This window comes from Pagrus major, chromosome 8, assembly GCF_040436345.1.
Source record: "Pagrus major chromosome 8, Pma_NU_1.0".
NCBI lineage: Eukaryota > Metazoa > Chordata > Actinopteri > Spariformes > Sparidae > Pagrus > Pagrus major.
This window is the reverse complement of record NC_133222.1, coordinates 27,729,027-27,832,412: the sequence shown is the minus strand read 5'-3', so window position 1 is coordinate 27,832,412 and position 103,386 is coordinate 27,729,027. Positions and strand designations below refer to the sequence as shown.

The 103,386-nt window shown below is 40.6% G+C and overlaps 5 protein-coding genes across 21 annotated transcripts in view; 3 read left to right on the top strand and 2 right to left on the bottom strand.

Moving 5' to 3' along the window:
* Positions 1–1,107, bottom strand: part of wt1a (WT1 transcription factor a) — a 21,041-nt gene extending 19,934 nt beyond the window's left edge. For 9 of the 13 annotated variants that reach the window (XM_073471991.1, XM_073471992.1, XM_073471998.1 and 6 more), the window contains exons 1-2: positions 740–1,107; positions 633–703 (exon numbers count right to left, since the gene is read on the bottom strand). In XM_073471991.1, the coding sequence (XP_073328092.1) occupies positions 633–703; positions 740–1,107 (439 nt within the window). Of the gene's footprint in view, positions 1–632 lie in introns of all 13 variants that reach the window. The other 4 variants (XM_073471989.1, XM_073471993.1, XM_073471995.1 and 1 more) reach the window with 3 other exon arrangements.
* Positions 1,108–25,594: 24,487 nt separating this feature from the next.
* Positions 25,595–46,394, bottom strand: ccdc73 (coiled-coil domain containing 73). Of its 4 annotated transcripts, none has more exons than XM_073471356.1 (21): positions 46,295–46,394; positions 44,145–44,234; positions 43,546–43,674; positions 40,523–40,594; positions 40,312–40,383; positions 40,178–40,213; positions 39,914–39,988; positions 37,735–37,773; positions 36,455–36,590; positions 35,285–35,364; positions 34,690–34,812; positions 34,499–34,558; positions 34,156–34,260; positions 32,958–33,068; positions 32,694–32,834; positions 31,631–31,850; positions 29,662–31,412; positions 28,803–28,902; positions 28,462–28,613; positions 27,024–27,112; positions 25,595–26,263 (listed from the first exon to the last, which is right to left on the bottom strand). In XM_073471356.1, the coding sequence occupies exons 1-21, from the start codon at positions 46,301–46,303 to the stop codon at positions 26,092–26,094; spliced, it is 3,762 nt and encodes a 1,253-aa protein (XP_073327457.1). In that variant the 5' UTR covers positions 46,304–46,394; the 3' UTR covers positions 25,595–26,091. The 4 variants fall into 4 exon arrangements, with proteins under 4 accessions (XP_073327457.1, XP_073327458.1, XP_073327459.1 ...); XM_073471357.1 differs by having other exon boundaries at positions 28,486–28,613; XM_073471360.1 differs by lacking the exons at positions 25,595–26,263; positions 27,024–27,112; positions 28,803–28,902 and having other exon boundaries at positions 28,521–28,613.
* A 130-nt stretch (positions 46,395–46,524) lies between these two features.
* On the top strand, positions 46,525–56,223 carry LOC141000612 (DEP domain-containing protein 7-like). Of its 2 annotated transcripts, none has more exons than XM_073471362.1 (13): positions 46,525–46,596; positions 46,722–46,998; positions 47,359–47,538; positions 47,808–47,949; positions 48,029–48,124; positions 51,228–51,412; positions 51,567–51,768; positions 52,060–52,211; positions 52,403–52,594; positions 52,772–52,914; positions 53,038–53,163; positions 54,675–54,750; positions 55,758–56,223. In XM_073471362.1, the coding sequence occupies exons 2-13, from the start codon at positions 46,932–46,934 to the stop codon at positions 55,967–55,969; spliced, it is 1,773 nt and encodes a 590-aa protein (XP_073327463.1). In that variant the 5' UTR covers positions 46,525–46,596; positions 46,722–46,931; the 3' UTR covers positions 55,970–56,223. The 2 variants fall into 2 exon arrangements, with proteins under 2 accessions (XP_073327463.1, XP_073327462.1); XM_073471361.1 differs by having other exon boundaries at positions 52,385–52,594.
* Positions 56,224–57,560: 1,337 nt separating this feature from the next.
* tcp11l1 (t-complex 11, testis-specific-like 1) lies at positions 57,561–65,316 on the top strand. The gene is made up of 10 exons (XM_073472875.1): positions 57,561–57,782; positions 58,114–58,254; positions 60,040–60,172; positions 60,256–60,376; positions 60,575–60,795; positions 61,066–61,202; positions 61,655–61,833; positions 61,973–62,154; positions 62,341–62,513; positions 62,711–65,316. Exons 2-10 carry the CDS (start codon positions 58,122–58,124, stop codon positions 62,920–62,922), a joined length of 1,491 nt encoding a protein of 496 aa, XP_073328976.1. The 5' UTR covers positions 57,561–57,782; positions 58,114–58,121; the 3' UTR covers positions 62,923–65,316.
* Positions 65,317–68,236: 2,920 nt separating this feature from the next.
* Positions 68,237–102,729, top strand: hipk3a (homeodomain interacting protein kinase 3a). Its single transcript, XM_073472892.1, has 18 exons — positions 68,237–68,567; positions 72,268–73,289; positions 73,567–73,758; positions 73,866–74,047; positions 84,855–84,978; positions 87,493–87,612; positions 89,847–89,933; positions 90,197–90,381; positions 90,560–90,725; positions 91,344–91,467; positions 91,609–91,703; positions 92,182–92,336; positions 92,771–92,920; positions 93,007–93,363; positions 93,976–94,137; positions 94,226–94,500; positions 99,077–99,225; positions 102,107–102,729. Exons 2-18 carry the CDS (start codon positions 72,270–72,272, stop codon positions 102,644–102,646), a joined length of 4,083 nt encoding a protein of 1,360 aa, XP_073328993.1. The 5' UTR covers positions 68,237–68,567; positions 72,268–72,269; the 3' UTR covers positions 102,647–102,729.
* The last annotated feature ends 657 nt before the right edge of the window (positions 102,730–103,386 follow it).

Genomic DNA, 103,386 nt, shown 5'->3' with positions numbered 1-103,386 from the left:
TTTTGAAAGGGCCATTTACACAAACAGCACTAAACATAGCTATTTATGGCTTAAACATTAACACCATAATACTAAACTAAAGTGATTCCTCAGTAAGTGGTGGTTGATTTACACTGCCTTCTAAGAAACAGACAAGAGCCTTTAGTTTTCTGTGAGTGTATAAACTGGATCACCTTAGAGTCCCTCTCCTTTTTTAATGTGAATTCTATTTTAAATAGTCATCTCCTTGTTTGTCACATGCTCAGTGGTGCAGTGCAAATTTTGGTGAACAAAGGCCTCAATGCACTGAGGGCAACACATCTGCCGATTTAAACTACATACCGTAATGTTTCATATAGATTATACAGGTTGTGATGCTACTGACAAATCTGAATGTGATGACTAAATCATCATGCTTCAGATTTACAACAACTGCTCAAAGATGGGTAACATGAATCTGCAGCATCTCTGCACTGACAGAGTCTAACAAATGAAGCGGTGATTCGTCCTGTGTTTACATTTAATGTCATTGGTAAAGCTTCTGGGAACAAGAGTGAATAAATGGTGATACTGTGTGATTGACTGACTTAATGGCATCCAGAAAGAAAACACACTCACACACTCACACACACACACCTGTCCATCAGCCCTACCTGTCTGGTTGCGGGCTGCCTGCTGTGTGTCCATGCAGTTGGTCAGGTACGGTGGGTTGCTGAACATCCTGCTGGGGGGCTGGTGGTGGTGTGGGGCGGTCACAGACGGCGGTTGACTAGGGGCTGACGGTGGAGGAGGGGGTGCCCCGAATGTTGCCCCGTACCTGCAGGCCCCGGTCCCCGTGAACTGCCCTGAGAAGTGGACGGTGAAGGCGCTGAGGCCGCAGTGAGGGTCTGTGTCCAGGTGGTGGGGGTCGCTGGTGGCCCCCCAGCTGGGCTCCTGCTTGATGAAGGAGTGTGGCCCCAGGGAGGTGTGGGGGGCGGCCAGGGAGGAGTAAGGGGAGGCGGCCGTGTGGAAGTCCAGGACGGGAGCCCACTGAGGGGCCGTGCTGACAGGTAGGGCTGGGCAGCCAGGGCTGGGGCCCGCCGGGAGCGGGGGCAGCAAGGAGTTCAGGTCACGTACATCTGAACCCATTGTGGTCCAGGGAAAATAACTAGGACAAAGGTAATCTATTTTTAAATTTGATCTGTCACCCTGTAACTCTCTACCTGTCTGCCTCCCTGCCTGAGTGTCTGGCTGACCCGAACCCAAATCAGCCAACACCCTCTAAATCCACGAGTCTTCCTTTAAGAGCTTTTTCTTCTCTTTCACAAGTCTTCTCGGGTTCGTTTTTTGTCCATTAGTTGTTTACGACACAACACAGCTGCTCTGGAAACTCCTTAAGTCCGGCAGAAGTTCATGGCGACACAGCAAAGTCACAGCGCTCAACTTTTCTCAGCAGCAGCAGCACAGGAAGACGAAATAAAGGAAACTTCAAGGCGATGATGAGTTGGGATCTTCACTGATTTCGTCCACAGCAGCAGTGCGAGACCGTTTGGCTCGGAGAGATGGAGTCCATTCAAGGAGGAGAGAGGCTTCTGTTCAGAGCTTTCTCAGTGAATGGAGAAAGAGGAGTGGAGGAGTGAGGAGGAGTAGCCCTCTTTTCCCTCCACGCCTGTGTGTGTGTGTGTGTGTGTGTGTGTGTGTGTGTCTGAGGAGGGTAGGAGGTGGAGTCAGGAGGTGATGAGGGACAGGAGCCCTCTGACTTCATTCATTTACTGTATGCTGAACAACACACACACACACACGCAACAAACACATTTGCAGGAAAAAACATAAAAAATTAAACCTCAGTGATAAAATCAAAAATAATTCCTTATAATTCTTATATTTTGGCGGAGAAGAAAATCCCATTCATATTTTTCAAGTACAGTGTTGTTTCAGGTCACAGAGCTATAAATCTAGTTTATTATTAAGAGGCTGATATTTTTCATCTAGTTGATTTTTCAGGGTCAGTCACACAGAGGCTTATTATTTCTAATCAAGAACCATTTCACAGGCAATTTTACCAAGTTTCTAATCGAAAAATTCTACAAAACATCCAGTGACAGCCTCGTTTCTAAATCTTAAAATGCACCTGGACAGCAACAGAAGTGAGAACTGAGGCCCAGCTTTACGGTTTTTTACACGAATTACATTCAAAAGATTCACCTTCTTCAGAAATCTGCTGCAGCTTGTTTAGGTCACACACCACAACTCATAGCCCGAATTAGATTGTATATTTATTTTTAAAAAGATTGATGATAGGATAAAAAAGGAGAACGGTTTAATTGAGCCTAAATCTGCTGACGGATTCATTGTGAACTGCCCGCGTGACGATAAACCTCCTAGATGTAGGCCTTTAAGGCGCGCTTTATAAAAGAGGTGCTGGCTTCTCTTCAATTAGCCTGTTTATATTTTCACCTTCTAATTTATGTAATTAAATTTAGTCAATAGTAGAGATAAATTACCTTTAAAGAAGGCCAGTGCTCCTGACACAAATATTCGTTTACAAATATGATTTATTATGACCTAAAACTACCGAAAATAAATTAATTAATTAAAAAAAAACACCCGGACAGATGTTTAATGTAAATAGTGAAGGGAAAACAATTCGTTTTTTATTAAATGATTTTTTTTTTAATAAAGTGCATAATAAATAAAATACATGCATTTAAAAAATCGTTTTAAAGCGATATTTATTATTATTATTATTATTATCATTATTACAGCCGGTTTCCCCATTCATTCTCTGTTGATTAGCTGAAATGATGAATGTGTCCGATCTGCTGTAATCTTTATGTGTGTGTGTGTGTGTGTGTGTGTGTGTGTGTGTGTGTGCTGGTCGGAGCGGCTGCCTGGTTGCAGGGAGGATGACGGCTCTTTCGATGCAAATATGATCTTTTACCAACAGGGGCTCAATAATAATGCAGACAGACTTTAACGTCCAGTTCATCTTCAAAATAACAGCCTCCGATAACAAGAAAACGAAAAAGTCCCCTTCTTTTTTCACACAAAGTGTGTGGACTTCATTTAGCGCACGCAAAAAAATCTAACACACATTAAACAAAAGATTCCAGCTCCATTAATCACGCTGCATGAACTCATTTTGTAACAAATGTAGTAATTAATTCTGCTAATAAATACTGTTTCAAAATAATCAGTCGGCATTTAGCTATTTGTGCCTTTAAAACACGTTAATTAACGAAAAGGCTTCCGTGTGTTTAGCGTTTTTTGACCTGTCACGTTCAGTCTTTAAGGAGATGTGTCCCTTCTCGTTCTCCGTCAGCCTTTCTCTGTACCAACTCCATCGTGTTCCAGTCAGGGCTGACCCACAAGAAACAGGCCGGATGACCCTGCAGACAGAACTTCACGTGGGGAGAGGATGAGACAGCTGTGATGAAGCATCTTCAGGCTGCCTTCCTCCACCAGCGACACGGATTCTCATAGGAACCAACACATTTCACAGTGCGACTTGTTTTTTTGTTTTTTTCTTATTTCTCCCCAGAAAAGCTCCAAATTAATTTCTTGCATGAATTTCTTGGCCATTTAATTCTGTGATATTTTCAGATAATTTTCTAATACAGGTAATTAATTAATTAATTATTAATTGTATGTTTAATGAGTCACCACACGTTTCATTAAACAAGAATTACTGTATGGGTAAAGTTCAGTTATTTTTTCCACATCAACCTGCTCAGAGACGTCAGGTTGAACATAAGGATGTATAAAAAACAAATAAATAATAAAAAAGGTCCAGATGAATAAGAAGCAGAGTAGAGAAGCAGTCCCTCTGATTGGCTGTGTGCACATTTAGACATGTTTTGAGCAGAATTGACAGGCCTGATAAGACTTGTTTCCTAAGGAAGGTTACTGTGACACAGCACTCTGTAGCTTGAGACGAGTCAGCTCCTTGGACAGAAAAACAATGATGTAATGTTTTCTGATGTCAAGGGCGATTTTATAGCTGAGATAATGGTTTACTGCTCGTTGCCATCTTCATCACTTTCTGCAGACAATACATCCAAATTTGGTCAGAGGAGGAGTTGGATGAATGGAGATGAGTTGGAGCAAGTAGCAGCCAGCACAGCTGTGGGGTAAGCTGAGACACCTGCCAATCAAGGCCATACTGTCACCAAACATACTTTATTTAAGCCTTATTATTTCCAAGACAAACTACAGTCTTAAAGAGCGTGTCAATCCACCTGTTTTATGTGCATTTTCAGTTTTTACATAAAAAGTGGAAACGCCATCAATTCAACATAAAAGTGGAAATATTGCAAAAAGGTTTTTTTGCTTGGCTGAGGTAGAAAAGTTGCTGCATCAGTAGAAACAAAATGCAACAAAGTGCAATGGAAACAGGCTAAGCCAGACAGTCATGATGTATTGTACATGAAGCATGTGAATTAGCTCAGCAATGAGATGAGAAATAGCATGTGGAGTGACTGTTCCTCACATCAATACATGAAACAAAGAGAAAAGACATACTGACTTCATCTTTTGTGCATTACTTCCCATCGTTTGAGGTTTGACCAGCAACTTTTTAATGATGTCATCTTGTTGTGTTCTTTTGCAAAGGCTTAAAGTCAACTGACTGAAGAATTAGTGCCACTGACTGTTTAACTTAAAGCACTTTACTCCTAATATAACGGTATTGGATTGAAACACAGGTCAATTCGCATTTATTCAAGCAGATTTTCTGGAAATTAAGTGAAAAATTTACACTGCTATTTCTCAAATTCGCCACCTAGTGGTCATTACATGAACTGCAGCTTAAAGCACATCCCACTCAGACCAAACTGTTCGACCCCAATCCCAGACAACAGGCAGGAAAGAGTCAAAGAAAACCAATATTGAAAATCAACATTTACAAAATTATGTATTTCTAAATCATCAATGTATGGCGACTGCAGTATGGTCAAGGTTATGGTTAAGATCGTGGTTACAGTGAAAATAATCAATCCATGGACTGCAATGGGACTCGACCTCTGACCTCAACACCCAAACTTTCCCTTTCACAGCAGTAAATAGAGAACACTTATCCCCACACTACATACATCACGCACTATGACAAACTCTGTGTTTAAATTCAGGTCAATACCTACTGAACTCAGCACTCACCAAAGACTCCGTTCTCTCTCTTTGTTTCCCCTCTCCTCTCTGTTGTGTCTTCAGAAAGTAAAGTTACATTTCCCCTCCAGCTTCAATCAGCTGTCAACATTACAGTACATAAACACCCGACAATGGAAGTCACCTTCGTGGATCGCTGCTGCAGTTACGTTGATAGGAGTGAAGATAAATCCACTTTTTAATCCCAAAAGTTAAAAAGCAATCTCTGAGATCTCCTCCCATTTGTAAAGGGCTCTGAATCTGAGTAGAATCAATGTGTTTCCAGGTGTTTATTCCTCCAGAAGGTCTGCCTTGGCACCCAGCTCCTGGCCAGTATTGCAGTGAAAAATTGCCCAAAAAGCATTTTCCCCACATCTGTAAAACTGTTTACAGCACACCTCGATGTGCAAATAAGCCCAACTATGACCCTTTTTTCCTCCATGGAGGTCGTACATTTGTAAAATGTTCCTTCGGGCAAGAAAAGTGATTTAAAAAGCTGTGATGTCATCACAAAGTAAAGTCTATGGGCCAAGCAGGAACTCGTGGGCGGAGGCAGCACTATCTTCCTTTCATATGTCTTTCTCTCTTATCTCTGACGATGCTTCTGGTTTTGCCAGCTGTCTTGTGGCCATGGCAACAAACAAACAAGCAAGAACAAACTTAGACACACACAAACACCAACCATCTACAGAACCTAAATGATTTTCATCTTTTGTGAAACAGATGATATTTGGAAAACAAACACGAGACAACATCAGTGCAAAAGTACCAGACTGAGATGGAAACACGATCTATAAAGCCACTGGGACAGATGTTTCAGTGTCAAACAGCTGGACACAGTTAGTCTTCAACATTATTAACTGAAACTTTCTCAAAAAAGTCCTCCAGCTTGAACATGATGTCTTGATTTTGAGACACATTTGTATTTTCCTGAGCCTGTGTGCTTCCCATTCAAGACAAATGGATGTTCAGCAGGCCAAAGTCACTGGCAAACTGCCACTGGTGGACACAAACACACACTCAAGCGTTCAAGTATCACAGTTAAAGTGGGTTTTCCCCCTCTTAACGGAAGTGTCCACTCAGCGCTTTTCTTCCCATCATGCTCTTCCCCTGGAACCAATTACACCACTGACATGTCTCCATTTATTTTCCGCATCGGCACCGTACGTCAGAGGAAGCAGAGCAGGTATGGTTAGTTGGCAGCAGTGTGTGTGTTGGTACTGTTTCTGCATGGGTTAAATGAAATTACAGTCACCGTGTGGGTATTTACTCTGTGTATGTGTGCAGGCAAGTGTGAGTTTGGGTGTATCAGTGTTAAACTGATGAGCAGAGATAAATGGTGACTTCACCATCTGGAAATCTAGTCTGGCTCACTATGCGCAAAGATCTGCTGACCTATGATTCAACTCTTCAACTCCACAAGGAACAGAGAGAGAGAGAGAGAGGTAAGGAGGAGAGAGCGAGGGAGGCAGGAGGAACGCTGTGTTAAAAGTGCTTGTCATGAGGAGAGGAATCAGTGTGTCAGACTCCTTTGTTCAGCCATCAACAAGAGTCCTGGAAATAAGAGTACATGTGCACATATGCACACACACACACACACACACACAGACAGACACAAACACACACACACACAGTCGGCTTGCCATTTTACTCGTGCACATGACTTATGCAGCTCCCTTCAGAGCCAGACAGTGGCTGACATGCAGGGAATAAAATGGATGTTGTTATAATGACGTGTGAGCTTGTATGACTGATGTACTATTCTCTCTGCACAATATACTGTATAAAACTTACAGCTCGATTTAAAGTGTCCACATGTAGTAGATGAATGCAGCATATGTTCTGTGGAGCGTTTGAGAGGAAATACTGACCAACGCAACTAAGTTGATAAAATCCTTCAGTCTGAACGACAAGCGTGATGACTTATCTTCCTCTCTGTTCGCCAGCTGATTCAGTATCACTCAGTTTGACATAATAAAAAACAGACTGGATGAAGTGAAAGGTAAAAGAAGAAAGGTGAAAAGAGCATTTTATGTCTCTTTAGGGTCCTTTCAGTGGAAAAAAACAAGCTTTAAGTGGATGTACATTGACAATGTGCAATTGCCCTGAGGGATTACACTGTAAACCATTTTGTGGCTGCTGCCAGCAGCACTCTCACTCATATTCCAATTTCAAAGACTGTTGTCCTCATTAGTCACTTGGACACAAACTCAGGGGAAAATATGTTCCGGGTTAAAAAATACCAACGTTGCCCTTTAAGTTAACTGTTTTGGTTTGCTCACACTGCGCTCATCAAACCTTGTTTTCAGCTGCAGCAGGCAGCCACCTGCATGCTGCCCGCTCAGCAACAAACAGCAGACGGAGTAAGCAAAAAGCTGTTGAACATAGTGGAGCATTTGAGATTGTATATTGGACTTACACTTGTCACATGAAAAGAAACACAACTCTAAATGAATCCTAATGTTGCTCTGAGTCTGCTGGATGTGTAAATAGTTGCCACAACAACGAAATAAGGTTATAATATGTAATATTATAAAATGTCAGTCTTCTATTTTGGCCTAAAAAAACAAGTTAAAACTGAAGCATTCAGTTTTTTTGCTCTCTGTTCTCACATCATCATATTGGTTTGGATAAACATGCAACATCTGAGCTCGCAGCTGTGACTTAAAGGGCATTTCTTTGCTTGTGTTGTAAGAAAAGAATCCCAAGTTGTGACTTGTAACCAAGTGCGGTATAAACTGAAGAAACTGATATTCAGCATTTGTAATAATGGACCTTTTTCATGAAGGCCTTTTGATGATATACTGTAGCAAGGAGCAAGAGCCATCCTCAATGTTATTATGTAACAGCGTGCTTATTTAATTATTCAGTAACTTGTTAAACATAAGTAATGAATGTTAGTTTAACCAAATCCAAAAGCCGAGATGCTACTAATCAAAGGGTGAGTATTGTAATTATGTAATGTCCTAACAATCTAACACTTCCTTTCCGGTTCAGAAGGGTTGACTGTTGTACACAAAGACGTGTTTGTGTCTTTTGTTCTGTGTTTTGCTGATAAATGTACACTGATCCATCATGATAAGCCTTGTGATCTCTGATAGGACTGAGGCCGAGAAATAAGCCAGCAGCACAGGACATGTCAAAGTCAGTGTGCTGCTCCTTTTTTCACTCCTCTTTTTATCCCATCTTTTCTTATTTGTTCTTCAGGAACACATAAACAAAGATACAGAAAGAAAGACAATCACACGGCCCTCCACTCTCCATATTAACGCGGCTGCCTTCTGTCCCAGAGGAGCGCTCAGACATGTGACCAGTCGACCAATCTGGTTCAAAGATTGATGGCCCCCACGGCCAATGGAACACATTCCTGCTCAATGAACAACAAATTATCTTCAAATGAAAACTCGACTACCTTAACCCCAGTGCTTTCTCTAGAAACACAAAGATCCCAGTGACACGGGAATATTTTGTTTTTCTATACGCAGCAGGCTCATGCTAACGTGGAGCACCTTTAAATTAAAGAGGATCCAACAGACGGGAAAAAGCTCATCTTGTTTAATGTTTTAATTCTCAGAGGAAAGAGAAGAAAAATACATAAACCGTCCAAAAAGGGGGTGTCAGGAGGGAGCCATGATTATGAAGAAAGATGAGCTACCGGTGTTACGAAACGTAAAAAAATGACTTTTTGAGGCGGTTGGACACTTTGCATATTAAAGTTGGCTCAAAGTGTGCACATTTCAACTGTTAGGCTCCCCTAGGTTTGATGAGTCACAGATAAGAGGTACTGAGACTGAGGATGAGGAGAGGTTATACTCTGGTCACACACAGAAAACACAGGTGACGACAGATGCATCATTTCCAGTGAAAGGCAGAAAACTGGATAAAAGCAGTTCTCTACAAACGTCTGAAGTCAGAATCCAAAGTTGGTATTAACATTCTTTAAGTTTTCAGACATTTTTGTTTCAGTGACAAAAGTGATTGATGGTTGAGAGTGAACTATGTGACGTTCAACCTCTGAATAATGTTTTCTTTGGTCAATGTTGATCTCAAATTTAAAACCTGCAGCGGATAAACTCTCCCTGCAAACACAGGTGGTGAGCCGGATTGCACTGGACTATCTGAAGATGTTTGAGTAAATACACCCAGCCACCTTGCAAATATTATAAAAGGGAGCACTTAGGGCTTGGTCTTACGCAGCGGATATGGGACTGCATCCAAGAGTGAAAGATACTGAGGGAGTGGTACTATCAGTGTGGTTTCAGATATTAATACACACTTTTATTCAAGCAACCTTGAGTCACTACAAACACGCACGCATGCAAGAACACAAATACTCAAAAAACTTATGACTTGAAATAACTTTCGCCTGCTGAAATTGAGACTCATTAAAGAAATAGTTTACCCAAAAATACAAATCTAGTCATTATTTGCTCACCCAATGCCTATGGAAAGTCCTGTACTCCACACAACATTTCTGGGGGTTCACAGCAAAACTGCACTGCAGCATTCTCCAAAACAACTAGTAGACGAGGACTTGTTTAAAGACATAAAAATAAAATAAAACTCCATACAGCTCGTCTCCAGAAGCCTCGAGATTCCAAATTGATTTAAAATTATGTTGTTTATACCCTCGACATGCGGTCGAGCTTGTGCACCCACTGCAGATGGGGTGCGAGCAGCTGCAGTAGAGATTTCTATCTTATTTTATCCACTTTTCAAATCAATTTGGTGTCTTGGGACTTCCAGAGATTTAGATTACACCAGATGATGCTAAGTCCCCATCTCCGTCAGTTGCTTAGGAGAAAGCTGCAACACTGTTTTGCTGTAAAGATCCAGAAATGTTCTGTGGACTAGAAGGTGAGTAGATAATGACTGAATATTTTTCCTTTCATTTTTGGGTGAACTTTAATACGTTTATTCTCTCATTCCGCATACTATAACATTTTGGACAAGTTCAGTTCATTTATAGCACAACAAAAGCTACAATACCTACATACAAGATGGAAACTAGCAGTAGAATTCATTCAATATTTAAAGCATAGACATGAAAATGACAGATCATCTCATCTCACTCTCAGAAAGAAAGCAAATGAGCATATTCCAAAAATGTAAAACTATTTCTACTGCAAATGACATCATTTGTCCTAAATGATACTAACCATTTGTAAATGATGCTTTTACATCTATTTTTCCATCAAGTGGAAGATATCCCATTTTCTTATGAAAGTTATCTTAACACATGTAATGGAATAAACAGATGTCCTCCTACAAAGGACAGCAATAACCCAGTAGTAATGTACATGAGAGAAATTTCCTGTGTTCTTGTGGTGGTGTTGATTTCCAAGAAAAAATTAGGAGACTTAACAGATAATTTTGTCAAGGAAGATGTGAAAAAGGGGACAAAGGGAGAGGAAGAAATACAGAGACAGCCAAACACGGACACAGCCAAACACAGAAAAACACACACACAGATGTGGGCTTACTATCAGTTTCAGCAGGCTGTGTGAAGTAAGTTATGCTCTGGTTGTTGCAGACAATTCTTCAAAGATACTATCTCTGTCTCTGAGCGGATGGCTGAAGAAAGAACGTCTAAATCAGTACGTATATATATTTTCAGTTGAATACTGCAGCAACAAATCACAGCTCTCTCCTTAATATCCAGCCAAATCCACAGACACAATCTGAAGCTGCAGACATGAGTTAATATACATCTGAAAATAGATCCAAACATCTGACCCACTTGAGATGCCTTTGATTTAACTCCACAGACACTTGGAATTGTCTGATGCTAAAACAGCCTGCAAAGAACTGGTGATTCATCAGTCTCCTGTAAAATATTTTGTTAACTACTGCCTCGTGTTGGTCCTCATCATACCATCCATCAATTAAAACAAGAATGCAGCCTGTGGAGACCTTATCCTCATGTAACTTACATCAGTTTTGAATCATGTATGCTATGAATCCACATGATAACGGTTATTTCAGCCTTGAACTGTGGGGACGCATGTGTAGCTGGTGTTTGGCCTTTGTGTAGGTCGTGTTCAGAGGAAGTGCAGATATTGGGATGGAAAAAAAATACAAAACAGACTTTATATAAACACACAAAACCAGAACTGACTCTTGTCTGATAAGGATAGTCTACTGGTAAAACACAAGTTATAAATAGGAGGAAGGAAAAGACTGAGATTAACCTCTTTCTGCCTACCTAAATGTCCTCATGTGGTGTTACAGGCTCTGATGACTTATGTCTGTGCAGTAAGAAATCTTATCTAACCAGCTCTAAGCCATACCAACTTATCAGACCACTGTAAGCATGGAGGATCAGAAAAAGTAAAGATAAAGGACTTGAGACAAAAGTGAAATGCAATTAAGTGTGAACAGAGAAAGTATCCCAGTCAAGGCTACAGCAGGATCTGATGGCTGGGTGGTGACGGAGGGTGCTGCTTTGATGTTGTGCTACAAACTCTGCAGGCTGTCAAAGTAACATCTGACTCACACTCACTCGGATGCTCTCAGTAGGAATGATGATAAAGTGATAACTTGGGAGGTGGAAAACGTCACTAGATGATGTATAAGTCTATAAAAAATAAGTACACTAAAATGTTGGCTGCAGTGCAATAATATTACAGTATATCATTGCATGTAACAAAAAATAGTTTGAAATCTTTGGAAATAAAAACATTTGTGTACTTGTGTAAAACAGAAGTTGTGTTTTAACTTGGGCTATGTGCAAAGTATTTCTGTTGCTGGCAACATGGTACCTGACAACTTGATAAGAACGGAGCTTACGTACAGTATATGACATTGCATAGTTAACAATGTGAGACAGTTGCAGCTTGGTTTAGGCACCAAAACTACTTGGATAGGTTAAGGAAAACATCATGGTTACATACATAAATATATTAGGGCACCCCAGTAGTTAAGTTGGTACATCATGCATCCCATGTACAGAGGCTTTGTCCTCGCTGCAGCGGCCCAGAGTTTGACTCTGACCTGCGGCCCTTTGTTGCATGTCATCCCCCCTCTCTCTTCCCACTTCCTGTCATCTCTCAAGCTGTCCTATCAAAAATAAAGCCATGAAAAGCCCCAAAAATACTTAAAATAAATGAATATATTAACAATGTAGTTATTTAAATTAAGTTACATACATATATGTGTGAGTACCAGTAAACAAAAGACATGGGATAAGGCTAGGTGGATGAATGGGTCATCCACAGGACTTTCACATGGGAGACAAGGGTTCATTTTGTGTGAAAACAGTTATTTTAACCCGAAACATGATTAATTTCCCTTTTCTTAAATATCCCATGGTTGTCAGAGGAAATGGAAATACAAGTCTCGCATGTGTGGAACCAATCACATTGCGATCTTTTGCACACTAATTAGGCAAAGTTAAGGTATTGTGGCCAGCCTTACTGACTTCCTGCTGTCTCGTTGTCAAGGTTGCCAGGCAACAAGAGGACATTCCCAGAAGTCACAGCTCCGAGAATAGTACCATCACATAACTTTCCATTATAACAATTAATTACACTTCAATTTTTGTATGGATTTCAAGCAAGATATAACCTGTTAATTAGATGTGCCTGCAGATGGATTATGTTACTTTTCAGACAGAGCCAGGCTAGCTGTTCCCCTTTGCTTACAGTCTTTAAGCTAAGCTAAGCTAACTGTCTTCTACTTTATCTTCAAATTTAGCATACAGACATTAGAGGTATCAATCCTCTTTTTAGCAAAAAAAGGATAAGCAAATTTCCCCCCCAAAAAAATTTAAATAGTCTTTTCCTAGAGAGGGGGTCCAACCTTAATTGAGCCCACAGGGAAGTAGTTCCTCATTCAAATGTTGAGCTACAATAAATCAATAAACAGCAAAACATGTTTGCCCTTACTGGGCATATAACAATGTATATCTCCCTCAAACATAGACAGAAACATGCACACTTACATGCAGTATAAATACAAAGAGTAAGACTTTGCAAAAAAAGCAAAGCAAAAAACACTTGTGAAGTCTGTTTCCTCCCACTCTTCCACAGTGGACTAAGTACTTGACTCTCAGGCTTCAGTGATCTAACATTGCCCTCCATCTTCATCTTGTCCTTGTCACCTGCTCATAATGAGCCAGAGTCAGTCAGCCAACCAGCACAATAAAGTAGCTGACAGCGAGACAGAGCGGGGCAGATGACCCTGCTGGCAAGAAAACTGAGAAAAGCACTGAAACAGATATCAGCCAGAGGAAGGACTGCGTATGTTTGTGTGTTGGGTTCACCGTCTGGTCAACTGAAAGTGTTTCACAAAAAGGACAAAAAAAGCAACATTCTTGGCTTGTCCCCACATAAAAAAGTGGTTTCACTACAAGATAAGGTTTATACTTGTAAACCAATGAAACGTTGTCCTTTCATTTGCTCCCTACTTTTTTCTCAGCAAAATTGAAGCTGTAAATATTCTGTTTAATTTAAACAACTGCCGTGTTTAAAGCCTCTAGCCTGTTATCATCCGGTGTAGTTTTCAGTGATCACCTTTAGCCAGAAGGTTTATTTCAATTTACAACCACCTCTGTCAAATTCTCAGGTTAAGTCATTGCTGTCTTCAGAATATATTTTAGGATACCCAGGACACAGCACTACCTTTTTAAGGTGTATTCTTTCATTTTGTCTCTACGTATACAATATCAAATGTGCGGCTGGTCCTACAAGTGTAACTTTATTTAAAAAGACATCCTCACTTACAAACTTGTGTCAGAATCCTATAGGTTAATGTTATGGCCAAGTCGTCATCTTCATTTCTGATGCCTTGATTCCACTGGGCACGTCTCTATGGTCTTGCATGTGCAACACAGTTTTGTTGGGTCCTCCTCACGGCTTTAAACCCCACAGGGAGTGTTTCAGAATCTAAGCATTGTGCCTGCTTGATATTGTTGACTTGCTCAGATTAGGGACAGCCCTACTGGATGGGCACTGCCACACCTTCTACCAAGCCTCTCCTCGCACTGGGGCGCATGGTGAGTCACTAGAAGATAGATTACAAAGACACCAAACTGGCACAGTCAGGGAAATAAGATCAGTGCACCCCGGTTCAGTTGGTGCGACACTATGTTCAGCCTGCACAGTCACAGAAACGTGGCCCTTTGTTTTGTTTTGTTATAGTTCATTTCAAGAAGGTGAAAACAGCTGAGCCGCAAGTATAAAAACAAAGAATAGCTGGATTCGACACCCATGGTGACCTGCCAGACAAACACCTCTTAGCTCTCAGACCATCCATCAGCTTAACCAGCCTGCCATCATCAGCTCTGTGTATGTATGTGTCTCTTTACAGCACAGTATGTGAGTGTGGACTAATTTAATTTAATGTCTTGTTGTCACTGGAAGGAGGAATGTGTATACCTGGGGTTTTTATCATAGCGTGTGTGTGTGTGTGTGTGTGTGTTGAATGGGGGATAAGGACGTAGCTCAGTCATGTGGCCTCCTGCTGCAGAGTGACCGCTCAGCACTGCTCACCATGATGAAGTACCAGACACATTCCAGCACTTTAATAACAAATGGGCTGACAGGGAATGATGATGGTGGGGTATGGGCTCAGTCATCAAGTGTAATAATAGATTATTTTAACATTGTGCTTTGGTGCTATAGTCTGAAAGTATCTCATGCTGAGACAACGATGGGAAATTAGAGTTTGGAAAAGTTTGAAAAAGATTTGGAACATTTAGCGTGTTCATTTCAGACTATAGTTCCTAATTGAGCTCAGATAATAATTAGAGCCCATGCAGACCAGTAGGAGATTGCTCTACTTTCTTGCAGTTGTCTTAACATTTCTATCTTCCATCTGTTTTCTTTCCATCAGGACTCCCTTGCAAATCTCAACCTTCTATTTCTAGTTCCACATGTTGCTGTTGGAGGACGGCCCGACTTCACTTCCGACATGAAGAACCACAAGAAAAAACAAACACTGTTCTTCTTTATCAGAGACACACAGAGAGATGACCACAGTGGCAGTGGGCAGGAGCTCCGCTGATCTGAATCCGAGGACCTTTGACCTCATTTTTCCCGCCATCTGACAGGTCATTAAGGGCTGGACTGAACGCCATCAATCAACGACTAACAGATTACTATCGACTCGCATTATTGCCTCCCTCCAAATAGTTATTTGAAAGCAAAAACACTTTATCCATCATTTGATCAATTAGTTATCAAGGCTATTTTCAGAAAAAAAAGAAAATTGACCGCCAATTAAATCAACCTTGTAACTTTTATTTACCCCTCTGTTTGTTCTATAGTATCTTCATCCGCAGCAAATGATTAAAAAAGGAACTAAAGTTACATGAATGTCTAGTTATCTAATCACCTAAAATAGGGAAAAGAGTTATCTGCAAAAGAAAAATGTTTACCAGTTATGAAAAAAGATTAAGAGAGGAAAAAACACGAGAACAAATAACAGATAGGCACTACAGGAAGTGAGTAAATCACAGCTCTGACCTCTGTGTATCAGTAAATCAGCCATTGGAGCTGTTTCTAAAATTACTGGCCACAGAATGTGAATGTTAAGGCTCAAAATAGAAAAATCAGCCTTGGCTTTGTAACAGTAAAACACAACCTGTAGAGAGATATATTTACAACTTTCTAAAATAAAAGCACGGTTTGGCACACAGTGACCATGCAAGCTGCAGACTCCATCTTCAACTTGATCTCCCACACAGGAGTGAAGTATACGTCTGTAAACTGTAGGCTGGAGGAGGAATTGTGAATTTAAATACAGCAGGACACTGATAAGAGAGACCAACGGTTGGATTTTGTTTGAATTGTGGACCCATGAGGCTGGGGGTTAGCAAGTTTGCATTATTTGGTTTGTCCACTGTCGCGGCTCCCCTTTGCTAAATATGCAGTGCTGTGGTGGACAATACGCAACCATAACAACCCACAGTAAGCATCTGAGGTCAAACTATTTTGAAGTAACAAAGAAATGAAAAATGACTGTTGCACCTTCAGTGATCGTCCACATCATAACTCTTAAAAATGAATGAAAAACAGCCCACTAATCACTCTAGATTTCTTACTCTATCAAACTCGATTTTTAAACCTGCACGCTTATATTTTTCTAAGTGAAAATAACATATCATGCTGGTGTATTTTGAATGCCAACAATTACAAACATAATTTCCTTTTTCTCTGCGTGGATGGAAGCGTTTGGACTTAGAATGACCTGATGTCCTCCACAAAGATTTTGAAATCAATCTGATAGCAGTAGTCAACACTTGCTGGAGTGTAAAGTGCCTCTGGCAGCAATCAACAGATGGATAAACTGTTCTGGACTTGACTTGGGACATGTTGGTCTTGAATAGAAGCTTGACTCAGTTCTTGTTAGTATGACTCTGCGTTTTTTTCTTGGGACTTGTAGTTCTTGAACTGGGGCTTGACTTTGGACTTGATCTTAAAAAACAGCTTGGTTTGGGACTTGATTTGATACTTACACCTTGTAAAACAATTATCTTGACCCACCCTTTTGGATTTATGAAGAACACACAGCTGGCTGGATCATGATCATTTTTAAGAATATGGTTTGGTGTTTGGTTTGAAATATGTGCTTGGTCACTGTTTCTGTCTCCTGGGTTCAGTTCATCTACTGTGATCTGTATTATGTCACATCCCGCCATCTTGTTCAAACCAGAAATATATATGTAGAAACAAACTAGTGTCACTTGCTGAATGCTACTTCACTCGCTGTAATGCCAATGTGAGAGGAAGTAAGAAGTGTTGTTACTGATTCCATCACCCTTGGAATATCGACAGAAAACTCAAGATTGTAATTACAATACCAGTACTTGGTCACGTACACAGAGGGAATTCAAACATTGTCTCATGGGGCCTACTTCCTTGTCATTTTTATATTTATATCTTTGACCTTGTCCAAACCAAAACTGTGGCAAGTGAGGACAAATTACTACCCTCTAGTGAGATCGTAAAATGTCCATTTTGGTTGTATTTGCTTTGTCCTTTTATTCACTCTTTATCTCCTGGGTCTTGCCCCTCCAGAATACCAGGGGGTCATCCAGACGTGTCCCTTGTTGGGAAGGCTCTCCCTGGGCAGAGGGCAGTTGGTCTCTAAGCACACCAGTCCATGGAAAACCACAGAGGCGAGAGAAAATGACACTGGCTCTGCTAATGGAATCATAACAGAGAAAGACATTCATCTGTGTCCTCGCTGCTGAACTATCAAAACAAACAGACCTGAGATGTATCAGAGTGGTTAATGGGCCAGTCAGTGGGATTACTTGTTCATCTATAATCATGTCTCTGCTCTCCTATCTCCGGTACTGCTGAATAAAATATTATGCAACTTTCAAGCCAATAATAGTCTGTTTTTGCTTTATTACCTTGAACTTAGTGCAGTCTACACTGCATTTTTCCCTCATCATTCCATGACCCCTCAACTGACAACGATATACTTATTTTTAACTAACTAGATTTTCACTATACCAGGTCTGATGATCTAACGTCAAGGATCTGTCATCGCCTATTTTCAGATTTTAGCAGTACATGAAGTCTGTGCGAGGACAGTCTGCGGTGCAAAACAGTTTGGGAACTGGTCCACGGGAGCTGCGGAGCCATAAAGCAGTATAGTCTCCCTACTTGTGCCATGAGAGCTACTAGAGTCAGCCACCAGGTACACCCTCTCTAGCCAGCAATGAGTCAGTTGCTGGCAACAAATTTGAATACTGGATGATGGTAAAAACAGTTTCCACTGCAACAGATTTACAGAGAAGTCTAGCTAACTCATCACGAGAAAATAAACACCATGAGAGGCAATCTGACACCCTGACACAGATGTTCTATCACATATGCACACACAAAGCATAAATATAATAAATATATTATTATATACATATATCATACATAAATGTGATTGGTGAGGGTTTGGTACGCAGATGCTTTAATCTTGTCTGCAGCCTCAAGTGGTTTGTCATTGAGTAATAATTCACTTATCCCTGTAGGTTGTAGTCAGAAGGAGAGACATGATGCCATGTTTTTAAAAGATCCAGCAACACTAGCTCTATTTGAGACATTTACCTCCTGCTCAGAAAGTCTGAATAGCTTCACCTTTTGCCGTCACATTCTCCTCTTAATGCTTTAAAGTTATTAACGGTTATTACTGCTACGCTCAACGTGCGCTGTTAAAATTCATAAACATTTTTCAAAGTCAGGAGTTACACACAAATCACATGTTACCCAAAACCCTCAGTTTATTGTTTCAGCCTCACAGGTCCCATCTATTTGAAACAAAATCTATGAAAACAAGGTCAAACATAGCAGCCGTTATCTGTGAGTTCAAGCCGCGGTTCAACCTCAAAACAAGAAGAACACAACAGTGTTGTTATGGACAGAAAGGCCTACAATCTCTGACATTTCCAAACTGGTAACCAAATACATTTGTAGCATAATGGACCATGGCAGGTCGTTCTGGGCCTGTGATTTAGAGGGTAGTGCATGTGTGTGTGAGACTGAGAGAGACATACTTCTGAGCTCATGTGAGGCTTCATACTGCTGGAAATGGAACATGCACTCAGAAATGCAAAACTTGCACCTTGAAACAAGAGAAAGAACACCAGAGAGAGAAGGAGAGAGCCGTAGAGAGACAGAGAGATAAAGATCATGGTTGTGACAGGTTTATAGGATCCCCTGGAGTGAGAAAGAGTTCTCCATCATACCGACCGTGAGCAACCCACTGAGGGAGGAACTCACAGACCGACACCTCTCGTAGTCTGTGTGTGTGTGCACGTGTTTGTCAGTGTCTGTATGACCCAGACCTGAGCTGTAGGCCCCCAACTCCATCAATAACAAAATGGCTTCATCTTCTGGAGTGGAGTGCATATGCAAAGACAACCACACACATACACACACACTGTAACACACACATTCCTGCAGATATATAGGCATCAGTGACATTGTTGGTCTGTGGGAGGACCATGTACCCATAAGAAGTTAAAGCCTTCCCAGGAAATCAGAAACGTATGTCTGCTGCCAAGGTGGTCCTCCGTGGAGGATAATTCTGTCACAGCCACAGTCCACAGAGTATCACAGAGCAGACCGGCTCCTCTATCTCTCACTTCATCCTATCTTTACCTCTCTTATCCTTTCTCTGCCTATGTCTATAACACATTTTTAAGGGTTCACAAAAATGTTTAAAGCAAAGGCCCTACTCTCATTAGGTCACAGAGCACTTTTACATATTTTGCCTCAGGGACTTGCCTTGCAAAGTCATACAATAAAAAAGAAAAAAAACCTAGCTGCTGAAAGCTAACTCAATCAGCAAGTTATGGCCAGTAGTTCAGGTAATACTGCAACATGCTTTTGAGCTTTGATTTCATTGAATAGTTCAGAAAAAAATCGTACAAAAGCTGCCATTTTCTCCAGCTCGCAAATTAGAAGCAATGGCCAATGACAGCCCAGCAACTGTTGGCTTTCTCAAGTTATGTGAAGAAAAGATTAATGTAGTTGGAACCCAAGTTGAGATAATGCTGAGATAACTGGTAGCCACCATCTTGAGCCAATGTTGCTAATGGTCGTTAATATCAAAAGTAACACATTTTTCACAAAGTTCTCTGTTAACTGTCACATAGGAGCTGTTGCTTCCTTCTGTGGGTTTAATTGAAATGATTAACATTATTTAGCATATGTCTTTTAAACGTTCTACCTTACTGAAAACCTTTTGACACTGCAGGATCTCTTATTCTAAAAGATGAACACTCCTCAATTTTTGAACCTCAAAGCATAGACCTCAGAATCATGCATTACTTTGTACTCACTTTAAAGTCATTATTAATTCATCCATTTTAATAAAAGTCTCAGGACAGAAACATGTTAATAAAGTGAGTACAAGTGATTGACATAATGTGCAGGTGCCACAAAATAATCTTGAGGCTATGCAAACTGAGGTGAACATGTGTCCATAGAAAATGAAAATCAGCTTGACAGCTTTCAGCTTGAATCAAACATTGTCACTTATCCCAGGACTTTATAAATCTACTAAATAAAGGAAACATGAGAAAAAAGGTAACTGAAGGAAAACAAACAATAGTACTGAAATTCCTGGTGAGTTCTGCAATTAGTCAGAGGCTAAACTGCCACACAAACACACTGAACTTTGGTGCATTGCCATGCAATAGTCATGCACCATGTAAAATGCTTTTTGTGGTCGTGCTATTGTTGAAACTTGGTTACAAAACCGGCCAGTCATTGGCAGACACACTGATGTGGAAAATATGAAGCCATTTCAGTACCTGTATGTTTCCTAAACACCTTTATTTGCTGACTTATTATCTAAGTAAATTGACTTTCTTTTAAAAAGAGAATATCAGGAAGAACCTTTCAACGTCTATCTTTATCCCATTGTTTCAATTTTTAAAGCTCGTAGTTACTATTGTATTTCTAATGTTGTGAAAACAACAGTCTGGAACATCTGTCTAGCACACACAGTTCAAGAGTCTGTCATACAGATGTTGACAGTGTAGTTGGACAATATTAAAAGGTTAAAGGATCAGTGCTAAGAAGTAATAAACAGAATGACTTCAGGTTGTAATGAACCCCCTTATCGCTCAACTTCATCAACATGTTTTGTTACTATAGTTACAGCTGCTCGTGGTCAACAGTGTGCAGGAGCAGAGGTAAGTTAAAGTGAACAGGGAGAGTGCATCTGAGCCCATCATCCATTTAGTTCCTTCCCTTTATTTTTAGAAATGAATCGTGTTGTTTATGACATTTACACAATGTCTAAAAGCTCACGTGGTAATGATTAATGTTATGGTAAAATTCCAAAGAACACTTTACGAAACACTGACCTGTATCTCCAATATTTGTCTCCTTCTTTTGCTGTATTTATTTTCAATATTTTTCTCCCTTGTCTCTTCTTCCCTTAATTGTCTCCGTCTCTTTCACAGTTTCTATGATCTCTCAATGTGCAGACATGCTCATCGGCAAAGATAATTCATAACTTGTAGAGTCTGATAACTGCTTGAAAAGGGAGAGTTGGTTGGAGCATAAGGCCTGGGCTTATTTAAGAGCCTATAAATGATGTGGAGGGCGACCTTTCAACTCTGCTGACCTTTGACAGCAGGGCGACTTTCAGAGATTATCTTCTCCACTCCGCTCTCTCCTCGTGGGTGAAAGACGAGTGGACTGTGTGTGCGCTTGTGAGCCTAGGTGCGTGTTGAACACAAGTGATTCACAGCTGAGGACACACTCTCAGAGAGACTAGGAGTGCAGTCAGTCATGCTGAGCCCCGCTAAGGAAAAGGTGAAGCCTGTTATTTATCAGCGTCGTGAGGTTTCACCGCAGTAAAAATGTGCAGAGATAGAAACCACAGAAGACAAACGGCACAACAATATTTCAAAGCTGAGACTAAGAAATGCTATGTGAAGAAAACAGTAAAACACTGAGAAGTTTTAGTTTGGATGTTTTTTGTTTTCTTTCCTTTTAATTCTACTGATGAGTTCAACTGTTAAAGGGGTAGTTAACTGATTTACTGTGTGTATAAACTCACACACATCCTGTAGCTGATGAGAGAGGTTGGGGTTGGTTTGGGAGGAATGGATTAAGACAGGTCTTCCATGTAGACTAAACTTAATTTAGTGAAATGGTGGAAAAACAAGAATATTTCCATAAAATGATCATATTGTTATTGTGAAGATTTTCTATCACTGAGTTTGTTGTTTAACTGCACATTGCACAATGAATGTAGCCACAGAACAGTGTAGTGGTAAATGAAAAGATGTGAGCAGATATCGGTTGTGTTATTATCTCTGAATTTAAAGGGGGCCTTTACAAGATCCTTTTTTTTATGCTGCTGCATTTTAAACATTTTGATGTACTTTTTCTTCTATCCCAGGTAGTTGTGTAATTTATCCCAGTGAACTTTATGTCTGCATTCATTTTCGTCAAAGTCCCGTTATTTATTGTCTGTTGAGGTAATTCAGTGCAGATTTTTGGTCGAATCAGTCTGAACTTTACAATCAACAATATGCAAATTTTTATGCAACAACTTGTGCAATTATCCATAATTTGTAGTTGATAATTATAGAATTCAAACAGTATATGGTCTTTGAAGAGTCGGTATATTTAAACGAGAAACCGAAGAGATGTCTTTTCATTGCTCGAAAGGCACCTTTCAATACAAATTTTAATTGTCTCTACAAAAATATGAACGGGTAAATCTTTTAGATTTAAATCAATTATAATTGTTAAATTGCTATATGTTTGAAGATTTGCCACACAGAGAAAAAGAAAAGAGATGAGTTAAGAGGAGCAGGATCCGCTCTCTCCATAATAATCTGCTCATTTAAGTATTTTTACAGGGCCAAAGGAGCAGCTGCACTTCTTCACTTTAAGACTGCAGAGTACACTCAAAGTGCCAGGATTGCACTCAGCCTCCGTCTCAGCAGACATCTACTGCACCATTTAATACGACTTCCCGACCAGATTTACTGTGATGGCTTTTGAGGCAAAGAGGTATAATATGACAAAACATGGCCCCATAACCCCAGGATATTCAACAATGTTTAGCAGTGAGACCCATTTAGCTGGACGATTGGCAAATATATTGCTTTCCTCCCTTCTCGTGTACAGAATTTCAATAAAATGGGGCAGTAAATCAGGCTTGAATTCAAACTTGTGACTGCTCTTTTACAGTACAGGCCTCTGAATTTGAGCTGAGGGCAGAAGGTGTTGTGGTTTTTTAGTGTCTGTGTGCTGTCTGTTACTATTATTATTTGCATTTTATCAGTGCAAGAGTTCAACCTATGTTGAAGTTTACATGAAATAAAGCGGTACACACGCGATAGATCATTAGGCACATGTAAAACATTTACACTCAACCTATTCTATTGTTCTACAGAAAAAGGAAGTGATACAGCGGGTGATATAGACAGAGAGAATCTCTGGACAAGTCCTGTCTGAAGTGTTTTCGCAAAAATGTCTTAGGGGTTGACTTAACATCAAATAACACACACATACACAATACAGTGTGTGCTCAGGGACACAATGATGGAATGTGAATGTCAGCGGGCTCTTTATTTACTCTCCATATAAAACACTGAGCAGTAATTAACAGCAGGTATCCTCCCTAGGCAGAGGGTAATTGACTGTTTCAAAGCGCCAACACTTCATAACCCAGGCTGTGTGTGTGTGTGTATGTGTAACACAGAAACTGTATGTGAGAGAGAAACCGAACGTGTTTGTGGGCATGAGTGTATTAAAATTAACTCCTTTATATTCTGCACCTCCCCCACTTCTCCTCCTCTCCCCTCCCTTCCTCCCAGTAAGGATAAGGGTCAGTGGAGGTGGGCAGAGCCACTCAAACGCTCCAGATTTCTTTATGAGCGCATTAACATTCAGGCGTATTCATTATCAGTAAGTGTAGTAAGATGGACCAAGCGGAGACCTTGTGCCACCATCAAAATGTGCGCTGTTAATTTTTCGTACGTGAGCAGAATATTTGTGAGAGCTCAAGAGAGAAGAAGCCTCTTTTCTTTATCAAGTCAACAGGGGCAGTTTTGGGTCTTTAGCCAGTGACAGAAACTTAAACTTCTATATCCATGAACCTGTCCTGCATAAGGACAAAGAAATCTAGTGGTTCTGCAAAGAAAACATGAAAATAGTTTACTACTATTACTAATAGTAGACTTTTAGACTTTTCAGTTACTTTTTATTGCTGTTCTCACTTACAACTGACTGACACCCCACTGGGAATAGGGTAAGACCCTCTATACATTTTCTGCCACAGGAGGTAACAAAACAAGTGGAAACCACCACAGCTGAGTGGTGAACCTGAACACACAAAAGGCTGCAGTGTTTTTGCACACAGCCATCAAGGTGATTATTTTCTTTAAAGTGATGATGTCAAAGGTTGTCTATTTAATGTAAATTAATCCTGCAGGTTCCAATGACAAGTAGCAAGGTTTAAGAGAGAAAGTAGCTAATATTATGACGCCTTACACTGGTGCTATCATTGGTAAGGTTCAAACTAGCCACATGAGCACCCAATACTGCCACCCATGCTGTCAGTCAAATCAATCACACAAAAAACAATGAAAAGTCAAAATGGCCCAACTGTTTGCTTCCCTGCATTTTAAGGTACAGGTGAGTTTTTCAAGTTAATTGCGCAGCTGTTTTACTCCTTACTTCATAGCTCAAGTAAAGTGCAAATGTTGATAAATGATGAGATTATCAAATATACATGACCAGCGTGACTTTTTTGGTGCGTGAGTTTGTGGGTGAATAACCACTTTGTGCTACTCAAGTTAAATGCGTGCAGTCTCATCAATATAGCTATCAAAGTTAGCTAACTTGCCAACTTATAAGAATAACTTTATGTAAATAGCACCTTTCAAAAACATTTATTTAATATTTGCTTTAATAAACTCTGGAAAAAATAAATAAAACAAGATAAATTCAGATTATATAATAAAAAACAATAACAATACCATCACTTAAGAAAAAGAAAAATTGTAATATGATAGATAAAAGTCGATGTGAATAAAAAGGGTTTTTTAATACAAGTATGTTTTAACTTTATATTTGAGCTAAATGTTCATGTTTTCAATGGCTGAAAACCTGTAGCTGTTGTCTCTGCCCATCGGGGATTTCAGAATCTGATTGGGCTTAAAATTGATCTGTTTGCAGGATAAGTGTCCTACTCACCTGGAATCAGACTGGAGACACCATCAATTTACTGTCACCCAAAATAATTTCTGCCTTTACCACTCAGTTCAGAGAAATGTTGGCTTAAAGTGCAAACACACATAACCCTGTGGTCAGCTGCTTTAATGCTCACATCAGGCCATATGTTCTTTCCTCCATCATCCTTACAAGGAACATAAAGTTAATGAGAGGCATGTGTTAGCATGTGTTAATTAGAGAATGCTTGCTAATTGATATTTGTTAATTAGGTTTGGGAGGGGGTGGGTGGTTGTGCTAATTGTTATCTCTTAATTTATGTCAATACATGTTAACAGATTTAAACCAGTTGTGTCTTCAACAGCAGCTGCAGCAGCAGCAGCAGAAGCAGGAGAAACAACATGGTGTGGACCAAAGGTGCCCCCACAATTAGAGCTCCTCTGAGACATGCAACCCTGATTGGCCATAATGCTAATTAATGTTAATTAGCATGTTAACAGTTGCAGGCCTTTGACAACAGTGCTTGGCCTTTGCTGTTTATTTGTCTGGCTGTTTGCCGTGACATGCATGACTGTAAATACATGACACCAGTAAACCAAATGTAACACACTTGTTTTGTTGTTTCCTTGCCTATAAAAAACTGCCAGCTATCTGTAGAGTCTGCTGTGCCAAGTTTTGTTGCTTTGGTCAATGAGGCATTACAGAGTTAGCTGTACTGTATTTGTTGGTCAAAATATACTTGTGAAGGGAGCAACATATTATATTAGAACCAAATTCACTGCCAAGATTATTGGGAAAACAACTGACACAATGGACAACTTCATGAAGTTATCAAATAATAAATGTAACACAAACATTTTATTAAAAGTATATATGGTAATGTATACATTTCAACACTGCTTTATACACATACAACTGTATGTTGAAATGTTTAAAATATAGTTAAGTCATATAAATGTCCAATGGAATAATCAATCCCCTCTTCTCCTGCCTAGCTATAGTTATACAATGACATGCCACAACAACAAATGAATAGTGCAGTTTTCCAGTCAAATAAAACATTGAAATGTTAACAGTAAAGTGAACAGGAAATGATTTAAGCCAAAAACCAGACAAGCTCCTTTACATTTATAAACTGTACTCATTGAAAGGTAATCAGAATGGAATCATTGAAGTCCAAAGGAATAATTAATGCATTGATATAAGAGTGATAGCTTTCAGAACATTTCAACCTGGACTACCAGTAGTTACCAAATATGTGCTACAGAAGAAGACCTTTGTCATGTAACTACAGATACAGTAGCATCCCTTAATAGAACAGTAAGTTTTAATGTTTTTAGTTGTCAGTTCTTCGTCTTTTTGGCAGACGGAGCCTCTCTGTGTTGAGAAACTGTTCAATTTTGGAGATCTGGGCTCTGAATGATGACTGTTGGTCTTCCCTCTCCTGGGAGCAAGATAGTTCCAAGTCTAAACCTGAACTTGGACCTGGAGCTTGAGCTCTGCTACACCTGGTGTAAAGACAAACTACATTAGCTTTTCTAGAAATTATAATACCATCGTTCCAATGACAGAACTCCTAGAGAAAAACACTTGACAGAATTATGAAGCACCTTCATATTATGTTAAAATAATGAGTTAAGACTGATATTTATAACTTATTGTGTCAACATATCATACTTTTTGTAACTTCATGGTGCTTCAGCGTTAATTTGTGTTTGTCCTCACTGTCTGTGCGCTTCACTTCACTTTCACTACTCTTGGAAGGGGGCAATAGCATCAGGCTACCTTTTTGGCAGGTTTTCTCTGCAGAAATATTACTGTTTGTCAAATATATAATAATGCAAAAATCTATATCCTTGTCCTATGTTAATTTGGTGTTTAATTCCATCATTTTAATAAATTATAAATGATCAAGGACAATTCAAGGATGTTTTTATTCTGCTGGCTAGAAATGAGACCACATCATGGTAAAACAACAAGTGTGATTGTGGATGATCTGCAACAACAGTCAAATCTACTTTGAAACACAACTTTCTTTGATTGTAAGTGCTATATTGTAGGCAACTGGACTTTTTCAGTTTCTTGAATACAACAGTTGCCTACGATATAGCACTTAGAATTACCATGACCTAGATAAGTAAGAACCTTCATCAACTTTCTCTGGTGTTTGTATGACCACCAAAAACGAGTTTGAACTCTAGTACAAGGCAGAGCATATTTTCTAGTTGACACTACGAGGTCCTCTTTATGTAGGGTAAGTGGACTTACTCTGGGGTGTTCTGCCATGGCAGTCTGGTGACTGTGACGGAGGATGTGGAGACTGGAAAAGAACTGATGGACAGAGAAGCTCTGCTCTCCTGTGTGCAAGTGACACCAAAAAGTACAAACAGTAGAACTCCAACATCTACAGAGAAACAGTTTGTCTTGTAGTTAGCTGTGGAGAAAGCAGTTAAAGGATTCATTTGTTCTCGAGCTTCAGTGCCTCTTCGGGAACATTAACTGATAAACAAATGCAGAGGAGACAATAACCAGTGGCAATTGAGATGTAACAGTATCCAGGCCAGAGAAAGCCGGACTGAACTCTGTGTGACGTTCCCAGTGTTCAGAGTCTGCAGAAAATAAAGACTCTGGCCCTCACTACAATTTGTTTAACTATCAGAGTCATGTTGTACTCTATCTCCCTCAATTGCCAGCACCTGGATCTTATAAAACAGAGAGTGACAGTTTGCGGTGATGGTGACAAAAGAGAGCATGCAAGTGTGTGAGAGTGAAAAAGTGAAGCAGAGAATGAAAAAGAGAATTAGCAAGAGGATGGAGAAAGTGAGTGAGTGAGAGACAGATGATGAAGTGAGAGAGTGAGGAGATGGATAATGACTGAGTAAGTGAGAGAGGAGAGGTACCCAAGCATCATTAGCTCGATTTTCTTCCACAGGTCGTTCATTCTCTGTCTGTCTGGCTGTCTACAGGACGTCTATGAGTTCAGCATATACTGTATCAGCTATGTCCTTTCACTCAACACCTGACTTTACATTTGTCAAAGTTTTATATGTCTAAAATCTTTCTCAGATATTCTGTACATTCTGTTCAATGTGTTGGCCTGAACTCATATTTGCTTGCTCTCACATTCTGAGCTTATTGTACAACAAAAATGTTGAAAAAGCATTATATTGTGTAGTTATTACGAGGGCATGTCAGGTTGATATAGAACACATATTCATTAAGCTCTAGCACAAATTTCCCCTGAGGTCGACTCACACATATTTTATAAAGTGATGAAGCTCAGAATCTGTGGAACATAAACGACCTGACCAATTTATTTGATAGAGAAAATATTTTATAAGGGCCATTCTAACTTCCTCTGAGGAGGCTCATATGTTTCTATGTGAACATCACACTGTGGTCATTTCCTGCTGTTCAGCATCAAGTTGTAATGCAGAACAATGCTGTGGCTTTACTGTGGTGAAATATACCTGGACACTGGCTTCAACAGCTGAAAATTTTCCACATAGCTGTGAGTTGAGTTCATACAGTGAGGAATCATTAATACATCATATGAGATGTACTGTAGGGGCTTTTTAATCATCAGTGCTGTTTTATCTCTGTTACCTGTAACATTGGGATCAGTGTGTCAGTTTATAGTGTGTGGAGCTTCATGTCATTTTTGAGTATCAGTTGGTGGGGAAGTCATAAAAAAGCAGCTCCTTACTTCATAACACCTTCTGTAACTGACCATGTCTGCTGTTGCTGTCTCTCCCATGGCCTTCAACTCTCCCTGCTTGTGTCTCCTCCAGGAAGCCGCAGTCCCACAGACACTGGAGGCATTCAACAGATCTGACGCACTGGCAATCACCAAGGGGACTAGGAAGAATGAGGTGAGACAACAAGAACAGCAAGAAGGTAAGAATGAATGATCATTAGAGATGGTATGAACTGCAGATGCACTCTGAGTTCAGTCTGTAAGAGGTTACCAGTGGAGCAACAGTTCAGCTCTACTTCAAGGGCATAAAGCTTTTTAAATTGAATGGATCATATAAGCACAACCATCACCTTTGTTATGCTTGCTTTTGAGGAACCTGGGCATTGTAATGGAAGGATGACTGAGGAGTCCAACAGGACCACTTTGATTCTGCTCAGATGCAACAGATCCCTGAAAAAACAATGTTTTCTTATAACCACTTTAAAAGTACTGATTCTGCATCCAATGATATGTCTTTTTGTGCTTTAACACATTTGTAAGTCTAAATGGCACATAAATTTAGATTTTTATAACCTCTGGTAGACCTTACTATCAGTCCCAGTGTTTCTGCTCTTACTACATGAAAATGTAATATTGTTAGGGTTAGGTAACAATGTCGATACCTTAAGTCACAATTTTATAATCTAATAATAATAATAATAACAATAATAATAATAAATTTAATTTATATAGCGCCTTTCAGGGTACCCAAGGACGCTTAACAAAGTGGAACATACAAAACAAAGAATAGATGGATAAACAAAAATACATATAAGATAAAGAACTAGAAAAGTTGATTAGATAATTGATAATCTAGTGAAGTAAGATAAGCAACATAAGCAATTAGACAATCAGATGTTATTGTAAATATCCCTAACTGACCACTTGTATCTAAACCACTTATTTTAAAATAAAACCATCAATTGAAAATGTTGATTAAAACTGTCCTGTAGAACAGTGTGTGCATTCACAGACGTTTTGAAGCCCAATGAGTGCTGCAATACTTACTGGAAGTTTACATCTGACATTTTGGGTGATAACTTTAATGTTCATTTGACCATTATTCTAGCTTTAAGACACAACTATTTTTAACATCGTACATATGTTAGCATTTTAAATTGTAATATCTGAACAAACTGATGCAAAACAGAGACATCAGCCTCAGCTTACTGTTTTTCTCTGTGAGCAGCTCCAGTCTAATGACGACTTGTAAGTTTTGTTGCTGGGCAGAGATGACTCATTAGTGTCTTCAAGCAGCATTTCTTTTGCTGTAGAATGCACATAGCATATCGCACTGCTGGTCTCAGGTGTTGTATCACTCTCATGACTTGGACAGACATCTCTTTTAGTCTTCTTTTCATCTCCAGTGTTTTCAACGTTTTCATGTTTCATGTGCTCCTGACAGCTGCCAGTCTCAACCTCAGACTCAATGGTCTCACTATCAATTGTGGCATCAACACAGGCATCCTTCAAGTCAGATTTCTTCACATGTTCCGGGACAGTCTCACAGGTATCGTTTTCATGTGTGTCTACAGTTGACTGACCTTCCCTCTTCATAGACGCACTGGAATCACCATCCTCATCATCGGTTACCAGAGACCTCAACTGTCCACACTCCCGCTCTGACCTCTCCTGACTTTGAGGTAATGCTCGTGGTTCAATCATTGTTGTCACTAATACACAATCTTCCCTCACATGTGCATCACACATTTCATCTGTTTGCTCCATGTTTCTGGTTATGATGGAAGGATTACTAGGTTGTGTTTGTGTTGCATTTGTCTCTAACCCTTGGATACTGACAATATTATCTGACTGAGTTGGTAATCCCGCAGTGTTGGTCTGTGAGCTACCAACACTTGACTGATTCAGAGGTTTAAAAACTTCAGTGGGGATGTTGGCTATGGATTTGTCAGATGGCGTCTCTTGCATGGTTTTCTCATTCACTTGATGAAGTAAATCTTGAGCAAAGGTTTGGGGCTCATCATGACAGCAGCCTTGAACCTCTTGAATGTTCGGTCCATCATTGACACTTTGGTGCTCATCAGAACAGAAGGCATGTACTTCTCTCCTCATCTCGTATACTTTGTTCACAAGCCTGTAGTCAGCAACCATCTTACTGACATCGTGAGACAGACTCTTTGAGAAGTCTGAGGGCTCAGAGGCAGCCAGTGGTGACTCAGTGTCCATGAAGTCAATGACCTGTTGTGTGTCGCTCTTCTCAGTAGTCGTATCAGTAGTCGTCTGGGCCCGTATCTGCATTTCTGGAGTGTGTGGCCCTGTCTTTTCTCTCTCCTCCACTCCATCTGTCCCTTCTCCTTCTGTTCTATCTTTTGTTTCTGTTTCAGGCTGTTTGGTGTCCCCTGAATCCTCTGTTGACCGCTTGATATCCTCTTTTCTATCTGTTGTTTTGGCCATGAGCATTCCTCTCGTTTCTGTAGTGCTTCTTCCCAACTTTACATGTTCCCCTTGGACTTTTTCTTTATTCCACTGCTGCACCTCATTTCTTTTCTCCTCTTCTCTGTTGCTTTTTCCTTGTTCCACTTCATCTTTCCATCCCAGTTCTTTCTCACCTCCATCACTCTTTTCTTTGCTCAGTAAGTCTCCAAATCCATCAGCAGACATGTGGCCAGAAATTGATGCACCTGAGGTGGTGCTCACATTGCTACCTCTGCTGATCAGCAGACCATTATCAGACGCAGAGGAAGCAGTATTAATTAAATCTGAAACTACATCAGGATCACTCTGACTTGTGTTAGAGTTTTTGATGTATTTGTTTGACACGTTGCTGTCACTGCCTGTTGTTCCAGATAGACTACAGAGTTCGAAAAGGTTGTTGTTGTTAGGCGGGCAAGTGTGAAGGTTTGATGTGTTTAGGGGCTGTTTAAATTGAGACTGTTGATGGGGGGTTGGGCTTTCTTGTTCTAAAAAAGAACACAACATTCATGTTGAGTTGGTTTTCAACCACTGTTCAATTGTACTGGTCATAAAAATACCTTAGCTTCATAAATATCAACAAAACAATGTAAAAATATTATAAAAGTCATAGCAATGTTATGTCATGTTATGTTATGTTATGTTATGACATAACAAGTCATAACATATGTTTTTTTTTCTGTATGTTTATTTTTAACTGTCTGACCTCCAGGTGATCCAGAGGCTACTGGCTGAGTCAAAGCTTCGGTGTCCTCCAGACAGTCTGGCTTTTTGGTCTGACTGGAGGCCAAGTGCTGCAGGCTGCCAAAGCCAGGTGGCTCAGAGCTGGAGATGTGTTCATTAGAGGTTTCCTCTCCTCTTGTTTCCTCCACTAAAGTGGGAAAGAGTTGGGTAGAAACACTGAGGCTCTGACTGCTGTCCCTCCGCTGTGTAGAGAAAAATAAACAGCTAAATGCTTAGGATTGACAATTGCTTATATTTCACCTTTTTACCACAACACCTGCAGCTGTGACCAAACTCATTCACTCACTCACACTACAGTGCAAGGATGTTAAATAGCACTGGCCTGAGCTAGTTGTATGAACTGAGGCAAGTTTTCTCTGACATTACAACCTTTTACTCAGTTAGCAATGTTTTTATTTTGCTAACAAGTGTTGGTGTTACTAACAACATGTGTTGGATGTCACATTCAACTACACTTGCTTTTATTGTCTCTACTGTTAATAAAATAATGTTGTCCGATGAACCACTCTATCCCTGAACTTTCTACAGTTCATCTGGGATTTCTTTTGTGTATTTCAAACTGTTCTTTTCAAATATTTTGTTAAAAACATTTTCAAGTGTTAACAGTAATGGTACCACAGCCTACAAACTGAAAATCAATTTCACCAAAAACTTGATAAGCTACATAATTGTAAGAAGTTTATGGATTTATTAAATTGCACCGGTACACGCTCATTTTTGTTGTATTTCAGTGTTATTTCTAAGCACCATGCTGAAAAACAGCCCTTCAAAGGCAGTTTGGTCTGGTCTGTTAACATTTTTTTCTTTGAAATATTTACTTAAGACAACCTTTTTTTTAAACTTTTTGATCCATAAGACTATTGAGGAAGTGCTTGTTGTATTATGCAGTAGACAGATTGGCCATACATCTCCTTAGGACTTGGTTAATGTTTTACATTCATCTTTTTTTTATTTTTCTGTATGAGTATTTGTGGTAACATTACTACTATGTACAACTGTACATATGTTTCTGCCTGTGTCTGTACCTCTAGTTCATAAATATGCTGAGTCTGCACTTTGGCCTGTGAGGACAGTTCAGTGTGTTTCTGATGAAGCTCGTTGTAAGCTTCCTTCAATGCTTGAAGTTCCTGTTGCTCACTCTTGATGCGATCCAGAAACACCTCCTTCTGTTTAATAAAAAGGTACAGAGACAAATTTAAAAAGATACTATCACTAGTGTCAGATTTTTCTGATGAGTGCTTTTGTTATATAAAAATGTCCCCATCATACTGGTCTAGTTTTTCTTCTACCTCTTTGTCCCAGCTGGTCTTGGAAGCAGTGTAGCTCTCCATCAGTTGGACCACCTTGTCTTCCGTTGCCTTGCTTTTCTCTCGCATCACCTCATGTTCCTGCTTAAGGGCCTGCAATAAAATTAATCACCCATAGGATTTTTAATGCAATAATAAATTTTTATGTGTTTATTTAACGTGAACAGAAGGTCTTAAACAGGGCAGGGAGAGAGAGGGCTTCTTGCTAATACAAATCAGTTGGCTTGTGTCATTTTGATAATGATTTTAATAAATTAATGAATAGGTGAATTAAAAATGAGAAGGGGGTAGAGAGCGATGAAAAGAGAATAATAAACTGTGGAGAAAATGGAGAATAAACACACTATCATTCAGTTGCGGAAGGAACCATATTCACTTATGTATACATTAATCATATTTATGAGAAGAAACGATGGTCGTCATTTATTTCTGTCCTTGTGTAAATTCACACTATAATCATTTAAATAGACCCTGAAAAATTCCTGATGTGTGCGGGACCAATAGGTGGTGCAGGGTTTTACCAGGAGAAATACTACATGTCCTCTATCATTCAAATCCATTCTGAAGTACATTTATGTACATCAGTTAAAGAATAAAAATGATGGATAAAGGCAACAAAAGTATCACCATATGAGTTTAGCTTTTTTTTCAAGGAGCTGTTGTTTTTCTGTTTAACATGGCAGTATAATAGAATAATATCATTCATTATAGACAGTTGTATCTATGAGATTTCCTTCATCCCTCTTCGTCTAATATTGCAGCTGTAGCTGCAGCTACTGTAGCTACTTTCAAACTTTTACATCAAACTGCAAAAATGTAAAAAGTTACACTTAATCTTTTAATAAAATTATGTATGAGTGCTCGGTACTGACTTTCAAGGTTTCTCTTCTTTTCTGGTTTGTTATCTGCATTTGAGCTACTTTCAGCTCAAAATCTAAATTTAATTTTGATTGAAATTGGTGGAATTTATCTAAAATCTAATTTTAAATTACATTTTAATTTAAATGTTATCCATACAAACACATCAATAACTGGTATAGTGGAAGACAGGGAAATATGGTATAAATCTCTGCTCAGGTGGAAAGAAAGAATTATCCAAAATAAGTCAATTTAATTTACAAATATGAGAATAAGTATGTATTTTTGTACATGTGTACAATATGAAGAGTCAAATTCTGACCTGGTACTGCTCTCTTTGCATCTGCAGCTCCAGCTCTACTCTCCTTACTGTCTGTGTCTGAGTCAACAACAGCTGCTGGGTATGCTGCAGAGACGTCATCACCTCCTAAACACACACACACACACACACACACACACACACACACACACACACACACACACACACACACACACACACACACACACACACACACACACACACACACACACACACTATTCAGTGTCAAAATGAAGCTACTACATGACAATACATTAGCACTTTCAAATGTGAAAAAGTATCAGTGGAAAAGAAAGTCAAGGTTGAGGTAGTGGTCACATGGGTCCCTTCCTAATTTCTAGTTTACCTGTTTTTCTGCTCGCACAGCTACATTTTCCTCCATGAGTTGCTTGTTCATTTCAGTTTCCTAAACATGCAAAAGAAATAGAAAAATAGCACATCATCATAGTCTGAACTGTCAAAACTATTGTTTGATTTTTATATGATTGAGATCAGTGTCAGTGTTTTGGGACTAGCATAAACTATTAAGTCATTTACCATGTTCAGTTTCTGGTGCAGCTGCTGTATACGCTGCTCTCTGCCTGTTAGACTGTGGTTCTTATCAAGTGTAACTGAGGACATCTTGACCTTGATCAGCTTGCTACTGACCTCCTCCAACTCCTGAAAAAGTACCATACATTCAATCATATCAAAAGGTACAAAACTATTCCAGTTGCTTTCTCTGAAATTATTCAAGTTGATTACTGTTGTTTAAAGGTGCAATGTGTGAGATAGTTGATTGTTGACTCATTCCCAGGTCGTCAAATACCGATGCTTGGGTTGGTGGCCTGCCTGACTCGACAACTCAAAGCGTTGGTTATGAGGGAATGAGACAACAATCAACAAACTCCAGAATTCTCCAGAATTGCTTATTGCACCTTTTATTACTTACAATACTTTTTCTTACAATATCATTCCTTTAATACTATTTCTTGGGAAACTATGGATTTTGACTGGCTTTGATACAGGATGACAAATACAACAACTTCAGGAGCAAAAGCATTTTGTGTGACAGACATTTATACATATTAACTAAAATGTGATGACATTTTGTTTAAAATATTTCAAAATGTTCGTCCACTTCCCCACATACCTTCTTCAGTGATTCAATAGTTGCTTCTTGTTTTTCATTTGCAGAATTCAGTTTCTTATTTCTTTTCATGGCCTCATCAACTGTAACAATTACAAACGGTAAGACGCCAGAATTAATAATGCTACGACATAACTAATTGACAACAACCGCAAGCTAATGTACTTCAACAGCATATACAGTGATGTGTGTGTAAGTGTTTGCCTCCAGAGAAGCACTTGTCTACTATTGTCAACATTCACATCACATATACAATATGTAAACATGACATATGAAATCGGCCTCTCTTTATAAATAAGGAGGTTGCTCTTCTAAAAGATGGATCCCACATACATTTACAAACAGAGTGTAGAGTTTTTTGTAATATTTGACTGAACCATATGATGGCAAAGACACATGATGTAAGTTGATGTGAAAGCTGAGATTTGGCAGTTAACCATCTAGGGCTTACCATTTCATATTAATAAAATCACCACGTTGTGTGCTTTGAGAAGGTCTACTCCGAACACTCAGCAGCATTAAATAATGCCTGTTTCCTTTTATTGTCAGCTGGCAAGTACAGTAAGCTACATTGGACACATTGTTGTGTAAGTGGATAGCTTAAGAGCAGCAAAATGTCTCATTTAACAGCAGGATGCATATTTGCTGTCAACAGCATGGATCCACAGATCCTGGCCTGCTGATATTAGTGTTGTGGGGATATTTTGTTGGGTCAAAAAAAGCTCTGTGGCACATTACCCAGATCTCGACCCTAAAATAATATCTTTGACATGAAGTGAAACTAGATATTTGCAGGAATTAGTGTGCTGCTGAAAATACTGAAAGAGCTGAGTCACAGCACTGTATCAAATCAGCACAGACCGACATCCCTGTGATTTGTTTCCAGCACCTTGTTACATTCATACCCTAAAGAATTCAGGCTGCTCTGGGGTGAAACAGAGCCCATTTTGGTAAGATCTAATAAACTGAACACACACACACACTGCCTCAGTAACTATCAGTAGCACATTCTCATACACATACTGTATACATCCTGATCTATGTAGATTGTAGTTGCAGCAGTTGTGTCATCGCAGCATAGTATAATTTGTAAACCTACAGGCATTAACAAAAAAAGAACAACTATTTATCCATCTCTCTGTGTATGGATCCAGTTATCCATACGTTCATTACCATTCTGCTCTAGTTTCTCGTGGGCCTGCTTGACCATGGCACATTGTCTCGACAGAGCACTGAACCGTTTCTCAATCTCCCCCAGCTGGTTCAAGTGGCTGTCTTTCGACTTGTTCTGCAACACCAGTTTCTGTTCCTGTGGAAGGGGAACAGTTAAAGCGGACAGAGAAATGAGTGCTCTCTACAGAGAGAAAAAGTTGCAATTGTCTGTTTACTGTTTGACACACAGATCTGTGCAAGTAGAGTTAAGAAACACCACAACAAAACATGTTCCAAGCTAAACAGAAAAATACTGCCAGTACAAGTTAATGAATAGAGAAGTTAAAATGTAAGATGTGTGTTTCAACATTTTGGGAAATACAGATATTCACTTTCTTGCCAAGAATGACAGGTTCGATACCACTCTCATGTATCATGTGTTAAATATGAAGCCAGCTGCTGGTTAACTTGGTCTAGCATTAAGACTAGAAGCAGAGGGAAACAACTAGTCTGGCTCTGTCCACAGGTAAAAAAATCCACCTGCTACAGTGATGACAAGGCTCCAGGAAGCCACCTATCCTGCCAAGGAATAGTCTCACACATAACCCCCTGTAAAACCCAAATTTTCACGTGCTGGTTTTGATTCAACATACGAGATGTCAAATGTAAATTAGTGAGTTTTAGAGGTTCTGTTAGGTGGATTTCTTTTAACTTCAGTCCGTCTGTTAAGCTGAGTAAATTACTGCTGGCTGTGTCTGTACTCATTTTGTCAGACAGAATACTACAGGGAAAACAGCTGTCAATTGAATGAGAGGATCATGTTTTAACACAGCTCGTGTCTGTCTTTCTCTGTGGAGTGAAGGAATCAACTCAGCTCATGCCTCAGAGCGCTTTATCGCTCCTCAGACTGCCATTACTGTTTGATTGTCTGTATCAAGCTGAGCAGATTCTTTTCCTCTATCTCGTTGTCCCCCTCACTCCCTTCACTCTCATATTCACTGCCCCCGTCCCTCTCTCCAATACACCAGTTTGCTTCGACTCCCTCTCACTCTGCTGAGCCACTGTTATGTGAAGAAGGTTAAACCGAGCGAGGCCCAGTTATAAAATATTTTAATAGAGATATTTTCTCTGCTGTGCTGGCAGTTCAAAGTGTCACACACTCCCTATCCGTTACTCCTGATGAGCTCTTCCCTCAAAACCCATCTCTCCTTAGCACCAGTCTCTCATCCTCCTCTTTTAATTTTTCTCCCTCCCACCTATCCACTGTCAACAATTTGTACAAGTGGAAAATACTTCCTTACCAGCTCACTTGATTTCTTCTCCAAGTTATACTTCAGCAACTGCAAAACAGCAGTAAAAGAAAATCAACAAGATAAAGGGTTTTAGCTCTGATGATAAGAGCAATATGTGTTACTAACCTTCATCTCATCACTCAAAGGTGAAAGACTGATATGTTACAATCACCAGTGACAAGATTTTCTGTACATTAAACAAATATACCACATTTGTGTACACATGAAATCAAAATGCCAGATAATTATACAACACACACATAAAACCGCTGTTGAATGGAGCTTCAGGTTAGATTGATTTGTCAACTGTTATTTCCAAGGTCAAGAATGAACTTTGATCCTTTAAGTGTTCACGGATATTTTTTTAAAAAACAGCAATTTTATAAGAACTGGGCAACTTCTATCAAATGAAGAAGATCATGTGATATGACTGAAAGCTCCAAAAAAGTTAGATTGGAGTTTTTTAGTTAGAGTTTTCTCAACATACACTATTGTTTACATTTATCAACTTTAAAGTATATTAATTTGTGATTAGTCATATTTTATGAAACCTGAACACAAAAACTCTTTATAATGTATCTGTATATAATTTTTATGATATATATTTATAACTGTATGCATATTTTTGTATTGTAAATTATCTACATACAAATATGTAACATATTTGATAGAATGTGCTTCTTTTGTATTGATATAGGGCGACTAATGATTATCTTCACTATTGATTACTCTGCATCCCAGGAGACATCTTCAAAGACCATATGTTTTATCCAACCAACCAAAAGATATTACATTTACAATGATTCAAAATCATTAATGATAGAAAATCAGAAAATACTGAAACAATGAATTGATTTTTAAAAATGTCGCAGATTCAGTTTCTGTAAGAGCTCTATGATTATATTCATATAATCATCATTTTATATAGTTATCAAAGTAACCTTTGTGTTTACAGGCTACCATAACAGTGTCAGATTTTGGGGATCATTTATTATACAACCAGCACTTTATTAAGTGTATCAGTGGGGCTCTCATTCTGGGGATTCAGACCCCCACCAGGGGGGTCAACAGATAACTCTTAAGGGTTGCAACTAATTTATGGGTCAGGAGGGTTATGGATTTTTGGATTTCTGTCAAATGCTGGGTCAGGATTCAAAATATTGAATTACATTTTGTAATGATACATCAAATGAAGCAACACAAAAGTTCATATTCTTTTGCCATATGCTTATGCAGTCAGTGACAAAGGTTTTGTTTTGTGTTAAAGGGGTCATATTGAGAAGCTCAGTCTACCAGCCTGTTTCCAAAGACTCCAGGAGAGAATGCAGCAGCTTGTTGATTTTAGTCACATGATTGTTTTAAAATACACTTCATGTGTTATTCATGACCACTGAAAAATAAAGTCTTAATTATTAATAAATAATTAAGTAGGGAAACACAAGAGGGTCCCTATTGTCTATATTAAGATTAGATTTGCCTTTTATATGAATGTAGTAGTGGGCAGTTATAGCCCTAGTATTTGTTTGATTGACTTATAAAGACTGAAGTATATTACTAGGGATACTCATCAGCCAGGTTATTCACTGAGATTAAAACAACTGCTGCCATGATTTATTTAGATTAAATTAATAGATTAATTGAACCATACTGTTCCAATGGAGCTAAATTTAGTTATTTAGCAGATCGTCCACGTATGGCAATTAAATCACTTCAATCCCAACTGCCATTGATGTGAAAATGTGTTAAATTAAAGGAGTCCACCAGACCGTGTCCCAGGAATGAAAACAACTGGGCCTCACTTTGGCCAAATACGGCAGTCAGTGTCTCCCAGATAGAATATCAAAAACAGTCTCTATTGTCTCTGTAACACGGCTGGGCTGTTAAAGTGCAGCGGACCATGGGGACGGCTGTATATCACCTTAGTGGTGTCAAGATTGACGATGAACACTCTGGGAGCCAGACTGTGTCAGGCCTCTGCACTAACACCCTATGCCCTTGACTCTGGTCGGGCATGAGCCAAATTTCTTTACTTACCTCTATGACCAGTCAAATTCTGTTTTGTTTTTTTCTCCTGATTTTAAAGAAAGTGAGAGACAGAAGGAAGGAAGGTGATGGGATGAGTGGGAGTGCTGGTGTGTTTGTGAGAGATAGAGACGATAGAGATAGAGAGTGTTGCAAAACTCAGTACCTGTAGCGACTTCAACTCTCCTTTCAAGTTGTTAATCTCCTTGTCTTTTAACTCAGCACTGACCTGGTATTTGCCCTGAAATGTTAGATTATTATTGCGAGTGTCAAAAAAGCAATAAACATCTAAGCACAGCAGAGAAGAATCCACTCCAAGGGCCAAGATTGTCCAACTGAGATGAGTGAATTTACTACTCCACTAAAAACATTAATTGAATAAAATACTGTGAGTATCAAGTTGACGTGTTTGGAAATACGCTCTTCATACCTTCTCCTCCTCAATGTGTCTTATTTTGGCCTGAAACTTGAGAAAAGAAAATAAATTGTTCTCAAGGGTTTAATGCTTTGTTGAAAGTCTCAGATGTTTAGATATAAAAAGTGTAACATGCAGTGACAACATACCTGCTTCCTAACATTCATGAGTGACTCTGTGTGCTGGTTAGCCATGGTTTCACTTTGATGCTGTCGGGATTCCTGTTATACAGGAAAAGTCGACACCAATCAAAAATTTACTATTTGCTAAATAAGAATACAAGAACACATGGTCTTTAGTAAAGTACCTAAATATAGCTATTAGAGATGTTGATGTAAAGCAAGCTAGGCCCAGCCGTACCTTCTCCCACTCCAGCTCCTGTTTCTCCAACACCAGTTTACTGATCTGATCCTCGAAGCGTGTCTCTGCATGCTGAACCATGGAAAGACATAATTTACGTAAAAGCTGATAATCACCCATCCAAGCTATGAAATCAGATGGGGTGATGGCTGGTACAATGTTATCTCAGCAAGCATGGTACAAACTGAAAATCCATTATCTCTTCCGTTGTGTGGGCACATCACACTGTTCAAAGTTTTTCTGGTTCATTCCTGCGTATCTTTTGCAGATGCACACAGAGAAAAAGGAACATTAGAGGGGAGGTGATATTTGTGGAAAGCCATCCCTATCCTCCCTCTTCCCCCAGAGAAAGCAGGTAAAAGTCAATTGCTCTCTATATCCATGGGACTTTTTTATGTGCATGTGGGAGCTGGTTAACTCACTGAGTTTATTTTATAAGTTCCTATTAAACTATGCTACCAGCGTGGCGCTGCACTTTAAAACAAAGGAGTGCACAGGAGATAAAGCTGTTATTTTTCCACAGAGAAATAATTATGTGTGTGTGTTATAGAGAGAGAGTGTGTAATTGGTTAAAAGGAAAGACACTAGATGCTGGCCTGGTAATCCATGTAATTCAAAATAGGCAGCTGCAGATCAACTCAGGGCACTAAAACCTTTTAATTTATATTTTGCTAAACAATATCTCATAATATGTGAGTTTACTTATTATGTGAAAATTCATGGTTGTTAACATTATATACTTGCCATTCATGTCTCTACTGTTTTATTGCTGTTCTGAATGGCTGGTTTTTACTGGACATTAAAAAGGGAAATAAAGTATCTTGGCCTGGAAAAGTGATGTTTTATGTAATAGTTTAGTGAGAAAAGTTTGACATAGTTCATCTTAAAGTTTTCCATTATATCTGTTAATGTGATAATAAGTCTTCATTTACATCTCACTGAGAATAAACAGTCTTTATTTGAATATTGCAAAAGGCTTCTCAGCTCACACTAAGTATCATATGCACACTTAAAAGATGTGCAGTATTTATCCACTACAGCACTCACCTTTAACAACATCTTTTTCTACATACAGTATATCAGTACACCACATTCTCACCAACTACAGCAGTGGGTTGCACTCTATTAAAAAAGAAAACAAACCCATTGGAATTTGACCTGCTCAGGAATGTCCGGCACCATCATGACATCCTCTCACTTCTCAAACCCCCCCGCCCCACCCCACCCCCCCACCCCCAATGAATGACACAACTACAAAGTGCTACTTTGATAGCGGCAGCGCCTGAGGAGGATAAGACTGATATACCATCTTATCTTTGTGTCCCAGTTAACATGACTATAACAATAAAAACATAATGGCAACAAACGACCAACATCCCATTTTTGCTCCCCTAACCTTTAAGCACTCTCAGAGTGTGTTGTCTGGTTTAAAGTCCTTGCTGGAGGGTAGAAAGCATTATTTATTTTTGTTATTTTTGCAAACAAATTTCCTCTCTACTTATTGGTCAGGGGCCAGATGGTTTATGTGAACCCCATCTTGACACAATGTGCATCAAACCGAGCTGGCTCTTATTGTCCAGATGGCCAAAAGGGGCAGTTGACTTCCTGTAAGGACGTATGATAGCAACTCCCCTACTGTTTCTATGAAATTACTCTTTAGCCAGAGAGCCATTAGTGTCTAAGTTCTACTCAGTAAATAGTGATATGATGCAGAGGTAGAGAGGAAATAAGCAATTCTGAAACAATACAGATATTTTGTCCTTTTTTAGAAGATACACTATAAATCATTTCAAGAGGTTAAAACTTAAAAATGTCAGTAAACTGAGCTTAAAGGGGAAATTCCAGTATTTTTGTTTTTTGTATTGTGTTTTGGTGTGTAAATGATTCATACTTACCAAAGGTTTTGAAATCAGTCCAGTAGATCGCCTTAGCTGGCAGCCGTGGCATCGCTGCAGCAGCTGCAATGTAATCCTTTGGGGTAACTCTGACCATCGAAGTTACGTCCTCTGAAAGTGTTTCTTTTGCCACTGACAGGCTGAGGATGTTATTCTAAGTGTCTGACAATATTACGGAAACAATTCCTACAGAGACAGACCTGTTTGTTAAATAATTAGATCTGTTTTGTTTCCAACACACAAGTATTATTTAAAGAGAAGTATCGTTCTGAAATCTGGCAAGATGAGTTGTTGCAAGAAGACAACGGTGGAAACGTGAGTCAAAGTTGGAGAGAGGAGTTTGGACTTTATCAAGATGAACTGCCAGCACAATTTTTATTATTTATTTATTCAAGTCATGGCTGCATATTTAACCGGTTTTGACAATCTGGATGATCCAACAACAATAACCACTCGGCTTGCGAGACTTCAGAGAGAGACTCCTTGAATGAGACTTGTGTTTCTGGTAAGAAAACAGATCTTATTATATTTTTTAAAAAGTCTCTCTCTGTAGGAATTATTTCTGTAATGTTGTGGGACATTACAGAAATAATGTCCCACAACATTAGTCTGTCAGTAACAAAAACAAGCACTTTAAGTGGACAAAACTTTCTTGGTTGGAGTTGCCCCAAAGGATTACCCTGTTGCCACTGCAGCCGTGCTGCCAGCTAAGGGGATCTGCTGGACCAATTCGAAATTTTCTGGTAACTATAAATAATTTCACACCAAAACATGTAAATATAGGGCACGGGTTTAAAAATACTGAAATACCCCTTTAAGTTAAATAATTACTTAAAAGTTAAATTAACTGAAATTAAGAAAATGTAATACTAACCTTAACCAGGGTTTGCATTGTCTTCAGTATTGTGAAAAGTTTTTGTAGTTTATTTTAAACTACAAAAAGAATGGTCTCTGAATAGTTTTAACTCTCAAACTTCATTAGCAACTCAATGAAATGAGTTAAGTGAACACTCAGCTCTACACTCATTCAACATTTTGGTCAGAACAACTAAGAAATAGACATTTTACGTTGAAAAATTAATAAAAAATTAATATTTTATATTAAAGAATAAACAATAGTTACTATACCCTCCGTATATGCAGCTCCTCTACAACCTCAAGTAGATGCATTTTAAATTCCAACAGCTGCATTAAGATGGTGCCTCTGCCTTCTGTTTGACAGCAAGACAGTTCCTGCTCCAACGCAAGTCCTCCTACCTGCATAAGAAAAGATAGAGCTTCTTAAGTATTCAAACACTTACATAATCCAAAAGACAAAAAAAAAATCAGGCTAAATTTCATTTCATTTCAAAGTTCATTTAAGATTGTCAGAGAAATGCAGAGGCTGTAATACAAAGACAGCGTTTGTTCAAAGTCATTTCCTCCAGCATACAATAAGAGTACACAGCCTAACTTAATAAAAAGCAAAAAGTTTAACAACTTCAGTGAGTGATTCATCAGCTTAGCAGTGTAACTAATATAGGTGTCCTGAAGCTTTTAATTGATATGCAAAAAATTAAAAGAAAATATTCCATGTTTTGTGTCTGAGAACAAAACTGAGAAGAGGAGAAGACCTTATAATTACTCATATCAAAAGATTTTTTATTTAAATCAAATCTTCAAATGAATAAACAAATCATAGATGAATGTTTTTGCTTTGTCTTCTACTGTCAGAAGTTGTAACTTACAGCGGTGTGGGTGGGGAGTGTCCCAGAGTCTGCACTGAGATCCATGATGTTGTTTGAGGGCAGCCCAAGGTCCCACTGGGCCTCTGCTGCCTGTTAATCAAGAAAAAAAACCTTTTGTTGAAAAAGGTTAATAGAATTGGCTGTTTAATAAGCAGTAACACTCTGCTTTTCCACTTATAAGCTTATAATTACTTCCTCATCTGCAATTTTTACTGCCAAATGATTTTATTAGAAATAATAGGCTAGCACATTAAAGCCTCGTAATGTTTCTCAATCACTACAATCTAACCTAATGGCTTTGAAATGAACATTAGGGTTTTTTCTTTCTTTGTTTTACACCACTTCCATTGCAGTGAGGAGATAACACCTTGATAAGCCATCTAGGTTCACATGAACCAGCCCATTGACACTAATAGGGGTCATAGCAATAACACTGAATGGACAAATTGTGCTGTCAATGCTTTTTAAATTATCTAGGTTATTTAATTTGACCTGTGGATGGTCCTGTGCAACTGTCTCTGTCCCCTCAACGTAACCAAGAAACTGAGTGAGACACACACTGCATACGTGCAAACACACACCTATGGAGAGATATGACTATTTAAGTGGGAGGTCTCCACTAGCCACTGATCTCTTAATAGAACAGACCTTTTTTCTCCCATTTAACCTGCGCTGGTATCAATCATGTTGGAGAATTAAATGATCCCTGCTAGAATTGGCTACTATCGTAAAATGACAGTGTGACCCCAGGCTGAGGAGGGAGGGAGGGGGTGTGAAAATGGCCGTTAGTGTGTCAAAGTGATAGTGTGCGTGTGTCCTATGTGCACACTGTGAATGTGCATGTGACTGTGAGTGAGGGAGTAGTCCACAATGTCTTTATTTGTTTCTCCTGTGATTCACTTGAGCAGGTATTAACCACCATCTCTAAGCCATGAAAAAGACAAATTAAAAGAACTGCTATCCATTAAACGGGAACATTTCTATCAAGCAACATGATGTCTGTATTAGCTTTGGATGAGTTATGTTAGTTAATGTTCTGTAATGCACAGCGGAAAAGAAAGTTAAACCGAAGCCATGAGATTGTATTACAAGTAATCACAGTATAGCTTACAGCAATACAATAACTGAAATACTGCAGTACTGGTGTAAACATGTACTAAAAAATGTCCCTTTTCCCAGAAGACATCTTGTCATGTCAAAGTAAAAGCACAGGTGAACGAAATAAAATTAATGATGGCTGAATTCCATTTAGCTGCTTCATTTTCAGGGTGCTGATTTTGTTCACACTGTCTAACTATAGCATTGTCATGGTGGCTTACAGGAATAGAACAGAGATATCGTTAATGTTATTAGTAACACCCGTGCTGTTCCTACTGTGACAAGTCTAAATGTCTGCTGTGGAAAATATCTACAGTATTACACAGATCTAATGTCTAACGATGGTAGTTTTTTGACAACCTATCAATAAAGACTAGTGATATACTAATTATGCTCCATTCTCTATTGATATTGTAACTAAAAGCAAAATAACAAGCTCTTTACAAATGCTTCTTTTTTTCTTTAAATCTGGGGCAAGTTATCTGGTAAATTAATTGTAAGCTGCAATTCTCTTTTAACATTGGGTTAGCCATTGTTTATTGTAATTCATACGTATTCGGCTCCTTTATCAGGTGAAGTTACTCTACAGACATTTTGCAAATTAACATTACCTTTTCTTCTCCCACTTTGACTTTCTTAACGTCCAGCAGCTAACAGTTTTAGCTAGATAGATAGCTAGTGAAACCCTATTTAGTCACAATCAATTTCTTCTCAAATACATTTGGTATAATTCTAATATTACGCTTTTCAGTTTGACTTCAATCATCAAAATGACAGAAATTAAAGAAAACAATATTATCAAACAGTTTACTATTGAATCAACGCTAGAATTAAACATAAGCCAAAAATGTAGCTTTAACCAAAAGCTAATTTTCAGTGAAACGTTAGCTAACGGTAGCATAAATATTGCTAATGGCTAACTATGGCCATTCATTTTAAGATATATCCTTAAAAACACTGAATAAGGAATAAGTAGGAATTACAATATTTGTTTTTTTAAGTGAAATAATCTCATACGATTGTGGTTCGTTGATATAGCTCAGCTACATTACCTTTGACATGAGCCCAGCAAGTAACGAACATGAACCGGCCCAGACTGGTTCCCCTCAGCGCCCTCCTGCCTCCAGGGAAACAACAAGATGGCGCCCACTCAGAGGAAGCTCAGCTTTCTGTAACAGGCTGCCATTGAGAAGACCAAGTCTAGCGGTTAGCGTTAGCTGTTGGCAGAGAGGACACTTGAACAGTGTTCATAAACGCAATTTGCACAAGACGCACAATAGATATTAAAGCGATAAAATTGGACAGGATGTGTGCCTGATGTGACGGACACCAGCAGCCCAGACAGAGGGAAGATGTCTGTTAAACTTTATTAACATCACACAAAACAAACAAACACAAGCTGATGCTGAAAAGTGCTCCTCTGAGCTCTGAGTGCCTAAATACAATGTTTACAATGTTATTATTGTATTTTTTTTACAGCATTTTCTATCAAGACAGTGAACACAGCGGCATGTACAAGAGATGGATCAGAGACGCCTCTGACTTAGCAATTGGCGCCATCTAGAGGCTGAGTTTTAAAATTGCACACAGTAACTACAGGAGCTTCTGCTTGGACGTGGTTCGCTTCACTGGTCTCTCCTGCTGATCTAAAGAAGTGTTACTCAACCGCTTTTCCCTCATCTGCCAGGCATGGCATCAATAAAAGAAAGAGCCGCGGCGTTGAATCTTGCAGAAAAGTTGTGTGTTCGTCCTCAAGGTGAGTTAATCAGACACGCATTTCAACGAGCTGCTGGGATTCCTGCAGCCCACAGGCCTGTTCATGTGTCTCTCCTAACCAGCTAGGATAAACTACACACTCAAAACCTCTTCAAGTTGTTGTGCTCAACCTTCACTGAATAATAATCAACCCCAGTTCACTGCTGCTGCCTTTAGTTAGACCAGTTTCCTCAGACAGACCTTCATATTCCTCCACCAGCCTTTCCTCTTCTCCATGCTTTGTCATCCTCAAGTTGTCTCATACACCCTCCTGTATGTCTGTACTCAAACCCTGCACAGCTCATCTGTAAAACATGACTCAGTTTGTTTGTTTTTTGTCCCCCCTGTGTCTTTGTCTCAGCACATGGAGTGTCCACGGTCCAGTCATCCTCCATGTGGAGTGGCGTCATCTCCCACCTCAGGTCCTCAGTGACAGTGAAGCGTCGACGAGTCCACCTCAAGTCTCACAGCGACTGTTTCCTGGGCTCAGAGGCTGTCGATGTGGTGGCAGAACATATTAATCGGGTCAAGGGCTCTGAGGGTGTATAATCTCACATTTTAAATCAAATCAAATCAAATCAATCTTTATTTATATGGCACTTTTCATGCAGTTTTGCAGCACAAAGTGCCTCACAGAGGTTAAAAACAAACAAACAGAGCAAGACAACATCATAAAAACCCCATCATCTAATGGGTTTAATATTTCATCTAAGCTCTGTTTCACCCAAACTATCTGATCATCATTCTCTCTTTTCATTTATAAACCAAAAGACATTCACAAATTGCAGCTTTGTTTGGCTTGACTTTAAGGTGCCGCTGTGTCCCGGGACAAAGTGGTGTGTGTGTGCCAGGCTCTGCTGGACTGTAATGTGTTTGAGGCAGTGGGAACCAAAGTGTTTGGCAAAGACAGGAAGCAGGTTGTGTTTCAGGACAGCAAGAGTGCTCTTTACAGGTTAGATACACACAAGCCACCTTTTTATTTTCTGTTCAACAATTCTATCCGCAATGGTCATTTGCCTTATTTTACACAGATTTGTAAGTGTGTGTGCTCCTTCAGTCGATGAGTTGGAGAGAGGTGCGCTTGTGAATGGGATCCAAAAACTCTTCTGCAGTGCTCCTTCAGACAGGTAGGAAGTCTAAATCATTCAATTACATACACTGACAAGCAACTTTATTAGTCACTCGTCTGTTTGAACAAAAAAAATCATATATTGTAATGGTGTCCAGTACGACACTAACACTAACTACAGCTTTCAAAATGACCATAGAGTTTCACACATATCTCCTTAAACTGCACATTTAGAGACTGTTGGACTTAACTGCACAAATGGTCCGTATGTACAGCAAACTGCTCGATGACTCTATTATATTTTGTCAGTTTCCAAGAAGAATTTTTTTCCCCTGTTTCATTTTAATTTATAGTGAGAAATGATTGAGGACCAATCTCTCCAGTTAAAGCCAGAAGTCTAATGCTTGACCTATAATTAAGGCCTGTTAAGGTTGGTGTAGTTGTGAAATACAGTTATTCCCTGTGACATTATCTTGATATCGTTTTATTCTGCTATTGTTTAGTCAGGAACCCTGATTGAAATGTCTTCTAAGAATCTGTTGCACTTAATCTGAAAATTGTGAGCACAGTTTGAGGCAGATAACTGGCTGGGTTTGACATTTGTAAGTAGTCTGCATCTATTAAGTATCACCCATCACCCACCCATCCACCACCCTCTGCTGGACTGTTACCATAATTGGCAAAAAAAAATAGCATCCTCCATCACAGTATACAGCATTTTATATCATAATAGTGGAATATATCATCATTGTTTTTTAGGCACAGCATGGAAATTTGATTCATATCATGATGGAGGACTTTTTGGTAAAAAAAAAAAAAAGTGAAAGGGTACTTCACGGAGAACTGCATGATAACTTTGTTTGACTCACAATGTGTGGCTAAAAGTAAAAGAATCAAGACCAATGCTGCAGAACCAGAGATACACTACCGTTCAAAAGTTTGGGGTCACTTGCAAATGTCCTTATTTTTGAAAGAAAAGCACTGTTTATTTCAAGGAAGATCACATTAAATGAATCAGAAATACAGTCTAGACATTGTTAATGTGGTAAATGACTATTCTAGCTGGAAACGGCTGATTTTTAATGGAATATCTACAGGTGTACAGAAGCCCGTTTCCAGCAACCATCACTCCTGTGTTCTAATGGTACATTGTGTTAGCTAATTGTGTTAAAAGGCTAATTGATGATTAGAAAACCCTCATGCAATTATGTTAGCACAGTTGAAAACTGTTGTGCTGATTAAAGAAGCTATAAAACGGGCCTTCCTATGAGCTAGTTGAGTATCTGGAGCATCAGCATTTGTGGGTTCGATTATACTCTCAAAATGGCCAGAAAAAGAGAACTTTCTTCTGGAACTCAACAGTCTATTCTTGTTCTGAGAAATGAAGGCTATTCCATGCGAGAAATTGCCATGAAACTGAAGATGTCCTACAACGGTGTGTACTACTCCCTTCAGAGAACAGCACAAACGGGCTCTAACCAGAATAGAAAGAGAAGTGGGAGGCCCAGGTGCACAACTAGGCAAGAGGACAAGTACATTAGAGTCTCTAGTTTGAGAAATAGACACCCCACAGGTCCTCAACTGGCAGCTTCATTAAATGGTACCCGCAAAATGCCAGTCTCAACGTCCACAGTGGAGAGGCGACTCTGGGATGCTGGCCTTCTAGGCAGTGTGGCAAAGAAAAAGCCATGTCTGAGACTGGCCAATAAAAGGAAAAGGTTAAGATGGGCAAAAGAACACAGACATTGGACAGAGGAAGATTCAGGAAGAAAAGTGTTATGGACAGACACAACTAAGTTTGAGGTGTTTGGATCACACAGAAGAACATTTGTGAGACGCAGAACAAGTGAAAAGATGCTGGAGGAGTGCCTGACGCCATCTGTCAAGCATGGTGGAGGTAATGTGATGGTCTGGGGCTGCATTGGTGCTGTTAAAGTGGGAGATTTGTACAAGGTAAAAGGGATTTTGAATAAGGAAGGCTATCACTCCATTTTGCAATGCCATGCCATACCCTGTGGACAGCGCTTGATTGGAGCCAGTTTCCTCCTACAACAGGACAATGACCCAAAGCACACCTCCAAACTATGCAAGGACTATTTGGGGAAGAAGCAGTCAGCTAGTATTCTGTCTGTGATGGAGTGGCCAGCGCAGTCACCAGACCTCAACCCTATTGAGCTGTTGTGGGAGCAGCTTGACCGTATGGTACATAAGAAGTGCCCATCAAGCCAATCCAACTTGTGGGAGGTGCTTCAGGTGCACCTCAACAAATTGACAGCTAGAGTGCCAAAGGTCTGCAAGGCTGTAATTGCTGCAAATGGAGAATTCTTTGACGAAAGCAAAATTTGAAGGACAAAATTATTATTTCAAATGAAAATCATTATTTCTAACCTCGTCAATGTCTTGACTATATTTTCTATTCATTTTGCAACTCATTTGATGAATAAAAGTGTGAGTTTCCATGGAAAACATGAAATTGTCTGGGTGACCCCAAACTTTTGAACGGTATGTTCTTTTTTTTTTTCTCGATGGATTCTTCTTCTGTGTCAAAACCTGGCTCCTACATTACCCACAATGCAACCAAACCACCAAGCTGGAGATTTGTGTGTGTTTTGCTACTAATGATTAATGTGGGCTCAAGCCAGTAGCCTCAAACTGAGATGAGGAGAGAGCTACAGAGGTCCGATGGCTCACAACTTTCTAACTTCACAGCCCAAGATTTTTCTCATTTTCTGAATCTCACTCAAGTTGCATCACTTGAGGCAATTTATTAGACTTCCCACAGCTCCCTTTGGATAGACCAAAGGTTTTATACAACCTCTGTTTTTCTCATAAGCATACATACTCATACAGGAATGTGTTGATTTTCAATTGAATTAAATACCTGACAATCAAAGCACTTCATCAAATCAATGCAAAAACTCTGTTAATCCAGTGTTGCCATATGAACACCTGTTCATTGATTTGGAACATGGCCCACAACGGTCTATACAAGCAGACATATTAAAGGCAGAGCTGCCACTGTATAAACAATACTGCAGAGTCTCTACAGAAAGTCAAATCTTTATCGTCTTCATATTGCCTAACCTGTACTAGAATCCTAAAACATACTATTCAGTATGTCACCAACATGAGCTCCCAGCTGTCTCTGTTTTGTATTCCAGGCAGGAAGAGCAGACCTGTCCCACTGGACCCCACGTTCAGGTGTCCACCCCTGTCAAATGTACTCAGACGTCCACAAAATCCAACCAGCTGGATGCTCCTGCCACCGCCAGCCTGTCACTGGAGCCTCTGGTGGACAGTGTGAGTCCCAGCAGAGTGTGGACGGACACTGCCTTACCACAATCATGTAAGGTGCCATGTTATCATGTGTGTTTCAGCCTGTTGTGCCACTTTTCCTTTGTTAAAGCACAGGTATTTAGACAGACAAAGACATGCATTATTGTAACAAACGTAAATTCATTCTCTTTTTCTCCTAATATTGGTTGTGCTTCTGTCCCCAGTGGTAGACGAGGTGTGGCAGGAGCAGACCCTGCTCAGGCTGTTAAATGTGGTGGAGCTCCCCCTGCTGGAAGGAGTGCTTCAGTGCAGCCAGGCCCCATCCTCTCCTCCTCGATTAAACCTGCTGGCTCACAATAACCCAGACCTGATCTACAGCAGCAACCACCTGGACAGACAGATCCTCAAGGCCTTCAGGGTCTCTCAGTGGGTTTGGCTTTGCTTCGGCTGTTAATTTCCAGCTTAATCTTAGAAAGTTTTTAGTGATGTAAAGTGCAGTACTAAGGAAGTATACATTTTCACGTACACCTGAAACCCCTTCCTTGGGTGGCTAAATGTCATTTTTGTCTCAAAGTAGTGGATTAAAGCATTGTTAACTATTCTTTAAATATTCAAAATTTATATATATTTTTAAATATGTATTCAGAAAATCTTAGTTTTTGTCTCAAATAAAAGTAAATCCCTGTTTATTTTCCTGTATTGCTCCTTAACCTTCAGGGAAGATGAGTGGCTCCTTGCAGCTCTGGACTGTCTGGACTTCCTCCCTGATCAGCCAGTGGTGGAGCTGAGCAGAGAGCTGCCTCACTGTTTCCTGCAAGATCAGGACAGCTGCGTGCAAGTACCAGCTTGTAGCAGCTCACAGGATGGAGGCAAGTGCTTGGATGAGTACCAGAACAGCGGGGTTGGTCCTTGAGTTTGGTGTTGTCACTTCTAAAATACAGAATTCTTCCATTCCTTTACGTAATGTCAGATCTAAAGAAGTTTTTTTTACAGTTTGATACTGTATGACACTGCTAACTGTTAATATTATAACAATATACAGTTCAATTTCTGGCTCCAGTGCAGTCTCTGGAGTCTGTGTCCAGCCCAGCCAACAGCAGTGATGAGCAGCCTCGTCTCTCCCAGAGTGGTCTGGCCGAGTGTAAGCTGCTGCTGTATAGGACCCTGGTGAAACACTACAGCCACACAGACAGGCCTCCACTGCTGCCCCAATACATGGTGGACATCTACATAGCCATCACTGACCTGCTGGGTAAGAGCTAGGGTTGGGACCCAGAAACTGATTTTGTCATTTATTTAGATTCACATTGTCCTAGAATAAGTCAGCCAGGAATTGTAACCAAGCCTGTTTCTCTGCCGTAGTTGCCCGACTCTTTTTAGATGTCAGTAACCTCAGTGTGACTTACATTAATCTCTCTTGTCTTGCTAGTGAATGCGAAGTTGGACACAGCTCTTGAGGCTCTGCAGCTGTGTCTGAAGCTGCTGTCTCCCGCCTGCAGAGACGAGCTGCACAGGCTGCTTATATTCATGGCTCTGGCAGCTGACCCACAAGAGATAAAACTGGACAAGGAGGTGAGAGCTGGTGACTAACTCTTGGGATAATGCATTTTTAAAATGTCCAGTTAAAGAATGTCTCAACATTGAAAGTCATCGCTGTGGCAAGTTGACATTAAAGATGTGCTGTTGGACCTGCAGATGGAGAACAGACTGACAGTGAAGAGGTCTTTCTCAAGGGCAATCCTCCACAACAAGTCTTTTCCAAAGGAAAAAGAGGATCTGATGGTGGTGTTCATGCTCAGCAACATAAAGGAAATTTTTAAGGTAAAGAAATGCTGTCAGACAGAGGAAATTACATTTCTAGTCTTTTTGGGTCTATACCTCAACTCATCAAATAATCCATGGGTTCCTTCAAGGTGAAGATTTTGTATTGCACTTACATAAAGTTGGGAGACTCAAAAGACTCACATGAACAACCCGATGCTGTGTCTGAAATTTCCCTAAAAATGAGTGTCAGAAGTAACAATAAATCACATCAGTGAGAAATCTCGATCTACTACTCAGTATATAATAAACGAAATAGTTTTTACTATGTAGGGGAGAAGCGAAATGGTACATGATGAAGTAATTTCAGTCACAGACTACAGTCATGCTAGTGTCTCTGTGAGGCTGCATTTGGTTACAGTGGTTCTTTGAGCTAAATGCTAACGTGCTGATCATGCTGATGTTTAGCAGATATAATGTTCCCTATCTCAGTTTAGCATTTTAGCATGCTAACATTGGCTTATTATCACTTAACACAAAGTAAAGCTGAGTCTGGTGGGAATGCCATTAATTTAGCTGGCATTTGCCTATATAACTCAAATATATGATATAATAATGCCTTATTCACCATCTTCCCTTGATCAGGGTGTAATTTGCTCATGAACCAAAGTATTATTCATCCGAGGTTGTCAAGACATTTACCCCAAAACCACAAGTAAACCTCTCCTTAACCCTGTCGATGACACTCAAGAAAAAGAAAGAAAATCATCAAAGTCATTGTGATTCATCCTCTACAATCACAAATGTCTCTACAAAATCTCACTGCAAAGCATCTGTTAATTATGAGTTTTTTGTCTGGACCCCAAAGTGTTGGACCGACTTACAGCCAAGCATTGCCTTCTGTAAAGCCACAGCTGTAGTATGCCTAAAAGAAAAAAAACAGCCCAAATTTAAGTAGCAGAGGTTGTGTTGTCCCAACTCTTTGTGCCTAGTATCCTCAAAACACTGGGTCCTACATGTCCCATAATGTAACTGAATAGCATTTTTTTATTTTATTTTATTTTATGAAGCACTCTCCGCATGTATGCAAAGCCTGAGCTCAAGCACGCAGAGAAGAGCTCTAAGACAAGACAATATCCGGATTTCTCAGACTTGACAAGGCTCCTCAACACATCACAAATCCACCTTATGTGTAAAATCAAGTGACGTTCTCCTTCAAGTATGAGGACCAACATTCACATGTGTTACATCTGCAATCCAATTTCTGGCCCTGACTCACTGTTACCAAACGTTAACCCAGAATATGCTGTATTGGTTTTAGACTGCAATGTGTAACGTGTTTGTCTGAACTTTGCCATTAAGTGGTGCTGTAACACGTTGTGTAAGCAAATTGCCCAAATTGAGTTGCAAAATATAGTTTAGTTGCAGACATTTGTGTAAAGCTGTCAGTGAAAGGGAATAAAGGGAAGTTGAATTGAAATTTCAAATAGACTGCCAAGTGTAATTTAATGGACAAGACAATTTTCATGAAGACTTTCAATTTATTTTCTATATTATTCTCTTTGCTCCAGATACCAGGGGCTCTACACAAAGGAGTGAGTGACAAGCTGGTCAGCCTCATACAGCGGAAGCAGCCCGATGTGACTGGTAAATGACTGTTTATAAGTGATAATCCAACAGCAATGTCCAACACAATACACCTTGATAATAGATGGATCAAAACATAATTGTGCCTTAAAAATCCTGCCCCTCATCAGTTTGTTGTTGTACAGCTGCACTCAAAGACAGATACGGTATCCCTTTAAAAGAAGAAAAAAAAACAACTCTTCACCAATTCACAATAAGCTCTAATGTACATCAACATGACACATTTTATTACCTGGAACGTCTCAGAGATAAACTTAATTTTCACATCTGTGCCTGAGGCTTTGGCTCCACTCAAGCATCAGGGATTTAACAGATCATAGTGGTCTTAAGTGTGCGCATTACATTTAGGAATGTATATAATTTAGATTCCTGATGATATCTGATAACACATAATTTATGTGGTAATTCAGCTGATAATGGTACTGATATTTTTCATCTCATTGCAATACCACCTTGTGTCTAGTTAAAGACAACACATCTGTCATGATTTCTTACTTTTTACACTGACTGCACTGACACTGACTCTGTAATCACTGAAGCAGAGAGCACATAACACTTCCAATGGTTTTCTTTGCATGACTTTGTGTTGTTGAATGTTTTTAATATTTTCCTACAACGTGCATCCTTAGGAGCTTCTCATGTAAGATGCAAACTGTCATTGTTGCCACAAGTGAAAACTTACTAGAAATGTATCAAACAAATTTTTAGAAATCACAAACAAAATGTACTTTATGCGTGGCATAGATCTTGAACAGACTCGTTATGAAATGATGTCAAACTAACTTTTCCAGTTCCCAGTACAGATGTTACTCTGTTTGTGTGATACGTATGTGTAGGCAGTTGCTTGTAACACATTTCCTCTAACAATGTTATAAGGTGGCAAAAACTATGATGCAGCTTGAAAATCCATTTTTGTTGTTGTTGTCAGTGTTAGTTTTTGATTATGACATCACTGTAACTAAGTTCACTCCCTGCCAACACCATATTTTTTGTCTTCGTTCCTTCAGGCTCCATATTCTGTCAGCCGCCCTTCAGCAGGTCCTATACAGACTCTACAAAGAACACCACCCGCCAGGAGCTGTGGGCTCTTCTTAACAGCATCCACCTGGACACCAAGATTTCTGTCAAGGAGAGGAAGCGTCTACTGGGACAGTTTTACCAAGCCCACCCAGAGATATATAACCAGTACTTTGGTGAATCTGCTGTTGGGGTGCTGTAGATTTGTGAAGACAATGACATAGCCTGTCTATCTCTGATGTCTTCTACAGTCACTTTCACCATTATCTGGTTTTGGTTAATATTTGCTCAGTTAGAAACAAGCTAAATGACTGAAAAGAAATGTTTGTGGCTGACAATAAATCATAGTGGAGATTGTAAAGATACATATGAGAAAGATACCTACGGTATATGATTACATTTGCATGTGTGTATTCGCTTTATTATTGAACAAAATAAATAAACTGTTGATATATACTCTTTGCTTTTTTTTCATGATTAAGCTTAATGTGTTTTTTTTAAAGCAAAAAAAATGGAATAGAATAGAGCAGCCTGGTACAATGTCGTCAACAACAACAACAAAACAGCTAAATCCATGATGCGCTGCAACTAAGGGTGTCTTGTGTGAAGGCAATTCTTCGTATTCCATTTATCTTTGTTAATATGTTGTGTATATTTAAATATATAATTTGTGTAGGGAATTTTGAAAAAAATATGGAGCGATCGCGCAGCAAAAAAGTGTCTTCGTGCAATTTTGGGAAAATGCTACTGAATTCTCAGATATAATGGGGATCTTTAAAATATTCAAGAAATTTTGAGTGCAACGTTGCAAAAATTGAGCTTATTTGAAAACCTAATTCACTTGAATCACAACCACATTTCATTTCAATTGGACATATTTTACATCTTAACATAATTTCAGAAAATTCATGTAGATGAAACCCTTTATCGCAGACCTATTCAACTGGCGGACCTTTGATCCTTTTCTTATTAAGCATATTAGCACATTTATCATCAGTTATGTCAGTAGCAAAGCACAAAAATACTCATGTCATTAAAAATCATAACCCAGGCTGTTAAAGCAGAGGGAAATTATGATCATTAAACTGACAACCTACTTCTATTGAAAGGTGCATTTATTGCCTATACTTTTGTGTATAAAGTTTATTTTTCAGTTGTGAAAACTTATAAACAAGGGAGAACAAAAAAGTGCATTGTTTTGGCACTTTTTTTCCCCAAATCTGGCCCTCCTATAAATCTTTTGAATAGGCCTGCTTTAGAGCATTTGCAAACTGTACCAGACAACATGATTAGTAAAAGTTAAGTCATTTGAAAATGTCCATATTCTGGTAACTTTTTACTTGTTTGGTCCAAACCTTTTCTAAATGTAATGACTATAGAATCAAAATCATAACTAACTCAAAATGCTGATGAGAAGGAATATGGGGGAAGTAAATGTATGAGTGTAGGTAGACGTTGCCTGGACTGTAGTTGCAGTTATAGCGCCGCCACGCGGTCAGCTGCTATACTGTGTTGCCGAGGCCTCGAGTATGACACTATGATACAGAGTGAGACTGGTTGCTGTAAATGCAGTAGTGTAGATACTTCTAAGCTACCAGAGCAGATGAAGACTGGCAGCAGAGAGATCACTGAGGATTTCTAGCACCTTCTGTTGTGGGACCCCTACCAACGTGTGTGCGCGCGCGGAGGGCTCGGCTGTTACGTCACGGTAGCCCCACCCAATACAGGAAGAGCCGCTCGGTTAGCGGCAGCCCATCAGAGGAGGGCTACGACGTTAATAAGCTCCAGTTTTCTAGGATGAAACAAAGGCTTCCTCCTGTCGAAGACGGTGTCCGGCAGCGGTGAAGCTGTGAATACATTTATATCAGTGATACTGCCGCCATGGCCGGGTTATAAAGGAGTAGCTGGCTCCTTTGTTGTTGTTGACAGTCGTGTTCGCGCTGACTAAAGCTAACGTCAGATAAGTTGAGCTCCACGTCTGACCCATTTCTGTCCTCCGTGCTGCCGACTAAAAGGTTAGTAACATCACCACAGGCTGGACTGTGAGGACAGACACGGTGCCATGAGGCTTTGTTCTGTTTACATCTGTCGTGTTCACCTCCCTGCCCCCCCTCCCCCTCCCAATGTAGGTGATGTCATCATCTGTGGACCACAACAAAAACACCTGCGTCTTTCCTTTTGCTTCTATTGAAACATGAAATCCCACATTACCAGCACTGATGTAGCAGTACTGCACGTCGAGCTAGACAAATCACTGCGCCTTTTACTGACTCTCAGCACTTTACAGCATTTGAAAGAAGTTCAGGCTGCAACTTGAAGCCTCAAACGGCATCTGTCATCTTGCAGACATCAGCATGCCAAAAGAGGCAGAGGGCGGAGGAGACAAGGAGTCGAAGGAGGAGAGGACGCAGGATGCCCCAGAGCAGGCGGTGAGGAAGAGGGTCCGGGCAAATACTCCGAGCCCGCACAGAGGGAACACTCCTCAAGGTGAGACACAGGGATTTCCAGCTACACAGAGTAACAGACCTGATTAAAGATAGGGACGATTCTGTATCGATTGACAGGAGGCAGCAACCTTTCCCTATGTATCATGTACATAGAGGTGGGAATACTGTTTAATAGAGTGCCACTGGTCGGTGTGATCCCTGGTGCTTTTTCCTTTTGCTGAGCTCTGTTTTCTGGGACGTATAAACCCAGAACAGCAATGAGAAAGGCAAAACGCCTGCTTCATGAATATCTGCTCATAGACATGCTGTCAAGGTGACCAGCATCCTGGATAAACAGAACCTTACTTATTCCAAGTTAGTGTTGCTAGTGGCCAAGTTCTTGTCTTCAGCTGGGATCTAATCTGCTCCCTCTCAGACTATAACTTCCATCTTAATTCCTCAGTCTCTCCTCAGCAATTCTTTATTAGCACAAACATGTGGACTTAGATGTGAACACAAACAACACAGCTTTTGTTTGGAGGTGGAGAAACATTCATGTGAGGGAATGTATCAGCCTCACAAGCTCGTTCCTTCAGGGGCTGGCAAGTAAACTCCTCCTGTCTGTAGTGCTCGCCAGTCTTAATTCTTTAACTCAACAAAAGAGCTTCTGTAATTATTTTTTTGTGGGGGATGCAGTGGTCAAGCTGAGCCTTCAGCCAGGATTTTGGAATGACTGAAAAGATGCAACCTTCCCCTTCTGGCATTTCAAAATAAATCCTATATAGGACAGTACATTAGGCAGCTTAGTGTTTATTATCTTGATCCGCATTTAAAACCTTATATTGTCCTATCTCTAGTGCGTGGTTTATACCATGTTCGGCAGACAAAGCACATACAGTACTGTTGCAAACCCTCTGAAAAATAAATCTCTGTCCATGACACAAGTTCTAGTATGACAGCAAGTTTAGCTTTCTTTGTCTCAGTTGGGATCATAGTTTAATGCAGGAGTTGTCACATCTGCCTAAGGTTGTTGGCTCCTGGAATACTATATTAATATAAAAACAATCCTACAAGACAGGAACACAAAGAGATTGTTGATAAATAATCATCACTAATGTGGATGTTATGACTAAGTGGATAAAGACAAGCATTATAACAAGTAGAACAGTCTGGTAAGTTCAGAAAATGACATCACTTTACTGTAATGCAGCCTTTTAAACCAGGAAATACAACATTTATGTCATGTCATGATGTAAGGATATATAAAATCTAAGTCAATAAAGTCACTTATGATATAATATTGTAATATTGCGCAGCCCTACCACCAAGCCAGAAACCCGATAAATAGAATCAGTTGGAAACAGTGCCATACACAAATATTCCCAAATTTAGCATTGTCAGTTCTGATTTAGAAAAATGCTACATGATCTGATTGTTCCCACTGTGAGTTTTATCATGTCTTCCAAATATTGGATTTGCACATCGCTGCACTTGACAGATGAAGACATGACACTTGTTGTTCATGCTCATAGTTTTAAATTGGATTATACTTCAGGGGCAAGAATAGAAACTTTGCTTTCGGGCAGGTGTTCTGAACAGAGTGCTTTGTGGAAACACTGACAGGAGGATTTCTTGAGAGGATTACTTGGTGTGCCTGCTTTTACTACAGTCACACTAAATCAGCTTGCAAGTGAGTTCAAATGCAGTTTGTCGGCAGTGGAATAGCTCATGTTTGTTTTTGTTTTTTTCTCAACATTCTGGTTGGTAGCTTTTGGTGTAAAGTGTGCTCTGATGTGTAATTTTGTAGGAGTGAATCATTTGAATCATGTATTTTCTTCCCTCACAGCCAGCCCTCCCAGGTTTGTCTCTGTGGAGGAGCTGATGGAGACGGCTAAAGGAGTCACCAACATGGCCTTGGCGCATGAAATACTGGTGAACCATGCTTTTCAAGTCAAACCTGCGGAGCTTCCTGAGGGGAGGTGAGAGTTTAATCAGATAATTGTCCTTTGAGTGAGTTCTCTCTCGCTGTAGAAATTAAAGTTCCTTGTGTTGCCCTGTACAGTTTGGAGCGCAGAGTGAAGGAGATAATGCACAAAGCATTCTGGGATTGTTTGGAAGATCAGTTGAAGGAGGAACCGCCGACTTACGGACATGCTATCAAACTGCTTGCTGAGATCAAAGAGGTGAGCAGAGGTTTTTATCTTATTCAGGAAATAGACTGGACCAGATGACTCCATAACTGCAAAAGTGACGTCTTTTTGTATTTTGCAAAGGTCATGGCTGCTTTATCATATATGGATTACAATATCTATCTGTCTCAATCATTCTGTCTTACCTTTCTCACCTTCCTTCAATCATCTTCTCCTTCCCTGCTCAAACAGACACTGCTGTCCTTCTTGCTGCCTGGCCACGGCCGTCTGCGCTGCCGTATCGACGAGGTTCTCGACCTGCCTCTCATCCAGCAGCAGGCTGAGAACGGCTCTCTTGACATCAGTCAACTGTCCCAGTTCATCGTCGGGATGATGGGCTCGCTGTGCGCCCCCTGCAGAGACGAGGACATCAATAAGCTAAAAGAGAGCACTGATATTGTGCCTCTGCTCAAGTAAGCCAAGAGACAAGAGACAGACTATTAATAGTTCTGCAGGTTCCAGGTCATAGTTTATTTTTAAATTGTGTAATTTCATTCCAGTGCATTAAAGTGCAGAGGTCAAGTTGCTCTGGCATGATGTTAATAGAGGAAGTCAAGAGATGAGTAGATCTCCAGATTTAATAAAAGTGAATAACAATATATGGATTCCAAACCTCTACAGTGTATTTTAACATATAACCTCTCTATTTCTCTCCGTCTTCTTCTGTCCTCCCTCCCTCTCAGGGCGATATTCTCTGTCCTGGACCTGATGAAGGTGGACATGGCTAACTTCGCCGTCAGCAGCATCAGGCCTCATCTCATGCAGCAATCGGTTGAGTATGAGAGAAGCAAGTTCCAGGAGTTTCTGGAGAAACAACCGAGTAAGCAAACACTCTAACATCAAAGGAGCCACATAATAAATTATTCATGCTAAAACATTACATATTGGACTGGCATGTGTAGGTAGATCAAAAACTACATGCCAGACAGTTTAGGCTGAAACCTATTGCAGACCACATGTCACATGCAGGTTTGAATTGAGAAGTTCAGCTGTTTTGACTTGTGTTGGTGAATCATCTGAAGAAATAGAACTGTGCCCTTTTTTTTTCTTTCTTAACACAAAAATATCTTCTGATGACTACCTTTATGCATAATTGATGGAATGTCCTACTTGAAGGAGCTTTGATTAGTGTTCTAGCTAATTTGGCCTGCTTCTTCATAAAGCTGTAAATGGATGGATGTTGGGTTAGGTTTGTTTTGACATTGACAGTGATTGAGGATCAGCTGCGTCAAAGGAAAGCTGAAAAAAATGAATCGATCTGTTCTCCTTTAGATGCCTTAGACTACACTGAGAAGTGGCTTGAGGAAACAGTGAGATGCCTGAGAGAGGCTGGACCCGATGGTTCTAGTGCTGCCTCATCCGACCCTCCCTCACTCCTTCCCCTTAATGTCCATAATCATGCCTATCTACGCCTGCTGAGGTGGGACCACGCCTCAGACCCCTTCCCAGAGGTAAATGCTGTCAATCCTGTAGCCTGTCATTGTGTCTCTCTGCCAGTTAAATATCTTTCTTTATTAATTCTGTCCCTCGTGGTTCTCTTGTTTGTTTCTGCCATCATTAACTCTACTCCTCTTATTCTCCTCTCCATAGACGGTGTTGATGGATCAGGTTCGGTTCCAGGAGATGCAGCAGGAGGCCGAGCAGTTAGTTCTGCTCTCTTCCGTGCTCCTTGTCGTCTACACCACCACAGGGGAGGCTATCTCAGGCCTGCCAGGGCTGATGGAGACTCTTAAAAACACTGTCAATGTCCTGCTTGCAGACATGCATGCACCGTGAGTACCAGTACTTTGATTTTCACACATACATGAAATTACAGTGGACAGCTTTGCTAGTTGATGAGGGGTACCTTTCAATCCATTATGTTTCGGACCACATTCACTGCCACTGACTGGCAGGAATGAGTGATTAAGGCAAGTTGTGTTGCTTTGCTTAAATACTTCCTTTTTGCCTCTTCAAAGGTCTTTTAGTGCACAGGAGGCCTTAGTGACCATCGGGGAGAAACTGTGTGTTGAGCTGAGTCAGTGTCTAAGCCAACATGGCTACTCTCCATTTTCAGCTGACAGAAAGAGCACTCTGAGGGGACAAATCTCAGCTATCATCCAGCCAGACAACACAGTCCGCAAGCTGATGGGTAAGAACAGTGAAATATATGATGATTTTCACAGCACAGCCAACAGTGTGTGGTTGACTGTATGGTTTATGTACAGATTTATTTAGCAGCAACGAATCTCCTCTCCTCTCCTCTCCTCTCCTCTCCTCTCCTCTCCTCTCCTCTCCTCTCCTCTCCTCTCCTCTCCTCTCCTCTCCTCTCCTCTCCTCTCCTCTCAGACTCTCGGGTTCAGAGCTACCTCCTGGCTGCCCTGGAGTCCAGTCAACATAAGACCCCTCCTCCTCTCCCAGGGGGTCTGGCTCCAGTCGGCAGGGAGCTGAAGGAGCTCGCTGTTCGCTTCAGTCGTCTCGTTAACTTCAACAAGCTGGTCTTCTCTCCGTTCTACCAAAAGATTCTCCATAAAATACTGGCAGGAGGGGAGAGCCCCTAAACACTGAAGTGTGGAGAGAGTGGTCTGTAGTTTAACCATTTTCCCCCACTAGTAACGGTTAAGATTTTAGAGAAAGGAGTTAAGGAAGCTGATCTGTATTCAGCAGATAGAGCCAGCTAGACATGCACCTTATGCAGACATAATCACAAAACACTGGCTAACATCCCAGCTGCATTAACTCACAGTGTTGCTTATTTGAGAAAACCTCAGGCCTCCTAAGTGTGACCTTACAGTAGCCATCTCACATTAAGTTGTGCTCAGTATTACTAGCAGGGCTGATATCATTTGATATCAGAGCTAATGAAATAACCATGTTTTAAAACCCATAATAAACAATATTTAGACCTCAGTCATACAAAACAATTATGGCTTGGTAGAGTATAACTTAAATATCTAATTATAGATATAAATGTGTCTCAGTAGGTAATCAGTCCCTAAATGGTCAACAGTTCTCAGATTGGCACATATTTGGTCCTGTGTTTAGGCCTGGAAGTATTTTACGATGTTCTTAACCTGGTAGATGTCCCTTATCTCTGCCATATGCAGGAGAGCTCCAGATATGTCTCAAGTTGTCAAGAGATGGCGCTCAGACAGAGACATGCAGGCACATTCAATGGATGGAGAAAAGTCTTGTGAATGCTTGATGAATGAACCTTGATGAATCAGTAATGCGTAATTTGATTTGATCAGTCCATACACGGACATATTAATTCCCCCACCACTCAGCTTGAGGTGATGGCAAAACAAGCTGTAATAATGCAAATTACTGGCTTTATTTATTTATTTATTTGTGTGTTTGATATGGTAATGACATTATAATTGTGAGACATGCATCTCCCCAACAAATGGTGACATTTTCTCTCTTTGTATTTACAAAGGAGTTGATTGAAAGGGCAGTAGCTTATAACCATGGTAACTTGGTGACCAGGTTGTCAACTATTCCCTAAACCAATCTCCTCAACAGAACGTGTGTGTCTCTGCCTAACCAACATTTCCTGTCAACTCATTATGAGTAAAACACCCACGGAGCTTTTACATACTAACAGAGATGGAAATCATTTATCAAATTCTGAATAATAATAAAGTGCTTTAACTCTGGAGAACATCGGACCAAATATGCAACACTCAGAGCTTTTGACTGGGACCGATTCCCCAAACTCAGACATTTGTTAAATATAAACTTTGGCTGAGTATTCAGTAACGGCTTTCAGGACTTGACAGTGTTCAAACTCTGTCTACTGACACAGTTTAATCAATTACCTAAAGCGATTAAGTAATTATATAGCTTGAGAAGACAACAGATGACTGCATGCTGACTTTACACTATGACTACTAGGAATTACAGTGGATACAAAAACTATTTTCACCACTACACAGTTACTGTTACATCTTGTGAAATTTCGTCTTTGTTAGACTTGAAATCAAATAATTCTTATTCAGGCTTATCAGATTTACTTAATGGTCAAAATATTTGCATACACTTTTCTTGCAGCGTGTTGAAGATGAAAAAGTTACCTTGTATTTGGATCGAACATGGATCATCTTTTGGCATCACTAAGTCTGGAGTCTCTAGCAGGCTAAATTAAAATAAGAAGAGAACCCATTTGAAGTGCAATTATTTAATTTCTTTGTGAAATGTGTTCAGTTTTTCGTTAAAGCAGTTCTACTTCTTTCTACAATTCTGTAAATGTGGACCAAGCTAGTTGTTTCCCTCTGCCTCCAGTCTTTGTGCTAAGCTAAGCTAAGCTAATAGACTCCTGGCTGCAGCTTTATATTTAGCATTTAGGTACGAAAGCGGTATAAATCTTCTCATCTAGCTCTCAGCAAGAAAGGGAATAAGTGAATGAACCATTGCTGTCACAAGCCATAGCTTGAAATGGTCACCTTGAAATCTGAATCTGGTACTGGTTCATAGGGAACTCAAAGATCTGAAATGTAGACTTTTTGTATCCACTGTATGTGCACTAGGATGATTCTTATAAGATATTTTACAGGTTATTAAATCAAAGGAAAATGACCAGAATAAATTGTTGTGCACTGAAGGGAAGCCAGACTGGTGTTATGGACCAACTTGAACTGTTGTTCTTTTAATTGTTACATGTTATTTCAAATTATGTCCACTTATTTATAACATTTCTGATGGTTTATAAGATGTTTAGAATATTTACTTTCGACAAACACTTTGCTTTGCTTTGCTTTGCACCCATATTTTACAACTTGCCACAGAATACTGATAGTGGTTGTGACATTTCTTCATCCCCTCCTGGCAGAATGGCGTCTGTCACCTGTTCCCTAAATGAATAACACGTGTTCACCGACTGATCACTTCAATAACACTGATATTTGTCCTCAAGTGTTCATTCAACATGCAAATAAAGCATTGTTCGTCCCACACAGCAGAGTCATTTGTCATCCCTCTACAACTTGTTGGTTTGTCTTTTTGTTGGTGTGCTGGTATCAGATTTTAGAGAGGGGTCTAATGGGATTTTTTCCAGAGCAGTGTGAAACTGGATAATGCAGTTCTTGTTTCTTAAATACAAGACTAGATCACTTTATGTTAATGACAAAATATGACAGCCAGTTAATTCAACAGCCATTTAATGGTGACTCACCATCAGTCTGACATTGTGCTCTACCTTCATTGCTGGTTCTCAGTCCAAAGAACACTGAATGTCAAAAACAACTGGGATGACGCATCATAATTATCTTCCTGTATTTAGTTTACATATGAAACACTAGGTGGAGCCAGAACTCCAATTTATAATATTAAAACAGTTTTGTCATTAATATAATAGAGGCAGAATATACAATAATTTACATACAGAGTGCAAAATTAACTTTTTTGTCCAACGACAAAATGGTTAGTGAATGTTTAGATTTTACCAGCCAGTCAATAGATCACTACAGTTTTTTGGCTGATGTCACTGGTGTATTTCACCAGCATGTGGCTGGTGGCTGGTGTTATTCGTGTGCCCTGATTGCACAGCAGCCCTTAGTCTGACCAAAATGCTGAAATTACTGAGTTTTACTGGCAGTAACATTGCATAGATGATGGACTGACTAAAATGTCTGATGTGTTTGAACATGTCTGTAACGAGCCATTTTACAATTAGAGCAATAAGTAACAATGTGATGAGACAGGCTGAGGAAAACAGTGTATGCAATGAGAATGAGGAACAGTATTACAATATAATATGGTCTGTTGTTCTACTGACATGTTTGCTTGAGTCTGAGATGTCAGATGTCTAATTAAATGTAGCACTGTCTTTGGTTATAGTAATAGTTGTGGCAGCATGTCTGTGAGAGTTGTCACAAGCTGACTGTGGAAACTGTCTCCTCTTAGACGCTTGCTTGAAATGATTGATAAATTAAAATGTGTTTTGTGAAATCCAATTCAAAGGCAAAACTGGCCCAGTTCAGCAGTGCAGTCTTTGGTGATGTGTGTCTTACGCGGTATTAGAGAAAGGTCTAATTTAATGATTATTGGCGAGATCCCTCCACTGCATATGACCCAGTCAATTACACAGCAGGAACCAACTGCAGCTCTGAGGACTGAGGACAGTGTGTGGTTCAAGGGCGCATGCATGGCTATAAATTTGTATATTTGTTTAATGGAATAGCCATTTTTCAAAAGTTACATTTCACAGTAGGAAAATAAAAGTATTCATGGCAGACTTCTACTCGAATAGAACACAGTCATCGTTAAGAGTATTAGTAATACCTGGGAGCAGCCAAAATATCTATTGTGAAATAGACTCAAAGGAAAGTCAAAGTCAAAGTGTTTATTGTTGAAACGCATAGTTAATGAACAGATTCCCTGCACAAGGAAATTTCTCCTTTATCTCCTTTCTTTTCCTCTCTGTTACAACGAAACAAAAGGTATAAGTTAAAATATAAAAAATACAAGAATATAAAAAACAATTTAAAAATAAAAAGGTAAAACGCTATACAGGAGAAGATGTACAATTTACAATAAGCAAATATACATTATCAGAAGATAGACCATTTTAATGGTATATAAAGGTCTGTTCCCCATGTCCATGCTTAAATTTCAGTTTCATTGAATGGTTTGACATCATACCTTTACCCTCAGTAAATCATGCCTGAAAGGTTAGTAGGATTAATAAATAATCTCACTTTCTGTCTATCTACCTAAAATTTGCAGTAATAGCATGACCAAAATTATTGTCAAAGCTGGCTATACAAGATTTACAATGTAAGGACAGAAGCTGAGAATGTTAAAAAGAAAAAGGGAAAAGAGGAGGTGTGCCAGTGGTCTGGGTCTACAGAAGTAAAGGCAGGTACAATAAACTGAAACATACCTCATTTATCTTTTTTTCACATTACTTCATAATAAACAGTATTGTTCTATAATGAGAAATATACAAGTCGTTGCAATCAAATAATAATAATAATAATAAAAAGATATGATCATGGCTGGATTAACCTGATTAAAAAATGTGAATGGGGTTTTATTGACCTTCCAGCTGACATGCTATGCACAATGTATGAACCCTGTTGCCTCCCGAGTTCCCATTAGGCACAGTCAACAAAACAGGCAACAAATGACAGCTTTGTATATGACCAGAGACAGAGGAAAAAACAGTTTCCATGTGCTGGAGTGACACTGCCTGGCACCAGGTTCTCTTTGGATAAATTTGGTTTAAAAAAACCCCACACAGTTTCATTGAGATTATGCACCATGCCATCACAAAATAAACACAAATAAAGGCCTTAGAACCAGCCCCTCTTAAAGACACAGCCAGAACATTAGGTAATATTGCAGGACTCTCTCGTGTTGATATTGTGTTTCATGCAGAACCCCTGAGCCTGTGCATTTGCAATGATCAGATTACCAAAGCCAGCTGACATGGAGTGAAAATGGGGCACATGGCAGATGCCCACTTTGCCTGGTTGATTCTCCAGCCATGTGATGATAAGATGATTCACAATTTTACAATAGGGGATATGTAGGCAGGTTCTGAAGGAGCTCTGTTAATAGAAGTTCAACAGATGATTCAATATACACACCATAAGATACATTCATAACATCTAAATGTATGCAATGGAGTAAAAATATCACGGAAGTCAAGTGTTTTAACTCAGCTGTCACAGTGTGACATTTATAGACACAGTGTATAGACTATCTGTGTGTGTGTGTGTGTGTTTCTCTCTCTCGCTCGCTCTGTGTGTGTCTCTCTCTGTGTCTCTCTCTCTCGCTCGCTCTGTGTGTGTCTCTCTCTCCTCCCCTCCCCAACATTCCACACATGCGGAGAAGCAACAAGCTACCGAACCAGCAGCAACAGCTAGCAGTCAGCAGCTAGCTCTGTCGGGGACGCGGCGTATTAACATGCAAAAGTTTAGAAACAGAAATCCTCGCCCTGAGTAGAGACAAGAGCAACGCTTAGTGAAACCTCAGACGGCTGTAGAGACCATGGGCAATAGCTGGCGTTCGTTATAGCTAGTTATTTGCGTTATTTGAAAGCTTCAAATGTGTGAAAAGTCGCTCGGTTCTCGTCGTTGAACAAGATGGCAGCAGCAGCAGAAGCAGCAGCATCGTTGCAGGATTTGACTGTGGTGCGGGTCTTCGTTGCTAGCCTGTTCCTTGACGCTCTGGGTGATATGATTTACAGGTCTTACTGAAGGTACGTCACCTTATTCTTCTGAAGTGGCTGTCAATTATATGTTCAATGTGACGGTCGGGTTTGTCTGTCTTATCAATTTAACGTTGAGAGGACTCAGTCACAGCTAGCTTGTTTGCTAACTGTTAAGCTAGCCAACTCGAGTTTGCTCCCTTTGGCAGACAAGTGTCAACGCTAGCACCGAAAGCTAATTAGTTGGAGCTAACGACGAATGGTACTTATTCGAGAGCACGCACTTGTTTGTTTTTTGATTTTGAGCACTCTCAGTTATGTGTTTTATGTAAGACGTTGAGGTAACTTTTAAACATGTAAAAAGTACTGGAGTAGAGTTCATTAGTTAAAAACATAATGAAACGCGCAATATTTGGCTTACAGTACGTATAAATTGGCCAGTTTGGTTATTAAAAACGAAGCTGTCACCCATCTATATAGTATATCACTAACACACCCGTTATTTAGCTGCCTGTCACTTGCAGCATAAGTTTCAACAGGTGTTTAGGTTGGTGTTGCCCTTCCCCCAAACACACACACACACACACACACACACACACACACACACACACACACACACCCCTCCCATATGTTAGCTGTCTCCTAGATTGATCAGTAACAAATTGCGTGTACAGCTGGCATTCTTTACAACAGTGCAATACACAACTAACACACACACACACACACACACACACACACACACACACACACACACACCTCTGTTTTATGGCTCTCCATTTCAGGCTTGGATCGTGTCGCCCTGTGGGATATCAGGCTACCTAGTTTGGCAGTGAGAAGATAGAGCAGCCAGTATCACAGCTGTGTCTGTGCCAGAGTCCCTCAAAAACTGATGAGTATGGCACCTTGGCAAGCCTACTCAGCGTGAAATATTTGCACAACACCAGCCATATAGTGGTGGTTCATTTGCTAACTTTTGTCAGTTGCACCATCAAGTTATTATCAGTCTTTGCCAGACTGGCAGCTGTGTGTGGTGACTGGAGAAAGTGGTTTTCTATCATGTATACAGTGATCTCTACTTATCAGTGGCACATTATTATGATCTTTCTGGAAAACCTCTCTGGTTGCATTAATTTTAATTACAACCTCTAATTTTCTGTCAGTAGGTTATGACAAGAAGGACTCATTTATTCACCCGTGAATCAGTAGTCATTAGCTCAGTTTTGCACTCTGAGTAATATTATTCTGACTAAGTGTGTATGTTTTTTCCATCTAGGTTGTTCTTTGGGTGAAAGAAAAGTTTGGTCATGATAACAGTGGGTGTTAGTTTCTGTCAGTAGTGTATGTGGTAAAACTCACCAGTAATACAAGTCATAAGAGGTGAAGTGTGTTAAACTGTATTGTCATGTTGAGTTGAAGGCACACCTCTCTGCTTGTCTGAGCCTGTGTGTGACAGCTTCAGTAGTTGGGAAGGCAACTGGCACTCAGCCAGCCTTTCTTGTCGAACAAAACTTAATATAACCAGCTTCACGAGTGTGTTTGTAGAACATGTGTGATGTAGCCTTAAAACTAGAATCTCCAGAGTCTGAGTGGAAACCCAGTCAGGCACAATTCTATGCCTCGGTTTGGAAATATTCAGGAAGTTTGGCTGACAGGCTTGGCCTCCGCCTGTTTTCTGCCTGTTATCATGTTGTCATCATGACCTGTTACAAGGAGAGGGATGTTGATTTAAAAGGTTAAAATAGCCTGAACTTTAAAATACTGTTTCAAATTGCAAAATAGATTTGAAAATTGTTTGATACCCTATCTATGAGATACTTCATTTAGTAGTATCAGCAGTTAAGCAGAGGGTAGTTGCTTCACAAATGGACATGTCTGCCTTATGTGAAACTGACCAGGTTGTATTGAATGTGTTAGTTAAAAAAAACGCATGGGTTTTGATTTTTAAGCTCTGGTCTGGGCAGCTGTGGGCGTGTGGTATTAAATGCATCACCAATCAGATATTTATTAAAGCAACTTTAATTTAAATGTAAAGATCTGGGTTTTCTTGTCATTAAAGTCAGGGTTGAATTTACCCTTCACTTGTTCAAGGCATAGAAGTCACATGTGCATGTCAAAATGACAATAACTTACTTTTCTCATTTGTTTACCAATGTAAAATCCAGACGAACTTAAAGGGAAGTTTCAATATGCAAGCTGATGTTTAAAGTGTTTCTTCATCCATGTATGGATAAGAAAGCCTATTTTTGTATTTGTGTGTACAAATGTTTTAGTCAGGCACATAGTTTGAGAATCAATGGTCTAGCCTGCTGCGATTATTTTATTCAACAGTATTTTTAACATCAACAACATATGCGTTGTTTTTAGGTCATGTCAAACATGGCTAGCAAGCTAGCTCTCCTGCTCTCCAGTAAGGTATGTTTGTAGCTTAGCTAATATCGAAATGTATTTGTGGGTCATTGCGACTGACTCTGTGAGAGCAGGTAACAATTCTTGAGGTTGGTGCTTAGGTAATGTTATCTAGTGAATTAAACAGCAGCTAACACTAGCTAGCTAACTACTTAATTGTCAGACAAGTTGAGTTGCCCTGGCAGGCGCTGCAGAACATTACCCCTTCCTGTTTGTTTCAAATCGATATTTTTAATGTATTTAATGTCATAAATGTCAATGAAGACACATAGTTTTCTTTTTTGTTTATGGTTTTTAACTTGTCTGATGAGGCAAGTAAATGTCTCTTTTGATTGCCCCTAAAAAAAAAAAATCCACCTGTCCTGAACAAGCAGACAAGCTTTATTGTGAGCCATGGTACAGTTGCAGTGCTTGTCTTTTTCCCTCAACGACTAGAGAGGGTAGGTAGGTCATTACCAAGACACAAGGAATGGATAATGCTGTCTAATTTGTCCATGCAGATAATGATCTGACTGTGTTTGTAGGACAGTGGGACATTTCAACATTACTTGTTTTTTTCCAGTGTTAACTCAGATGTAAGTCACTTAAAAGTAGATCTAAAGATAAAGTCCAAAATTTTTAATGTAGGTAAAAAGTCGTCTTCCAAGATCTTACAAAATTTGGGCATAGAGTGGGACCTGCCTGATTGTGTCTGTATGAACTGTTACTGAGTTTGTGCAGATGAAGTGTAGCATTGAACAGGCCATAAACTAAAACAGCAGCTTTAGGTTTTGAAGCAGATTGTATAAAGGATCACATAAAAACAATATTTCAGTAACATCTCAGACAGAAAGGTTTATCAATTAGAATCAGGTGTATGTCAGTGAGTTACAGAATGCTCATCATGCCTTATCATATATCATTTCCTTCGGGGTACTGCTTGCTTTGCGGTTCTACTTTTTGTGAAACTGACCCTCCGTGTAGCGTGCAGGGACAGGCCAGAGATGCAACGGGCTTCCCCCATCTCCCATTACAGCAGGCCATTTCCCCTTTCCACTAAGGGTGACAGGGAGGCTTAGATGTGTATTCACTTTAGCAGCTTTTATGACTGCTTTTTTTTAGAATGCAATCTTTCGTGGTAGGTGATGGGAAGGTACTATTTTTACGATTAACAAGTTCACCTCTCTGCGGTCAGAAATGTAATCAATAGTTTTTGTACAGTGACTTTGAACAGTGTCTAGCTTCAGTATTCACAAGTTAGTGTAGGCTATGTAAATCCTAGTCTTTAATGATAAACACTTGATTTGTTCTCTTAACTATGTCTGTAAATAAATGTCCTTTTGTTTTATTTATCTCTATTCTCTAGGTATGGCCTCACAAGTCTTGGTCTACCCATCACACCTGCACTCAGCTCAGACAAGTGCCTTAGGTACCAGCAGACACAAAGACGAAGCTCACCGCAGTAATAACACCAGCAGAGCCTTCCAGCACCGACCCCCACCCAAGACTTATGTGATCGGAGTCAACTACGGTATTGCCTATCCCAACAACGTCATCCCATCCTCAACAGGTGCTGATTTGGGGAGACTGCACAGGGGACTGCAGCTTGGAGAGAGGGAGGAGTGGGCGTTGCCGACTGCACGATTACAGAGAGAGGAGAGCTGGGAGAGACGAGCAGAGGCTCCTTCTGGGAACAAAGAGTCTCATAGCCAGAGTAGAGCCCCACAGGAAGTGAGGCTTCGTAGAGACAGTGGTGGTAGCCCATCAGGAGGAGGCCTGGACTGTGGCCTATTGAGGAGGGCCTGTGTCCGAGCAGAGGAGGAAGCAGGTAGAAGCAGAAGAATACAGGCTAGAGGAGGATACGTCAACCTTGTAGACACAGCTGCCACCCAGAGATGTGAACAGAAAGCAGGTGAAGGTGGAGAGCATCCGCGGGACAACAACTGTGTCGGAACCATGCAGATAGTGGAGGAGGTTTCTGCCCTACCTTCACTTCCTCTCCCTGTGGCCATGTTGCAAACCAGCAAAGGGAACAATGCAGACACACTCAGAGTAGGGGATGGAGGGGCACTGCCAACTCAACATAGCAGGGTTGAGGCGGTGACAGGCATGAGAGTCGGGGTGGATGGGACTGAAACCGGCCCTAATGGCAGTACTGAGGCAGCAGCAGGAGCTCCAGTGAGCAGAACTGGATCAGGAGATGGTGACTATCAGTTAGTTCAGCATGAGGTTTTATGCTCTCTAAAGAACAGCTATGAGGTATTGGAGTTTCTTGGCCGTGGCACGTTTGGACAGGTGGTGAAGTGCTGGAAGAGGGGAACGAATGAAGTGGTGGCCGTCAAAATACTGAAGAACCACCCATCCTATGCACGTCAGGGACAGATTGAGGTGAGGATTTGTGTGTTTTTGTTTGCGAGTAGAGCATGTATCGTCATTGTTTTAGTTGAAACTGTCGAATAACTAAGAAGTCTGCTGGTGTGGTGAATTAGGTGTTTGTAACTGCAATTTTGTTGGGGCAGCACACCAGTGAATGACAAGAGACACACTGCCTCTGTTGTCAAATTGTCTTGTTTGTTCTTTCAAGATGCTTAAAAAGTCTATTTGCTACAGTTTTTTTTCTTAACTGCACCTGTCTTATTATCTTCCCTGTTTTTGAACTCCCCAGGTGGAGATCCTGGCGCGGTTGAGCAGCGAGAATGCAGATGATCACAATGTGGTGCGTGCTCTGGAGTGCTTTCAGCACCGCAGCCACACCTGCCTTGTGTTTGAGATGTTGGAGCAAAACCTCTACGACTTCCTCAAACAGAACAAATTCAGTCCACTGCCACTCAAAATCATCAGGCCTATTCTGCAGCAGGTGAAGTGATGTCTGATGGTTGAGGCTTGACAATGCCCACTTCCGGTTTTGGGCCCAGAATCTCAAACGTATTCATAATACTTCTTTATTTCTGTAAATCTTTGCAGGTTGCAACAGCCTTAAAGAAGCTGAAGTCTCTGGGTTTGATCCATGCTGACCTGAAGCCAGAGAACATCATGCTGGTGGATCCAACCAGGCAGCCCTACAGAGTAAAAGTAATTGACTTTGGCTCAGCCAGCCATGTCTCCAAGGCTGTTTGCTCCACTTACCTGCAGTCCAGATACTACAGGTGAGGAATCCCACATTCAGTCAAAGCTCTGTGTAATCCATCATTCACCTGAGTTCAAAAACTTATAGAAATGTCTTTACCTCAGGGTATTTTCTGCTTGCAAACACTTTGAAAGCACTGCAAGGGAGTTATCTTGCAGTGGGTGAGGCTTAAGTTCACTGACAGACCTATTCACACCTTTAAACACTTGTTTTGTTAGTGTTATGCTCTGCTACTTCTCAAAGCTGTTTTTAAATCCCCCAAAAATCTCCCCCCAAAGATCAGGAAATTTCTTTCGATTGTCTTTTGTCAGTCTGAGAAATTACTATAGATTTGGTGTTTATAATGAATTCTTGTGATCAATTAACATGACAACTCAGATACCATGTTTATAATGAAGAATTGCATTGTTGAGTTATTTATCCCATACACAGGGCTTAAGCATAGTGTTGAATTTTGGCCAAATGTTGTTCTGAAACTCTTGGACTGAAGCCATATGTCACATTACACCACTGAAACAGGAAATTCCCTGCAGGTGAAAGTGAAATGTATTTCATTTTTACTTCTAGTCTGGTTTTGTTTTGAGAGAAACCCAAAAAAGTCAAAAGAAGAATGATTCACACCTCAGAAGAAACTCTGTCCCTTTCAAATAGTACAAAATGTTGAGAAAAGAGATCCACTGGGTATTTTAGGGAGATCAGACATGTCGTGAAGTAAAATGTCAAGTTGTTTGTCATCATTATTTGCCAACATAGTTAGCTGACTAAGTCCCAATGGGTATTCCCAAATAGTTGTTTATGTGTGTGTCTGTTTGTTTCCCACAAGGCTTAGCAAAGTCTTGCCCCGGCTTTATGTGTTTAGGTCCTTCTCTCTTCTTACGTAATGTGAAGTGCTCTGTATTAACCTGCACACTCTCAGTGGGAGCTCCACGACATGCACAGCCTTCCTGGTTTCTGTCTTTTAACTTTCTTTCCTCTTGGCCTGCTGTCTTTCTATTTTCCCTGGCCCCTCACTCTTTCCTGCACTGTGGCACGTTTGGACCCATGCCTGAGTGAATGTATGTCTGATCTGTGTTCAGCGTGTCACGCCCTAAACTCTGCTGCTCTTGCGTAACATGCAGAGGAACTGAGATGTTTATATGAGGAACAGCGTCATGAAATATTTGGCATGTCTTGTAGCCTAGGGTGAAAGTGCTTATGAAACGCAGCAAGGATTGTGAACTTAAAGAGTTGTTGTGCAAAAAATTAGTAAGTAAATAAGCTGTAAACTCACATTATGTCACACAGTTAAGTAAGGACCTGCTGTAGTTAAAAAAAAAAAATCAGATACAAAGTATAACATCTGTGAAAGATGAAAACCCATTTTATTCATTTGTAATGCACTCTAAATTGTTGATGACTCATGTGGACTTGACGTTCACACCTGTTTGCAAGGCAAAATATTTCTACTTCAATAACCACTGGATGACTTGTTGGCTGGAAGTTTCATTCACCGACACTCACCTAAGCAAGTTTTAGCAAGGTAGATCAGGTTGGGTAAACTATTACAAACTCTTTAAACATTGCACAATCTATGACAAACGCTCCTGAGATACTGGGTATGTCTGTAGCTAATGCACTGCACACACCCTCCATTCCACTCCATGCACTCCTGATTTTGTTGCCTTGTAAGGAGCACTCTCAGTTATTTCACCTGTAATTTTTATCAAGGGTGTATAAATCTGGACTATAAAGTGTGGGCCTCTTACGTTGAAGCAAACTTCTTTAGACCAAATGTAAAATGACAAACCTCAGAGGACAAAAGTGATAGCATTAACCCTGCAACTTCCCTGTTTTTGTGAAAGCAAGCCACTTCCTTGGCCCCCTCTCACACACGAGGGAGAGTGGAGCTGTTGCATAACATAAAGGCTTTGCTCTGCAGTTGACCTGGTTAAGTGTTTACAAATGTGCGTTCATGTGTGCTTGTGTGTGTTTTGTCTTTTAGCAGCGGCGGCAATGCTGAGATCATAGTGCAGTTAAAATGGGCTGGCAGTGAATTTTAGGGAGGTCACCCAGGACACAGAAGGCCAGGGAAGAATGTGGTATGTTAAAACCCACATTTAGATCCAGGAAAAAACATTCGGACATTCCTGTGTGTGTCTGGGTGTGTTCTTAGCCCATGCAACAGCTCCCATGCTGGGTAAATCGTGTAGGTTACACAATGTACCCTCAACATGCTTCACAATAACTCAGTTCAGATAAAGAGGCTCTCTGAGGATGGAAAAGTGGTGTGTCTAGATTGTTAACTTAACTTGCTTGAGCCACAGAGATGAAATGACATGAAAGCTTGTGAAGTGTAACATCTGGCCATATTTTGCTGTAAACACCAGCATTGTGCAACAGTTTCAATCAATTTTTTTGATTACTTTGCTCTTTGCAAAGCATCCTTTTTGTGCCTTTCGCCAAAACTAGCAGACCAATGGGTTGTAAGGTAATTTAACAAGTGCAGACACCATAACCTTTTGGCTTACAACGGTACAGCAGCGATTCCATTCTGTCTTTTCATCTCCCTTCTACTGTATATTTCTGTGTGTCTGTGTGAGTTGGTTCAGCCCAGACGACAGCTGGTAGTACATACGCACTTCGAGTTTACTTTTTGCATCCGTAGGCCTGTATGTTAGCTTAGGTAGATAAATACTTGTGTTCATAGGGACAAGTCACCCCACTGCTCTGTAATAATTTTCATATCTATATGATGATTATGTAATTTGAGCCCAAGGGTGGCGTCTGTGTGTATGTCATCAGGTTATCAGGAGAGTGGTTTTCAGGACATAGTGTTTCCTCATCTCTAGTCTTCATGTTGCATAATGGCTGTACTGTATTGTTACCACAGTGGAGCTGTGAAGAAATTCTAGCCTCACCACAGCGGGTAGGAGGAGGTTTTTTACAGCTTTGGGGTTTTCCCTGGATTTTCCAGAGCCATAGGTTGTAGCATTGCCAGCAGTGTGGCTTTGATGCAAAAGTCAGTTTTTAAAGACAAAAAGAAAAGCCTGAAAGTGGCAGTGAAGTTGAGGTTGTTTTAACTCTCTCATTAAAGGCACAATCTGTAATACACAGAAAACACTAGAATACGTTAGTCGAAGTTATTCATGTTTTTGGACGCTAGTAAAGGTTCTTTTACCAGTATGCACACCTTTTTTATAGAGAATAATATGGCCTTATTTGAAATGCTCAAAAAACAGATTTGTCCTTTAAACCATTAGATTATAACAAGCATTGATGTATGACTTATTTCACTGACATTGTCGTTTTTGACATTAATGCTAATAAAGCTGTGCCATAGACCCACTGTTCACCTATACTTTCTGTGTCAGTGTTGTCTATCTAAACCTGGACTCATACACTTCAATATAAAACAGCTTATAGTTTCAGTTATTGTTGACCAGGAGGAGTTGGGAGGGCAGTGTGCAGTTCTGTTAATGCTACTTGCCTGAGATCCATCTTAATTCTGTAGAATGCCACTGTCTTAGATTAGTAGCTTGGTTGACGGTTACTCTGGTGTATTTTAGATTTCAGTCATTCAATGAAATGATTGCTTTTTGGCAGCAGTATGAAATTTTGATTTTGTTTTGGACTGGATATGTCATTGTAGGGTGGTGTTTTGATCACCGAATCATCTTTTTTGCCCTAACGTGAATGCTTATTCAAATTACTCTGGTTTTATACTGTCATTAATTATATTAATGAATAGGTTCTTTAAAAGACGCACCCCTCATATTCTATAAAGAAAAACTGAAACGGTCTACAATTTCGTTCATCAACTGGGTTTAATTTGTCACTCTCTGAATGAACATTTTAAATCCACAGTCAGGCAAACAGGATTTTACCTTATGCCATGGTGGGCCCTTGGTGTTTTAATTCACCTTCAGCAAACAGGTACAACTTTCTGTCTCGCTTAGTCATCTGGATAGTTTTCGAAAATCCAATCAGGTCGTAATATAAACTTGAATTTTGTTAATTTTATGAGCATAACTCTGCAGATAGAAGTCTCTGGCAGAAGCTTTTCAGTGCTTGTCATGCTCTAATGTGCTGTTGCCATGGTAGCATGACACAGCAGGGCCTGGTGAGGTGACTGTTGTGTCCTGTGGGTGCTGGTGACGTAAAACAACCTCCCACAATGAAAATGGATCACTGGGCTATGTGAATTATTCAGCTAGGCAGATCAGGTGGAAGGAAAGCTAGCTATCATCTTAGCGTGCTTTCAGATTTGGGCAGGTTGTGCTTGGCCTCCCTCACCCAAGTGTGATTTCTTTGTCACACAGGTGTTGTTTTACACTAGCACCTTGTTGCATTGAAATGGTACATGTTGTTGTTTCAGATGTGTGTCTTTGCTGAGTTCTCCTTGGAAGGAGCAGGACAGTCTAATCCTCGGTAGGCCCTGACAAGTAGCCCTGGGCCTTCTTGATAAGAACCATATGTTCGTATGAGTTTTACTGACTGGCTCACACTGTCAATTTCACTCCACAGTTTCCATGCTAGAAGAATAGTGGTTTTGACATGACAGGGGACTTGTTATTGGTTTGGGATGTTACACAGTGGAAAGACATGTAGCAAAGTTGAGCAGTGTGTGTGGTTTCATGTTGTCTGTCCTAGTTTGTTCTGGTGGGAAGCCACGCGTGACGGTGGACCCCATACCTGCTGCTAGGACTTGTAAATAGTTCATTATGAATAATACATGATCACTCACAGTGAGTGCTGTATTTGTGTAAACCTGTTGCTAGATCCCCTTTTCTTACCCGCGGGCTCTTTTTTCATATCAAAGAAATAATTACAGCGTGTGTCGATACCCATATCCCTGTTTATCCTTGAGTTTTTCTCTTTTTCTAATAAAGCTCTTTCCACATTTGTTTATGCATATGTTCATGCATGTATCCAGGCACAGGGTGTCCGCGCATCCTTAAAAAGTCTTAAATTCATGTATCTAAAATTAAGGCCTTAAAAAGTCTTAAATACGTCCATATTTTGCATATAGGTCTTAAATTACATTTAGTTAGGTCTTAAATATGAACGTTCATTTACCGCTTCCGTCATCGGCTTTTTTGTTTTTTGTTTTTCGTTTTTGGGTTAGTAGTTAGCTCCGTTTGTTGTACTTCTTTCTGAAGTATCCAGGAACGTAAGTGGCATTTTGCCAACAGCTCGGTCGGAATTTATCGCCGTACACTTCGCCAGTTCCGGAAAGACTTCGGAATCTGCTACAACTATGGGAAAGTGTAGATTTAGTGTGTTGGCTTGAACAACCAGAATTCAGTTGGTTAAAAGCCGCATAATAATGAATCTGAAGCGCAGTGTACACTCTGCAAGAGGACCCTCAAATTGGGCACATTTGGTGTGAAAGCGCTGGTGTCACACACAAAATCGGATAAACACCAGTTAGCTTCTAAAAGTCTCCAGCGAAGTCACGCTATCACACGCTTTTGTACGCCTTTGTCACCAGTTCCCGGTCCAAGTTCGACCAGTTCTGCTCGAGCCGAACTCTGCGCCGCCTCTGCCGTCTTGCAGTCGAGCGACATTCAAACCATCTTCGTTTCAACTCCGACGTTGAAAGCGAAGGTGCTTTGGATTTTGAACACCGTTTGTGTGTGTGTGTGTGTGTGTGTGTGTGTGTGTGTGTGTGTGTGTGTGTGTGTGTGTGTGTGTGTGTGTGTGTGTGGTGTGTGGGTGTGTGTGGGTGTGTGGGTGTGTGGGTGTGGGTTATTAGAGTTAACTAAATTAGGTTAAATTCCTAGATAAAAACTAAACTAAAACTATTAATCACTATTTAAATTAATTAAAACTCAACTGAAATAAAAAGCAAACTGAAAAACCAAATTAAAATAAAAACTAATGAAATTTAAAAACTATAATAAACTTGACACACACTCACTCCATTCTTCATTGTTTGAGTTGCTCTGTGAATGGCAATAAATTTAGTTATTTTTGAAAGTAATTCTGGGACTATTTTTCCTTACTGTTTCATACTTGGTGTAGGTCTTAAATTTAGTTCAGAAAGGTGTCAAAAAGGTCTTAAAAAGTCTTAAATTTGACTTGTTCAAACCTGCAGAAACCCTGCAGGCAGCTTATTTATGGTCTTCATATGGACTCCAGAAAGAGTAGTTGCTACTGTGGTATAAACCAGCAAGTATACAAAAAGAGAAACTGATGTTGTCCAGAGCTACAGTTAAACATGAGGAAACACAGCTTTCCATCACCCTCTTCTCACCCTCCTCTCTTCCTTATAAGCAGTTAAGACATGCTGTATTTGGTCTGTTCTTATTTTTCCTTTTAATTTGGGCTGCAGTGTGGTATTGCATTTGTTATTGTCATAATTGTCTTTGATTAAGCCTGATTATCTATATGTTCCAATACCATTTTTTCCTTCCCTATACCGATTCCGATACCTGGGCTTTGGATATCGGCCGATACAGAGTACTGATCCAATACTAGTGTTTTTAAAATATTTTTTTTTTTGTATACTGCTAACCCTGTATGGATGTGATAAGATTGCTATCATTGTTGTATGGCCTGGCTCAGGTTAAATCCTTTGTAAAACAGGAAAAAACACATGCAGAGAATGATTGCCATACAACTAACCCGTTTTAGTTGTGGGGTTATCCAGAGTAAAATATTACAAAATAGCCAACATGTTGCTGGCTCCGTCTGACTTGTTCTTCTTCGTCGCTCTCAAAACAGTAGTCGCCAGGGGCAGCACAGCTTAACTTTGTGTGTTGGCTTTTAGAGCAGCGAAGAATAATTGATTTCCGGTGTGTAATGTTAAAGGAACTTGGGGCAGGATCAAGAAATAAGACTCAATAGTGACACGACGGCGTTGCGGGTAACTGCAGCCATCAGCCAAGCCGGCGCGGGAGCGTGCATGAACTCTTCACAGCAGTGCAGCTGATGCCTTATCTCCTACGCACACGAAGCAGCCGGGAAGCCGGCTCGCTGTGTGTAGCGACACACAAGCGCGGCGATTTAGCGTTACGGTCTGAAAGGCACAGGTGAAAGCAAAGACGGCTTATTTGGGACAGAAATATCGTCTCTGATACGGGATTGCTGTGTGTAAGCGGCTAATGTTACTACACAGACACAAATAAACCCTTAGCCTGTGGCTACATCCAGCTGCTAACGTCACCTCCCAGATAACAGGTTGGGCTTTCGGTACCATATATAAAGGGACATATTTCTAACTATTCGGTTTCAGACTAAAGGACTGTGGAAAATGCGCAGTCTGTAACTATTCAGTGTTACACAGCGGTGGACCAAGTTACATGTTTGCAGCTAACGCTACTTTGCACGTTAGGTCACTCGAGTCCTCTGTGATCTCATATGATTTTCAAATCAAGCTCTAAACGTGACCTGTAATGTTTTCTTACCTGGTTACTAGGAAATGAGCCATGTCAGCATCTGTTTTCAGTCCCAATTCAAGTTGAAGCTGCCTCCATGAGTCAAACGCGTATCTGATGTATATTCAGGTGCCAGCCCTACTTTGGTCGTAATTTCGTTTCGACTCACGACATGCCGCTAATAAAACCTTCGTTTTCTTCTTAGTATGACTTTTTAGTGGACTTCGTGTGGTGGTGGGTCGTTTGCTGGCCGTAGCAGAATCCATTACTACCCAAACACTAGTTTGGGTCCACCGCGCTTGTCTTCTTCCCGTATCCAAGGACGTGCATTCAACATCATCGGACGTCACGTCCGCAAGACTGCGCGGGAAATTCGGACACCGAATTGCAGTACATTATGCAGCACACGGCCTGTTCAAGGCAATGGAGAGATACGTGGGTGGGCTCATTCTTTTTGGTTTTGAACGCTTCATCACCCATTAGCATTAAAAAACTTAAAATGCATGTTTATTTTTTCACAAATCCTATTCGCATTTGCGATACTGGTATCGGTATTGGAACAACTCTAATTGTCTTTAAGGCTGGTGAAGTTTCCTTAAAGTCATAGTTCAATGTTCTATGGTCTTGTGGTCTGTATTTTATTTTTATTGTTATTTTTAATTTGTTGCTTTATCTCTTTGACTTTTGCCTTGTGGCCCTTCGCCACCCATTTTTCCTGGTTAACAGCAGCATTTTCATGGAAGTATTCGATGGGTGGAAGGTTAAGTTATCAAAAACCTTTCTTTTTTCCAAAATAAAATCAAAGATCAGTTAATTAGTCTTAAAGAACAGCTGTATTAATAGAGACTTTTAATTTTCCGTTTCCATCCTTTACCAAGAAAGGACTTGGTACAAGCATTTTGAAAATGGAAGAGAAAGTTATCACATGTTTGATATTCTAGAGAGAGGCGCTCTTTGCCTTTAGTCTGTATTCTTCTGGTAGCTGCACATCATGTTCACTGACATGTAACTTGATCTGTTGTCCCTCACATTAAGCCTTAGTAAAGCAGTGAGCTGTGCTTGAAATGTAATCATGGACGAGCTTTGTCTACACGTGTTAAAGCACTGGGTTCGTATGTCCTTTACTGAGTCCTATCTCATCACTTTTAACACACTGAGCTACTGTAGGTGCCTGAAGTGTGTTATCCCAGTTCTTTGAACACAGCAGCGGTGTGCTGCCATACAGTCATCTGCAGTGTTTGTTCTTGTCCTAACTGCTGCTCTCTAGTGTGACTAGTTAGTTCTGGAACCTGGTCTGGCTGCCAAACACCTGTGGGTGTGGGTGTGTGTGAATGCGTGGGTGTGGGTGTGTGTGAATGCGTGTGTGTTATACGTGTGTTATGTGATGAGCTGTTACGGCTCTGGAAAGCTGGAGCCATTGCTGCAGCTTTTATCAGTCTGGCAGTATAACCGCAGGCAAAAACACATACACCTCCTTTATTTTAGGTTTATTTCCGTGCCCCCTTTAACCCCATGCATGGAATTCTAAAATGTGTTGCAGGAACATCTAAACATCAAGCTTAGTTCCCTTTTGAGCTAAAAAAAAAAAAGAAAGTACATTACAGATACAGATTTTTTTTAAAGACTGTAATTAGCAGAAGTGCTGTCAAAAGAAGGCTGTAAAACTTTTTGTCGCAATCCCTTTTCACCTCAAACATTAGGCAACAGCAGAGGCCATGGATGAGATGCCAAAGTTTAACTATAACCAGAAGATTCCCATCTGTTTCCATGTCAGTATAGTAAATTGGCCGGAGGCTTCTAAAATCTTGAGAAGTTACCTTATTTGGCCTAACTTCAGTTTGTGCAGTGTGAGGAAAGCAGAACTGAAATCTATGTAAGAAAAGTGATATCAAGACTGTGTAAGTAGTTCTTATTTTGTAATGATTGATTCTTTTGTATTGCCAGTGTGTAGCTTGTCCACGTATGCTATTTTTTTCTCTTTTTTTGGCCCTTAAATGAGTGTGGATTCATTTTTTATGTGATTTTCTTTTGATAATGTATTTAAATGTAATTTAACAACATTTGAATCAGTTAAAAAAAATCAGTTTTTTGTCTTTGCCTCTAGGCAAATCCAACTTTGTTGACTGTAGCACTTAAAACTAGGAAAACCACAAGCAGTGTCTCATTCCCAGCTTCACAGGATTGTTCTGTAAAATGTTTGAGGCAGTCTCCCCCAAGGCTAGTTTTAGTGTTGCATAACTGGACGTCTTCCTCTTTAAGGAGCAATAGGAAATGACAAAGTGTAATTTCCTTCTCGGGGCTAAGGAGGGCAGAAAGCATGAGCTGTGCTGTAAATGTGATAGACGTGACATCTGCAGTTGTGAGACTGCACATAGAAACACACAAATGCTCACAGTCATACACACAGAACGATGAGTTATGGCCCCATTTATCACCCTGTAATACTGTTACATTATGGTCTTGCGTCCGGTTGTTGCTTGGCAACAGTCATTTCCCCAGTGGTCGTCACAGCAGTGGTTGCTATTTGCAGCACTGTTGCTCAGCTGCTGTGTCCAGGCCTAATAGCCCATTGTTTTCTTGCACCGTCTCACACTACTGTTGCAAGATTACAAGTCCCATTTGAATTGTATAAGTGACAAAGTCCATTCGTTGGAATGAATTTAATTCTCTGTTGCAGTAACACTGCATGCACGTCATAAGGGTGTAATGCTCAATTGAGGTTCCTGAATAACTCTTGCTGGTGATAGCTTGATTTCTCGCCCAGTGACAGTCATGTACCATACTTTGTGGTATTTTTAGGCCTAACATTTGATAGGTCCAATCGGGTCATATTAAATGTAAAACCTCTGGTCTCCCCTATTGTCTTGTAAGATAACCTGATGAAGGTCTGAGTACCGAAACGTTGTTACTAAAATTCATTGCAAGTGAGGTGAACAGTGTCTGGGAGTTTTTTCTTTTATTTAAGTCATGAAAGATTTCTCAGGATTTCTAAAGAATCTGTACAGATCATTTTAATATGGCCGAGAATGACACCCGATACAGAGCTATGGTGTATTAATGTAAAATGCATTAATATACATATAAACTTCATGCATTAAATACAAAGATGTTTGTACTCAAATCTGTGATTATTTCAGAGGCTGTAGTATGTGGTGAAGTTGTATTAGCTTGCATTATACTAAAAGATATCTTGTTCCCATATCAAAAAACACAATCTGAAGTCATTGTAACCATTTTATTCACCCCTTATACTGCTTTTATATGGTTGGCAGGGTTTGCACCATCCACTAAACTACCTCTCATTTTGGTTCACCAGAAACAGTTTCTATTGAGCTTCTCATTTTGAGCTCCATCCATCTAACAAAAGCTGCAAAGACTCTAGTCCTGCCACTCTTGTGAATGTTTTTTATTTTACATGGTGATCAGCTCCTGGACGTAACCTTTTCTGCCTCTTCTTTCTCTCTGTAGGGCTCCAGAGATTATTTTGGGACTGCCATTTTGTGAGGCCATAGACATGTGGTCACTGGGCTGTGTGATAGCTGAGCTCTTCTTGGGCTGGCCACTCTACCCCGGAGCGCTGGAGTACGACCAGGTAACATCACACGCACATATACAAGAACTACAAGCTACTGTATCACATGCACAGACTCTCCAAAGAAGGGAAGGATAGACCCTGAAGGTGTATCACTTTCTCCTGCTGAGGGAGAGGGAGTAAAGGGGACAAAATAAACACAAAGAAACAGTTTTTCACAGATTATAGAATACTTATTTAATGCTTATAATTCTTAGGTATCTGCTTTCACTCCAGCCATAATTCAACAGTATGTTCATTATATAGTTAAACCTTTATTTGTTGTTGCTCCTTGATCTCTCTCTCGCTGTATGACGAAGTCCAACAAATCCAGCATGAAATCCACCTAATACTAATCTGAGCTGAGTGAATCAGGAAATTGTTCTTGGCACTGTGTGATGATCTTCCCACAGGGTTGTGTGGTCTAAACTACACAACTGGGACTTTAAATGGAGTCCCCCAGCGAGGGAGAGGGAGCATGGGAAAAGGCCCAGATGAAATTCACAGACCAGTACAGGATTACCCTGTGTTTGACTATAGGCAACTCTGTGAAGACCAGAATGACAACCATCATGTTTTAAGTGTATGAGTTTAGAAATTTGGAAAAAGCAAAGCTTGAACACTGTGGTATTGTCATCTCTTGGCATTTATTATTTCAGGAGAATATAAATATTTGACCTATTATGGGAAGCTCTCAACTTACTTGACTTTTTTGCCAAACCAAATGTTTGAAATGTGTTGGGCTTCTGTAGTACATGCCAGTACCAGACATTCTTGTTCATCAAAGTTGTTTTAAAGAATTGACAGCTTTTTTGGTGAGACTGGTTTTTGGAGGGTTTTTCTTTTTTGTAAGATGTGCCTCCAGCAGCAACTAGCAGTTTGGACAATCATCAGTCAGAGACTGTGGCTGATGGAGCTTTACTGTGCAGTGACAGCTCTGTTGTACCAGTGGGCCATGCCAGGACACACACTCACGCGTGCACATTGAGCCCCCAAAAGTATGCTGTGCTATGCCAAGGCTCACTGCAGTTCCACTCTACACAGCAAAATGTATTTATAAACATAAGCCTGATGGTAGACATGTGCGCACACACACACACACACACACACACACACACACACACACACACACACACACACACACACACCCCGCACTGTGGTGAGCGTTCACTGCACTATCAGCAGGTTCTCAGTCCAGTGCCCTCTGGCTGGTAAGTGTGTTTGTTCTGGGCCGTAGACACGTGCATGTGCACTCATGCACGCACACATACAGGCTGTAAAAGAATCACTGTAGGATTTCCTCTGGTCATGGGGTTTTTGGAGTATCATGAAACTTTGAGAGGGGCAATTGAGACAGACCAGAGAGTTGAATGAATTCTTGGGGAAAGTCAGCACATATCCGGGAAATTTCATGCTGCTAATTTCACAGGAGTTTGCCAGAGGTATTTTAGAACTTGCAAATCAAACGCTACTGGAAACCACTGAACCAAAAAATAAAGAGTGATAGCAAAAAGAATGACATTATCAGTAAAAATACATTTTTATGGTCAGTGGAGCCGTCCAGTGTAGTCAAGAACAGGCCATGTTTAGAACTTAGTGACCCATGTGATCAATTTGCATGATTCAGTTGTATAATGTTGTTAAAGTAACTACAACAAACTCTCTTTGTGCGGTAGATTTTCCTGTCTATGTTTGCTGAGGAAGTTTCAAGTTGAGTGTGAGTGATGGAGTTACTCTGAGCTAGGGCTGCCCCTTGTTATTCACTTTTTTGATAGTGCAGTAAATGATAAACGCGTGGCAGGCTGTAAACTTCACAAACCAAGTCTTGAAATATCCTAACCACAAAATGAACTGTGATGGAAGTAGAGAAGTCATGGCAACATAGGCCAGACAGCTCAACTCCATTCTGTTGGCTGCTCCAATACTCTCCACTCTGCCGACTGTCAGTGAAGTCACCTAAACCTCTTTTGAACCAGACCCTGGTACAACCTCCTCTACTGCCATCCAGTGTGACTGAGCGTTGGCCTGACAGCACTACTCACTCACCGTCCATGTGTACATATGGAGGATTCTTTTTCTTTGCCATACTGGAGAAAAAACTCCAAACTTGTCCTTGGTTGGCTTTTAATGCCTTGATGAGTTCTTTAGGATCTTGTCTCTGCTATGTAATTGCATTTTCAGAATGATTTCAGTGATTTGAAGCAGACTCTGGTCATACGATTTACATCAGGGACTGATATAACATGTTAATCTGTAACTTAAAGTTCAAATAAAGAAATTGAAGACATGAGGCTTTGAGGAAACTTTGTGTGGGTTAAGCATGAATTTCAAAGCCGAAGTACTGTGTTCTTGGTTGCATTCTCTAAGGACATTTTTATAAGTAATACAGGTTAAAAATCTCTTTTATCACAAACTGAACATTCAGTGAATGAAATACACTGTCACTTCTTTCCTCTGTCATTTCACTGTATGTCTTTATTTTACTTTTGCTTGTAATTTTCCTCTTCTCTCCCCTTCTTGTGTCTCTCTGCTCAGATCCGGTACATCTCTCAGACTCAGGGCCTGCCCACCGAGCAGCTGCTCAACAAGGGGACCAAGACATCTCGTTTCTTCTCCAAAGAGTCTGACTCTCCCTATGCCACCTGGAGATTAAAAGTAGCTGCACACAAGTTACACCAATATACATACAGATAACATGCATCTTATAAGCAAATGTGTAATAGACCTGCAAAGTACACATCCTCCAGTCAAACATACATTCCGTGTTTCTTGTGCTGGTGGGCAAATGTAAACAAATTAAGTGGGAAGGTGAGACTGGAAATTCAAGAGAATATCCTTGCAGTGAGGGAAAGCATGAAGTGGCAGTACTTTCTCTATAGGAAACAGCTGCATAAGCTTTTCAAAACAGGACAAAGCCAGCACACCCTGAGGAAAGCTCTAGGAAATGCGAAACTGTGTTTAGACTACCTGAGCTGACTCTAAATAATTTGAAATGAATGTGAGCCTAATATTTATCTGTCCATGTACTTCTCAGCAAAACCCAACAGCCAAACAATTAGTCCATGTAGATTTACATGGTTTGTTCCCACTGCTTGTGCATATTTCATCTAATACTTTGACCTTTCACTCCTTATTATTTAAACATGATGAATCCGGTGTTCGATTTGAACACATAAGCCCCATTCACACTGCCCTTTCAATATAGGAATCATGCGCCTGTACTCCGCCTCGCAGTCTGTGTGAAAGTTACAGATGCTGAGAGGGGGAACAGTTATGCTCCGGCTCTTATCCACCTTCAGAGTTGGTATCAGAGCCGCAGTAGGTGTGAGACTGCATCTGTGTGAATGGAAAAGCCAGCAGCTCGGAACAGGGGCGTGTCGTTCTGATGGAGTTGGAGTCTGACAACTAAACAGATCCTTTACTCATCAAATAAGAGAGAAATGTCCCACACTTCAACCCACAAAGCAACGTTACAAGACCAAACAACAGTAATGTGGTAACTGGTAGTGTCTTTGGCAACTTGTATGAGGAAAAATATACAGCATTCATACGTGGAAAATTGTCTGTCATCCTGTCTGTCCTACCGACTCTTTGTCACATTTCTGCCCGAAAAACAGAATCTCTTCTCGGCAGCGCGAGCCAGGCGACTCCCGCAGTTGAATGGCGGTGATGTGATGTGACGCAATTCAGAGCAAAAACCATGTCTTTCGCCTTCCACTATTGCGTTGTCGTAGTTATTGTCTGTGGCAACTTGTATTGTAAAAAAATCACAGCGACTGTGAGCCCTCCCGACCGAGACTTCAGTGAACTTTCCCCCAGAAAATGGCATCCCTCCCCGCATGTGAGAGCCAGACAGGGTCCGCTCTTTACTGATGCCGATTATGTAATTGTGTAATTTAGAGCAAAAAACATAACTTTGTCATTTTCCAGGATGCATATGTTACTGTGTGTGTCTTGCACATTGGTATCGTCTGTCGGAGCTGACGTCCCAGCGGGCTCGACAGATGTAGCCTGGTGAGAACTCTTGAGCTCTGGGACCTCCATATACCTCCAAAGCAAGGCAGGTATAGACGTCAGCAAGCTTGGCGTTCTTCCGCAGGTTAACGGGGCTGTCCGAGATGTTAAGGATCTTGAGCGGAACCCATCTGTCACCCCAGAGAGGTGTCACCACCCTGGCAACCATGATGCCCCTGGGCGCAGAGTGGGAAGAAGTGAGAACAGTCATGACAGTACTGCCTAGCGATATCCTCACATTTTTAGGAAGTCTCCCCCATACCAGATATTCACTGCCTGCCGCCAGGGTGACAGCTCAGACTATGCAAACTTTGTCCGGGACCTCCACACCAGCCCCAACGTTCCAGGCTAGCGAGTAGAGAGAGGAACTGTTCCAAGTTCTTGGTTGCCTGAACCAGATGCTGACGCAGCTTCCCAGTAGCTTGCATTGTTCTTGGACTGGCAGACTAAATGCCTGATGACATTGAGCCAACAATCAGATCATCCTGTTGATTCTCCACAACAAAAGTGGGCACTGACTGAGATTATTTCTAACTGGTACATATGGTGGGTCAGGATCTCAATCACAACACATTATAACAGCATCCATATGATTATAACAGTCGGCCGATACATGTTTAGATTAACAGGTGGAAACTGGGCAAAATTCACAAAATGCACTCAAGAAAAACACACGGATGTCAACGTCAAGATGTGTACCATCGCGCCTCTTTTTGTTCAGCAGCTCCAGCATGCTGTATGAAATGCTTGGTTCAGTGTGAACAAGTAAAGGCGAGCCTTCGTTGTGGTGGCAAAAACATGTTTATACAAAATTGTTAACACACTGCATCTACATACTGTCGGTTTTTATTAACTTGATATTTCTGTTCCTCCAGACGACAGAGGAGCATGAGAAAGAGACGGGACTTAAATCCAAAGAGGCCAGAAAGTACATCTTCAGCTGTCTGGATGATATAGCACACGTGAGTCCAACCAACACAAATGACTTTGAGCAACTTCAAAGCATGCTGAAGTAATCCAACATAGCAGGTGTAAGAGATAACAGACAGCTTCAGGTTCATGTTTGGACACACAGCATTGTTATCTGGTTGTGTAGCTGAAATCAGCTGACCAGTTTCCTTGGTTTCTTAATTAACTGTGTGGTTGTAATATTCAGTGTTTTCTCTGTGTGTGTGTGTGTGCGTGTGCGTGTGCGTGTGCGTGCTACTCTACCTCTATCTATCAGGTGAACCTGGTGCTGAGTCCTGATAACAGTGACATGCAAGCAGAAAAGGCTGACAGGAGGGAGTTTGTGTCTCTGCTAAAGAGCATGCTGCTGATCACTGCTGAGGAAAGGACTGTTCCCTCCAGTGTCCTCAATCACCCCTTCCTCACTATGACTCATCTGCTGGACTACCCACACAGTAACCAGTAAGGCTGCTACAACTGCCATTCATACAAAATGTGTTGGCTTGTCTTCCGTTTTGTTTTTCTTCTCTGTAGTAACTACCAGTGTACAAAGAGATGGCATGCTGTATTGTTGAATATCTATGAACTCAAGTCATAAGACATTCCTCCTCACCCTTGTATCGCCTCTGACCCCCTCCAGTGTGCAGTCATCTTTCCGCATCATGGACATGTGCCACAGTCGGCCCACCAATGCAGTTTTTGACGCTCTGAATCAGAACACCATTCATTTCTCAAGACCTCCTGTAGCCCCCACTGCCTCCTCTGGCCTCCCTCTGGGCTACAGCAACATACCAGTCCACACTCAGGTGAGAGCCATGTGTGTGTTTCCTACCAGCAGATTTTCTGTCTTACTGGATCAGGGCATGTTTTCCCTCCTTATTATATTTTCATTGCTTCAGTAATCCTTTAAACCAATGTGACATAGATCTCGATTCGCATATACCACCGTGAGTTGTTTTTAAATCACTAACAATGCCAGTTAAGTCAATGTCGCTCCACATGGCAGTGGGCAGATTATTTCAGTTTAAAATTACACCACCACACAGTGTCTCTTGGTGACACCCCATTCTTCCCAGACAGAACATAAATAAGCACATATAAATATGACCAATCCTTGGTTATATAATATTTCTGTGGAATGTGTCTGTACTGTTGACCTAATGTTGCCCTCTTCAGGGGAGAAGGTGCTATAACATATCATCTCAGAATATTGGTCTTTATGTGTCTGTCACATGTGACTCTGTCAATCATTGTGAAGAGTTATTGCTAATCTTCTTGCCGTGTGTACTTCCATTTTGTTTCTCTTCTTTGTCACTCACTTAATTTCCTCTAAAACCACCTCAACACTATACTTTTCACATTTTTCCTTTCTCCTCTATATTCTTTTCTCTGCCACCTACTCCTTGTGTTCTTTTCTGATGCAGACTATAACCCAGTCAGCTCCCTCAGTGTTGCATCCTGGGATAGCTCTAGCAACTGGGAATGGTCAGTTTGGTTGCAGTGACTCGTTCCCACCTGCCCTTCTTCTTTGTCCTCCCACCATGCAAGGTATGTAGACTGCACAGTGCTTATAGTGATTCTGTAACAAATTTTTAGTAAAATGTTAATGAGTGACTTCATAGCTTAACCAAGCTTTTTTGAAGTGCATAAATGACAGGTGATATGTTATTTACTTTTTTTTTCTAAAAGGAAACCTTAACCAACCAGCAGGGTATTCTGTTCCCATGGTAACTCAGGCGCCTCCCATACAGCCCTTGCCAGTGAGGCCTGGTGTAATTGCTCAGGTAAGACACAACAAACTCAAAGTCAAATACGGATTCTCCATGGGTATGTGGGTATGTCTTTGGAATAGACTTTTCTCGAGGCCCCATCATAACAAGCCCTTATTCATATACATGTGCTGGCCTGGCTTCACTCAGTTTGACTCTGTACGTCAACCCAGCATGTCAACAATTTGCATCTTTATTACAGCAGGGCTACCTGCTTGAAGGTGTGTCTTTAACAGAAACTGTTTTGGAGGCGGGTTGGGTGTCTTTTGACCCATCTTGGGCGCAGCTCAGTACAATATTGCGCGTTTCAACTGGTATTAAAAATCCAAGTCTGCACATCATGGTTTACACACAGCCTTGGCTGAAAGTGCCAAAGGCAAAGCCCTAAACCTCAACATTAGTCCTAGGTCCTGGGGAGTTGATACAGATCATAGCAATGGGGATCAAGAGATGGTTGTATAACATCCCAAATTTCTCTGCTTTATCCCTGTAGCAGGCCTGGTCTAGCCGTGGGCAGCAGCTCCTCGTACCAGCAGCGTGGCAGCAGATGACTCCAGTGGGTCCTCCTCCCTCTCACCCCCCTCCACCACCCCCATCCTCCCTTACCAACGATGCCACAGCCGGACCACAAAGGATCGGTGACTGGGGGTGAGTCACCCTACTCTGAGTCACCCAAACTTAGTCGGGGAAATTCCCTGCTTTAAAGACTTCCACTAGTAAAAAGATGTTTGTTGCATTCAACATGCAACATGCAATAAAGTAACTTGGTTACTGTAAGTTTTCTGTTGTGACATGATTTTTTTTTAAATATAATGTCAACATATCCAGAATCCTGCAGGATAAATACAATTTCTTGTCCATGTAGACAAGGATTCTAACAACATGTTTAGGACTTAAAAATGTGTATAACAAATATCCAGCAGAAGCACATCACATTTAAAGCTGTGTAATATTTTTCCAGGGTTCTTGTTATGATGTTTTACGGCATGATATCTATTCCTGTCACTTATTTTTAGCCAAGGTACCATGATGCATTTCTCTTGCACCTCTGTTTAGTTTTTTCTAATGTTACCTTTTAACAGGAAAGTGCGTCCCTACAGTTCAGTGATGCAACAGCCTCTCCTGACTAATCAGATGTCAGCCCTCTCCGCCCATCAGCCAATCAACATTGGCATAGCTCATGTTGTGTGGCCACAGCCAGCCAATAAAAGGAACAGATACAGTCACAACAGGTGAGTTCCTGCTTCCAAGTCATGCCTTTGAAGTTGAACTGCTCTGCCATTATTTATATCTAACATATCAACTGTCCTGTTCAAAGGAACTTGTCACACCTCAACAACATCCACATATCAGCATGTCGGACCCCCAAGCTGGCTGATGTTGTTGACCAGGCAGCGGCACAAAGGGAGCAGCCACAGAGGGAGGCGCCTCTGGTGGAAACCAGGCAAACAGAAGTTCACAACACTGTAGATGACGTAGAGGAGGAAGTGAGCTACTTTAAAGAGGTGGTACCAAACAGCCAGCTTGACCGGTCGGGTCAGCAACAGCGAGATGTGGCAGTTCTTATGGGCGACACACCAAGCCCTGCTCCCAGTGTGATCAGCATCCACAGTGAACTGACTGATGGAGAGGACGAGGGGGGTGATGAACACCCTCAGAGATGTCGTCTGAACGAGTGAGTAACATCTAATGTAAATCGAATTATCAAAGTCAATGTGTTCAAATCTCCTAAAGACATAGGGAAGAACTTGCTAATGCTGAACAGAGAATAGTGACCATCACCTGCTGTAGAAATTCAGAATACCTGTTGGTTTTCAGCAGCTGAATGAGCCTTTAACGGTGTCTGCTTTTAGCAAAATATGGAATACTGATTGTAGATCTAAAACTTGCATATGATCCATATTAGGGTTGTATGAGTACTTGGCTGATATGAGTATCCGGTACTGATTAAAATGTGTCAGTATCCATACCTGTGATGAAGTAAAAGCCACATTTGGTAGCTCTTGTGATCAAAAACATTGACCAGAAGCTCAATTCTGAAGCTGTTCTATAAATAGTTTTCTAATAAATAATAAATATAGCAACTTCTGATCAACACATGTCAATTTCAGGCTGTATTAACAACTTCCGGTGGGTCTGCCTATTCTGAGTACGGATACAGATAATTTAGTTTGTTGAATAAATACAGATAACTGTGTTCTCGCTTGTCCCTAATCCATTCTACTAACAAATGATTTAAACTTGATTTGAGCTACAGTAATGCTAACCTGCATTTCTCTGTCTGTAGGTGTAAAGAGGAGTGCGTGTGTGAGGCTTGCAGAAACACCAGTGTGTCTATGGAGAGAGTGTGTTCCCTCAGCAGCCCCGACAGCAGCCTTAGCACCAGTTCTTTTGCCTCCAACTCACTCCAGTCCAGCCCCTCTGTCTCACCATGCAAGAGACCTAACAGGTAGTTGTCAGTGGATGTGTGTTCTTATGTCCAAATTACTAACAAAGTAATGTTCCACAAAGAAATAAACTCATCTTAATATATTCAGCATGTCTGAGGACGACGGCCATGAGAGTGGCTGTGACACAGTGGAAGGCTCCCCAGCATCCGACACATCCACCTCCCCACGTGACAACAGTACCTACCGGTACCTTGACAACAATAACCACAACAACCGCCCACCTTTGGCTGCCATGGTAGCGCCAATGCCTTCCCCTGCAGTGCAGGGCAGGAGTCCCCGTGGTGTCAGGACAATGGTGGTTCCACCAATGAGAGTGCAGAACAACAACACTCAAGGGGCAGAGGAGCGTGTCCTGAGAACGGGTCAGTGCAAATGTTTACCTTTCCAACAGGGAGCAAATATTTCTGTTTGTATGCTTATGTACTGTATAACCGGTTTATACAAATGATGGGTGAGAAGAAAAAGAGAGTGGTGGGTCCTAACCATTTTTGTTTCCATTACAAGCTAAGAGTCACTGATGCCCTCATTAAAACATAGTTTGTATACTAACACCCTGAAAAGTTTGTTTTTTTCAAATATGAGTCCTCTTACCACCTGTGATGTGGTCTGTCACCTGTGCTTTGGCGGTGTCTGCGTTGCAGGTCAAATGGAAGCAGTTGGGGCTTACCACCCCCTAGTGGGTCATAGAGGCTTTAACAGGTGATCAAGAGACACCAGCGGAGAATTGGCCACATTGTACCAATACCTCAGAGATGCATCCATAGGAGGCAATGCTAACATTACCCTCAGGGTTCCTTTATGGCTTTACCCCCTCTAACCAGCAGTTTTCTGTAGGGAAAGTTTCTAAGGAAGAAAGAGAAAATTTTAGGATAATTGCAGAGATGTTTGTGTTCATTCCTCACCTTTTACATTTGAGTCATAAACACTGTCTTTAAATATGTACATGTGTGCATCATTTATTTGAAATTCAAACATCTTTGTACGCTTCAGTGAACCAGATATCCCAAGGCAAACCACGTTTTATTAATTTGGATGCTGTGCAGAAAGAGTAAAATGATGGAAGCTCTGCTCATCTGAGCAGCCACTTTTGCTTGGAGGTTTTTTTCCCTTTTAATCCCTTAAGTAACTCTCAACAGCCCTTCAAAAGAAAATCTTAACTGCAGTTTAAGTATCTAAAACAAATCCCTCCTTGTTTGACAACACCAAATTATGCCTCCATCCGTGATCCAGAATGTTTTACATTAGAAGAGAGAGAGTTTACTTTAACTGGAGTACAGCTAATATATTTTCTGAACAGAAGTCTGTCTGTTTTCCTCTAGAAGTGGAGGAAAAAGTGGATGCATTTCATTTGGTATTGAGTCAGACTCCCATGTTTTCTCTGCTGGTTCTCGCCTCGTAGCAAAAGTTGCCCTCAGGCACTGATCTGAGATCAGTTTCACCATTCTGTTCTACCCATATGGTAATTTTTATTAATGGTGATGTGAGTTTAAAACTGATGCAGATCAGAGTCGAAGGATCAACTTTGCTCCTCAGGTGCCTTTTCTGAGTGCCAACAGTCTGTTTCTTTCCCTTTCCTCAGCTGAATGGATTTTATCATTATGTTTTATGGTGCTGTGTTTTATGGGGAAGTCCCACCTGTTAAAAAGTAAAAGACACATTTGTTGATTCTTTGTTAGCTGCAGAAATTACAGTTACTCTGACCATAAACTGAAAAATTATCATTCCTCTACACCATTAACTTGCATTTAATCTGAGGCAGGTCATTTTCTTTTGTTTTGTAGGGTCACTGTCCTCCTATAACACCTCTTCCACACCAACTTTAACCTAGAAGCGGTCAGATGCTTAATGAACTATTTAGTAGGGCTGTAACGCTATACTGAATTTTGCGATTAAAAAAAATTGCTGCGATACAGTCGTGGGACTGTGACAGTATCTACCAACCTATCAAGTGGCTAGTTTACTTGTAAATCATCAAGGGAAATCTGTATGAATGCTTTTTATTATCTGTTGTATTGTTATGTTTGAACAGCAGAGGGCGCAATCATACTGCTCAAAAAGACAGACTCGTTCTACTAATGCCATTTTTCCACTAGCACTTTTTGCTGCATTGAGTCAAACCGAGCCGCGCTGATTTGCTTTTCCATCACCAGTTTTACTGCACCGAGTTGCGCCGGCGATGGACCTGTTCCGGAGTAGGGCCAAACCACGGCCGCCCGCCTCAAAGTTGGCTGCGGTGACGTCTCACGACTGCAGCCAACCCGTAACAAGCACCTGTCCCCCCTAAAATTGATACTCAACTCGTGTCTGTACAGGAAACCTGAGAGAGAGACTTTTTTAAGTACTTTTTTCATTTCTAACTAAATCTCTTTCTCAGGTCCTGTTTGTACTTTCAAACATCATTCAGGAGCCATGTTTAGTTACTGCTGGTAAAAACGCAACGTTGCCTGTAATGCTGCATTCATAATTAAAGCCTTTAAATTACTAAATAACGGGGGGCTTTTATTGTGAAGAAGTTATAGTAAATGAAACATGTTTGTAACTGAATTAGTGGAGCCACTTTGTTAGCGGTGATTATTCGATAGTACTGCTGGGGTCAGGACAAGTGTGTCATTGTTTAAGACACACATTCAAGCAGGTAGCCCAGTTGTCATGGAAAAGCAAAACCCCGGCCGAGTAGAGGCAGGACAGCAGATGTTATGGAAAAACGGCTTAAGATCTGCCCTACTCTGTCTCTGATTGGTTGGCTTTGTTAGTTGCATTCCCTATGCCTCACTCAAACTTTTAGCTCACACAGTAGCTCTTGTAATGTCTGTTTTCGGCGGTATTTGAGCTGTAGTAACTCCGACCTCTTCACACAGACCTCTTCACTCATTCTCCGGAGCTGCTTTTCACTGCAAGTGTCTCTAGGTTTGTTAGGTGGAGAAAGCAGACCAACTGTCTGCTGCCGCTGCTCTGCCACCCAGCATATCTGCTTCACCTAATGAGCCCAAAGACACTGCAGCTGTGACACCACGGTGGTGTGTTTAGCAGCTGGGAAACTACCGCTCATAATCCGCTGCATCAGCTCCGCCGCTGGCTGTTTATTTTTACAAGCCAACCCTGAGAAAAACACAACATCAACCCATTAACACATACAGACAACCCCTGAACATACAGTGAGGAAATAATGTGTCATTTACGCTGACAGAGATTTTCGTGGCTCTGGTAGTCTGCTGGACAACAAGAGGGAGGGAGATCGGTGGGACCCACGGCCAACAGCGTGCTCTCAGCTGTCTGCCCGTGTCACCGCCCCCCTGGGTGTCCTGGTAGTTCTGCTGTACAACCAGAGGGAGGGATTGCTACTGGCTGCTGGCTGCTGTATTGTTTTGCATAGTCCAATCATTCATTGCCAAAAACAATTCATGGCTACTTTTTACACATGCGTAGGTCATGGCTGGCTACTTTACTTTACTATAGAACGCAAGAAAAGCAGAAGGACCTTAAGTAAAAGTAAACACAAATAATAAATGCTGTACACATCACATTGATTATTAAAGGTCATCTTTCTTCTTCTTTTTTTAATATTGTGATAAAAGACAGTGGACTATATATCGTGATGATATTGTAATGTGAGTTTTTGGTATCACATCCCTACTATTTAGTGGTATTTCTGTTTGGACATCTCGTAGAATGAGTGAATGATGTCCATCACTTTATTTGTTGGGTTTATCTAGTGTTGCATTTACCTTTTAATTAATAACTTCTGTTGCAACCACTCTATGGAATAAACTCTTGGATAAAGTTTAAATTTCAGTTTTCCTGTGACTGCACTTAAACTAAGAAGACTGCTCTTGTTCGGTTGGAGATGCTGCTGTGTCTCATAAAGATTAGCTTGATGTGCTGGTGTTAGGATGTTGTTTTCCCTTCAGCCTTTCCTGCTTTTGCTTTGAATGCAAATTTTGTTTGTTGAAGTCTTTCCTCTGTGCAATACACAGCCCTATCAGAAATGTTCAATTTGACTGCAGTTTGGTGCCGCTACATTTGTTGTCCTTCATCAGCACTAAGGAGAACAATTTGGCTTCTTTTCTTCAAATTCACTTTTGTATTTCTCCGCTATCTACTCATATTTTGTTTTGGGAACAGTGCTCAGACTTTTGGGACCAACTAGGACCAGCCACATCATATGCTTCTCTTGAGTCTTCCTCTGAAGCACTTTTTTTTACCTTGTAAAGCCACTCTGCACACAGGAATATTCTGTGCTTGTCCAATTTAGAATTCATTAGTGCAGTAATGTGATTTCTAAATGTTACTGTTTGAAAGAGACGCATGACTTGGTTAAAAATATTGCTTCTTGCAGCTTTCTCAAGAACTGCTCATCCAAACAACTTTTCACTTGACACTGCACTTCCTTGGGCCCTCCTAATATATCCACCAAGTGTGAAGTCATTTGGATTAACGGTTGTTGAGATAATCAAAGGACAGGTAGACAGAGACTCCCACCATTTCATTGTGATTTTGCAATAGTTCCTAGAGGTCACCACAAGCATACAAACATTTAACTTCAACAAATATTTGGCATTGTGAAGTGCTATACATTGGCCTTATTAAGGCAACTAAACTTTCTTGGGCTTGACTTAAATTAAACATACTTTTAGTTAAACAACATATTAATAACCATAGCTTGAGAACATCTTGAATTTTAAAGTATGTTAATTAATTGTCAATCCTTGGTAGAGACAAACATTCTCAGATGCAAAACCTCGATTAGAGTTCTGACTTGGAATGTTTGTCTTTCATATCTGAATCTATTTCCTCTCTGGTATGCATGCTGTTTGTGTTTGAAGTCATTGGTCTGTTTCACTGTCTTTACTCTTGCAGGTCATGTGGACTAAGCCTGCCATGTATTTTTACAGTATATTCATCCTTGCCTGACTCAATTCTGTCTTCTCTCTGTTCCAGTCTCAGAGTCTTGGTCCCGGTCCAAAGGGCGCTGCAGCCTCATAGGACAACACAGTACTCACTCCTCCGTCCCCCTCCTCCAATCCGTGCCCCCCCTGTCCCGACAGCAGCAGGTGAACGGGCAGCAGCACCCTCTGGGCTTTGGACAGGTCAGTTCAGGTCTTTTCTTTTCTCTTTATATTAGATGAGGGATTATGCTGGAGCTGACTGCTTGATAATATATTAACGAATAGTAATAGGCGGGATATTTAAGGCAGCATCTAACTTTTATTTTTTCTGTCAATTAATCTGTTAGTTGTTTGGTCTTTAAAATGAGAAAATGGTGAAAAGTGTTTCCCAAAGCCCAGGATGATGTCCTCAAATGTTTTGTTTTCTCCACAACCCAAAGCTAGTCAGTTTACTGTCACACAGAAGTAAAGAAACCAGAAAATATTCACACAAATAGCTGGAATCAGAGAATTTTGACATTTTTATCTTGAAAAAAGTACATAAATGGACTAATCTCTCAACATAGTTGACAAATAGTTTGTTGCAGCACTAGTGACATATTTTGTCAGAGCAGCTGACCTAAAATTGTGTGACAGGAAGATGAAACTGGTCCCCCAAATTAATTCAGCAGAAAGGACTTTTTCTGAAGCAGGTTTTATTTTTTGAAACACTGTTGATTTAAATGTAATAGCGGCACAAGAATAGATATCTTAACAGGGTTACACAACAGCTTACAAAATCAGGTGGAGTAGCAAGTAACTATATTTCTGACGAACCTCGCTGAAAAGTTAAAACCAAGTATTCCGTTGTGAAAGCTGGTGGGAACGGACAGATAAGAAAATCACTTAAGTATTCTGACACTTTTATTACGAACTGTGATCTATAGCTCACGCTATGCTTTAACATGTTATATCTTGTTTACTTGTGTTTGTCTTGTTCGAACTGAATAAAAACCAATGTGTAAAAATACATTGCGGTTTAGTTTCTGCTCCCCGCCCAAACATACTCCAGCACACAACTTCCATAAAACCACGTCTTCTAAGTGCTATTTTGTAGGCAACTAGACTTGTTTCAGTTTTTAGAAGACGTTTCACCTCTCATCCAAGCGGCTTCTTCAGTTCTAACTAACTGGAGGGGAGTTTGCAGGCTTTTAAACTCTGTGTGGGAGTGTCCTTACAGAGTCGTTAAGGACACGTGTGAGCTCTGAGTTTCAGAGTCCTTAGGGCCACTTGTTGGTTGTTGACCCAACCAGCCTTCATTTGGGTTGCTAGGGCTAGGTGAGCCCAGGTGTGAATGGTTGTTAAGCTGTCTGGGGAGAGAACTCAGTACGTCAGGGATCATTCCAGTTTGACATAGATGGATTCTTATACTCCTCTTTCAAACCATTTGTGTTCTCTAGCCAAGATGTTTACATTGTTGTCCTCAAAGGAATGATTTTTCAACTTCAGATGTAAGTGGACAGCAGAGTCTTGGCCCTCCTGTCTTGTTTTTACACTTTGGTCTTAATTAGTGAGCTTTAGAGGAGCTGGTACGTGGATTTCGTTACCTTTGACCAGAGACAGGCTAGCTGTTTCCACCTGTTCCCAGTCTTAATGCTAAGCTGCTAAGCTAACCATCTGCTGGCACAGAGAGGTATGAGTGATGTCAATCTTCTCATCTAACTCTTAGCAAGAAAGTGAATAAGCGTACAGGTGAAACTCTAAAAATTAGAATATCGTGCAAAAGTTCATTTATTTCAGTAATTCAACTTAAAAGGTGAAACTAATATATTATATAGACTCATTACATGCAAAGTGAGATATTTCAAGCCTTTATTTATAATTTTGATGATTATGGCTTACAGCTTATGAAAACCCCAAATTCAAAATCTCAGAAAATTAGAATATTGTGAAAAGGTTCAATATTGTAGGCTCAAAGTGTCACACTCCAATCAGCTAATTAATCCAAAACACCTGCAAAGGGTTCCTGAGCCTTTAAATGGTCTCTGTCTGGTTCAGTAGAATTCACAATCATGGGGAAGACTGCTGACCTGACAGTGCAGAAAACCATCATTGACACCCTCCACAAGGAGGGAAAGCCTCAAAAGGTCATTACAAAAGCACAAGCAGCAGGGATGACCGCAGCCTGGAGAGGATTGTCAGGAAAAGGCCATTCAAAAGTGTGGGGGAGCTTCACAAGGAGTGGACTGAGGCTGGAGTTACTGCATCAAGAGCCACCACACACAGACGGATCCTGGACATGGGCTTCAAATGTCGTATTCCTCTTGTCAAGCCGCTCCTGAACAACAAACAACGTCAGAAGCGTCTTACCTGGGCTTAAGAAAAAAAGAACTGGTCTGTTGCTCAGTTTTCCAAAGTCCTCTTTTCTGATGAGAGCAAATTTTGCATCTCATTTGGAAACCAAGGTCCCAGAGTCTGGAGGAAGAGTGGAGAAGCACACAATCCAAGATGCTTGAAGTCCAGTGTGAAGTTTCCACAGTCTGTGTTGATTTGGGGAGCCATGTCATCTGCTGGTGTTGGTCCACTGTGCTTTATTAAGTCCAGAGTCAATGCAGCCGTCTACCAGGACATTTAGAGCACTTCATGCTTCCTTCAGCAGACAAGCTTTATGGAGATGCTGACTTCATTTTCCAGCAGGACTTGGGACTCACATCTAATGTGCACGCACTCAGAACAAGCACCTCCTCTCAGGTTGAGGAGTCTGCTCAGACTCAAGGCTGTCCCTCCCTGTGCTTAAAATATTGTGTTTCACCAGCCAATAGGGAGACAGCTAGAGTGTGGACCAATCAAATGACGGATGCCGCCTTGGGTGCGTTCCTTCGCCTATTTTTGAGTGCTCCATAGGGGCGGGTATATGGTCTGTTTGTAAAACTGCTTCTCTCAAAATACATTAGGTTAGTAAGTTGAATTACTGAAATAAATGAACTTTTGCACGATATTCTAATTTTTCGAGTTTCACCTGTATGTCAAACCAATGCTTTATCAGACTGTGTAGGACCTGTGTTCACAGACTGTCATTGTGCTCCTTCATTCTGTCTTGCAGGTGCAGCCATACGGTTCAAACCACAGCAACAAAGAGTGGAACGGCAACTATGGGCCTCTGCGACCGCACGCCTACATCCCCCCTACTGTCCACACACACGCCTTCACACACCTGCAGCACAGCAGCCCCACGCACACTTCAGCCGCCCCGCACACGCACACCCTGCTGTCCTACCCACCCAGTGGCCCCCTCACCGCTGCTCCCCACCCTCACCCCATCCTGCCCTCTCGCCCTCCTCCCCCTCTCCTCCAGCACAGCTACAGTCTCTCCCACCCCCAAGGAGGCGCTATAGTTCACCAGGTGACCCTGGGCATCAGCACCCACCCCCACCACCCTGGACACCCCGCTCCCCACCCACACAGGCTCCTCCCCTCCCCAACCATTCACCCACATCCTCAGCCTGGCTATGCCCCCCACCCCCACCAGTTCAAGCCTCCCTTTCCCCCTCCTCATCCTTACATGGCCTCTCCCGCAGCATACACAGGCTTCCCTCTGAGCCCCACCAAGCTCAGCCACCACCCCCAGTTCTCTTATATCTGAGGAGCAGGTCGGGGCCGCAGCAGTACCTTCTGGTGAGGAAAGGCAATGGGAAATGGAGTGGGGCTGCGACCTGGGCAGGTAGAGCTAGCAGCAGAGCACATAACGGACACTTGTGATGGGAAGAAGAAGATGACATTGTGGTTAAAAGGAGGAGGATGGATAACGATGTATCATAGGGGATTGAGAACGAAAAGTAACAATGCTGAAGATAATTCTGGCGACACACAGCCTCTGTAATCTGGAGGTTCAGGTCAAAAGTCATTGATGGTGTTTGATTGTCAGAGCAACATGAGATCTGAGGGACCTCCCTTGCAAAATCACATCAGCCAACAGAGGAAATGATGATTGATTCAAACTGCAAAGCTTTACAAGCGTGCATCACAAGAGTGAATGAATTCACAAATGATGACGATAAGGAAATTTTAATTAAGAATGTGTCCTGTGCACATTACCTCCCGTCATTTGTTGTTTGAGTAGTGTTCAGAGAATGATCTAATTAGGGGCTGGAAATCATTTTTGTTGGTGTTGCTGTCAGGGCGTTCAGCCTCCCCTTCCCTTTATCTTTGTTGCCTTGTAGCATGTACTAGCCGATCAGATCTGTTTCTTAAGCCATCCCAGTCTGTATTAACCAGGATTGAACGCTCCTGTCTTTGTTAGAGGCAGTCTTTACTGCTGCTGTCTCCTAGTGCCTTAAAACCAGAGTATATGACGTTACTTCAGGAGCTAATAGATTGTAAATT

What these genes read in the sequence shown, in the direction of transcription:
- ccdc73 (XM_073471356.1), bottom strand. An exon ending in TGCAAAGAGAGCAGTACCAG is followed by an intron (nt 33,069 to 34,155) that starts GTCAGAATTTGA and finishes ATTTTATTGCAG; the next exon opens with GCCCTTAAGCAGGAACATGA. An exon ending in AGACCAGCTGGGACAAAGAG is followed by an intron (nt 32,835 to 32,957) that starts GTAGAAGAAAAA and finishes TTTATTAAACAG; the next exon opens with AAGGAGGTGTTTCTGGATCG.
- LOC141000612 (XM_073471361.1), top strand. Translation starts at nt 46,932, where the DNA reads ATGGCATCAATAAAAGAAAGAGCCGCGGCGTTGAATCTTGCAGAAAAG. An exon ending in GTTGTGTGTTCGTCCTCAAG is followed by an intron (nt 46,999 to 47,358) that starts GTGAGTTAATCA and finishes TCTTTGTCTCAG; the next exon opens with CACATGGAGTGTCCACGGTC. An exon ending in TCGGGTCAAGGGCTCTGAGG is followed by an intron (nt 47,539 to 47,807) that starts GTGTATAATCTC and finishes CTTGACTTTAAG; the next exon opens with GTGCCGCTGTGTCCCGGGAC.
- tcp11l1 (XM_073472875.1), top strand. Translation starts at nt 58,122, where the DNA reads ATGCCAAAAGAGGCAGAGGGCGGAGGAGACAAGGAGTCGAAGGAGGAG. An exon ending in CCTCAGACCCCTTCCCAGAG is followed by an intron (nt 61,834 to 61,972) that starts GTAAATGCTGTC and finishes TCCTCTCCATAG; the next exon opens with ACGGTGTTGATGGATCAGGT. An exon ending in CTTGCAGACATGCATGCACC is followed by an intron (nt 62,155 to 62,340) that starts GTGAGTACCAGT and finishes GCCTCTTCAAAG; the next exon opens with GTCTTTTAGTGCACAGGAGG.
- hipk3a (XM_073472892.1), top strand. Translation starts at nt 72,270, where the DNA reads ATGGCCTCACAAGTCTTGGTCTACCCATCACACCTGCACTCAGCTCAG. An exon ending in TTGTCCTCCCACCATGCAAG is followed by an intron (nt 91,468 to 91,608) that starts GTATGTAGACTG and finishes TTTTTCTAAAAG; the next exon opens with GAAACCTTAACCAACCAGCA. An exon ending in CCATGCAAGAGACCTAACAG is followed by an intron (nt 94,138 to 94,225) that starts GTAGTTGTCAGT and finishes TAATATATTCAG; the next exon opens with CATGTCTGAGGACGACGGCC.